This window comes from Saccostrea cucullata, unplaced genomic scaffold (assembly GCF_032062105.1).
Source record: "Saccostrea cucullata isolate Sc308-1 unplaced genomic scaffold, CSIRO_AGI_Scuc_v1 ctg203, whole genome shotgun sequence".
NCBI lineage: Eukaryota > Metazoa > Mollusca > Bivalvia > Ostreida > Ostreidae > Saccostrea > Saccostrea cuccullata.
In genome coordinates, this window is record NW_026925998.1 from 1,710 (window position 1) to 145,888 (window position 144,179).

Here is a 144,179-nt window from a genome sequence, read left to right on the forward strand (position 1 = left end):
CGGATAATAAATAAAAAAGGGGTTTGACTGGGTGACCTAAGACCAAGTCTGGTTACTAAAAATAGAAATTTCTTTGAAATACTACTTCTCCTACAGTTTTGGTCTGATTTCAATATAACTTGGCATACAAGACTACACTGTGATACATTATTCTATATATCGGTTTCTAATTTCGATGAACAGTGTTGCCATGAATACAAAAAATATAAAACGGTGTTGCCATGGTTACTAAAACTATAATTTAAAAAAAACTATCAAAATACTTCTCATACAGTTTTGGTCTGATTATAGTATAATGTGACATGCAAGTACACTGTAGAATACACTGAGATATATAATTTGTTTTAGCTAACAGGTGACCTATTGCTATTCGTTTTCGTCCGTCGTCGTCCGTCGTGTGTTAACATTTGAGCATTTTCAGCTTCCTCTCTGCAACCTCTCAATCAATTTCAACCAAATTTTGCATAAAGCATCCATGGATGAAGGGAAACAAAAATTTTGAATTTCATGGTCCCTGCCCCCCCCCCCCCCGAGGCCTCAGGGGTGGGGTCAAAACCACTAAAATTAATGCAATCTTTAAAAATCTTCTTTACTACTGGACATCAAGCAGTCAAACTGTTTGCATGATTGTAATCAGCATTAAGTCCTGGGGTCAGGGGTTCTAGTACTAGGGCGGGGCTATATAGATTATATAGTGAAAATGCATTATTTCTTTAAAAATCTTCTTCTCTGCTCCTGGGCATTAGATAAACAAACCAAGTACATAATTTTGTTGAATAGGGCAGCCTCTTCCAGAATTGGGAATTTCATGTCCCTGGGGTCAGGGGTTCTTGTGCTAGGGCGGGGCTATATAGATTATATAGTGAAAATGCATTATTTCTTTGAAAATCTTCTCTGCTTCTGGGCATTAGATAAACAAACCAAGTACAGTCATAATTTTGTTGAATAAGTCCGCCTCTTCCAAAATTGTGAATTTCATGTCTCTGGGGTCAGGGGTTCCTAGGTTCTAGGGTGGGGCTATATAGATTATACCAGACCTGTTTACTCTTACGATTACGCCGTATTTTGTACGGATTTTTCGTCTAAAATACGTCTCACGTTTTGCTTTTATGAAAATACTGAAATTGGAAATTTGGAACTTAGCAGTTAGTTTTAGTTTTGATATGTCTTCGTTTCACGCATTTGAGTCGATTAAAAGGAGAAAAATTTCAAACATCTAAGTGATGTCGGGTTGCCAAAACGATGTGGTATTATAAAATGACAATGACCATGTTGTAAAACCAAGTTTTTGTAATTAGTATAGTAGTTGTTCTCTTTTAATATATGTTAAATCGACGGAAATTTAAATCTTACTGGCAAATGCCAAATCTCACGGAGAAATCTAATCAAAAAACTGAGAGACGACGATATGGGTAAACAGGTCTGTTATACAGTGAAAATACATTACTTCTATGAAAATCTTCTTCTCTACTTCTGGGTATTTTGATAAACAAACCAAATACATAGTTATGTTGAATAATGCTGATTCTTTCAAATTTGTGAATTTCATGGTCCCTGCCCCCCTGGGGCCTGAGGGGTGGGGCCAAAACCACTAAAATTAATGCATTCTTTAATAATCTTCTTTACCACTGGACATCAAGCAGTCAAACTGTTTGCATGATTGTAATCAGCATTGAGTCCTCTACCAAAATTGTGAAATTCATGGCTCCGAGTTCAGGGGTTATTATGTGCTAGGGTTGGGCTATATAGATTATATAGTGAAAAAGCATTATTTCTTTGAAAATCTTCTTCTCTGCTCCTGGGTATTTAATTAGTATGAAAGTTGTTTCGTGATACTCAGGTACCCTATGAGGCCCGTGGGTCTCTTGTTTATTTTGTTGAATGATGTTGCCATGGTAACAAAAATTGAAAATTCTGTAAAATGTTATTAAAAGCTACTCCTACAGTTGAAGTCTTATTGAAATCTTGCCACAAAAGGAGACTTTATCAAGGATCATTATTCTATTTATTGTTGTTTTAAAGTTTCAAGTCCCAACTGCTACTTTTCTCTTCCTTTGTCATAAGTACAAACCAGTAGAGCTATTGTCTCGACAGCGACTTCTGGTTCAGTTTTACAATTCGACCAAGTGCCGTTAATGTTGCTTCCCACTTTCAATGAAATTTGGGACTTTCTGTACGTCCGTCCGTCTTGCTCTCTATAACGCTTTCTTTTCTGCACAATATCTGGAGAACCCTTTGAGTTTTCGCACTGAAATTTTGCGTAGCAACTCCATACAACCTAAAGAAGAACCTTTTGATTTTAATGTCCAAAGATCAAGCTTTTGTTTCCGGGCGATATCTCATGAAGATTTTGAGCTTTTGCAATGAAATCTTATACTATAAACTCCTTAAGACCTCTTTAACCCCTCTCAAAGTGTCCCCAGCATTGAGTTTTCATGGTCCCAGGGTCATGAGTTCTAGTGATACACGTAGGGTGGGGCTAAATAGATTATATACTGCATACGGCTTTTATACATCTCAGTTCATTCAATACGCAAGAGCATGCTCTACTTTATTCGGTAGTAACCAATATTTGCCCCCCAAATCAAACTTTGACGGAGAAATATTTTATTATGTTCTTAAACAGGGGGATATATGCAGACTTCAAAGCACTGAATATTTTTTTAAGCCATGACGTCATATCTTTGAAATGACGTCACGAAAATGACGTAAATTTCCATGATTTCTACAGAAAAAGAACGCGTCGCCGATAAAACTCAGTTTGCGACCGTTAAATCAGCATTAACGGTCGCAAATACCAAATTAGAAGTCAAGGAGAATTGTATTTTTGCGTCACTATATTATGACGTCACAATGAAAAAGCTTTAATGCTCGTTTTACTGCTTCAAACATCAGTGCATTAGACAATCAAAGAATGTTTTACAAAACAATTGCATTAGAATGTATATATTACGTCGATATTTTGAGTAAAAGTCACCGAGCACAGGTCTGATCAGGATCACTATTTTGATATAATGTATAGAATGTTGATATCAATGAAATATGTAAATATTGTTCCTGAGCAAACTTGCGCTCTATAAATTTTAAAGCTAAAATTGTTCAGATTTTAGTCCATTTTGTCCTCTTTCTAAAAATGATATAAAATCGGACTAGTCTGTGACGTCATAAAAACAAAAATTGTCAATAAACTATTTTGAAACTTTAATATGTTCTGTCGATATATATTTCGCATACAATTCATAGAATTCAGCACATTTCAAGAACTTTTCAAAATTTGACTTTTGTTGGGGCAAAGATGTGCAATATACCGCATATAGTTCTTTGTAAAATTCATGGTCCCAGGGTCATGAGTTCTAGTGCTACATGTAGGTTAGGACTAAATAGATTATATACTTCATACGGCGTTTATATATCTCAGTTTATTCGATACGCAATAGCATGCTCTATGTATGAACAATTTCTTAAACAAGGTAAATTATTGACAACCAAGTTGATGAAACAAGAATATCAACAGTCTCGTTTAAAGTCATCATTTCTTTAGTTCTATGGTCGATACAATGACCTTGTCAGCAAATACAATTTCTCATTGAAGTCAAATGCTGACTGACGTTTTTCATACTAATTGTTAGTCCATTATTTATACACTGAATTGACGACGGATTTTTTCCGTTTCCTGATCATGACAACTAACACACGGCGGGTGTGACCTGTCGGCAGGGGATGCTCACTCCTCTATGGCACCTGATCCCACCTGTGATGTTTCGGAGGTCCGTGTTTGCTCTGCTCTTATTTTGTATATTGTTTAATGGACTTTGAGATTGAATACTGTTCGTTATCTCCATATCCTTCTCTTAATAAACAATGTACAAATTTTATACATTACTTTCAAGGGATTTTTAAGATATACAATAAATTTTACAGTCGTTTTTTAATTGAGTACGACTGAGACAGCCATTTTTCGTCACAGGTGACCTACATATTGACGTCATTTTCACATTGTGACGTCACAAACAAGGAACAAAACTTTATTCCGCATATGCTGTTTATAGAACTTCTGTATGGCTATGTGTGTACCAAATTGTTTTCTAATCTGAATTGTGGTTTTGTAGATATAGAGATAGTTTGCGAGCTTTTTGATCACCCCCTCGTAGTTATAATGAGCAGGAATGTTTCTTCAAAAATTGTGAATTTAAGAGCCTCTTGGTCTGGGATTTGGTGTTAGGGATGGGCTGTATTTATTATATAGTGAAAAATACAAAATACATTAATTCTTTGGAAATCTTCTTCTCTTCTCCTGGGTATAAAGCAAACTAACTTGGTACATTGTTGTTATGAACAAGAATGCCTTTTCCAAAATTGTGAATTTTTATAGCGGGGATCTGTTGATGAAATCAGATTAAGACCTTCTACATAACATGTGTGCTAATCTGTTAATATACTTCAAGTTAGCATAGAAATGTAGCAGATAAAAATTGTCCATGTACACCCTTAGCCTTCTCTGATTTGTAGGTTATCATCATGGTCAACATGTAGTATGAGGTCACAATATAAATATCACGTGCACTCTATTTATGATACTGAATCTTGGACAATTGTTACAAGATTAGGATTGATCATGTTAATAGAGGATAGATTTTGATAAGTTTACCTTTAATGAAATACCTTACGCCTATTTAAAAATAAAACATTGTAATTACTTAGTAATACTTACTTAATTAGATTTACTCCACCAGTGAAAAAACATCGTAAATTCTTTTCTTCATTACCAATTTATCAAAGCTATTAGTGGAAATAAAAAATGATGCCTTTTAATTGCATGGGATAGTAGAGGAAAAATGATATCTTAATGAAAAAATTTTTTTTTTCAACATTTATCTTGGTCACAAAACTTTTGAGAGAAAGGCCACAGGATTTTGATTTTGTTTAATACAGGTTTCAGAACATCTCTTTCAGTTTATTACACAATTATCTTCAATGCACATTTAAGAAAATAGCAAAAAATAGTTTTAAAATGGTGACACAAATAAGGAGACAAAGATAGTAATATATATCAAGTAATTTTCCTGTTTTTTAAGAATACAGTTAAAACAATATTACAATTTGTGATGCAAACAACTGAACGGAATGTAAAGGAGACCCTATCATTACACCCTCAACATTATCTTCAAAGGTCAAGATATGAACTGAGAAGGTAAATATTTAAATTAATTAAATTACTTGCAAGGGAAAATAAGATGGATCGGTAAGTATTTAGGGGCTACATGCAATACTGTTTTTATTAATCCCCTGTGAAATCTGAGGGGACTATAAGTTTCTTTTAAGTCGGTTGATCCGTGCGTCTGTCAGTCTGTCTCAATTGGTTTTTCGCTTTTTTCCCTAAACACTGGCATATATTGAGCTGGTTTTCGGTTTGTTAGTGTACAGATCAAGTAAGCATTTAGTTCCGCTTCATTGAATTTTAACGGCATTATGGCATTTTTAGTTTTAATATTTGGGTTCACGATCCCGTTCGTGCTGCACTAAATTAATGTTTCAAACGAGATTGTCATGTTAAAAATTATTACAAAGTTCTATCGTTAAAATGATAAATGTCTTTGTCCCGAGATATTAGATTATTCTAACTAAGTGACATGTAAAATTGTTCTTTCTAACCATGTAAAATGAGCTGTACTGATCAAAGCATGTATGGATTGTACTTTAATCATATTTTATGTTCTAAGAAAGATAACTCGCATTTATTAATGTGTTGATTTATCTCCCTTGTAATCAACCGGAAGTATGGTTGTTTAGTGTTACACGTGTGTGTACATTTCTCTTGGTTAAATCTGATAGTTACTTTGTATGAGACACTACATATATGTCTAATGGCAATCAAACACGTCTTTCTTTGTAAGCAGATCATCTTAATTCGACGAATTTCATAAATCGCCGAAATTGACACTTTTTGAGGACATTTTTTTTCATTTACGGGATATTATAATGGCATATTAAACAGAAAAGTGGATCCCGGTAAAGGACATGTATTGCCTATGCAGTATTCTCAGAATGCTTGTTTAATCTAAAGTTCATTCAAAAAGGGCTTCATGTTAAATAATGGATGCATGAAATAATGGACTAAATTCAAGATAAACTCGGTGCTTTAGTATAAAAGCAGACTAGAATAAATGTTCATAGTGTTTTATATCTGAGCATAATACCAAGTAGTATTTGTACGGGAAAGTAGAAAACGAAGCAGGCGCTTCGTCTGATATTTTAAAAACAAAATTTGAATTCGTAGCATAATTTGAATTTGTAACATACAAAGTTTTATGACAATCTGTTTTCAGTTGTGTTCATGTCTTAATATATTCAGTAAACAAATATAATAAGATGATCTGTGATTGTGTCCATATACGAGGGACGTACGCGTTCAATAAATAATGTCATTAGCTCGATGGCATACAACACAGTCATATGACATAAAGCTTGACTTTCTCTCATTATTGAATCTTTAATGAATTGATAACAGTTTGTGTGACCACTTTTCATCGTATTATTTCATCGTGGGAAGCTGGAAAACAAGGGTTATTCGAGACACTGCATTAGAAATGAATGGTCAAGAATTTGTAAACTAGAGTAAAATTAAACGCTTCATTAAAGCAGCTGTAAAACTTGTTAATATCCCAAAAATATATTAACTGAAATATGTGAAAGTTACAGCAACCAATGCCTGTTTTATAGACAGGTGAACATGTAGATTTCAATAAACAAAAATTATAAAATGGGCATCAAAAATGGGCACCGTCCCTGGCAACAATTACTTACAATAACCGATGTAAATTTGCGAAATTTCAACAAATTATCAATGATTTTGTTTTATTGACTTTAAGACACATAGCAAAATTGATAAAAATCATTTTCGGGATAGTTCTTACTGTTTTAAATAAACATTTTATAGTAAAAAATTTTAATACTCAAAGGTCACCCTATATTTTGAAAAATGAGTGAAAACGACAGTGTGTAGGAATATCCAAACAATTACTTTAAAAAAATCAAAAATTGTACTTATCCACATTTGTATGAAATTCTAACAGATAATGAAACTTGAATCCATTTTGCTTTTAGCCCTCAAAACAAATTTACAATAAGATGCAATTGACAAAACTCCAAAGGCCTAAGAGAGCAAAGAATTGCAGAAGCATAAAACAGTTTTATATGCTATTTTCTTAAATATTAGTGGTCTTGTTGTTCAAATATATATTCGGGAAGGAAGTTCAATTTCTGGAGGAGTCTAGAAAACATTTTTTTTTTGCAAAAATTTGAAAGGTTTATGAGAGGAAGGAAACAGAATGAGGAATACACCACATTAAATGTCTTCATAACGGCGGCCAAACCCACAGGCCATGAAGAGTAAAGATGTTTTGGGGATAAACACAAAGTTAATGTTTTGTCACACCAACAAAATTTGCCAGATCTTTCAACCTTTGACTTGTTTCATTTCCTAAACTTAGAAAAACATCTATCAGAAAGAAAAAAAACAAGCACAGCAAATCATGGGATCTGCCATATTCCAATATACGAAGGGTCTTACTTAAAAATGTTCTCGAAAAACAATTAGAAATTGAATGAAAATGTTACGGATATGCGTTTTAATTGTAAGAGAATATTTTAGTTAAATCATTAAGACTAAGTCATAGAAAAGCATTTTTTGTTTCTTTCCGAGCCCCAATGACATTACTTATTGAACGCCCCTCGTATCAAAATGTTCATTTTAATAATTGAAAGTCTTGTGTGATAGACCTAAAGTATATTATTTTGTACAGTTGAGCGTACAATTACGAAAGCGAAAATATATTCGATTGCATAAATCTTGGAATCCTGGAATTACGATATGCAAGAGTTGATTTTAAATGATACTACTTTCTTCGTAAGGTCTAACTTTACATATAATTTGCGAACTAAGCACGACAGCTCAGTTTCCCCCTTTTTTATATCCTCTAAAAAAAGAAAAGCATTATATATAATCATTATCTCTTCTTCAATTTTCTCTGTGGCGCAGTAGTAAGAGCGTCTGCTCTTGAGTCGCAAAGTAAGAAGTTGATCCTAACGTCGAGGGTTCGAATCGCATTTTTGGACTTGGAGACCGGTCCTTCAGATGAGATGGCATAAACCGAGGTCCAGTGTCGCATTGGTTAATGGCCCGAAATATCAATGGTCGTAAGTGCCAAGTAAAGGACAAAATTTGCAGATCTCCACCGAGAAGTGGTTGCGTCTCTTTATCAAATATGAGTTTTAAAAATATTCTCTAGTGGGACGTTTAACAACATTTTTATTTTCAACATTCCATTTAATGGATTTTTTTCACGATACAGATATTGTTTTTTAAAAAATTCTGGTACTCTCTCTTGTTAGTGATTGTAAACCAGCGGACAGCCTGAATAAGAGCTATTGTTATGGAGCCTGTGAAGTCCCGCTCAGTGAGGAAACCATTGGAGAGGTGTTACTACACGAGGAAATAGACCCCGATAAAGTGTTGTTTGCTGCGCCGGAATTCAACCAAGAACTGACAGTAAAGAAGCTTCGCAAAGATGTAGGTAACAGTGTGGTTTTTTTTCGGCACGAGTAGTATATATATCTTATATTGTATATACCTTGTACTTTCAGTAAGGCGTGGCGTTCTCGGCACTACTTAATTAACGTCTGTCAAATGGTGAATAGATTCTAACTGGTTAAGAAAAATAACATCAGGAACATTAAAATATTGTGGAAAACGATGAGAGACTCCACAGCTGTGCTGGAAGAGACAATTTTATTGGTTATTCGATACACTCGTTGCCATTTGCACGATTTCTATCCCATGTATACTTCAATAGTGAATGAAAGCTTTGTAAATTTCAGTTGCTAATTATGTAACGTCGAGAATGCCACGCCTTTACTGAAAGCTAAATTGAGAATTGTACTAGTTTTACATAAATGTCATCAATTTCGTCACGTCATAAAAAATGTCTATTCTTTTCTACAAACTTTTGATTGTTTCTTATGCCCCCATAAACGAAGTTTCGGGGGGGGTATATAGTTTTTGCCCTGTCCATCGTCTGCCTGTCTGTCCGCAAAAGCTTTATCCTTGCCCATAACTTTTGACTGGGTAGGACTATGGCTTTCATACTTCACAGACCTTTCTTTGGGTAGCACCATTTTTTACCTCTTGAGTTAAGAGTTTGACACACTTTTACATGTACACAAAAATTCCAAACTTTAACCTTGGCCGAAACTTTGGAACCATAAGGGCTATGGCTTTCATACTTCACATTTGCATTCGTTAAACAGTATACAATCAATCAATAAATCTTTGTGTCAAGACCTTTCATGGGATACCAACAATTTAAGGACATTGGCAAGGTTCCTGGCTTTTGTATAGATTTTTTCAAGATCTGAACAGGTGTAATGGTACTAAACATGTTATATTCTGGTACATTTAACCCAACAAGCCACCCTTCTTTATTAGATTTTTTCAAATCAATATTTTAACAATTCTCAATGCATTTCCTATGTAAAATTTTCATAAAAAGATTGTACTTTATTTTTTACCATAAAAAAATTCCAAAATCCAGTAATTTCATAAAGTTTATATATTATATACATTATTGTATCCTCATTTCCAATCATATCTAGTTATCATGACTGAAAACGCAAATTTAGAAACATGACACAGATTTACGAGCACTGTTCATTATTTTAAAGTTTTTTTCCTTAGTATCTAATAATGGTAAAGATTGGTTGACTGTTTATCATTATGTAAAGTAATTTACCATATTGGAAACAAATTTTCATAAAAAATATTGGCATAGATTTGTTTTATACTTGTTTGCAGTTACTACATGTAAATGGTGCCTCCTTCGCACGACCTCATACATTTACAGGTTCTCGGCATTTGTCATACCTTGTGATTATCATTCCCAGCATGGGTACGGTAAATAACGGTCTGTTGACCACTGTTTACGGTCTGTCTCTGTACAACAAAACTACCACCGTTTTTCTTTCTTGCTGTAGAGATAATTCTACCCGTTGAAGGAAGCACGTGTGCTTTTGTTTACCTCTGTAAAATACGCTTTGTTGGTTTTCATTTCATGGAGAATTCTACACGGGAGATCACTCTCAATCACAGTTTTATAAGTAAATAAACCGATGATATAAACCTTTTTTCTCCGGATAACCGTGACTTGTTAATGTCCTTAAATATGACCTTTGAGATTGACCTACTTTAAAAAAGCATTGGCCATAACTTTTGAAGGGCTTTCATACTTCACATATGTAATCTTCGTGAAAAGACCTTTCATTGGATACCACCAACTTTCATTTTGACCTTGAAAATTGAAATGCTTTAAAAAAACAAAAACCTTGGTAATAACTTTAAAACGGTAAGGGCTAGGGCTTTTATACTTCACATATTTAATCCTTGTAAAATTTCCTTTTATTGGATGCCAACAACGTTGACCTTGACCTTTGAGTTTGACCTATTTTTTCAAAAAAATTAAACTTATAGTTTTTGAACGGTTAGGACTAGGTTTTCATACTTTCCTGATGTTATCTTTGTGACAAGGCCCTCTTAAGAAATCAACAACCTTGACCGTGACCCCAAAGTTTAACCTACCTTTAAAAAACGTTAACCTTGTCCATAACCTTTAAACAGGTGGTGCTAGGGTTTTATATTTCACAATTGTATTGCTTATAAAAAGGCCTTACTTAGGGTATCAATATGTTTTATTTGCATATGAGAAAATTTAACCTTCGCTATGTTGCCGTACGGGGGCATCAGTGTTTCACAAACACATCTTGTTTTTAAGCCCCTAAACGAAGTTTCGGGGCTATATAGTTTTTGCCCTAACCGTCTGTCTGTTTGTTTGTCCGCAAAAACTTTAACCTTGCCTAAAACTTTTGTTTGGTTGAGACTATGCCTTTTATATTTCACATATGTATTCCTTGTGACAAGAGCTTCTTTGGGGTACCACCAAATTTGACCTTTTGACTTTGACCTAGGAGTTCGACCTTGGCCATAACTTTTGAAAGGGAAGAGCTAGTGCTTTCATACTTCGCATATGTAATGCCTGTAACAAGAACTTTAAATTGATATCAAGAACTTTGACCCTTTGACCTTGGAGTTTTACCTACTTTTTAGGTCACTTGAGTAAACTCAGGTGACCTATTGCTATCTCTTTTCGTCTGTCGTCGTTCGTAGGTCGTAAACTTTTGAACATTGTTAGCTTCTTCTCTGAAACCACTGAACCAATTTCAACCAAATTTGTTATACAGCATCTATGGGTGAAGAAAAACAAACATTTAGAATTTCATGTTCCCTGCCCCCCTGGTGCCTAAGGGGTGGGGCCTAAACAACTAAAATTAATGTAATCTTTAAAAATCTTCTTTACTCCTGGACATCAAGCAGTCAAACTGTTGACATAATAATAATCAGCATTGAGTCGTCTACCAAAATTGTGAAATTCATGGCCCCAGGGTCAGGGGTTCTGGTGTTAGGGCGGGGCTCTATCATATAGTAAAAGTGCATTATTTCTTTGAAAATCTTCTCTGCTCTTGGGTATTAAATAAACTAAGTACATAGTTATGATGACCAAGTGGCCTTTAAAAATTGTGAATTTTATGGCACCTGGGTCAAGGGGTCAGGTGTTTGGGCGAGGCTCTATTGATTATTTAGTGAAAATGCATGAATTCTTTATAAGTCTTCTTCTTTGTTACTGGGTATTAAACAAGCTAACTAAGTACAAAGTTATGATGAACCAGAGTGCATCTTCCAAAATTGGGAATTTTATGGCCCCAGGGTCAGGGATTCAGGTGTTAGGGCGGGGCCTCTATTGATTTTTTAGTGAAATTGCATTAATTCTTCAAATATCTTCTCTGCTCCTGGGTATTAAACCAATAAACTATGTACATAGTTATGATGAAGAAGGTTGCCTCTTCCAAATTTGTGAATTTCATGGCCCCTGGGTCAGGGGTTTTGGTGTAAGGATTTAATTAGGTAGTGAAAATGCATGAATTCTTTAAAAGTCTTCTTCTTTGCTCCTGGGTATAAATAAACTGACTGAGTATATAGTTATGATGAGCAAGTGTGTTTCTTTAAAAATTGTGAATTATGTGGCCCCTAAGTAGGGGGTTGTGATCTTAAGGCGGGGCTTTATTGATTATATAGTGAAAATACATTGATTCTTCAAAAATCTTCTTCTCTGCTTCTGGGTATTAAACCAATAAATTATGTACATAATTATGATGAGGAAGGATGCCTCTTTCAAAACTGCGAATTTCATGGTCCCATGGTCAGGGTTCTGGTGTTAGGGTGGGGCTCTAATGATTATATATAGTGAAACTGCATGAATTCTTTAAAACTCTTTTCCCTTGCTCCTAGGTATTATGCCAATGATCTTAGTATATATTTATGACAAAGAAAGGTGCAACTATAAATTTCATGTTCTCTAGGTCAGAGGTATCATGGGCGGGGGGGGGGGGTAACAGTACATAGTCTGAAGATAAATAAATGCTTTGAAATCTGCTCTGTGGTATTGATCAATGATTTATGATGAAAAAAAAATTATAATAGCATTATGATAGCATTTCCAAAATTTTGAAATATGTGGTCCCAAGGTTAGTGGTTCCTGAGTGGTTGGGTGCATGACTGGTTATAAAGTGGAAATGCGTTTTCTCTTTGTTACTCGGATCTAACTCTGGCTATTCAGTAACTAGAGTAAGCATTATACTTCACATATGTAATCCTTGTGAGAAGACATTTCATGGGCTACCAAGAACTTTGACCTTGACCTTGGAGAAAACATTAACCTTGGCCTAGTGTCATATTTCACAATAGTATTTCCAGTGAGGATATCCTACTTTGGGTACCAAGAAAAGTTTAATCTTCGCTATGTTGCCATACGGGGGCATCAGTGTTTCACAAACACATCTTGTTTTGCTACTCTTCTCTCTAAAAGCTTATTTCTGTACAAATATTAGACTTCAAACTAAATCAATAATAAGTCAGTGATTTAATCTTAACTCAGTGTTATTTAATTTTATTTACAGTCCAAACTGTTTTCAAAATGGCTTATAAAGAATGGAATTCAGAAAGGTGACATTGTCATGGTCAATGGAGTGGCGGATCTAAAATATTTCCCCTTACTTTTGGGAACAGTCTCGATCGGATGCATTTGTCAAACGGTTAGTATAACCCTTTAGCAAACACTTTTCCGCAAGAAATTACATCAATATTTTTTTTTAAATTGCATTTCGCATATATAACGTAATTGAAACCATTGCAGGTTTTCGGTTCCCATTTTAAAAGCCAGCAGCAGCAGGTAAAAATTTTAACTATTCACATCGATTTTTGTAAGTAACGAAATAAGGCATAAACAAATTTTTACTATGCTATAAAGATTATATTGATTTTAAAAATGTGCTCATTTACATTGTAATTTGGATAAACTATAAAAGCTTACTGCAAATCAGGGGTAAAATGATTTTTTTTTAACATATACTGTTGAAAATATCGGCATCTCAAACACTGATATGTCGAAGTATATTTAAAGTCCCAACTACTTATTCTTTCCTCGGATATCTCGAAGTTTTTTCTCGGTCCCATCGAGTTGGAGATAGCGGTGTTTGACTGTATACTTCAAATTTGATCTAAAGAACTTTAATGAAGCTCAAAGTCCAGTTACAAAATAAATATCGAGAAAAAAGCTTACAAGGATCTTAAACACTATCAGAGGTGGGATCAGGTACCACATGTATGTGGGAGTGAGTATTCTCTACCTACCGAACACACCTGCCGAGAGCTCCTTGTCATGATTGTCAAAATGGAAAAATCCGTTAACAATTCAGTTTGAAAACAATGACCTTATTTGTATGTTAACTTTTAGTCAGCATTTGACTTAATGATAGGTTGTATTTTGCTGCCAATGTTGTATCTACCATAAAACTACTTAAATGGGGACCTCAGACGCGATTGAAATTCTTGTTTCATCAACATGTTTGTTATAACCTTGCCTTGTTTTAGAAATAGTGTGTAAGCGGAACACTTTATTCTGTATCGAATCATCTGAGAGATGTTCACCTCTTTGCAGACGCTAAGGAAGTTGACGATTGAAAACTTTAAGAACTTATGTTCTTCAAAAAGCTTTATTTCTGGGTCACCATTAACGTCTTTCCTAGTGTTATATTGTTATATGAAACACAGATCTGCCAGACTCATGTGTACCTCACTCGGATAAAACTAGTCGACATAGAAATAGATAAGTATTGTTAATTAATAATTCGTCGTCGGAGTGTCGATTTAAAAGCAAGTGTTTTCTTGTTTTCATGAAGAAGTTTTTGAATAAATTCTGCTTCATTTGAGTAAAGAATAAAGTTCTTAATATATGTGCGTAAGTAGCATCCTTGGAAATTCTAGCAGATTGTTGGAATACCTGATCTTAAAAAATTACATAGATATTGCTAGTCAGAATCTCAAGCGTCGATCTTTTAAAATAATTTTTTCAGAATACTTTTGTGTACAATCAGAATGCTATAAAAAAGTAATTTACGAAAAGAAATAAAATAGTAAATTTACGAGTTCCGTTTTATTGGAAAAGCAGCCGTCTATGGTGTCAAAATATTTTGTTGGGAATGGTTGTAATTATTTAATTGTGTACTGTTTAACGTCCCTCTCTAGAATGGGAATGGTTGTATAAATTGTTTAATTTCGTACGTTTTGATGTTGATTTTAGTAAAACTCTGTGATTCCCAATACATTTATTGAAACAAAATATGCTGATACGAACAGTTATCAAATGAACTACGAAGCACATAAAAACAATACAAATTGGGAGTAGGCAAACATGGTCCTCTAAAACATAAGAAAATAGATCAGGTGCCAAAGTTGAGGAAATAGCCTCTGTCAACCGGATACGCCGACCATCTGTTTTAGCAACTTGTCATGAACGGGCAAACAGTTTGTTCAAATCATGACTCCTATGGTTAGGATGGGTCCACATAAGGGAATCAAAGTTTTACATAGAAATATATAGGTAAAATTGAGAAAAAATCTTTTCTTCAGTGTATAAATAATGTTATAACTGTAGTATTTAATAAGAGAAACTCGATTTACATAGGTTATCTTTGGATTGTTTTTGTATGTATGTATTATATATTTCTATCGTCAACTTCCCTTACTTATGCAGCAATATACCTTCATCACCTGCATACGGAGTATATATCTCAGTTGATCGATACGCAAGAGCATACTCTACGTATGAACAATTTCTTAAACGAGGTAAATTATTGACAAGCAAGTTGATGAAACAAGAATATCAGCAGTCTCGTTTAAAGTCATCATTTCGTAAGTTCTATGGTCGATACAATGACCTTGTCAGCAAATACAATTTATCATTGAGTCAAATGCTGACTGACGTTTTTCATACCAATTGTTAGTCCATTATTTATACACTGAATTGACGACGGATTTTTTCCGTTATTTCCTGATCATGACAACGAGCACACGGCGGGTGTGACCGGTCGGCAGGGGATGCTCACTCCTCCATGGCACCTGATCCCACCTCCGATGTTTCGGAGGTCTGTGTTTGCTCTGCTCTGATTTTGTATATTGTTTAATGGACTTTGAAATTGAATATTGTTCGTTATCTCCATATCCTTCTTGTGAAGGTTAACCCAACAGTGATTATAATGGGATCCCAGTCTGGAGAAGAAGACATATTAATTGCGGAGCACCTTAAAAGAAGCGACAACACAGACAGGTACATGTACTGATGTGTGGGGAAAGGCAAAAAAAAACGAGATTAATGAACAAAATTTACAAAAAGATTCGACTCAGAATAACACAGAAGTTTTTAAAATAATTTATGAAAATTAAATGATTTTTTTTTATCATGTTTAGATCATCCAGCCTGAAACAAATCAGATTTTTGAAAGAGTCTGATATCAAATAGTGAGTAATATCTTTTAAGCTATATTTCACTATAGGTGAAGATCTAAACTCCCTTCTTTCTATGTCTTCTCTCATTTAAAAAAAGGATAAATAAGAGATTTAAATTTCTGTAGTGATTTTCAAGGCGAAAGTCCAGTTACAGATGAATTATATTTGGCAACTGTTAAAAGTGTATCTCCAGAAGACCCTGCGTTCCTTATCAGAACAACGGTAAGTATTGTCTGGTGTCAAAGGCGGGTGATCTTCATATTGACAGTTCTTAGTTTTAAAAGCACCTCGATATATTTTGGTTTATTCATTCAGGGTTCTACAGGTTTCAGTAAAGCTGTTTTGACTAGTCACAAAACAGCGGTGAACTTTGGGATTTTTTGTGCAGATCGCCAGGCAGGGGAACAAGTATTCTTTTTTTTCTCTTTACACCTGTACAGACTGAGTTAAACATCAATAATTGATTTTCGTAAACATAAAATGAACTTAGTTTAGTTTATAGTTTAAGAATTAATTATATTTTTAGAGAGGCATTAAGTTTTTTCTTTTCGTTTAGGTGGTATCCAATGAAATCAATATCGCTATACCTAATCCTGTGACGGATGATATTCAGCCTGTGGTAATTACATTAAACGCGCTTATAAACTGGAAAACCTCAAAAATCGTGTTAAATCCCTCATGGCTTGACTTTGGATGCGAGGATATGGAGCGATTTGGCAGTTTTCTCCAAGATGAAAAGTTCGTTATATTAATTTACATATTTCGTTTTCAGAATGCTAAAAACACTCCTATCTTATTTCTGTGAATGCAATTATAGAAATGCGTCATCAGTAGGGGTACCCGGAGCAGTCTCGAAATTAGATATTGAAAATATGTAACACCAACGTTCTAACTCTTCATGCACCCATAATAAAAGCAGAAATAAATCTGTTTATGTGTATAATTTTTTGAGCTGTAATTCAAATTCATGTTGTGCAGCTTTGTTAGAATTTTGATCAGGATTACGGAGATCATAAAAAAATTAAGCGCGGTAGAGAAATCTGCTAAGAACGAAAAAATTGGATTTTGACGTCAAGGGCGGAGCAGCGAACATACCTAAAATTTTGTGTAGCGCAATGTAGAACACTTTTCTAGACTCAATGACCTGCTAAAACAATAACAACGAGAAAAAATAATGTGTTAGGGTTTGTTGGTTTGTTGTTCATTGGTATATATTTTTTTTTAACAATTAATTCAACCAGAATAAAATCAAAAGCTCCGGACGACTATCAGTTATTATGTACGGTATTAATGTCGTTACGATATTAATATCGTTGACCTGCTTGCATAAATCGGCACTGCGTGATTTTAAGTCATCTTTTTCCACAAATGTAAATTTTACACTCAGATAGCAACAGCATACATTTTTAAGGAATAGTTTAAGAAAAGAGACTGTTTGATTTTTGGACTGTTATTTGTAATTACAAAGAAGGAAAAGTACACATGCTTCCAGATCGTTTTACATGCGCAACCAACTCCGGCTGACGTGACGTTAAATGACGTAGCGATGCTGCTCCGGATCGATAGACATATGCATGTTTATCATTTCACCGAAACTTTTCTTATTGTCATAAGAATTAGAAATTTTGCGTAAGTGTTTTATTCGTTCTTTATAAAATGTTGATGAATTTTCATTTGAGTATCTCCGTCCTTTATGGAGTAAATGTAATTGTCTCAATAATTTCCGAACAGCCCTCGTAGCTGTATGTTTTATTGATATTAATGAACTGTTTATGCCATATATACACAACATTGTTCTATATCAGCATGCTTCTTATCTATAGCTTTAAATATATCGAGAATATTTTATAAAATATTTTTTCTTTAACAGAATTACACGTTATGCTGGTTATCCGTACGAAGTGATCAAGTTAGTGAACTCAGAATACGTTAATCAGTTTGATTTATCCAATCTTAAATCGGGTAAGCATTTAATTATCTATCACACAGCTACTAGATGCTGTATCTAGTATATAAAGATATGGAAAATGATCTATGGGTACAGGCTCTAAAAACCTAACGACCCAAATCAATATAAAGTTTTTTTGGAAACAGACAAAATAACAGATATATAAATAATCCCTAGACCATATTAATCAGGTATTTTATTTTTAATACATCTATATAAATAAAATTACATTATTACCATAGCTCACTTCTCCATGGCACCTATCCCCACCGACGACGTTTCGGAGGTCCATGTTTTCCATGCTCCTATTTTGTATTGTTACATGTGATGGACTTTTAGCTTGAATAATATTCATAATCTCCTTATATTTCATTATAAAGAGGAAATACTAGAAATAGATAATAAAGCTGTATTTTATATTAAATCATAAAATTACAAATCTTTAAAATATACATTTAAGTTTGTTATTTTTACGTTGTTTTTTTTATCAATTTTAGTCAATCTTGTGTCGCAAATAGTATCCAAAGAAATGCGTGAGACAATTTATGAACATTTTCCAAGTTCGTCGGTAAGTTTGTAATTTGCCTGAACTCATTGGGGATATTAAAGTATCATTTCTTACATTTTGAGTAAAAAAAATTGAATGTAATCAGTATGAAGACTTGTATTATGGGACAGGTTTATTACGGTGCTAGCGAGTGTTTAGTAGGAACGGCTACTTCTCCTGTCCACTCCTCCCCGGAACAACGCCTGGACTCCATAGGATACCCATTTCCACATACGGAGGTCGCTTATTCATTTCAATCAAGTTTATTGTAATTTTGTTAAAACCTTTTTTTCTCATTTATTTAAATTTATCGACAAGAATTTCTGTTTATTTCAATTTAAGTTACGTATATAATAATAATAAATGTAAAAATGTTTGACAGGTTAAAATTATTGGAGAAAAGGATGAAATACTCACAATCAACGTACCCGGTGAAATATGTATAAAGGGGTTTGGTATATTTTATGGATATTTAAACAATGATGAGTCAGAGACAGGTCCCTTGGACACAGAGGGATGGTTGCATACTGGGTATTCTCTCTTTTTTCTCAAGATAAGATTTTAGAGTTGGCTTATTCCTTTAATATTACTAATTTCATGAAGACAAACTGTTATGAAATTAATTTCACACTATTGTTTGATTTATAAAAGAGATGTTGGTAGTATGGATGACACTGGACACGTGACCTACATTGGCCGGAAATCCGACTGCTTGTTTTTCAAACATGGTGGAGATAAAATTTATCCCAAACAACTGACTGATATCATTTCTGCCCATTCAGATGTCTTAGAATCAGCGGTAAGTTTATATCTGGAAAAAAAATCACAATTGTAGTTTTTAAAAGTGTAGGTATTGAGATTATATTTGATAGCCAGAGAAATCCTGAATAATATCAAGGTTGGCTAAGATAAAAAGACAGAAAAAGCCTGTTAGAAGCGAACATTATATCTAATTAAGCCTTATTTTAAGCAGTGCATGCTCATGATGACCACAACCATTTTACAAAAAACTTTCCTACATAATATGTGATTTTCAATATTATGTGTTTTTTTTTTTAAATTAGGTTGTTGGTATTCAAAGCGACGAAAAGGGTGATGATATTTTTATATTTTACGTGTGAGTTTGCTTATTTATATTTTATTCAGAAGTGATAATAACTTTAACTGATTTATTTCCATTTAGCCATAATTTTGAATTTCTTATTCTACTTATTTCAAAGTTCAAATAAAAAAATGACTTCCTGTTTATTCAAATGAATCAAAAGCCGTTTAAGGTTTACCGCCTGTAATTATCTTTCAATATTTGCATTTGCTGTGTTTTTCTACTAAGCCAACTGTGAAATTGATTTGAAAACCATTTTCGTGTATACTCACGCGTAGAAATATACACGGAGAAACGTGCGTTGACGTGACGTCACAATGAAGCTGCAGCGACGTTAGTAAAAATGCAACGATATAGGACAGCGAGAAATTCAAATATTAAGTATATTTTAGTTGCTTCCAAACAAATAAAAATGTAAATATAAGGAATGTTTTTTCAGTTTAGTGTGAATTATTGTTGTGTGAATCACACAGACTTGCACGTCTAGGCATATTTTTCATGAAGCGCTAGTGCGCTTCATGAAATATGCCAACGTGACAAGTCTGTGTGATTCACACACCAATAACTCACACAAAACTTAAAAACATTCCTTAAGTAAAAGTCAAAAACCCAAAATATGAGTCAGCATGAATAGAAACATTTTTACATGAAAATGGATAAAGTTGATTTTAAATTACTGTATATATTATACACATATATATACACCTGATATGTGTTGACTTACTCAATTATTAAATTACTTGTTACAATTTGTTTAATTTTTGCTCAGTTTCATTACATATTAGTATTTTCATTAATTGAACAGATTCTGTTTTAGTATTACACAAAGTTTTTATTGTCTTTAAATTTCATTACATATCAGTATTTTCATTTCATAAATTGAACAGATTCTGTTTTAGTATTACACAAAGTTTTTATCGTCTTGAATGTATTTTTATTACAGATTAAGAAAGGGGTCTACAGCTACTCCAGGCAATATGAGGGAGCACATGTTGCTGAGTGTAAGATGTTAAAGCCAAATTGGAAAATTCATATTTAAGAAGGATTTATTTTTGTGTTAAATAAAAACCCTTTTATTTGAGCAGGTGGATGAGACCATGTGTGCTGACTATTTTATTCCCGTGCTAAGTCTTCCACGAATTGGTTCACGCCAAAAGGTCAGGTCAATAATGACGAATTTACATCAAAGGACAAAAATATTGGTTTTATTTGAAATATGTTATTAGGCAGAATCATAAATAATATTAAAAAACTGATAAAATTACAATCATCGTCGGATTTTTAACATATTTTTTAAAAAACACACGTCTGCAATTCCTCAATATTCTAACATTCCAGAAGTGAATGATATTAACTCTAATTAAACAATGTCATGTTAAATACAATTGTGGAAAATTAGGAGTGTGTTATTTTTGTAAAAGACAAAGGTTAAAAAATCCTTGATATTTATAATCTTCAAAACTACTGGCCTCCTTTCAATTTTGAATAAGAATATATTTTTGGGAAAAAAATAAATAAAATGACATGTTAATGATTTTTATTTTGTTTTTTATTAGGTAGATAAAATAAGATTGAAGTCAATGGCTGAAGAAATCAAAAGGACTACTCATTTAAATACCTGATGTGACTGTATGTTTAAAGCATTTTATTGTGTTTGTGATATCAGTTGAATTATGTTAGACAAATACTATACAGAATTATCTTTCAGTACCTCTAATAACTCTATTGTAATCTTACCTTTTTTTGTTTTAAATTAAAAAAAAACTAATATTAGAGGTAATTCATTTTCTCCTCAATGTTCTTTTTGTATGGTGTTCTGTTAAAAAATACTCCGTCTCCTTTTTTGTTGTTGTCTAGCATGCGAATAAAAATAGAAAGTAGTTACAAAACAAATGTTTTTTGATAAAATATTCCTTGTTTTTAACATATTTTATTACCAATATGGCAAAGAGATTGATCAAAAATTACAAAATGTTGGATATTCATCTCCCATGATATTCATTTTAAAAAGTTTACGTATTTGCATCTATTAAATATAATATAGAAATTAAAAAAAACGGTTATCCCGATTAACTTACGTGTTTATTCAGTGAAAAAAAATGCATGGCTGTATCAAGAGAAAAACGAAAAATGAATGTTGGCAATTATCGTTTTGAACACGTGTACGTTGGAAGCAAATACAAATTTCATTGTTGACATATTTCATACAAATCGTCATATTAATGCAGAATATCCGTCTACCTGATTAATATATAGGACCCAGATATTGTGATTACTTAGTAAAACTTAATTATTAGGATTGAGCACGATGTTAATAGGTTATATACATGTATTTTGATACGTCTACCACGTATTACAATACCTTACGCCTCTTTTAATACAAATTTTGTGATTACTTTAAAACTTACCTACTTGGATTTAACCGACTAGTGCAAAATACCGTGAAAATCCAAGCTATTAGTGCGTAATAAAAAAAATTGTTGCCTTTTCAGTGCATGAAATGTTATAGGGAAAATGTAATTTTTATGAAATATAAAACTATTGTCAAAATTTATCTTGATCGCATATCTTTTGTGATGCCTCTTTTTAAAACAGGCTACAAGACACCGTTTTAAGTTTATTGCACAACTGTCTGTAGTTTTTAAATGGTGTATAAATAAGGAAACTTAACATTAACATTAAGTAATTTCTATGTTTTTAAGAATACGCTTGTGAACAGTAATAACCATCTGTGATACAAAGAACTGAACGGAATGTAAAGGAGACCCTATAATTACAGCCTCAACATTGTCTTCAATGGTCAAGATATGAAGTGATTAGAGACATATATTTAAGTGTTAATTACATTCAAGGGAAAATATTGTGGATCGGTAAGTATTTAGGGGCTACATGCAATGCTGTTCTTCTAAATCTTTTGTGAAATCGGAGGAAGACTATATAAGTTTCGTCTACTTATTGTCCGTCCGTGTGTCAGTCTGTACCGTTTGACTTTCCGCCTTTTTTTCTAAACGCTTGCAGATATTGAGCTGATTTTTGGTATGTTTGTGTATCTTGATTAGTTACGAAGGTCGAGACCACTAGATTTTCTGACGTCAGCATAAATTTTCATGTAAATTAGCTATCTGTTAACTTTACCTACTGCTGAATGAGCCGCAATGTATTGTGGGCTACTACAATTACCCAGCTGTGTTGAAAATAAAGTGCAATTTGAATTGTCCCTTAGAAACTTATTTTCGATTCCTTTCCAAGATTTGTGAAAGAAATATTTAAAATGATGTATAATCTTTCATTTCTATGCTCAAATTTACAAAATATGCCTTATGAAGCCTCATATCAACTTATAATACATCGGCCTAAACCATTGTTCAAAAAGACGTAGGCCTGTGCTATCGTGTCAAATAAACATTGAGTTTTTTTCACGTGATATACGTGTACATATAGTTTTAGCAGGTAGTATATAGGTCCTTGGTTTTAGACAGCAGGAGAAGGTGTGCAATTATTATTTAACCCCTTAATATTACCAGAGAATGTTTTATGTACATGCAAACGTCAAAGCGTTTGTACGGTATTCGAAGCAACTATTAATCATCTAAAACAGCTCCAATATTAAATGTGAGCATTGAGCAATGTCTTTAGAATATAATCTTTCAATTTTGGTCTTATAAAGTGATAAGAAGCTTTACAGTTTTTCCAGTGAGGAGTTAAATAATGTGCAGTAAACCGACGAAAACCACGTGTCGCCATTGAATCGTAAAACACGTAGTAGAGTGTCATGCTTTGGGACTCATTGACTTGATTGGAGAACGGGTGTGACGAAGACATCGTCACCTGTTGAAAATTGCCTTCCATATACCTGTTTAAGGTAGTGGTCTCGACCTCACGGCCAGGAACACGTTAAGTTCCAAGACAGTACCGTTGTCAGAAACCTTTAAAGTTAAGCACTGAAAATGGTTCGTTGTCATGAAAATACAGGTAAGGTTATGACAAAAACTGTCCGGTGTCATTACTTGAGAAGACAAATCGTGAGCAGTTTTTCATTTTTTAAGTTAAATAATTTAAACCCATGTCTGAAATTGCAATGGGGAACAGGACTGACACCCCTTTTGGTGTTGTATGAATTTCATCCGTTAAAATGAAGTAATAAAAGAGGAGTTTGTGTTGGCAATCACATGCCCATATGTGAAGCCATGATCGTCAGCCTGAAAATTTAATATTTTCTTATGTAAAATTTATCAAAATGGTCCTTTTATTTAGAATTATGAAGAAAAACTTAATTTTACAAATGTTAGGCAACTGACAGCCTATTCTTGATAGCAGGCTTTAAGAAATCGCAATTTATAAGCAAAACGTCCGTTGTCAGTACATGTTAAGTTTTTCTAGTCCGTTGTCTTTTTCTTAACATATAAGTTTATCAATAAAACAGTCTGACTGAAGCCAGTCCCTGCTATTTTCACTTTGTTAGAAGTGAAATAGTAAGGGCTGGTTTTAGTCAGACTGATCAATAAATACGTATATAACAAAAATGATCAAATGTATGTGCTCTTAAGAAAGAGAAAGCATATTGCAGAAAATATTGAATCTTTGGGGCTGGGGGGGGGGGGGCGTCTTAGGAGTGGTGTACATACGCCAACGTGCTAACCATTCTGTGATGTTTTTTAGTCAATTCATTCTCAAACTAGAGTTCAAACGTATAACAATTCCTGAAATATTATCAGTAAAACAAAAAATAAAATGTTCGATCTACACGTACTTTAAAATACAGAAGTTTTTTATACGTATTAAATTATTGACAAACAAGTTGTTGAAACAAGAATATCACTAGTCTCGTTTAAAGTCATAATTTTGTAAGTTCTATGGTGGATACAATAACTATGTTAGCAAATACAATTTATCATGGAGTCAAATGCTGACTGACGTTTTTCATAGTAATTATTAGGCCATTTTTTACACATCGACGGATTTTTCCCGGTATTCTCATATTTCCCGATCAAGACAAGGAGCACACAGTGGGTGTAAACGGTAGACAGAGGATGCTCACTCCTAAAAGATTTTTTTTTGAATAGGCAAAGAAATTTATTAAAAATGAAGAGAAATATGAACCAATGACTGGAATCTTTTACTTTGAGATATAGCTCTTAAATTAACGTTTGCATAAAATCTTGGAATATTTCCTAAAAAATTAATATAATATAATATATAATAATAGAATAATATAATATTTGAATACATATTGTTCTTCCGCCTACCGCCAAGTTAATTTTCAAAAGTTAACATATTCGAACGATTTTTTTTTTTTACAGATAATTATATAATTTTTTCATTAAACATTACTTATTTGGGAAAACAAAGAGAGATAATTATAAAAATTTTGGTAAAACTGTTGTTTTTCACAATAAAAATCAACGAAAATCGAAAAATACTTTTAACACCCCCCTTCCCGTTAAACAAATTAAAATTCTTTTTTACAGGTAATATGGATTGTTTTTTCAAAAATTCAAACCAAAGCTATTTGTATTTCAAGGTGGGGGGGTATATTTATACCTTATCAAAGATATGTTTATAGACATAAACGACAAAAAATTCAATTTATGCCGCTATGAGAAATCTATTAAATCTTACACCTTCGGATAGTTACCATGGTTACGGATTTTTTTAATCGAAAACAAAAATCTTTGTTTTTGTTGCGCCATTTCTGTTATCCTGTTAGTGCGATGGGAAAAAACCCTCTACCCACTTCTTTATCCATATTTACATGTAATCTGATATTTTCACTGCATGTAAATTTCTAGTCAGTCTCAGGGGGATCACACTTGTACCTTTCATGCACCTATGTTCATGTTTTATCTTGTTTTGTTTAATATCAGGTGATCCCTCTTCATGGTTTGTTATACATTTTACTTTATGCCATTCAAGTTAATGACATAATCGACAAAACTGCATATCTGTGTTTAGTTATTTTTACTGCACTTTCAGGCTGATATTTCTCATAAGAGGCATAAATGCTTATTTTTTTCACCAATTTCGAAGCGATTTACAGCTGAAACAAAACATTTTATTAATATATTTATTTTTATAATTTCTTTGCCGAAAACATAAGAAAAGATACTAGGAACATTTAATCATATCCAAGACTATTTCAACACAAGCTAATTCGGAGAATTTGTGTCCCCTGCTTAGGGAAAAAATAAACCATGCGCAGTTCGGGGGTCGGGGGGGTCGGATCCCCCTGACTAAATTTGTAGAATTATTAAATGTATACAGGTATATTGAAGCAAATAAAAATGCCAATATGGATATAAAGATTTGATTGCTTATTCTTTATTATGTGTATGTGTATAGTAGATTCTTTTTATATGGAAAATTTATCACACTGTGATGATGATTTTATGAGTTTGTACGAGCCAGACCTCATAAATTTTTCATTTCACATGCTGAATACTATCATTTAGTAAAAAAAAGTATTTCGGAAAAAAAAAAGAAAATGCATCGCCTGGGAATCGAACCCGGGGCCTCTCACACGTGTAACGAGTGACATACCACTTAACCGCTTTAAACAGCCTAAAATTATATAGAGAAATGAAGTCACATACATGTATATATATGTATTCACGTTCGATATTGTCAAAATTTTACACAATGCATGTTCTAATTTAACCTTTATTAAACAGTTCTAATAGATGTAATAAGAATATAAAGTCCGCCGAAAATCTGTTTTATACGTAATAACTCCTCATGCCCCTGTGCTAAAAATACATGCGACATGTAATACAATAAATACAAATAAAACAAACGGGGCGGGACACTTTGAGAGGGGTGAGAGAGGTCCTAGGGAGTTTGGATATATAATTTCAATGCAAAAGCTCAAAATCTTCTTGAAATATCGCCCGGAAAGGATAATGTTACACACAGACAGAATGTATAAATTTACTACCTGGAACTTTGACCTTTTGACCTTAAAATCAATAGGGGTCTTCCATAGACCACAGGAAGTTGTTATGTAATATTTCATGGCAAAAACTCAAAGGGTTCTCGAGATAAAGCGTTATAAAGTGTTATAACAGACAGAATTTGCGAAATTATGACCTTGACCATTGACCTGTTGACCTCAAAATCAATATGTTTCTTTTTTTTAGTCCATAGGGAGTTGCTATGCAAAATTTCATTGCGAAAGCTCAAAGGGTTCTCGAGATATCGTGTGGAAACGAAAGCGTTACAGACAGACAGAAAGACGGACGGACGGACAGAGGGACGGACGGACAAACCCAAATTAATATCCCCCACTTTTCAAGCGGGGGACAATATGGTGATCTTTCAATGGAGAATGTCGTCCAACCCCCCCTTTTTTTAAGAACTGGAAATAGGATAATGCACTATTTAGCGCTGGATTTAAAACAATTCATCAATTACCATTGAAATGTTCTTTGTATTAAAAACGATTTTATGGCCAAATTGCCATTAATCCATTAATATTGAATAAAATAAGTGCAAAATGTAGGCGGGAGTCGAGTTAGCGTGCATATTTCTTCCTTCACTTTGAAGTTAGTTTTTTTAAGGAAAAAGGCTGAAGCCCTTATGTATGACAAACAAAAGCTGAACATTATATGAAATATAGAAAATATATAGCATACGTTTAGCTTCTTATCACTAATTAGTTCACCTATTTATTGAAGACATGCTTGAAATTTATCAAAGCATAAAAAAACTAAAATCGACCTCCTTCCTTGTGTATACGTACAGTAAAGTAGCGACAACGGACCGATGACAACGGACTGAATTTTCGTATCTTGGTATGACAACGGACATAAATTATAATAAATCAAAAAATTCAGTTTGAAGTTGTTTTATTTTTTTTTCTGTAAAGGCTATAAGATGTCTTGATACTGACTGCATTAATTGGTATATATATAATATTCTATTTACAAAAAATATAACATCTCAGAAGGGAAAATGAATGAAATCCACGTTTGATTTCACCAGGGTTTAATATCGCCAACGCAAACTCCTCTTTTATTACTTCATTTTAACGGATGAAATTCATACAACACCAAAAGGGGTGTCAGTCCTCTTCCCCATTGCAATTTCAGACATTGGTTGAAATTATTTAACTTAAAAAATGAAAAACTGCTCACGACCTGTCTTCTCAAGTAATGACACCGGACAGTTTTTGTCATAACCTCACCTGTAAATTCATGACAACGAGCCATTTTCAGTGCTTAACTTTAAAGGTTTCTGACAACGGTACTGTCTTGGAACTTAACGTGTTCCTGGCCGTGGACCTGTTACAGAGCAAGTAAGCATTTCGTTCCGCTTCATTGACTTTTGACGGTATTATGACATTTTTAGTTTTTTTTATAATTAATGGGTCACTATCGCGTTCGTGCTGCACTAAATTAATTTTTCAAACGAGATTATCATGTTGAAAATTATTCGAATGTTCTCTCGTTAAAATAATAAATGTCTTGATCCTGAGATACAGTTAGATTATTCCCTCAAAATGACAAACCATAGATTAATTCTGAGTGTTTATATATGTAAAATTGTTCTTTTTAACCATATGAAATGGCATTCAAATATGTCTGTCTTTGTAAGCAGATCAACTTAATTCGAAGACATTTTGTAAGCAAGTAATTACCGAAATATAGGATGTTATAAAATGACATCCTAAAGAGAAAAGGACAATGGCTAAGTTCCCTCCTTATTTGCATTATCTTTTTAGGTCACCTGAGTAAACTCAGGTGACCTATTGCTATCTGTTTTCGTCCGTCGTCGTGCGTCGTGCGTTTTGCGTCGTGCGTTAACATCTGAACATTTTCAGCTTCTTCTCTGTAACTACTGAACCAATTTCAACCAAATTTGGCACAAAGCATCTATGAGTAAAGGGGAACAAAAATTGTGAATTTCATGATCCCTGCCCCCCTGGGGCCTGAGGGGTGGGGCAAAACCACTAAAATTAATGCAATCTTTAAAAATCTTCTTCTTTACTCCTGGACATCAAGCAGTAAAACTGTTTGCATGATTGTAATCAGCATTGAGTCCTCTACCAAAATTGTGAAATTCATGGCCCTGGGGTCAGGGGTTCTAGTGCTAGGGCGGGGCTAAATAAGTATATACTGAAAATGCATTATTTCTTTGAAAATCTTCTCCTCTGCTCCTGGTTATTAAATAAACAAACTGCATACATAGTTATGATGAGCAAGAGTGCCTCTACCAAAATTGTGAATTTTAAGGCCCCAGGGTCAGGGGTTCTGGTGTTGGGGAGGGGGCTCTATTAATTATATAGAGAAAATACATGAATTCTTTGAAAATCTTCTTCTCTGCTCTTAGGTATTAAATAAACAAACTAAATGCATAGTTATGATGAGCAAGAGTGCCTCTACCACAATTGTGAATTTTAGGGCCCAGGATCAGGGGTTCTGGTGTTAGGGCGGGGCTCTATTGATTATATAGTGAAAATACATTAATTCTTTGAAAATCTTCTCTGCGCCTGGGCATTAAATAGATTAAATAAGTGCATAGCTTTGATTACCATGAGTGAATCTACCAAATTTATGAAATTCGTGGCCCTGGGGTCAGTGGTTCTTGTGTTAGAGGGGGGGGGGAACTCTATTGATTATATAGTGAAAATACATGAATTCTTTGAAAGTCTTCTTCTCTGCTCCTTGGTATTAAATAAACTAACTAAGTGCATAGTTATGATGAGCAAGAGTGCCTCTACTAAAATTGTGAATTTTAGGGTCGCAGGTTCAGGGGTTCTTGTGTTGGGGGGGGGGGGGGCTCTATTGATTATATAGTGAAAATTCATGAATTCTTTGAAAGTCTTCTTCTCTGCTCTTAGGTATTAAACAAACTAACTAAGTGCATAGTTATAATGAGCAAGAGTGCCTCTGACCTCAGGGTCAGGGGTTCTGGTGTTAGGGCGGGGCTCTATTGATTATATAGTGAAAATTCATGAATTCTTTGAAATCTTCTTCTCTGTTCCTAAGTATTAAAAAAACTAACTAAGTGCATAGTTATGATGAGCAAGAGTGCCTCTACCAAAATTGTGATTTTTAGGTCCCCAGGATAAGGGGTTCTAGTGTTGGGGGGGGGGCTCTTGATTATAGTGAAAATTTAAACTACCTATATAGTTATGAACAAGGACCCTAATCTTCTAGAATTGTGAATTTCAAGGCCCCAGGGTCAGGGGTACCATAGAGAGGGGGGCTGTACTTATAGACTGAAAATGAATGAATTGTTTGAAATCTGCTCTTTGGTATTAATCAAATATTTTTGAAAAGCAAGGCTGCCTTTTCAAAAATTGTGCAATGTGTGGATCTAGGCCTAAGGGTCAGGGGTTCATGTGTGGTAGGGGCACTACTGATTATTGCTGAATATTGCTGATTAGTTGAAATGCATTTTTTGTTCCTCTGCATTGCCTATGGGTTTAAGAAACCAAACTAAGCAACTGCTAAGTGTATAGTTATGATGATCAATGATGCCTTTTTCAAAATTGTGAATTTCATAGCATCTGGCTTAAAACATGAATCAAATTCAATCACAGGAAAGTTGTTGCATAATGTTCAGGTGGCCTATAAGGCCCATGGGCCTCTTGTTTTTAAAAAAAAGAAAAGCATACTTTTAAACATGATGTGTGGTGCAGTTGTTAGCGTCGCAAAGTAAGGAATTAAACCTAATGTCGAGGAATCCCACTGTGGGACGTGGACACCAGTCCTTTGGGTGAGACCGTATAAATCGAGGTTCCGTGTCGCAGTAGGTGCTGGCACGAAAAAAATACCTCCCTGTTCAATGGCCTTGAGTGCAGAGTATAGGACAAAAAATAGCAGCTCTCCAACAGCAAGTGGTGGCGTCTTTATATGATTGAAAAACTCTCGAGAGGGACGTTAAACAATATTCAATCAATCTATCAGAAATGTACTGGTAAATAAAACTTCAAATTACCCGCCCCTGAAATACAGGATACGGTGAGACTGAGCATCTTGTCCTTAACAAGGGCTTGGAATCCTGGGGCTGGGTCAGTACGAACAACTGCAAAAGGTCCATCCATTGGTCTGAGCTCTACTGGACTGCAGGACTGGATAATTGCAGTGCGAAGTATTTCAGCTCTCTCATCCTCGATGATTCTTGTAGTGGTGTAAGAGGAAATGCACTCACGCAAAAAAAAGATTAGCTGCTTTTCACGTTTCATGACGTCAGCTGCGAATGTACTGCCTATGGTCTCAGGAGGATCTGATGTGGTCTAGTCAATAACAAAATGCGGAACTTCTGAAGTGCGGAACATTGTGAGCATGCTGAAGTGATTCTGTCAATGGCTTTGTCCATTTCCAATGCATAAAAGAATCGTTTCATGACTGTTTTCATCTGCATGGTTGGCACTGGGGTGGGAGAGCTGTATACGTATTGATGTAAGTAGCCCATGTACTAACGATCTAGGGATTATGATCAATTCCCTTGATGGTACGAATGGGTCATTGCGCTTTACCACTAGCAACCCATCAGATGAAATAGTGGCAACATTGAAATAACGTTTAATGTCTTTAATGTTTATCGCTTTCCGTGATGGACGGGTACCCTGGCGAAGGTGAGTCCTTCTCAAGTCAGAATACTCTGGTTGTATCGCTAACCATGCAGATCTTGTCCTGAATGGTAACTTTGAAAAACCATCTAGAATATCCGAAACACATGTGTTATGGACAACAGAGCCAAATGAGCAGATATAGCAGGTAGGCTCTATGCACTCGGGGGCGTTGCGGCTAGAGTGATCTGAGGGTAAGATGGCTGCCCCTGCAACATGACGAACGGAAACCTGGTACCTGCTTACTGTTGACAAGAATGTGTACACACGGGTACTGGCGGAAAACTCTCCACGGCAAAGTTTGTCATACGCCATGACACAAGGTTTACTGTCTATAAGGATACAACAGGCCCTAACGACTGAACTATATAAGGAATGTAGTGTTTGACAGCGGTACCAATTGACAATGCCTCTATCTGACATAAAAGCCATAATACTTGGCACTTGCGCAATTTTGCACTGAAGAATCCTGCGAGAAGAAGTTTGTTGTCACCTCGTGAAACGTACAGAGTGGCACCAATCCCAGGCTTGCACAGAGCACCATCATTTACTATCCAAAGAGTGTCCTGTGGGTAGGGTATGTGAATGGATTTAGTGTCCTTTAACTTGCTGGGTAAGATGAAAGGGTCCTTGTTCCCAAATCCAGCCCAAAATTGTTGTTGTACATGGCGCTATATTTTTTTGAGGCTGAAAATTTGAGATTGCATCTGTTCAAAGCAGCAAGAATCCTAGAAAAGTTACTGACGAACTGACTTGGCGTGTCGGCACCACAATAAAGATCATCAGATAGCTTGACGACTATGCCCTCTTCAATCAGGTCCCCTAAAACACGGCATGTAAGCTCCTCCAAGGACGTCTCAGATCCTTGCATTCCCTTGAATACACCCATAGTTTCTAGCTCACTGAATTGGGTTTGAAGTAACTCAAGTTGATAACGAGAGTATTGAGGCAGGCGACCCTTCCTCTGTGGGGAAATGACAGGTCCAATGATAACCTCGGCCTTAAAGGGTCCAACATATCCATTATACCCCTCCGAAATTGGACTAAAAACCCCTTCATTTTCGGCAAGAGTGTCATAAAAAGCTTGAACGATCTCTGAGGGGAGAATGCCATCTGGGTCGATTAGTGCAACTGGTGAAGAATATGGTGTGGAATGTCTGGAGTCACTCTTCAAACTGGTGTGCGTATCGCTCTGCACGGAAGGCACTGGGTCCTTGGAGGGAACATAAACCTGTCGAATATCACATAGGTGTTCATGCTTACGAATTGTTACTGGGTCACTGTTAGTGTTCTCAATGCGAATCTTATTCCCAACACTGTGTAAAATGGAGGGAGTGATAAGAGGTTCAGGTAGGTGAGGCTGAATGGCGAGCAAACCATCATGGTGGAGTACTGACTCTGGAATGTCTAACTCTAGGTAGTCCCCTGGCCACGCAGATGTGGAGGCTACTGTACGAAGAACATGTGATTTGGTTTTGTTTTGGATGGTTTTACCAGCTGCTGTTACCGATCCGTAAGTGTATACAGTGCTGTTTCCTATTAAAACCTGACGTTTAGAAGGTCGAACGGCAATGTCATTAGCTTCCATAAGGGGAATAATCCGCAAGAACGTCAACGTCAAGATTCTCGATCACCAGTCCTTCAAAGTAAAATAAGTGGGTATTTCTGGAGAAGTGCAATTTTGTTTCACCCTCTTCACCTTCAAAGGTGAAGAGCTATCTGCATGATGAGCTGACTGGTTTGTGGGACTGACCTTTCCATTCAATTTAGTCACAGTTGATGCTCTTATCATGTTCCCTGTAGCTCCGGAATCAATCCCGGAGCTACAGACGTGCATGAGAATGTTGAAAGAAGACATCTAAATATGGTAACTGTCGAATTGACACACGATTTCTAACTAAACTAACTGTAGGCTCAGCGTAGGGTGCCTCATCAGGGTTGTCAACGTCAGACTCTGTGTGCTGATCTGTGTCAAGGATACTTAGGATCTGTCTTGCTTTGGCCATGTATTTGAGGTCACTGTCAGGTAGAAAATGGCACTCGCTGAGGAAATGTTTACGTGTGGGTTTTGCTTGCTAACATAAAGGTCAGGAGCGGTTTCGAGTCTTATTGGGTGGTTTTTGATTATAAGAAGTACTGATATCCTTATGAGGTTGAGTAAATGTGCGGACTGATCTGGCATCTTCATTGTTGAGAATCTCCTCGAGTAGTGATGTGGGAGCCTGAAATATTTTAGGTTTTATAGATGCTAACGTACGCACTCTAAGCTCTGTGCCATAACGCTGCTTCACAAGTTGTGACAATGAGGTGTTTATCAAACGTAGCTAGGTCAGAACAATAAGGTTTTCAACTGTTGGTGACAGTTCCTCGTCCTCTTCAATATTTGCGCCATGGTGTGTAATACCGCCTTCTTTCTTTAACAGGTTGTCATCAGTGAAAGCTAACGTACAGTCTCTGATACAGATCCTCTGGACGTTCATCAGGCGCAGGGTAATGTCATAGATCTAAGAAATCGGCGCCGGATGACTGGAAGCCGAAGTGCAACCTGATTGACTGCCATATTTGTTCTAAGGAAGTTGAGTTTTTCACTATTACGTTACGTGAAATCACAGGACAGTAGTTTGAAATTTGGCCAAGATTAAGATCTAGCGTGGTTGACATTTGCTGTGCTTTAAGCCGCTTGTTCTCCGGAACCGGGTCATCGTCGATCGTCTGTAAAGTCACGATTCGGGTTAGCCTTCGACTTCTTGGCCCATTTTGTGTCATGAGATAAAAATGCAGAAAAATTTGGATGAAGGGATAACGAATAGATTGAATGTTGTTCACAGTTTTCGAATGTACTCACAGTTTCAGTTTTAGAAAGACACCATTGTTTGGGTGCTCTGTGTATGCAGGTCATCCTTGTCAAGGTAAACACGTTGTCGGGTGCGTGTAAAACTACTTACACGAGAGTCCTCGTCGATTACTTCCGGAGATGTAGAGTCGAAATCGCTGCCACCACGCCACGGTAGGAGAGAATCCACCACTAACGCGTGTAAACTGTTATAAACTTTATTCACACTGCTACAGACACAAAGCTTGACAATATGGCGCCATGCATTCAATACACTTGTATGACGAGCCCGATCCCTAAAGTCATACAACATCTATTTTGGCGCTGAATAATTTTTTTTAGATATGACTGCACTTTGTTGCATTTAGATAATTTTGGCTAAAGGTGGTCTTCATACTGAAAATGTTGAAAACATGTATCTAATTATGCACCCGGATCGATAGATCCCGGGCGTATATTGTTTTTATCCTGTCTGTCTGTTTGTCTGCAAACTTTAATCTTCGCTATAACTTTTGAACCATGAAAGATAGAAACTTTATATTTGGTATACATACTCCACTAATTAAGCTCTTTCAAATGACACCAAGGTCAATGGCCCTCTGACCTTGACCTATATGCTAAAAATAGCTTTTTATCTGCAAACTTTAACCTTCGCCATAACTTTTGAACCATGAAAGATAGAGGCTTCATATTTGGTTTGCATACTCCACCTATTAAACCCTTTCAAATGACATCAAGGTCAATGACTTTGTGACCTTTACTGTGACCTATATCCTAAAAATAGTTTTTTCGTACCTTTGCCATTTCTTTCGAACCCTAGAAGATAGAGACTGTCTATTTAGTATGCATACTCCACTAATTAATTTCTTTCAAATGACACCAAGGTCAATGACCTTGTGACCTTTACTGTGACCTTTATGCTAAAAATAGTTTTTTCGAAACTTTGCCATAACTTTTGAACCACAAGAGATAGAGACTTTTACTTGGTATCCTTTCTTTACTAATCAATTTCTTTCAAATGATACCAAGGTCAATGACCTTGATTGTGACATATATGCTAAAAATAGCTTTTTAAAAAGACTTTTTTGCCGCCGGGTGCATAGTGTTTCACAAACACATCTTGTATTTCTTCTCAAAATATTTCAAGATTTCAACAATCTGTCTTAAATTTGTCCATCCGATTTCAATGATTTCGTGGCGTAGTGGTATGATTGCTAGATTGTAGACATAAAGATCTTAGTAAGTTCGATTCTCACAGTGTGTGTTTTTTATCTATGCTCTTTATTTTTTTCTCTCTGTGCATTTTTCCTATTTTTTCTTTATTATTTTATAATACATGTATAAATAATGTAAGAGATATATAATACAACATTACACCGTGTATCACGGGAAAAAACAGTCCTAATTAAAGTATTTTAATGACCCAAAATCATACGCTGCTAATATGCAATCAATCAACCAGATTTCTCTCATCAATTTTTTTTTCATTATGCCATTTAATGGATTTTTCCCATGTTACAAATATTGTTAAAGAATATTCCTGGTTCTTTCTCTTGTTAGTGATTGTAATCCTGCAGACGGCCTGACTGAGAGCTATTGTTATGGGGCCTGTGGAGTCCCGCTCAGTGAGGAAACCATAGGAGAAGTGCTATTACACGAGGATATAGACCCCGATAAAGTGTTGTTTGCTGCGCCGGAATTCAACCAAGAACTGACAATAAAGAAGCTTCGCAAAGATGTAGGTAACAATGTGTTCATTTTTTCGGCACCTGTATATATCATATAGATAGTTTTCAGTAAACCCAAATTAAGAATAGTTATTTCCCTTTGGCCGCCATATTGGAGGTCAACATGCACATATTCCATCATTATTCAACAAACTTTAACTCTTTAACTTTTTATACTGGCAATTATAGGGTAGGAAGCACTGTTCTTCTCAAAATTATGCATTTTTAGAGCCTATTTTATTTCATAATTTTTATTCCATAAAGATTTTTTCCCCCAAATATTTCTGAAGTCTCTTTCACTCATGGTTCAAAAGTTATGATGAAGGTTAAAGTTTGCAGATAAACAGACAGAACAAAAAAACAATATACGCCTCGGATCTTTCGATCCCGGCTCATAAAAACAGAAACACAAAAAAGGAAATTTGAAGAATTGTTACCCCCGCTTTCGGTGTCCTAGTGGGTTGCAATTGGATGCCATTATTTATGGCATAATATGTAAAATATTAAGGTCCTTATACTTTTATATGTCAAATATGAAGGTTCTTATACTTTTGTTTATCAAAAGTTATCACCAAAATTATTTTTTAAAATTTATCATACATCAAGATCAAGCCTTAAAGGGGTAGCAGTTAGCACGCTTGGAAACATCTTGTTACATGTAATGCATATGTACAGTGTGAAAGCCCTTCTCAAGGTAAAAAGATAACTTTTTTTTAAGTATGTCAAGTTAACTTTATATGGTAAAGGTTACAGAGTCAAATTCACATGTGTATATTTAGAAAGGTCTTGCCACATGTAATACGTGTACATGTATAGAAATGAAAGTCCTATCCTTTTCTATGGCACGCCAAATTCACAAAAATGAGATAATCATAGTTTTACAATCGATTAACTAGGTTTATCGGTTGTAAGCTATAGTTTACCGAATGTAAACTATAGTTAACGACGTTAATCTATATTTTACACATGTAAACCATAGTTAACACGATAATCTATGTTTCACAACCGTAAACTATACTTAACACCGAAAACAATCATTTGCGATTGCAAAACATAGATTATCTGATAAATACAGTTTCACGATTTCTAAACTATAGTTTACAAACCGTTAACTATAGTTAACGATCTGATAAATATAGTTTCACGATTTGTGAAACTATGATTAACAACTCTTAACTATAATTTACGATTGTAAACTGTAGTTTACAAACGTGAATCTATGTTTATCAACAAAATCTATTGTTAAGGCTTTATTCAGACAGATAAACTTAGATTAGCATTCGTAAACTATAGTTAACGCCCATTAAATATAGTTTACAGATGAAAACTATACTTAACGAATTGTTAACTATACTTAACGGTTTGTAAACTATAGGTTACAGTCGATAAACCTAGTTTATCAATTGTGAAACTAGGTTTAACTCATATTTGTGAATTTGGCGTGCCATACTTTTCTCTTGCAATAGTTATGGTCGCTCGCGTGGCGCAGTGGTTAGAGCGTCCTTACGTCGCGGGTTCAAATCCCACTGTGGGACGTGAAGACCGGTCCTTTGGATGAGACGGTATAAATCGAGGTACCGGTCGCAATAGGTGCTGGCACGAAAAAGATCCCTGACTGCTAAATGGCCCTAAATATCGAGTATAGGACAAAATTAGTAGCTCTCCACCGGCAAGTGGTGGCATCTCCATATGTGTGAAATTTTCTTGAGAGGGACGCTAAACAATATACAATCAATCAATAGTATTGACCGATTTTAAGTAATTTTATAAAATTTTTGTGACGTAGCTTTAACTTCAATGTCACAGGGTCGAAAATCATTGTCTATTAGAAAAAGTCTTGCACAGGTTATATATATAAGTAACAGTGAAGCCCTATTTCTTCCCATTCAAAAGCTATGATCAAAGTTATGAGTTTTTGTGACAGCAGGACAGAAGAATAAGAAACAGTTTTCCCTGTCTTTTGTGAAAGCGGGAGACAGTAACACATTCTTATTACGTGATTCTCCTTGTATACTGTGACATGCATTATATTTTGATATGATGCGTTCAAAGACAAAGTAAATCAGATTTTGTGTTTAATGACTTAAACGTTCGTTAAGTGTGGATTTCAGGAAGACTTACAGATCTTTAAGAGTCATGTGCTCCATGACAACCCTCGTACTTTATTTCAGTTTAGTAAGCACAATGTGGACATAGTCATTTCTACAGTTCATAAGATTGTCTATTCCGTTTCCACATACCCGTAAATGTCTGTTTTAGAATATTTTTGACAAGTACGTGATCATTTTCTTGAACAAAAATCAGGGATAAAAATGATTAAAAATTGAGTAAATAAAGATTAATTTCATGAAAAGTGATATTTAATCAATTGAAAATAAAGTGAAACAGTATTATTTCATCTTATTTACAGTCCATATTGTTTTCCAAATGGCTTATGAAGAATGGAATTCAGAAAGGTGACATTGTCATGGTGAATGGAGTGGCGGATCTAAAATATTTCCCCCTCCTTTTGGGAACAGTCTCGATAGGATGCATTTATCATACAGTTAGTATAAACCTTTAGCAAACCCTTTTCTGCAAGAAATGACGTGAATATTGAGTCTTTTTAATTACATTTCGCATTTGATGTTATTTATACCATTGCAGGTTTACGATTTCCGTTATAAAAGTCAGCAGCAGCAGGTAACATATTTTAACCATTTACATCGATTTTGAGAGGTATTCAGATAAGGTATAAACACATTTTTACTATGTTATCAAGATAATTAATTTAAATTGTGCTCATTATCAAATATTTGGATTAACATATAAAAGCTTAGTGCAAATCAGGGGATATTTACTTTTTTGTTGAACTTCGGTATCTCGATTACCGATAGGTCGAAGTGAATTTTAAGTCCCAACCACTTATTCTTTACGTATTTTTCCCTCGATATCTCGATAATTCTCTCGAAAGTTTTTCCTCGGTCCCATCGAATTCGAGGTAACGAAGTTTGACTGTATACTTGAAATTTTTGATTACAACAACTTCAATGAAACTCAGAGTCCAATTACAAAATAATTTTCGGGAGATGAGCTAACAAGGATCCCAAAAAACCAATTACAAAATAATTTTGTCATGATTGTAAAAATGGTAGACAATTCAGTTTGAAAGAACAGGTATGGTTTTAGCTTTATTGCGCCCTAAAAAAAACATCAAAGGTGGGTTAAATAAATGACTCTGATAAATCAGGTGCCATGTAGACGTCATTAATGTGAAGCATTTCTCTATTTTCAATAGAAAAATCAAAATGGCACATTTCAAGGGTGATTTTCCGAAAACAGTGTCCACAGCCATCGCCCACGTTAATTTTTTGATATTTTGTGCAAAATTCAATAACAAATCACATATCTCCTTGTCATGATTGTAAAAATGTAAAAATCCGTAGACAATTCAGTTTGAAAATTATTACCTTGATTTTTATGTTAAATTTCAGTCAGCATTGACTTAACGATAGGTTGTATTTTGCTGACAATGTTATTGCATCTACCATAAAACTACAAAATGAGGACTTCAGACGCAACTGTTGAATTCTTGTTTCATCAACTTGTTTCTCAATACCTAGCCTTGTTTTAGAAATTGATGCGTAAGCGGAACACTTTATTCCGTATCGAATCAACTGAGAGATGTTAAACCATATGCAGATGCTAGCTGCTTATAATAATTATATTTAAGTAAGAAAAGTTTACGATTGAAAACTTAAAAGCATTATGTTTTCTTTTTTAAATCTTCTAGGTTACCATAAGCGTTTTTTTGTGTCATATTCTAATATGAAACAGATGTGTCAGACTCTTGTGTATCTTTTTATTTAAAGCTCACTCGGATATCACTAGTCAACATATGAATAGAAGTAACTATTTTTAATTGATAATTCGTCGTCGGAGTGTCGAGTTAAAAGCAAGTGCTTTCTTCTTTTCATGTATAAGTTTTTAAATAAATCCTGCTTCATATGAGTAAAAAATAAATCTGCTCATAGAGGGGCGTAATCAGCGCCGTTGGAAATTCTAACAGATTGTTGGAAGACCTTCAGAAATTACGTTGATATTGCCAGTCAGAAACTCAAGCATCTTTTTAATATCATTTTTCAGAATACGTTTGTGTACAGTCAGAATGTTTTTAAATTTTAAAACTAATTTACAAAAAGCAATTGAGTATATGAACGAGTTCAGTTTTTATTAACTCAGGTGACATCCGTTTTCGCCCGTCGTCGTGCGTTAACATTTGAACATTTTCAGCTTCTTCTCTGAAACCGCTGAACCAATTTCAACCAAATTTGGCATATAACATCTATGGGTGAAGGGAAACAACAATTGTGAATTTCATGGTCCCTGTCCCCCTGGGGGCGTGGGGCCAAAACCACTTAAAGTTATTGCAATCTTTAAAAATCTTCTTTACTCCTGGACATCAAGCAGTCAAACTGTTGGTATAATTGTAATAAGCATTGAGTCCTCCACCAAAATTGTAAAATTCATGGCCCCAGGGTCAGGAGTTCTGGTGCTAGGGCGGGGCTAAATAGATTATTAAGTGAAAATGCATAAATTCTTTGAAATTCTTCTTCTCTGCTCATGGGGATTAGATAAACTAACCAAGTGCATAGTTATGTTGATTAAGGCTGCCTCTTTCAAAATTGTGAATTTCATGGCCCCAGGGTTAGGGGTTCTAGTGCTAGGTCGGGGCTATAAAGATTATATAGTGAAAGTGAATTATTCTGCACCTGGGTATAAAACCAATGAACTATGTACGTAGTTATGAGGAGGCGGGATCCCTCTTTGAGATTTTTGAATTTCCGGGCCCTTGGGTCAGAGGTCATGGAGGGGGGGGGGGTACATTGTCTGAAAAAAAATTAATGCTTTGAAATCTGCACTTTGGTGTTATTCGATTTATGATGAAGTAAAATTCATGATAAAAGTTCCAAAATTTTGAAATATGTGGCCCCGGGGTCAGTGGTTCCTGTGGGATGGGGTGCACAACTGGTTACAAAGTGGAAATGCATTTTCTCTTTGTTACTCTGAGCTACTTCTTGGTATTAAGTAACCAAAGTAAGCATCCTAAGTGTATAATTATGATAGGCAATGGTGCCTCTTTCAAAATTGTGAATTTCATGGCCTCTGATTTAAAACGCGAATCAAATTCAATTGTTGGAAAGTTGTTACGGGATACCCAGGTGACCTATAAGGCCCGTGGAACTCTTGTTGAAGAAAGCAGCAGTCAATGATATCAAAATATTTTGTGTGGTAAAGTTTTATATATTGTTTAATTTCGTACGTTTATGGTGTTATAGATTTTAGAAAAATTCTGTGGTTTCAAATACTTTTATTAAAAATTTTAATGAAATATGAAGATACGGACAGTTATCAAAAGAACTTCAAAGCACATTAAAACAATACATATTGGGAGTAGGCAAACATGGTACTCTAATACATAAAAAAATAGATCAGGTGCCAAAGGAGAGGAAGTAGCCTCTGTCAACCGGATAAACTGACCATCTGTTTCAGCAGCTTGTTATGACCGGGCACGCGTAAACATCCATAGACAATTCAGTGTATAAATAATGGTAAAACTGTAATTAGTAAAAAAAAATAAATTATACATTAATTATCTTTGGATTGTTTTTGTATATATGTATCAATATTTCTTTGTGAAGGTTAACCCAACAGTGATTATAATGGGATCCCAATCAGCAGAAGAAGACATATTAATTGCGGAGCACCTTAAAAGTAGCGAAAACACAGACAGGTACATATACATGTATGTAGAAGCGGGGGGGGGGGGGGGGGGGCAAAAAGAAAAAACGGAATTAATGAACAACAGATCCAAACAGTGTACGGTCGCATATACCTGCAAAAGTTATTTCATAAGACTTATAATAGCACAATTTTAAGATACTTTTTTAAAATTAAAAGATTTTTTATCATGCTTAGATCATCCAACCTGAAACAAGTCAGATTTTTGAAAGAGTCTGATATCAAATAGTGAGTAATTTTTAAAAGCTATATTTAACTTTAAGTGAAGATCTAATTTTTTTTTTAACGTCTTCTCTCAATTAAAAAAATGAATAAATAAGAGATTTAAATTTCTGCAGTGATTTTCAAGGCGAAAGTCCAGTTACTGATGAAGTATATTTAGCAACAATTAAAAGTGTGTTTCCGGGAGACCCTGCGTTCATTATCCTAACAACGGTAAGAATTTTTCTGGTGTCAAAAGCGGGTGATCTTTACATTGACACTTCTAAAAGCAAATATATTTACATTTCTAATGTCTTTGTTCGAGATAAAATTACAAATAGTTTACGTACTTTATTTGCTGGTTCATCGATAGGCGCGGTTTAAAAAAAAATCACGTGCAGGGACTAGAAGCAGGGCTTCTAGCACGTGTATTGGCGGAATCAATCACATGTAAATATAAGGAATAACTCAGATTTTTTGATTTCATGACGATGATCGATCGATTGGCTTGCATGATAATTTTATACATAAACGCCTTCGGCGCAAACCAATCGATTGATCACATCATGAAATCGAAAAATAAGACAGTTATTCCTTAAATAAACCTCGATATATTTTGGTTTATTCATTCAGGGTTCTACAGGTTCCAGTAAAGCAGTTTTGATTAGTCACAAAACAGTGGTGAACTGTGGGATTTTTTGTGTTGATCGCCAGGCAGGCATAAAAGTGTGTGTGTGTGTTTTTTTTTAACTCTTTACACATATAGATGCAGACTGATTTAATCATCAATTAATTTAACATTTTAACATTTAGTTAAATGTTTCAAAGTTCAGATTTAACATAAAATCAACTAAGTTTAGTTAATAGTTTAAGAATTTATATTTTTAGAAGGACATGAAGATTTTCTTTTCATTTAGGTGGTATCCAATGAAGCCAACATTGCTATGCCTAACCCTGTGACGGATGATATTCAGCCTGTGCTAGTAACATTAAATGCGCTTATAAACTGGAAAACCTCAAAAATTGTGTTAAATCCCTCATGGCTTGAATTTGGATGCGAGGATATAGAGCGATTTGGCAGTTTTCTCCAAGATGAAAAGTTAGTTATATTAAATTACATATTTTTTATTCAGAATGCTAAAAACGCTCCTATCTTATTTCTGTGAATCCATTTACAGCTATGTGTTTTAATCGCATTTAAGAGCTGTTTAAGCTATATACAGCATAGTTTTCCTTATCAGCATGCGTCATATCTATAGCGTTAATGATATGAAGAACTTTTTTTCTCGCATAATCCCCAGTGTAAAATTGACTTGTCCGGTGTGAGACAGCAGTGTGAGATTTTTCTGTCTTACACTGTGTATTACTACGCCACGAAAGATAACGTAAACATTCCGTCTTTATATAAAGAAATTGTAACAATGTAAAACAAAATGTTACACATACTTAAAATGTTGTCATTTTATCTATTGATATAAACTTATTTTCATTCAAAATATTGTCGTTTTTTCACTTTTAAAATGGCACTATTTTTAGAACGCGGAATGATTCTTCTTTTACGCTCTCGGATAGAAAAGTTTTTTATTCCCAGTTTTTATCTATCTGATTAATTTACACGGACTGAAATTTATTTTATCAGTTTACACTAAGTGTAAACCATTTTCAGGTACGCTCTCTCCGATGGTGTATTTAGATTTTTAATTAGATGGAAAATAAAAAATATTTTTTTAGCCCCATATATGGCGACGTCATTGACAGGCCGTTATTTTGGATAAGATAATGCGAGAAAAATAATCATTCATTACATACTCGTGTGGGAATTGTGAAATTCCACCTCGGGGCCAAGATTCACAGTCTAGGACTCGGCAAAGCCTCGTCCTAGACAATCTCTCACCAGAGGGCGTTGTTTACGCTCCGCTCCAACACCTCTGTTATCGTCTAAATTACAAGAATCTTGTAAAACGAAAATATAAACGAACAAGAGGTCCACGGGCCTTATAGGTCACCTGAGTATCGTGCAACAACTTTCAAACAATTAAAATTGGTTCGTGTTTTAAACCAGAGGCCACGAAATTCACAATTCACAATTTTGAAAGAGGCACCATTGCTCCTCATAATTATGAACTTAGCATGCTTACTCTATTTACCTAATACCCAAATGTAGATCAGAGTAACAAAGAGTAAATGCACTTCCACTTTATAACCAGTTGTGCACCTCACCCCAAAGGAACCACTGACCCTGGGGCCACATATTTCAAAATTTTGCAAATTTTATCATAAAATGGTTGATTAATACTTAAGAGCAGATTTCAAAGCATTAATTTATTTTCAGAATAAACCAGGGGGCATAAAAAATAATCATTTTGCTAGATGCACCTTTCTTCATCATAAATATATACACTTGGATCATTAGCATAAAACCCAGGAGCAAAGAAAAGATTTTCAAAGATGTAATGTATTTTCACTATGTAATCAATAGAGCACCGCCCTAACACTAGAACCCCTGACCCTGGGGCCATAATATTCACAATTTTGGAAGAGGCACTCTTGCTCAACATAACTATGTGTTTAGTTAGTTCATTTAATACCAAGGGGCAGAGAAGAAGATTTTCAAAGAATAAATGCATTTTCACTATATGATCAATAGAGCCCTGCCCTAACACCAGAACCCCTGACCCTGGGGCCATAAAATTCAAAATTTTGGTAGAGGCAGTCTTGCTCAACATAACTATGTACTTAGTTAGTTTACTTGATACCCAAGAGCAGAGGAGAAGATTTTCAAAGAATAAATGCATTTTCACTGTATGATCAATAGAGCCCCGCCCTAACACCAGAACCCCTGACCCTGGGGCCATAAAATTCAAAATTTTGGTAGAGGCACTCTTGCTCAACATAACTATGTACTTAGTTAGTTTACTTAATACCCAAAAGCAGAAAAGAAGGTTTTCAAAGAAATAATGCATTTTCACTATATACTTATTTAGCCCCACCCTAGCACAAGTACCCCTGACCCCAGGGCCATGAATTTCAAAATTTTGGTAAAGGACTCAATGTTGATTACAATCATGCAAACAGTTTGACTGCTTGATGTCCAGGAGTAAAGAAGAAGATTTTTAAAGATTGCAATAATTTTGGTGGTTTTGGCCCCACCCCTCAGGCCCCAGGGGGGCGGGGACCATGAAATTCACAATTTTTGTTCCCCTTCACCCACAGATGCTGTATACAAAATTTGGTTGAAATTGGTTTAGCAGTTTCAGAGAAGAATTGAAAATGTTCAAATGTTAACACACGACGGCTTGACGGACGCCGACGGACAAACACGGATGGCAATAGGTCACCTGAGTGACTCAGGTCACCTAAAAACGAAATTATAGATTCCCACCAAATTCGTAATTTTTTTTAAAATGAAATTAGAAATATCAATCTGTAGCTCTTCTTTTGTTCTTTCAAAATTTGGGTATATATTAAAATAGTTTCAATATATACGGCACTATTTTGTTTGGAATTTTTACACACGTTTTCATTTTGAAACAAAGGAGACAGAGTTAGAAAAAATTTACTACCAGAGAGCTTAAAATACGTAAAATCTTTGGCAAAAATACAAAACAATCAATGTTTATATAATTTTTGTTCACATTTACTTATGTTTGGCAATCCGAACTACTTTTTTGACTACAACAGAGGTGTAAGCGGAGCGCGCCCTCTGGTGAGAGATTGCGTCCTAGACCGTGAATCTTGTCCCCTAGGTGGAATTTCACTATCCCACACTCGTAGTAATGAATGATTCTATTATTCTTTAACAGAATTACACGTTACGCTGGTTTTCCGTACGAAGTGATCAAGTTAGTGAACTCAGAATACGTTAATCAGTTCGATTTATCCAATCTTAAATCGGGTAAGAATTTAATTATCTATCACACTGCTGCTACTAGCAATTATAACTCAGTATATAAGATATCGAAAATGAATTATGGGCAAGACTCATATTATTTCCGTAGCTCACTTCTCAATGGCACCTATTCCCACCTCTGATGTTTCGGAGGTCCGTGTTTTCTCTGCTCCTATTTTGTATTGTTTAATTGACTTTTGAGCTTGAATACTATTCGTTATCTCCCTATATTTTAAAATGAAGAAAGAGATTCATACCTGTAGATTAAATTTTAATCTGAAAATAATTTTTTTTTAAATAATAGTACACATTTACATTTGTTTCTTTTAATATGGATTTTTCCCATTTTTAGTCATTCTTGTGTCGCAAATAGTATCCAAGGAAATGCGAGAGACAATTTATAAACATTTTCCAAGTTCGTCGGTAAGTTTGTAATGAGCCTGAACTCAGGAAGGACTATTTTTTTTCTAAAAGGATAATTTCTTACACTTTAAGTGATAAATTTAATGTAATCAGTAAGAAGACTTGTATTATTGGAAAGGTTATTTACGGTGCTAGCGAGTGTTTAGTAGGAACGGCTACTTCTCCTGTCCTCTCCTCTCTGGAACAACGCCTGGACTCCATAGGATACCCATTTCCACACACAGAGGTTGCTTATTCATTTAAACACTAATTTTTATTTATTGAATTAATACAAAGGAAATTCTTTGTATTTCAATTTAAGTTACAGTACTGTTAAGTGTGTATAAAACCATGATTGACAGGTAAAAATTACAGACGAAAAGGATGAAATACTCCCAATCAACATGCCTGGTGAAATTTGTATAAAGGGCTTTGGTATATTTTATGGATATTTAAACAACGAGAAGTCAGAGACAGGTCCCTTGGACAAACAGGGATGGTTGCATACGGGGTATCTCTCTCTCTATCTCTCTCTCTCTCAAGATAAGATTTTAGAGTCGGCTTATTCCTTTAATGTTATTAATTTCATGAAGACAAACTGTTATAAAATTTAGTTCACTCTCTTGTTTGATTTATAAAAGAGATGTTGGTAGTATGGATGAAACAGGACACGTGACCTACATTAGTCGGAAATCTGACTGCTTGTTTTTCAAACATGCCGGAATTAAAATTTATCCGAAACAACTGACTGATATCATTTCTGCCCATTCAGATGTCTTAGAATCAGCGGTAAGTTTATTTCTGGAATAAAAATTCATAATTTTAATTTTTAAAAGTGTAGATATTGAGATTATATTTGATAGCCAGAGAAATTTTGAATAATATCAAGGTTGGCTAAGGTAAACAAAAAGAAAAAGCCTGTTAGAAGCGAACATTATATCTTACTAAATATTTAGCCTTATTTTAATGATGACCACAACCATTTTCTAAAAAACTTTCCTATACATTATATGTTATTTTCAATTATTTTTTTTATAATTAGGTTGTTGGTATTCAAAGCGATGAAAAGGGGGATGATATTTTTATATTTTACATGTGAGTATGCTAATTAATATTACATTTAAAAGTGATAATAACTTTAAATGATTTATTTCCATTTAGCCATCATTTTGAATTTTTTTTCCTTATTTAAAAACTGAGAATTTGACAAATGATTTCCTGTTTATTTAAATGAATCAAAGCCTGTTTACGGTTTACTTCCTGTAATTATCTTTCCGAAGTAAAAGTCGAAACCCAAATATGAGCATTAATAGAAACATTTTTAATCGAAGATAGATGAAGTTGATTTTAAGTATTATATTACTATACTTTCATGTAAATAAGATGAATCTGATTGGTTGAGAAACATTTGTTAAAAACACTATTACCCGCTGAATAATGAAGTCACGCCTTCCAGCGTAGCAACAGTCAACATCGCTTGACGACGGGTGATATTCCAAAAAGTAGCGACTGCGCAGAATTTATGCGCGCACTGTTCACTGTTATATGTATTTGTAAAAAACATTCAGTATAATATAACAAATATTGCATGTAGTTGAGTGTAACATTACATAAATATTGCTGTGCCTCAGTTGACAATGGTTTTCTTGGGGTGAAAATTTTCAATGTTACACTCAACTACATGCAATATTTATTATAATATGTGAATGTTTTATACAAATACATATAACAGTGAACCGTGCGCGCATAAATTCTGCGCAGTCACTATTTTTATTTTAATATCACCCGTCAAGTAATGTTGACTGTTGCTACGCAGGAGGGTGTGGTTTCATTATTCAGCGGGTAATAGTGTTTTTTAACAAATGTTTTTCGACGAATGAGATTCAAGTAATTTACATGAAAGTATAATATTGAAAATTTTCACCCCAAGAAAATCATTGTCAACCTCGGCTGCGCCTCGGTTGACAATGATTTTCTTGGGGTGAAAAATTCGCCTCGGTTGACAATGGTTTTCTTGGGGTGCAAATTTTCAATGCGCCAAGGTTGACAATGGTTTTCTTGGGGTAAAAAGAAGTAAAGCCACGAAGGTGCAAAATCGGCCTACGTTTTTGGGGAAATTTTAACTGAGGTAAAAGAGAAAAATAACTAGATGCGTTCTTGTTGCTGGTGCAACAAGTAGGTCTTCCGACCGACTTCTCTTTTGCAATCTAGTCCGCGTCATCCAATGAAATAGATTTTATAATGTATTTTTTTGGTTTACGTTCATTTGCAGTAGTTTCTCAACACAGATCGTGATTGTTCCAGGTATTTCACAAAATATCTCCAAATATAGCTTTTAAAAATCGGCAAAATCTTCCACACATCTTATAAAAGAGTGAAAAGTAATTTGCAACTGAAAAAAAGACAAAAACAAAGAAAAAATTTGGGGAACGCCCCGAGCGGGATTCGAATGTGTATTTAAAAAGATGATGCAATATGGCTTGCGATAATTTGTTGATTCATTATGTGATTTGAATTTATTAGTTGCTTGATGTTTTATTAATTCAAGTTTTAATTGATGTAAATCATATGTACACAGCTTTGACCGGCCATTTGCCTAGTCTGGCACGATAACTATCCCTTCAAGATGGCTAAACAATAGAAAACCCTATGAGGCCATATTCAGTTTTTCACACCTTTGACTACTTGTGGGTAGGTTATTTTCACACCTCCGGCCGGTCATTATTACCCTTCTAGCCAATGACAGTTAAATTTCTTGCAATCAAAAAGTGGCCGGTATGATGAGGGGAAATTTCCTATGTTTTTTAACTTTCGTTCTTGGAAAAGTGGCCGGTGTCCGGTTTTCGGAGGTGGCCGGTTTTATGAGAGTTTATGTGTAAAGAAATGGTAAGAATTTTGCCGGGACTTTTAAATTTGGCCGATGTTCAGGGAGAACCGGTTTCCAGGGGGGCCGGTTTGGAGAAGTTTCACTGTATAAGGTTTAATAGTAAGAACAAAGACGTTAAAGGGGAATAACTCATATAAGCGGTCATCAGATCCTTTCGCACTTATGCAATGAAGTTAGGCCTGAAGACCCTTAAGACATTAGTGAAGATTTGGTGTCTCTACGGTCTATGGTTTCCGAGGAGTAGCGATAACAAGGTTTTTTGCACAAGGGGCAATAATTTTAAAAAGGGTCAATCTTAGGGGACAAGAATGAAATCCTTGAAAGAGTATTAAGAGTGCATATCACAGAGAGAAGATAGATTGTATATGTTAAAGGATATAAGAGCTATCAAAAGAAATTTATTCCTTATATTTGGAATGACCTTGACTTTTGACCTTGAAATGAATTTGAAGGTCAAAGGTCAATGAAACATATGCAGTTGGTTTCGTGTCTCTATGACTTCTCGTTTTAAAAATTTTTAGCTTTTTATAAAATTCATAAACTTTCAGGGGCAGTTACTCATTGAAGGGCTCAAAGAAAACTTTTGCAATGAATAGATTGAAAAGTCTCCTGAATTAGTTGAAGACGTTAGTGAAGGTTCTTTATCTCTACGATTTACGGTTTCGGAGGAGTAGCGATAACAAGCTTTTCGGTGAAAGGGGCAATAACTACATAAGGGGTCTAAGTTAAAACATGGGGGGTCATTTTTCGGAATAACTTTAAATATCCAGTATCATAAACTATAAAGTTTTTCGATAAGTCTTACGGTGTCAAAACGTAAGGTGAGAAATAGAATAATAAAAAGCATAAGCATTTCAAAAGGTCTTTCCACAGAAAGGTGGAAAGACCTAATAACTCATGATTATATCAAAAATAATAATGTATTTGCTTTCTACTTTAAAATGTATCAAAATGAATTGTCTTGTTTATTGGATTTTGTGTTTTGGTAGGAAAAAGGAAAACGAAAACCATGTGCTTCACAAAATATTACAGCATGTAGTATTGTCGACTTCTTTGTACCCATACCGTGGTTCTGACCCAAGACTTTTTCTTGACAGAGCTGATTTAAATTCAATTTATTATATTTATAATATGTTGTTTTTTTAAATAATGTATACTCCATTTGTATTTTTTTGTGTGAATTCCTGTTTACAACTCGATCACAACGTCTCGTTGCATTGGTCCCTATAAAATCAAAGGGAGATTACTCCTGTAACAGCCCACAACAGATAAAACTACCAGCAGAAAGGTTCAATAAATCAATTGAAATTAAATGTTTGGTGATTAATATAAATAATTTCATGACATCTGCATCGCTAACATAACAAATACCGGTATTATAAATTGCATGGCTAAATAAAAAAACAGGAGCATACCAATTTTAGCGTTTTAAAAATTACCAAGAATGTATTTGACATTTCTCTATGATGTTTATAATTGAAAACATTTCAAGAACCTACACCTCATGATACATGTGACGAATTATTGAACCTTCTGTACATGTATCTGCGCCGATCTAGAGTGGGGGACTTCAGATTTTAAAGGTTCTATTTAAAAGTGTTTTGTTTTTATTGAATAAATGAACGAACACATAATCAATTCTACATACTAGTATACAATTTACGAGAGGCAACCGCACAATGCATTAGGACATGTAAAAAGTGCTACCGTCATGAGTATGCATGTTCAATTTTTTTCTCTCTCGAAACAACGCTATTTTCACCTGGGATTAAAATGAAAAATATTAATATCATTCCTAAGTAATATGATTTTTAAAAATAGTCTCTGTATCTTCTTTAGATGACAACTTGCTCTCAAGTTTAGCAATAAGTCGTTTTTAAATAAGAGGGGTAAGGTTGGCAAAAAAAAAAAACTTATCCTTCAAAACCAAGAAAGAAGAAAGAATACCCACTTTCACCTTGGACCATTCATATTGTCAACTGCTTAAAACATGAAATATCCCAAAAATATCGTTGTAAAAATGTCAAATTCTTTTATTTTTTATCACATATTTAGTAAATGAATTGCATATAAATGATTTCATGCAAACAAAAACTCAAGCATGCAGATGCTTAATTATCAAAAGTGCACATATTCGGAATAATATTTATGATGATATACATGTATACGTATTTTTATCCCCCCGCTTGAAAAGCGGGACGGTATATAGTAATCGTTAATTCCGTCCGTCCGTCCGTCCGTCTGTTACGCTTTGGGATAACCATCTCTTATCCGCAACTCCTCTCATACCATGGAATGAAATTTGGTGAAACTTTCACAGAATCTTTATTACATATTGGCATTGTGCACCTCCTATTTTACTTTTTGATCCGACACATATTTTGGGTTTCCAAAAGCAAAACATGGACACTGCCATTTATACACATATGGGAGGCGGGGGGTATCATTTAGTTAGCTCATCGCTCACAGTACCTCTAGTCAAATTTAAAATCAATAGAATAATATGTGTCAAATTTTATATCACAACCCATATCAAACCTCGAACAATATTAGGCCTGGGGCCTCCCTCCCTCGGACTCATGCATATATGGTATTTGGTCTGTTCACCCTATCAATCTGTTCAGAGTCCGCTCTCCTTCTATCATTGTAAATATCTAATGCACAACAGTTACAATATCTTTGAAATTTAATATTGGGGATCTCGGCCAGATTTAAATATATATACAGGATGTGATACAGAATTGACCATGGAGATATTTTTAAAATTAAAAAGTAGGATGCGTTAATAAACTGCGTTAATAAACTGCTCAACATGTAATTTACTTTTTTCCCTTTTAGTTTTCATTAATTTCATATACTATAATATATATTAATTTCATAATACGAGTTCATTAATTTCATATTCTAGTTCGAGTTCAAAGTCGGATACGTAAAGGTCTGCTCAAATATAACTAATCTGTAAAAAACTTTTTTTTTTTTTAAAAGTCGACTGTTAAGCAAGATAGGGAATTCCCCAGTTTTCGCGTATTTTTTAGTCATGTGTTTGTAATATCCGGTGCAGTGATTTAATTAAAATACTTGTCAAGTAAAACTCGTATGGAAATAAATGAATACTTACAATTTGAAACTGATAACGTAAATCCGCAAATTCAGAAATTATTTCCAGGGAAGGGGCGGGGGGGGGGGGGGGGGGGGGGGGGGGGGGGGGGGTCCACCCCCGTCAAAAAAAATCTAAAGCAGAAATTCTTAAGCAAAAATGAAAATAAATAAATAAATAAACTCACTCAAACGTCAAAAACCTATTTGGTGGTGGAGGGGGGATTATTGCCTGAAATCCTTCACTTTTCATACCCATTTCACACAAATTCGTGTTTACCTTGAGGGGGGGGTCTGCGTTTCCAGAGGGGGGGGGTCCAGAGTAACTTTTTTTTCTTGATTTAGTATATATACATTTAATAACCTTGAATATTCCGGGGGGGGGTCTTGACCCAACCCCCCACCCCAACACTCTAGATTCGCGCATGCATCCGGGTTACAAGAATTATGTACAAATCTTAAGAGGGATTACATCATATTATTTATGATAATGCATGTACCGATCCAGGAAAATTTTCCGGGAGTGGGAACCCCGGTCGAATTAAAAAAGTATTTTTCCAAGCTGGAAATTTCTTGAAAAGCTAAAAAAAAAAAACGTGTGTGTTTTTTTTAGGGGGGGGGTTTAGTCGTTGACTTTTAAAGCTTCATATCTATGACTTTTACTACCAATTTCACATAAATCACATTTTCAATGAGGGATCTGCATTTTTAGGGAGGGGTCTAAGGTCAATTTTCATTGGCTTAGTATATATATTTATCAACTTTGCAAATTCCAGGGGAGGGAGAGGGTCTGGACAGAATTGAACACTGATGCACGTACATGGAATTGCCCTTGGTATTTGGTTCGACGGCAATAATTCTTGTACATATATATGGGGCCTTTTAGAGCTTTAAATAACAAGCTAAAATGTAGAATGCAATAAACAAACTCTAACATTTTTCAACTGCATGTAAAGACATGTATGAAATCTTTTCAATGGTCTGTATTGATAGCATCATTCTATACTACCAGGAGATGTTTGTCCGTATGTATTGTATATCAGGAGACAGGATCCAAGTAGAATTCTTCTTAGTTCGGGCCTGCAGGAAGTAATTTCAGTAATGGGGGAGGGGAGGGACACAGTCACATTTTTCAGCTGGGGTCACTATCGACTACCAAAATATCCTTGAAAAGCCAAAAAAGTAATCAGACGTATTATTGAAGGGACGCAAGCATATACTACTTATGTTTTCTATAGTATTCAGTATATCGGCAAAATTCAGCTTAGTTCACGTGCACTTTCTTGTTTTTATAACAAAACAAAACCAACCCACCCCATAACCCCTAAAACACTCGATAAAATATTCAATATTAATTCTAATCCTTCTCTTGTGGAGTATTTTCCATCAGTGTAAATTTGTTACCCCTTATAAATAATTGCAACGTCATGATTTTAACGTGTTCAACGTCAACGTCATGACGTCGTAGTGTTTCTTTCGAAAAAACAATGCTTATTTTAAACACCTGTAAAAAGAAAACTATAAGTGATTTTGTTAAAAAATAAACTGTTTTACAACGTACACATACTAGACTATCATTTAACAAAAATTCATAAATTTTTAATACGGTGCGGATTTTGATGCTTCGTGGCTCTTGTTCTTTTCAATGTTACACTCAACTACATGCAATATTTATATAATGTTACATGATATTTGTTGTTTTACAAAATTATTCAATTATTTGTAATACTTTATTATTTGCTCAATATCAGTATTTTCAATAATGGAACAGATTCTGTTATAGTATTCCACAAAGTTTTTATCGTCTTGAATGTATTTTGTTACAGATTAAGAGAGGGGTCTACAGCTACTCCAGGCAATATAAGGAAACACATGTTGCTGAGTGTAAGATGTTTTAAAAACCAAATTGAAAAATTCAGATTTAAAAATGATTTTTTTCCTGTATAAAGACTCTTTTTTTAAGCTGGTGGATGAGACCATGTGTGCTGACTATTTTATTCCCGTGCAAAATCTTCCACGAATTGGTTCACGCCATAAGGTCAGGTCAATAATGTCGATTTAACGACAGCAGACAAAAGCTTTTATTTTGAAAATGATTCATAAACAATATAAAAAGATTAATAAAATTATAATCATCTTCGGATTTTTAACATATTTTTAAAAACACACATGCAAATATTCAATATTCTAACATACTTAATGAAGTGAATGATATTAACTCTTATTAAACATGTTAAATACAATTGCGGAAATTAGAAGTGTGTTATTTTTGTTAAAAAAAAAAAAAAAAAAAAAAAAAAAAGGGAAAAGATCCTTGATGTTTCTAATCTTCGAACTACTGGTCCCCTTTCAATTTCGATTAAGAATATATTTTGGAGAAATAAATAAATAAAATGACATGTAAACGATTATTATTTTGTTTTTTTATTAGGTAGATAAAATAAAATTGAAGTCAATGGCTGAAGAAATCAAAAGAAGTACTCATTTAAATACCTGATATATATGTTTAAAGCATTTTTTTTTTATGTTTATGATATCAGTTGAATTATGTTAGACAAATACAATGTACTGTACAGAATTATCTTTAAACTGAACCACGAAGTACCTTGATTGTAATCTAACCATTATTTGTTTTAAAATTTAAAAAAATCTTATATTACAGGTAATTCATTTTCTCTTCAATGTTCTATTTGTATGGTGTTCTGTTAAAAAATACTCTGTTTCTTTTTTTTGTAAGTCTACTATGCGAATAAAAATGGATATAAGTTGCATAACAAATGTTAATTGATAAAATATCTATTGTTTAGAACATATTTTATTAACAATACGGCAAGGGGATTGAACAAGTTACAAAAAGTTGGATATTCCTCTCCCATGATATTCATTTAAAAAAGTATACATATTTGGATATTCCTCTCCCATGATATTCCTTTAAAAAGGTATACGTATTTGCATCTATTAAATATGAAATAGAAATTTAATAAAAACTGTTATCGCGATTAACTTACGTGTTTATACATTGAAAAAAAAAATGCATGGCTGTAGCGAGAGAAAAACGAAAAATGAATGTTGACAATTATCGTTTTGAACACGTGTACGTTGGAAACAAATACAAATTTCATAGTGATCATTTTTTTGATTGACATATTTCATACAAATCGTCATATGTAGGCAAATAACCTGAATGCAGAATATCTGTCTACTTGATCAATATATAGGACCCAAAGAGGGCGTGAACGGCCGAAAGATATGCTTAGTCTTCCTCGGCACCTAATTCCACTTTTCGAATTTCCTGAGGAGAGCTACTCGACACTCAGGGCCATTGAGCAGTTAGGGATCATTTTCGTAATAGCACTACTGCGACAGAGGACTTCGGTTTATACCACGGTGTTTATACAGTCTGACCCGAAGGACCGGTCTCCAAGTCCCATAGCGGGATTCGAACCCGCAACGTAAGGATTGACTCCTTAGTTCGCGACTCTAGAGCAGACGCTCTAACCACTGCACCACGCGGACGACGATGTCTATGTGTAAAACAATGTTTTTAGATCTACATTGTTTACATTTTTAGAAGCAACCAATTTTCATTAGCGTTGCTTTTTCAATATTAAAAAATAAGGAAATTTGTTCAAAGTAAGACAAGGAAACAATGAATAAAATACATGCAAAATTTTATTTGCAAAAAAGCTTTTTTTCATATAATACGAAGGGGATTTGGCAACTTGAAAATAAAGTCAGATAAAATTTTATAAACATATACCACGGCACCCTTTAAATTAAAAACTTTGATAAGTCGTTTTCAAGTACAATATAATAAGGCTGCATGTGTCTTCTCTCTGTGTGTTTTGTTGAAAAAAAAATACACCAAAAAAAAAAAAAATAATAATCAAATAAAACAAAAAACTTAATATTTTTTGTTTCATTTTTGAGACAGTGAAGATTTCATTTTGAACATTTTGAAGGTAATTTTCATGCAAAGTTCCATTTTCAGGAAATTAATTCTGAAATCAGCACTATTTAAATTGCTATAAAACATGGCTAATAGCATTTGAAACTTACATGAATATGTAACGATAAGCTAGGGTATGATCTGAAGTTTCGTAAACAATAAAAAATTATTGTGATTAGAATTTTATACGATACTGCATTTTAAAAACAAGTGTATGCTGTCTTTTGTGAATGAGGGCTTTGTAAATGATAGTACAAATAAAAATGGGCTTTTTTGCAAGGAAATTTTATTTTTCGTTTTATTTTGGAAATTTAAAGTATTTACGACATATTTACCCGAGAATAACTGTTTACTGTAAGAGAATATTTAATATGATTTCAATTTAGACTTTGAAAATACAACTATATTCTATGTCATGTTCCTTTAGCTTTGTTCAGCTAAGAGCAAACTAAAACACTGCCCCGGTACCTTTCACCTTCTTTTATTTAAATAGCAAAATATTTCTTTTAACTACATGTATCAATATATTTATAACGCATTTGTTATGTCAAATAAGTCATCTGAGATAACAAATCATTTGACATAACTTTGCCATTCATTCAGTGAGCTTAGTGCTCACAGTACCTCTAGTTTGATGTATGTAATTATAAACTTTGTACTTTTAACAAATACTGATTTAGTTTAAATATGCTAAAACAATGTGCGCAATGTTATTTTAGTAGTATTTAAAAGAGAAATGGGTAGACACACACAAAACCAGTACACTATGTGTATATATATAAAAGATACTAGTATTCCGATAAAGGAATGTATGGGGTTAATACATGTACCCGCACGGTTATCAGAGGCGTTTTTATACATCAATCATGATCAATGCTGAAAAAAGGAAAGATGTTGTGTAGTAAACTTCCTTTTTATTTGCTATAGATCTTAACTTTCATACCACGGATATTTAGTTTTTTGTAATATATATAACAATCTTTAATTTTGTTAGTGTTCGTAAACTCTTGTTTTTTTTTTATTGCTGTTGTAAAAACCACTAGGTTGTAAAAAAAACAGGTTATTTCATTTTACAAATATTTTTAACTTTTTGGCTAATCATACTGATTTTTTTGTGTGGATATAATAGCTCCACTAAAAAATTAATTTAAGTTGTAACTTATTCAAAATCATGTGTCTTATTTCCATGTTTCAATGTAGAAAAAAATTGCTTGGAAAATCCATGCTTCTCAAAAAAGCATATTTCCTGTAGTTGTAAAAACTTTCAAGGACCAAAGAACTTTTTTTTATGAATTTTTCTAAATATTTGCTCAGATCAAATCCTAATTTAATTGTGTTGTTAACGATCACCTTGTTTATATCTACATGTATTTACTATCAGTGTGACTGTCATTAGAATCAAGATACGTATTTAGAGAAATGGATTACTAGTATTCGCAAGACACCAAACGTTTAAGTGCTCATATTGTCATACAATTTCATAGCTGAACTATGTTTGCGACTTGGACATAGTTACTGAATTTCAAAGTGGCATAAATTTAAGCTTAATAGATAAAAACCTCTTTCGTATGAGGATATTTAAAGTACCGGTAATAAACACACCCAATATTGTTACCGGGTTTTAGATAATTCATTGGAAAGCCCCGAAAAAAAGAAAAGCTCGACCACACCTTGGTTGCTAAAATATTCACCTGTATTTCCGTGAAGCATTGCATATTTTCAGATATCTCACAAGGCAAATTCAGCTTTCAGGTAAGGAATATATTATTTAAAAAAATATTTCAGCTGTAAATTAATTCACATACCAAATCATATATAGTAAATGCTCCAACAAAAAATTGGTAAAAATTGATGTGTTTGATCAATATAAACATTCTTGTACAGTGTAATCATAGTTACATCCAATGCAAAAAAGTGAAGTAAAAATTGATGTGTTTGATCAATATAAACATTCTTGTACAGTGTAATATCAATACAAGAAATCTATTAAATTAATAATAAAATGCTAAAATATGTATGCGGAAACCCGCGTCTATATTTGGATAGTTTATATTCCCTTCCTGTATTTTCAAGCTTCATTTATTCCTATTAAAATTTGAGATGATAGTTAGATATTGCAAAACATATACACATACATGAAGGATATTGAGTGGTGTATTGTAATGAGGATGAGTGTATACAATGTAACGGAATTTCCAAGGATGTAGTTAGTTGTCCAGAGATGTCTTAGCAGGTTACCAAATGGGAATCGACAAAGATATCAAGAGATGCTGAGAATGCAGGAGTATCACTCTACCTGTACGTGTTAAAACAATAGTCAAGCCCGTACAGGAAAAATAAATGCACTTATTTCATACGAATATTTTAAAATGTAATCATATGCATCAGGGGGTATTTTTTAGGAAGTGTATTGATTGGTAGAAAGCATTTGTTAAGTCTAAGTGACTTTGAAGTCGACAGATTTAGTACCCCTTAGAAGTGCGTATATGGTGACAATATGAATCATTCATAGATTGTGAATGTTATCAGAGTCCCGGCGTGCCCTTCTCTCACACCCAGATCAACGCAGTATTAAATACCAGGTTTATCATTGTCTTATGCAATTTCTATTTTAAGAAGAACTTTATAAACTCTATACAAAAAATGATTTTTTCATTATGTTAAATAAGGAGGAAAGAGTTTTGAGGAAATTCGAAAAAAAAATAACCCATACAGATTTGATTCGCTTGTTTTGTAGTTTACAACCCTAATTCCGTGTTGACAATTGCTCTCTTCAGCGCTGCATGATAGCAGACACGCCCGAAAACGGGTAATAAATCTGCCGGGAGTGAAAAGTTATCGGGAGAGCGTGTATCGCAATAAACGTCCTTGTTTGGGTAAAAGAAATAGTGCAGCAAATACGAGAGGCATTTTTACACAGTTTGCGAAGTAAGTTATTTATTGAATTCATTGCTGTATCTGATTTTATATGAAATCTAAAATTTATTTTTATAAACTTCGGATAAGGATAACTGGCTAACGAATCAGAGTTCAACTGATTATCTATAATCAAATAGGAGTACAAATAGTAATGTGTCCTTATTTAATTAAGATATCTGCGGAATTGATTATCCTTGTGTTATTTGTAAAACTTCAACCATATAATTACCAATTCACTTGAATTAAAAGTATTAATTACTTTAGTGCTTATGTGAAAGTACAATGTTTACCCATAAATTTTTGAATAAACTATACAAGACAGACGCATCTGACATCTACCTGTATTGTTTTTATGTACATGTATATTCTTGGTTGTACATATCATAAACGCAAGCACGAAAAGATTAAAACAAAAGAGGTGGACTTTTTTTCATTTGATCAAAATTTTATGGATTATTTGAATTTCAGATAAACCATTGCACTGGATTGGAAAATTCACCTTATGTAAAGTTTATCATCCGTTTATTGTACTCGTCTATTTGAACAATCTATTACCTATACTAGATAATCAATAGTTCAAGTTGATCGAAAGAGAATGTTATTAGTACTTTTAACTGACCTAAATTTACAACTGCCTTTATTTTTAAACACACACGTCTTAATTTCTAGTTAATAATTACTTCAATTTGTTAAAAGAAAAGTTTAAAGTTTTAAACCTGTAAAAGGGGAAGTGGGGGGATGCAGGGGAAAAAGTTCCCTGTTAATCAATGTTTTTTATGAGCCCGAGTGTCTCATTGAATTTTACAGATGAGGTTCATATTTATCGTCACGTTTGTGATTATTCTGGGGAATATGTATTCCTCGACAGCAACCACTTCGACTGATCCACATACCCCAAATAGTTCTGTCTCAACGCAACCAATGTCAATCGCAACCAGGGACGGAACAACATCAGAGACATCGGAAACAGTGATAACAGAAAGCACAACGACATCAGTATCGTCAACTACCCAATTAGCTGACACAATGATATCAACAGATGCAACAACAACGATATCATCCGATTCCTCGACAGATGAAAATTCAACTACACCCTCTGTTACATCATCTCAGGTGGCTATCAGCACATCACCCACATCACCTGAGTCGACTACGAATACTTCGTCTGTTCCACCACAAACAAGTGGTTCATCAACAGCCTTGGAACCATCGGGGACAGCGACAACGGAAGAAGCAACCAATTTAAGTGGCGTATCAACAACAGTCACTGGGGCATCATCTTCATTTACTTCTTCATCAAGTAATTCTGTAACACCAACATTCATTCAATCATCAGAGGCATCATCTTCATCTACTTCTTCATCAAGCAATTCTGTAACACCAACAGTCATTCAGTCATCAGGGGCATCATCTTTATCTACTTCTTCATCAAGCAATTCTGTAACACCAACAGTCATTCAGTCATCAGGGGCATCATCTTCATCTCCTTCTTCATCAAGTAATTCTGTAACACCAACAGTCATTCAGTCATCAGGGGCATCACCTTCATCTGATTCTACTTCTTCATCAAGTAATGCTGAACCAACTACTAGTATCCCAACTACAACAAACATGACAACAGGAGAATTAATGGAAGAGATCACTACGGAGGAAATAACTTCAACATCGTCAACTGCATTACCCCAGACAATAACAACCCCAACATCACATCAAACAACACCACCGTATAATATTACAGAAGCAAAATCCCTGTATGCAGGTATAAGCCTTTTATCATAAATTGCTAATTCTTAATAATGTAACAAGTAAATATTAATTTTCAGATGTATTAGTTTTTTTACTTGTATACCAGATTATATCTATTGCAACTCGGGGACTCTTTAATTCAAAATTAAAGACTCAAAATAATATTCAACAAAAAGTTTCATCGGATAGACATAGACATTTCCAGTGATAACAGTCGTAAGATACATAAGAGTATTAAATCGTCATTTGTATGCATTAACTAAACTAGCAACACATTTATTGCAATTTAAGTATTTGATTTACTTTTATATAATTACTGGCAATTTTTATCATATAAATCAAGAATTGATAATTTTATATAATTTTAAGTATTATTTTAGGTAATTCCTTAATACCAGTGTCAATCAAAGTGACATTCAAAGATTGCTTGAAAGAAAATAAAGACCTTGCAGATGTAAGAATTAAAATATTGTTAGTAAACTGCTTCAAATACCCCCACCCCGAAGATATACATCTTAGATCCAAGGACATTTTTCGTTTTCTACTTTCTTAAAATATTGTCCTCTATAAAAATGTGAATTTTCAATGGAAAAATTCAAATTTTTGTAGAGGACAATTTTCTTCTAGCACAATTTATAATTTATGAAGGAATACTAGTTCATGAAAATACCCTTGGACCTTGGTTGCGTGTTTTAAAGGAGGGCAGGGGCTGTCAACAAGGACCTGTAATATATGGATTTTTGATATTACCCTCATAAAATAAACAATAAATAACAAATATAATTTTGCAATCATGATGCATTTTGAAGAGTTTATAATGTAAGTTCTGCTGCAATACTATATTATTTCAACTTATCTTTTTATCAGATAATTTTCGAGATTCTGAAACTTGATACCTGTAAATCGGTAGCCACCGAATCGGATGACAGGTGAGATATTTCTCAATCTAAATAAAAAGGAAAATTTTCTGGTAGTTTACATTTCTGATACATGTATTTATAATTATCTTTGGGTGGATACATAATTTATTCTTCATTTTGTAGTCACTAACGATGCTCTTTAAATGTCAAATTTGATACACATATATTTTTTTATCATTTACTTTCAGTTGTGGCAATGACACAAGGTATCTTATTTTGTTTTATTTCAAATTTTATAAAAATGAATTGTAGGCACCTGAGTAAGATACACACTAAAGTTCAACTTTAAATAAGATGTTTGGCTAAAATAAAAATAATTCCACAATATTGCATTATATACATGTAAATTATCAATGTGCATTTCAGTTATCATGTAATATTTCATGTGGATGTGCTGGCGTCCAGTCTACTTGGAAGGGAAATAATTAAAAATGAGACAATAGAGAACATCACAACTACAATTAACAGCACTGGATCTGTACTCATAGCCGAGCTAGGTATAAACGATATTTCTAAAATCTTTTCTGAAATTTCTTTTTTGCATAATCACTATGTGTTCTTTGCTTATAATGATAAATATTTACTTTGCTCTGATTTTGTACTAAATCAACTGTGAAAATAATTTGAATGCCATTTTCGTGTTTACATACACGTACATGTAGAAAATCGCGCTAAAATAACTTCCTAATGAATCTACAGATATAGGCCAGGGAGTAAATCAAACATGCAAGCAATTCTTTGGTTCTTTTTAACAATTAAAATTTATATAAGGATTTTTTTTAAGCTTAATGTGAATTATTTGTGTGTAAATTACACAGAGCGCGCTAGCGCTTCATGAAATATGCCTACCTGACAACTTTGTATGATTATAAACATTCCTTAAGTGATCATATAAAAGATATAATCAGTTAAATGTAAACACGACTCACTTGTATATTAGTAATGAAATTGAACATTAAGGTATCATTTTAAAAACTGTTTAACTTTCCAACGTTCAATTTTCAAGGAAGCGTATAAAGACGTCTACGCATTATTAGTGCGATATTTGGCGGAAATTCAATTTTCAACAAGTAAGCGTAGATTTGATTAAGCGCCGTCTGAATTTTCTAGTTATAAAAGTTAATATACAAGACATTTAGCGACGCACTTGAATTTGCGGACTCTTGCTTTCCGCAAAAATCGCTAAATAATTCAATTTCACTCGTATCAAGCAATTTCATTGACTGAATCATTCCGAGGAACATATCATATTTTGTATAACATAACTTGCCTACGTCACAATGAGTTACTTCAAAAAACGTATTACTCCGCTTGACGTCACTTTTAAAATATGCTATATTTGAATTTTTCCGGAGGAAAAATTGTCTCACTGTCTACACTGAAATTAAATTATAAGGAATGAAGGTTATTTAACTTATGTTATACGATATAACATAACTTTGGGCAGTTTACGTTTTTTTTATAAACCGCTTTGCGGTTTATAAAGCGTAAACTGGCCCAAGTTATGTTGTGTAGTATAACATAAGTTGAAATAAGCTTCATTCCTTATATAGAATACACCGCTAAATGTAATGCTTTTACAGTATTTTCCCTATTAATAAATTTGAAATGCAATACAGACTATAATTTAAGCAAACAGCAGACTCAAAAGCAAAACGAACGATCGTCGATGCATTCAATAAGTCAATATAATGTATATTGTTGGTTGGTGATGGCAAGAAAGAGCAGACGTAATCTGAATTATTAGTAGGTTCAATGATTATCTGACAATATCATTTAGAGTCATGATTATATCCTAATATTGAAAACGATGTTGGCATACCAAAGGGAATGGAGAAAAATAAAAGAAGAAATTTTTGTCCCCCGCTTATGTAAAAGCGGAGGGACATTAAATATCATTCGTCTGTCCGCTCTTCGGTCTGTCCGGCTGTCACAAAAACTTTTACCTTAGTCATAACTTTTTGAATGAGGAGAGATAGGTCTTTCATATTTTACATGTGCATTATTTGTGAGAAGACTCTTTCGAATAAACTATGATTTTTGATCTCGTGGCCTTTACCATTGCTTTATATTTGCAATAAGTATTGAAAGAAAAAGGGTAGAGCCTTCACATTACATATGTGTATTACCTGTGAAAAGTTCTTTCTAAATACTTTTTTATTGTTTTACCCTTTGATTGATTGATTGATTGTATACTGTTTAACGTCCCTCTCCAGAATATTTCACTGATATAAAGACGTCACCATTGCCGGTGAAGGGCTGGAAATTTGGGCCTATGCTCGGCACTTATGGCCTTTGAGCAGGGAGGGATCTTTATCCTGCCACACCGCCTCGGTTTATACGGTCTCATCCGAAGGACCGCCCCATTTACTCGCCTTATACGACAAGCAAGGGGGTACTGAGGACCTATTCTTACCCGGGTCCCCACGGAACGTTTTACCCTTTGACTTTCATCTTTAAATTTGACCTACTTTTAAAAACTGTTATCTTTCGTCATAACTTTTGAAAGACAGTTGATATGGCTTTCATATTTGACATGATCATTGCATGGAAAAAGACGTAAATGGTAATCTAACAACCAAGATCTAATCTATTGTCAATTTCCAAATTACTTGTGCAGCAATATACCTTCATCACCTGCAAACAGAGTTTATATGATGGTCATAACTTTTCTGTCGTCAACTTCCCTTACTTATGCAGAAATATACCTTCATCACCTGCATAGGAAGTTTATATATCTCATTCGATACGCAAAAGCATCGTCTACGTGTGAACAATTTCTAAAACGAGGTAAATGCTCTACGTGTGAACAATTTCTAAACGATGTAAATTATTGACAAACAAGTTGATGAAACAAGAATATCAGCAGTTTCGTTTAAAGTCATCATTTCATAAATTCTATGATCAAAACAGTGACCCGTTATTTCCCGATTATGAGAGGAGCACTCGGAGGGTGTGACCGGTCGGCAGGGGATGTTCACTCCTCCATGGCACCTGATCCCACCTCTGATGTTTTGTAGGTCCTTGTTTGTTCTGCTCCTGTTTTGTATTCTTTTATGTACTTTTGATCTTGAAAACTGCTTGTTATCTCCATATGTTCATATCTCAGTCAATTTGATACAGAAGAGCGTGCTAAACGTATGAATAATTTCTAAAAGGAGGTAGATTATCGACAAACAAGTTGATGAAACAAGAAAATTAGCAGTCTCGTTTAAATTCATCATTTCGTAAGTTCTATGGTCGTTACAATGACCATATCAGAAAATACAATTTATCATTGAGTCTAATGCGTTTTTAACTGACGTTTTAGCTCACCTGAGTGAGCAAGTTTTCAAGTGAGCTTTTCTGATCACATTTTGTCTGTAATCCGTCTGTCCGTCCGTCTAGCTATCTGTCTGTAAACTTCACATTTTCGACTTCTTCTCAAGAACCACTGTGCCAATTTTAACCAAACTTGCCACAAAGAATTCTTGGGTGTAGGGGATTCAAGTTTATTCAAATGAAGGGCCAAGCCCTCTTCCTAGGAGAGATAATCATGAATTAATGAAAAAATCATGGTCTCATTTAAAAATCTTCTCGGCCAGGAAAGATAAAACTCATGTGGAAGCATCCTCGGGTAGTGTAGATTCAAGTTTGGTCAAATCATGACCCCGGGGGTAGGGCCGGACCACAATGGCCGATCAAATTTTTACGGGGGGTCACAATCGGAGATCGAGTAATATGTTGGAAAAAATCTTTAAAAATCTTCTTTTCAAGTATGGCAAAATTATACAGGACTTTTGTATGCTTTATTAATATATTGACATTCTCAAGTTAGTAATAGAAAACAAATCCCCCTCCCCCAACAAGTAAGCTTTTCAATAATAAGCTGATTTGTGTTTTTTAACTAGCCCATGTGCTCAGGTGAAGCGATATGGCCCATGGGCCTCTTGTTCAAACTAATTTAAAGTCCATTATTTATGCACTAAATTGACGAGCGATTGAACTGTTACTTCTCGATCATCACAAGAAGCTCACGGAGGGTGTGACCGGTCGGCACGGAATGCTCACTCCTCCATGGCATCTGATCCCATCTCTGATGTGTTGGAGGTCTGTGTTTGCTCTGCACCTTTTTTGGATTGTCTTGTGAACTTTTGTTCTTGAATACTGTTCGTTATCTTCAGATGTTTCACTGTAACAAGATGTTTCCTGCATGCTATCTTTTTCCCCTTACCGTTGACCTTCATGATTGACCAAATTTTAAATTTTTTTCCATTGGTTATTACTTTGGTATGACATATAATAGGGAGTACATATTTGACACAATATTCCATAAATAATGGCATATCATCCTCTAAGACACCAAAAGCAGGTGACCACAATTCTTTGATTTGTTTGTTCTTCATTATTTTACACGCTAATTATTTTGTTTAAAAAAAATTACTTAGACTTCTATATGATCTGCTGAAATATCGGTAAAATCATATAAAGATTACATGTATTTACTTCATATAATTTCAGATTAACGATTTGGTCTTGAGTTTAACGAAAGGTCAAAAAGATTTCATCCTCACATTTCTCAAAACCCCGTAGACCCCTTACAGCCTCAGGCAGACAGTTTGGTTCGTGGGTCCGACAAAACGCATTTTGCCCTCGAACCCAGTCAATTAATGTATATTGTAATACCTTTAGAAAGGACAAGATAGGTTAACGGCCGAATCTGGTCCCTTATTTGTGTTAAAATCAGATCACTGGTAAAATTGTGATAGTTTGTAGTTGAGAAGTTAAAATGATGCTTATTTTAAAAAAAGCACTAATTTTGCACGGAAGCCACTAGAGGGTGCAGAAGTAGGACATTTTTGAGAATTTCCTCAATTCTAGTTGAATTTAATCATATTTGAGATACTCTTCGGAAAACATAGAGCACAAGCTTGCCTATCTGAGATTTTTACACATAAATTGCATCTGATACTAGTGTGATACTAGTGTATAAATATATAAACTTGGTAGACAGGCAAGCTTGTGTTCTATATTTTCCAAAAAATAAATGTACTGAAAAATCGATGAAAATTTGCATAAAAGTTACAAAATTCCAAAATTGACCTATTTCCTGACCTCTGTATAATATTCTAAATCTTAGAGCCAATGCTTATTTTCAGGCAGGATTGACAACATGTTTTTATGGATAACTGTTGGATCATTCTGAAAGACATCCAAAATCGCCGGCCAAATACGGTCGTATCCTATCTTGTCTTTTATTTGTTTCTATACAAATCTGTACAGAAAAACGTCTAACATTTCTAATGTTTTGAATGGGCGGAGCATAATATCGTTTGCATTTGTTGATGTTTACAGTGACGGATCTGAGGTTTACTCGGGCAAAATGCGTTTTGCCTAACAGCCTCAGGCAGACAATTTGGTTCTTGGGTCCGACAAAACGCATGCTGCAATCGAATTCAGTCAATAAATGTATACTGTTGCTTTTCCATTGGTAAAAGTTCGTTTTGCAAATGTCTCTTTATTTTATTTCTAAGATGTTTGTTTTGTATTTAAGTACATAATTTGATAATTAATTCCTCTCTTATTGTGTATATACGTCTTCCTAGCACCCATTCCATCTTGAACTTGTAATTTCTAAAGATGATTTTGAATCATTCCACCTTACAAAATCAGCATTTTATTTTCTTGTAGCTTTAGCCTACTCCAGCATAGCAGCGTGTAATTCAAAAAAATGTCGGGATGCTCTCGTAAACAATAAAGGATTTAGTTGCGTGAACAACGGCAGCAACTGCACATTGAAGTCCCCTTGCTTAAAAAATGGTCCTTGTTCAACAGAACATGGAGAATGCTATGTACAGGCCGAGGGCAATCAATATTTAGGCCGTTGCAGGTTAGTAAGCCATAGTAGTCTACATTTTTGTATATTTATGAAAAAAGTTAAGATAACGAACAGCTAGTTGTCTATTTCAAAAATCTATACAAAATTGTAATGGCTTAGAACACAGACCCCTGGAAGTTCCAGGTGTTGTATTATGTACCTAGACGGAGTAACCATCCGCTGTTGATAAGATACACCCCCGTGAGCCTAATGTATTGATCAGGTGGACCTACCTTTCTGTAGATAAATTTACTATACATTTGAGTATGAAACATGTTATGCATAATACAACCAAATGATAGCTTTTTTTCTAACAAGATCATTATAACGACAATAGAATTTACAAAATACCGAATTTCAATAAGGTTTTTGAAAGCCATATGACATCATCTTATCATGAAAGAGTGCCCTTACCTGCTTTGGATTCAAAATTGATCGTATTCGAATCATGCTTTTGGATATCGAAGAAGGTGGTAGATGTAAACATCACATGTAGGCTATAGCAATATATTGCTACATACATGTAATTAGAGAAAATTTGTTACAAAAAAAAGTTGAGCTCAAAATTGGATTATTGTACTTGTCAACTTAGAGAATGTTATCTGTGCCATGTTATTTTTATAAAGAGTGTTTTTTTTTCAGGTGCAAAGAAGATGATATGTTTACATATTCAGGTAGTGATTGTAAAAATAAAGCTTATTCATGGAAATTGTGGACAATCATCGCTTCTGGTGTAGGAGGAGGAATCATCGTTATCCTCCTCTTTGCCGTGGTCATACAATGTGCAAGGAAGAAATCGGAGCCATTTAACCAAAAATATGGCTATGATTCAGGGTACACATAATATATGTTTCTTTTTTTTCGAGTATTATAATTTGTTAATAATTTTCCATTAGAAATGCATTTCATTTCGCACTTGAATTTCTGGATACATACTTTATTAAATAATGTTATAGTGCTAAAGTAATTTGATATAGAAAATTTTGTTAAAATACAAAATAAATATAAAATTTATTTAATATTAAACTCTATGTAATCTACCTATTTAGGTTTGACGACCGTGAGAATTTAATGTATGACAGGAGATACGTTACCTCAGACGAATACCACAGGAAACCTATACCACGGGACGATGTCGGAGCGGATCAAGTGGTTTGTGTTTCTCTCCATCTCTATACTAGCTTCCTTTATAATGCAGCATGTTTTGTGATTTTACCTGCTAACATTATCATTCAGATGTGGTTTACTTTATACAGGATAATATGAAGAGCCATTCAAATATTTTAAATATTTTTTTTATACAATGTATATGTCAAGATATAATTTTCAAATATCAAAACTTTTAAGTTGTAAAAGAACAAAAAGGCACTGGATGATTTTATTAATAAAATATGTACCCCCCCCCCCCCCATGCAATGTTTTTAAACTACTATCTAAAGAAGGGGCCCATAGACCATAAACAAAACAGAGAGCCCCCGTCCCCCCCCCCCCATGTATACATATATATATATCATAAAATGGCTAATTTTTTACTAGCTCTTTCGAAAGATTTTCTAATATTTTCCAAACATTTAAGAAAGAAGAAAAAATGAACCTCTGCTGTATAAGAAAGACTTTATGCAACACTGAAATCTTTCCCGTCGCCCTCGTTGCGAAGTGTTTAGAGCGTTTGCTCTAGATTCGTGATGTAAGGAAATGATTTTTAGTTCGGAAACTCTATTGGGCTAGAAGTGAATTACACTTCATATTCGACCCAGTTATTATTAGTAAGTGTAACACAAGTGAACTTGTGATGAAAATTTATTAAACGAAAGTAAAGCAAGAAAAAGTTAAAGTTTGTATTTTGAAAAATAAATCAAGTCAAGTCACATAACACAAGCAAATTCAAAGAATTGTGGTCCCCCGCTTTCGGTATCTTTGTGGGCAAGATATCATTTTTAGGGTCAAGGTCAATAGGTCAAAGTTTTTGGTATCCCATGAAAGGTCTTGCCATAAAAAATACATATATTTAAAATATGAAAGTCCTAGTTTCTACCGTTCAAAAGTTGTGACCAAGGTTAACGTTTTTAAAAAGTAGTTAAAACTCCAAGGTCAAGGTCAAAGGGTCAAAGTTCTTGGCATGCAATGAAAGGTCTTCTCACAAGGATTACATATGTGAAGTACAAAAGCCCTAGCCCTTACCGTTTAAAAGTTATGGTCAAGGTTAAAGTTTTTTCAGAAGTACGTAAATCTCCAAGGTCAAGGTCCAAAGGTCAAAGTTTTTGGTATCCAATGAAAGGTGTTTCCTCAAAGAATAATTGTGTGAAATATAAAAGTCCTTGTATCTACCGTTCAAAAGTTGTGACCAAGGTAATAATTTTTAAAAAGTAGTTAAAACTCCAAGGTCAAGGTCAAAAGGTCAAAGTTCTTGGTATCCAATGAAAGGTCTTCTTACAAGAATAAAATATGTGAAGTATAAAAGCCGTAGCCCTTACCGTTCAAAAATTATGGTCAAGGATATAGTTTTTTCATAAGTACGTAAATTTCCAAGGTCAAGGTCAAAAGGTCAAAGTTGTTAGTATTCATTGAAAGGTCTTGTTACAAAGAATAAATATGTGAAATATGGAAGTCCTAGTACCTACCATTCAAAAGTTATGGCCAAAGTAAAAGTTTGGAATTTTTTAGTAAAAGTAGTTGAAACTCCAAGGTCAAGGTCAAAAGGTCAAATTTGGTGGTACCCAAAGAAAGGTCTTATCACAAGGAATACACATATGAAATATGAAAATTATAGCTCCACTAAATCAAAAGTTATGGGCATGGTTAAAGTTTTTGTGACGGACAGACTGACGGACCGACGGACAGACAGACGGACCGACGGACAGACGAATGAGATTTAATGTCCCCTCGCTTTCGCGAAAGCGGGGGACAACAAAGACAGGTGGTAACGCTCACACACGGACACACAAACGTTTTGGCAACTCGGAATAGTCCAGAGTAAAACTGTATTTTTCTTGATGACGGAATGTCCAGTGCATCTAATTTTCACGTCCGGGATTGTCCACGGCGGATCTAAAACTAACTCTCTCACACAACATACGGGATTCACTCAAACTTCAATTAACACATTTACGCAATTATCACACATACAAGTCGGACACTCTTTGAGGTAGAGGATTGACACTAATTCCTTAAATAAATATTGAGTGACAAATTTCTTTTTTACTGTCTAAACATTAATTGATTGATAAATAATTTTCGACATATGTTAAAAACAGGCATTAAAAATAATTCGTTTTATAAGTTAAAATTCTGTTACATTTTAAATAAATTTGGTAAAATTTACTTTGTGACAAGTGTATTATTTTATACTTGCATGTTTTTTGAACCTCCTGTATGGCTTTGGGGGGAATATTTTAATGAGTGAACGGATACTTAAGCAATTCATTGTATTTTTTCGACATACTAATTTTCAAGAGTTAACAATAATACCCTAGAAATGTCACAAAATGAAGAGCTTCCTCATTTTTTCGCTGAATGAGCGACAGTAAGATACATTGTATAAATTATGAAGATTACTGAAATGTTAAAAACCCTCGTACTATAGATATCAGTTATTATTGTTGTGAAACTATTATGTAAATGTTTGCTGTTTAATTATTTTAGAACTTACAATCCTTTGAAAACAAGGGTTATGACCACTGGGAACCATCAGAAAGCAAGGAAACCTATGCTTCCATGGACAGACATTTCCAGGATCCAACCTTTCATGCTCAGGTATATATTATTTCTCTGCCTCGGTACACTGTGAAGAAGATTGGATGGGGGGGGGAGTATTATAGTTACCTTTCTAAAATTGTGGACATATAAACACATGATATAGCCTATTAAACTGATCATTAAACTGATTATGCGAAGTAGTCTACAGAGATCGTCTGGAATACTAGTAGAATGGCATTTATTAACCTCTGTACATCTTTTACCAGCGTACCTTTTAATCAATACTTAAGAATGCAACACCTAGATTTGCACACTGCACATGTTATAACCAGTTTTGAATGTTATCAAATCAACACACTCGATTTTTAAACTCGCTTTACATGCATCGGATTTTCTTCTAGATAACAAGACCTAAGCTAACTACAAATAAATACAGCACCGATCAGGTTAGTCCTTTAATTTCCCCTAATTTCACTTTCAACTATTTTTTTTTTTTTTGCTTTTAAACTTTGAATCTTATTTTTTTTTTTTTTTAATTAAAATATGTTTCAAGTAAATATATATAATTTTTTACAGCTTACTCCATTTTGACAACATTGAGAATGGACCTTTACAAAACCAACATCCGTCCATAACCTACCAAGGAAAAAGGGAAAGGGCCCTAAATCACCCTTGATAAAAGTAAAGATAAAAAGGATGTGAATTATGCGGGAAAAATCAAATTATGAATGTCTGCATGAATGAAATAATATTACACATTAAGCCTTGAGACTAAAAATGCAATGATATTTGCAGACAACTTCAAAATAATGTATATTTTTATATTAAATTTATATTCTTAGAAAATGTGTATCTAATAATGGAAATGTGAAGATAAATGTTGATGGCAATATGACCAGTAATTTATTTTTTATTAATCATGAAAATTGCAATGTTTTAAAGAAATAAAACATTAATAAAAGAGTTTGACAGATTCCTATTGCGTCTTATTTGAAATACAAACAAACAGAGAGACATAAAAAGGCCTTCTAGGTTTTTTTTTTTATTTCCTCGCTTTTATGTGGGCACCCATTAAAACCAGACAAATAGCGTGGTTTTTTTTTAAATACATTTAATCATAACTTTTGTTTAAAACTTCTCATTTTCATATTTTCTTCACTATCAATAAGAAAAAGAATATGAAGATATCGAACAGTATTCAAGCTCAAAAGTCCATTAAACAATGCAAATATGGAGCAGAGCAAACGTGGACCTCAAAAAATCAAAGGTGGGATATCAAGTCCCTTTAGAGAGTGAGAATCCCCTGTCGGTAGGTTAGACCTGTCTTGTGCTCTTGTCATGATCGTGAAATAATGGAAAAAGTCCGTCGATAATTCAGTGTTTAAATTGTATAGAAAACGTGTAATTAATTGACTAACAATAAATATGAAAAACGTAGGTCAGTATTTGACTCATTGATAAATTGTAGTTTCTGACAAGGTCATTGTATCGACCATAGAGCTTACAAAATGATGACTTTAAAGAAGACTGCTGATATCTTTGTTTCATCAACTTGTTTGTCATTAATTAACCTCGTTTTTGAAATTGTATCTACGTAGAGCATGCTCTTGCGTATCGAATTAATTGAGAGGTATATACCCCGTATGTAGGTGATGAAAGTTTTCTGATGCATAAGTAAGGGAAGTTGACAATTGAAAAATTAGTTATCACGTTTATCATAGAGTTTGGTTGATGGATTTAGCATTAACGTCATTTTCAAGTAAAATATCCAAAGATGAAACAGATGTGCCAGAATATGTGGTATCGTTTATCTCAAGCTCACCTGGATATATTGTATCAACATAAGAATGGAAATAACCATTGTTAATTGACAACACGTCACTGATATATCTAAATGTCAACTTGAAGGCCACAGCAAATGTTTTCTTCTTTTCATAAGATATAAGACATATTCTGCTTCATATGAATACAAACAAAAATAGGTCTGCTAATAACGGGGCGAAAATGGTACTCTTCGAAATTCCAATAGATTGTTGGAAGACCTAGTCTCCAAAACTCACAAAGATATTGTCAATCAAAAAGTCAAGCATCTTTTTGATTTCAACTTCAGAGTACTTGTGTGTACAATCAGAATGTTATTAACATAATGATTTTGCAAATGACCAATAAAAAGGTCAGATAATTTACGAGTTCCATTATTTTTATGAAAAAAGCTGCCAATGATATAAAAAAGCCTAGTCTTTAATGTATCGTGGGTAATGGTGGTGTATAAAGTTGAAAAGTCGTAAGTTTAAAGCTGTTGGTTTGGGGAAAATCTTGTGATTCCAAAAATTTTCTGGAATCTGTTATGTAATAAAATTTTGGTTTTCAATCTAGATATAGTTATTTAAATCCATGTTGGTTGTTTGGAATATTAAAAATAATTAAAACCTACATATGATTTCGAAGAATTTCCTCCTCGGGAGATATAGGTATAATTTGGATTACCACTAGTGGAATTAAATCCCAGTTTCTCTAAAATACAATATTGAGTCTTATGAAAGACAATATTGTTACATGCTTTGTCAGCAGGGACCAGTACATATTAAATAATATAATAATATTTAAGAATGAAATAAAAATCGTAAATAAGAAAGTAGCTACATGTAATCCTTTTAATATGTCATCAGTCTACATTTAGTTCAGTCACTTACATTGTATAAATAGAAACAGATGCAATCTCCTGATATTCATACTGATATTTAAACATCCTTTGGGAAAATCATTGTCACAAAGTCCCCCTTAAAATTGGTAGGAGGCACAAAAAGGGATCAGAGTTGTTTTTTCAAAGTGAATTTTATCTAGTTTTAGGACTGGGCCACAATACGAAATCACACATTTACCTGGGAAAACATAAAAATACTTTCAAATCCCATTTCAACCAAAAATTTAGTATACGTCTATATGGAACGCCATAGCTGCCTTATGTTATGGAACCCCATATCTGCCTTATGTGGCTATTTCATGAGAAGATGGTGCTCTATTATATTATGCTGTGGTCATTTTATTTGAAGACGGTGCTTTATTATATTATGCTGTGGTTATTTTATATGGAGGTGGTGCTTTATTGTATTACACTGTGGTTATTTTATATGGAGGAGGTGCTTTATTATATTATGTTGTGGTTATTTCAGGTGAAAGTAGTTTTTAAAAAAATATTTAATGTAAGGTATTCCTCATATTTTTGAAAATTGAGTTTCATACTGAGTTTAACAGCTGTTATCTTGAAATTTTGAATGTAAAAAAAATACTAGTATAAGTAATCGATGAAATTAAAATCATTTGAATAAACTATTGCTAGTTCCTCTTTTTTCATTAAGCATTTGGTTTAAGGTTGGTGTATTTTGTGTATTAATGTTTTTTTCCTTGATGTACCTAAATACACTCGCAAACATAAAAATAACAAGAGGCCCATGGGCCACATCACTCACCTGAGAATCTTTTGTCATATTGTTCTTTACCAGATTTCTCCCTTGTAATACATATTGTGGCCCCGCCCTACCCCCGGGGGTCATGATTTGAACAATTTAGAATCTACAGTACCCCAGGGTGCTTCCACATCAGTTTCAGCTTTTCTGGTCCAGTGGTTCTTGAGAAGATTTTCAAAGATTTTTCCTAAATATTTCTATGTAAAACTTTGATTCACCATTGTGGCCCCGCCCTACCCCCGGGGGTCATGATTTGAAAAATTTAAAATCTACACTACCCCACAATGCTTTCACATGAGTTTCAGCTTTTCTGGACCAGTGGTTCCTGAGAAGAAGATTTTCAAAGATTTTTCCTATATATTTCTATGTAAAACTCTGATTCCCCATTGTGGCCCCGTCCTACCCCCGGGGTCATGATTTGAACAATTTAGAATCTACAGTACCCCAGGGTACCTCCACATAATTTTCAGCCTTATTGGCCCAGTGGTTCTTGAGAAGAAGATTTTCAAAGATTTTTCCTATATATTTCTATGTAAAACTTTGATTCACCATTGTGGCCCCGCCCAACCCCCCGGGGTCATGATTTGAAAAATTTAAATTCTACACTACCCCACAATGCTTCCACATGAGTTTCAGCTTTTCTGGACCAGTGGTTCCTGAGAAGATTTTCAAAGATTTTTCCTATATATTTCTATGTAAAACTTTGATTCCCCATTGTGGCCCCGCCCAACCCCCGGGAGTCATGATTTGAACAGTTTAGAATCTACACTATCCCAGGGTGCCTCCACATAAGTTTCAGCCTTATTGGCCCAGTGGTTCTTGAAAAGAAGATTTTTTAATGATCCCACCCTATTTTTGTCTTTTCTTGATTATCTCCCCTTGTGAGGGGACTTGGCCCTTCATTTTAACAATTTAAATTCCCCTTTACTCAAGGATGCTTTTTACCAAGTTTGGTCAAAATAGGCTCAGTGGTTCTTGAGAAGAAGTCGAAAATGTGAAAAGTTTACAGACGGACGGACAGACAGACAGACGGACGGACGGACGACGGACAAAATGTGATCAGAAAAGCTCACTTGAGCCTTCGGCTCAGGTGAGCTAAAAACAATCACTAAAATTAGCACATTAGCATATTACCACTTCTTATGAAATAGCCACATAGTATGGAACGCCATAGCTGCTTTATGTGGCTATTTCATGTGAAGATGGTGCTTTATTACTAGTAAGTTATGCTGTGGTTATTTCATAACAACAGCACAAATTGTCATCAATATTGAATTAAATGGTTGTAAAATGTTGGCGGGAATCGGAAGTTGCCGTTCGTAGTTCTTTATAAATGGACAATTTTGTCCGGGGGGGGGGGGGTATTGTAAATGAAAATACAGCTATTTCCTATTTCCAAGTCTTGTTGAATCATTTTGTTTGACGAGAATTGGGCTTAAATCGGGTATCTTTTTTTTATACTGCATGCGAACCAGATATCAATATTTTTCATGCTTCACCAATATCGTGATTTTTATTCAAGTGTTTCTACATAGTGTAGATTGAAGTTTTTTTTTACTTTCTGTTCCCATGTGTTTCTTATATATCATTATTCTTTCTGCAAAACAAAGCGTAACAACAACCTCAAAAGAATGACGATAATAAAAAAAAATTACTGGATAAAATTTTTAGATTTGAAATTCAATTTGATTGAATCTGTTGCAATAAGGGATTGAATACCTTAAATAATTGTTAAATATAATTATGTACAAAGGTAATATTGTGCAACAGAAACCCCAGCCCACACCCCCTCCCGAATTATATCAACCAGTAATTCACTTAGAGAGCAATCTATTTTCCTCAGAGTTTCTGCAAAACAAATCGTACCAACGTCAATTTAAAAAAAAAAGGTCTTATTAACCCCTTCAATTTTGTTCATTTACGAATATACAGTGATGAGTTATACTTGAAAAAAATAAAACGAGGTGCATTTTTCTCAAAATAAAAAAATGTAAATTCTTAAGTGATGTATGATAATTTAAGTTGAGATTTGTTCTTCAGAAATCTAATCGCTCCGTTCAAGTGATAAAGAGTTTTAGAAAAGAAGTTTTTTTCTCAGATGGATCATAAACTACTTAAACATGCAGAATATCTCTTTTTTTATACTGCATGCGAACCAGATATCAATATTTTTCATGCTTCACCAATATCGTGATTTTTATTCAAGTGTTTCTACATAGTGTAGATTGAAGTTTTTTTTTACTTTCTGTTCCCATGTGTTTCTTATATATCATTATTCTTTCTGCAAAACAAAGCGTAACAACAACCTCAAAAGAATGACGATAATAAAAAAAAATTACTGGATAAAATTTTTAGATTTGAAATTCAATTTGATTGAATCTGTTGCAATAAGGGATTGAATACCTTAAATAATTGTTAAATATAATTATGTACAAAGGTAATATTGTGCAACAGAAACCCCAGCCCACACCCCCTCCCGAATTATATCAACCAGTAATTCACTTAGAGAGCAATCTATTTTCCTCAGAGTTTCTGCAAAACAAATCGTACCAACGTCAATTTAAAAAAAAAAGGTCTTATTAACCCCTTCAATTTTGTTCATTTACGAATATACAGTGATGAGTTATACTTGAAAAAAATAAAACGAGGTGCATTTTTCTCAAAATAAAAAAATGTAAATTCTTAAGTGATGTATGATAATTTAAGTTGAGATTTGTTCTTCAGAAATCTAATCGCTCCGTTCAAGTGATAAAGAGTTTTAGAAAAGAAGTTTTTTTCTCAGATGGATCATAAACTACTTAAACATGCAGAATATCTCTGTTTCTAAGTACAGCTATCTTTGATGAAATTTTTTACTATTGATCGATCGAGAGGTACCAGTAATCAAATATTTCAAAATCTTTTATATCACAAGAACTCTAACCAGGACATGAAGAAGAGACAGGACCGTATGAAAATTTTATTTATCTACTTTTCTATTTATTATTTTTAACATCTTTTATACATTGCTAATTTTCAAAGCAGGTGTGTTTTTTTAAATAGAGATAATTATACAAATTATTCTTTATTTTTACACTAAAATATCTTTGTTTCAGAATGATGACTATAAATACCAGAAGACATTGCTTCATAGCAATCCAACTTTGCTCAGAGATATCGAAAATTATTTCAGAAACCCCCACCACAATTCACAATTTATCAGATTCTTTAAAAACAACAAAGACATTACCAGTAACAATCACACAAGATTCCTCGATTTTAACTTCATCTTCGGCACTGACATCTGCAGTCATAGCCAGCAATGGAATGAATTCTGGAAAGAGCACAGGCATTTCACACGCGATTAGCACTGGACTATCAAATGAGACACCAGATTCACAGTCTAAATTAGTAAGTAGTACTGCTCAGTCCACAGGACTCTCAATGATCAATCCACCCCTTTCAATATCTCTACCGAGCACTTCTACAACTTTGAATGCAACTTCAGCAGACAACAAAAGCAGTATTTCGCTAAGACCAGCAACTGAAACAGCTACTGATACTTCGGTGAATGTGAACCATAGCAATTCGACATTTTCATCTTTTTCAACCCTCTCCATATTGAGCAGCATAATATCAGAAATGAATACGTCTCCAGTTCCTTTGGACTCAACAACTTTTTCTTCTGGAAATAAAGAGGAAAGATCAAATTCAAACAGTTATCCCAATTCTTCTAGACCATCGAGAGAATTTGGAGGCACAGACACTTTGAATACAAAAAGTACGACAGTGTCACAGTTTGTTACAGTAATAAGCACTAGTGAGCCTACCGGAGATTCAACAGACAATTCGTCTTCTTCAAACTCCTCCATAATAAGTACTTCTAGAAATCCTCATTCAACAATAAATTCTACATTGACCAAAAATCACACAGACAACTTAAACACAAATAGTTTTACTTTATAAAGTCCGACAGTGTCACATTCTGTAACAGTTAGAAACACTAGAGAACCCACTGAAGGTTCAACAGACAATTCGTCTTCTTCAACGTCTTCCATATATAGTACTTCTGCGAATCCAGATTTCGCAACAAATTCTAGTGTTCTTCAGATGACATCATTGACCACACATCATAAAACAAGCAATCCAGACAAGACAAGCACGAAGGTAGAAAGCCAGACATCCGTACTTCAGTCTACAGTGACTAGTTCCACTGAGCACTCGAGAGGTTCCTACAGTATATCGTCTCTTTCAACAAAATCCATTATGAATACACATACGACTACAATGTTGCAATTATCTTCAGAAACCAGTCTTCCTCCAACAAAAACATCCATCGGAGATCATGAAACAAACCAGACGACCAGCACCGGTGTAAATATCAATAGTACGCAAATGTTAATGTCTTAAACAACTTTTGAGACTGTAGCCAGTGGAAGATCAACATTAACAACATTATCTCCAACTTTCTCTGTGGTGAGCAGCACTTCATTAAAAACAACGACTATGCGTCCGCTATCTTTTACTCCAAATTTAGGTATATTTTTTTTCATATATTCTTAAGGGCATTGTAACCGAAAAGCTTCAAATAATAAAGTTGAATTCATATTAAAAATTATTTGTTTTAATCAGATAATGCCGTGTTCACAATTCATTTCAATATTTCACTGAAAAAGTGTGAAAATGCATCGGAAGCCGATAAGATAGTAAGTAACTATATTTTGTTTACGAACATTTATTCTTTTGTAAACATATGACTTTCGAGCAATATCTGATTAAAATCGACAATTTCTATAGGAAATACTAATCAAGAAAAGGTTGACTGAGAATATAACAGAACTCGCCTTCATTACATTAAGGCGACACAGTTGCAGGTACGATTTCTTCTTTATTAGTCATTAAATATCATGTTTAATTTTCTATATTGAAATATACCGGGTATTCAAATAAAACATACTTTAAACTTCTCGTTCAATTTGCTTGATTCCATGTTTTGCGTCCCTTTCGATAATTTATTACTCCTATAGAGACGTCGCCATGGCGTCAAATTTTGACCTTATCTTTGCAATAACGGCCATTGATCCATGAGCATTGATGAGTTTTTATCGTTCCAACGCCTGCCGTGACATGGGGTCTCGGATATTAGCTCACCTGAGCCGAAGGCTCAAGTGAGCTTTTCTGATCAAAATTTGTCCGTTGTCTGGCGTCGTTGTCGTCGTAAGTTTTTTCAAGTTTTCATCCTCTTCTCAAGAAACACTGGGCTAATTTCAACCAAACTTGCCACAAAAATATATTTGGGTGAAGGGGATTCGAATTATTTAAATGAAAGGGCAAGCCCTCTTCCAAGGGGAGATGTTTATGAATTAGTGGATAATTAATGGCATCTTTTAAAAATCTCCTTCTCAAGAACCATTGGGTCAGGAAAGATGAAACTCACGTGGAAGCATCCTCAAGTAGTGTATATTCAAGTTTATTCAAATCATGACCCTAACGGGTAGGATGGGGTCACAATTTTCAAAGTTTAAGATAAGAATACATAGGAAAGATCTTTAAAAATCTTTTCGAGAACGACATGATCTGCTGGGCCAGGAGAGATGAAACTTAAACTGGAAGCATCCTCTGGTGGTGAAGATTCAAGTTTATTCAAATCATGGCCCAGGGGAGTGTGCGTAGCCACAATGGAGGATCAAAGTTTAACATACGCATACAAAGGGAAAATCTTTAAAAATGTTCTTTTCAAGAATAGCAAAGCCATGTGATAGTTAAATGGAGGCATCATCTGGTAGTGTAAATGTAAGTTTGTTCAAATCATGACCAACGGGGGTAGGGTGGGCCACAATGTAGGACCAAAATTTAACATAGAATACATACGAAAAATCTTTTTAAAATCTTCTTCAAAAGAACAGCAAATCCATGATTGGCTATAGCTAAATTAGAAGCATCTTCTTGAAGTGTACATTTTAGTGAGTTCAAATCATGTCCCCCGTGACAAGGGTGGGGCCATAATGAATGACTGAAGTTTTAAGTTGTGTAACATATAAAACATGAAGGATGTGGAGATAACGAACAGTAATCAATATCAAAATCCATAAAAAAATACAAACTAGGAGCAGAACACGGACTACCGAAACATCAGAGGTGGGATCAGGTGCCATGGAGGAGTGAGCATCTCCTGTCGACCGGTCACACCCGCCGTGTGCTCCTTGTCATGATCGTGAAATAACGGAAAAATCCGTCGAGAATTCAGTGTATAAATAATGGACTAACAATTGTATGAAAAACGTCAATCATCATTTGACTCAATGACAAATTGTATTTGCTGACAAGGTCATTGTATCGACCATAGAACTTACGAAACGATGACTTTAAACGAGACTGCTGATATTCTTGTTTCATCAACTTGCTTGTCAATAATTTACCTCGTTTTAGAAATTGTTCATACGTAGAGCATGCTCTTGCGTATCGAATCAGTTGAGATACATACACTCCGTATGCAGGTGATGAAGGTACATGTATATTGCTGCATACATGTAAGTAAGGGAAGTTGACGATAGAAAAGTTAAAGTCGTCACTTTTATCATATAACCTGGTTGTTAGAATGCCATTAACGTCTTTTTGAAGTAAAATGTCCAAGTATGAAACAGATGTGTCAGATTCTTTGGTATCTTTTATCTCAAGCTCTCCTGGATATATCATATCGACGTAGGAATGGAAATTACCATTGTTAATTGACAATACGTCGTCGATATATCTGAAGATCCAGTTGAAGGACACAGCAAGTGTTTTCTTTTTTTCACGCATAACATTTTGCATAAATTCTGCTTCATATGAATACAAAAATAGTATGCTAATAACGGAGCGCATTTGGTTCCCATGGGAATTCCAATAGATTGTTGGAAGACCTGGTCTCCAAAAATTACATGGATATTGTCAATCTTCTTGATGTCAACTTCAGAGTACTTGTGTGTGCAATCAGAACCTTTTTTAACAAAATAATTTTGCAAATGACCAATGACAATGTAAGTAAATCTACGAGTTCCATTTTTATTGAAAAAGCAGCTGTCAATGGTATCAAAAAGCTTGGATTTTAATTTATCGTGTGGAATGGTCTTTAAAATTCTTCTTCTCGAGAACAGCAAAGCTTTAACTGGTTCTTATTTTCTGGAAGCATTCTCGGGTAATGTATATTCAAGTTTGTTCAAATCATGACCCAGACACTGAATTGTTGACAGGTATTTACTTTATTTCATGATCATGATAAGGAGCATACGGCAGGTGTGGCCGTACAACAGGGAATGCTCACTTATCCATGGCACGTGATCTCACCTCTGATGGTTTAGGGCCGGTACACACGGTAAGGCTTGCCTTATAAGTCTAAAACCTTAAGTTTTGCAGGACATACGGCTTCCATGTCCACACGCTAAGGCAAAACAAGATTTTAAACAAAATTTACATAATTTCCATGTGTTTTTGAGCCATAAACAGTGCGCATTATTAAACGGAATAAAAGATTACTAGCTAGGACTTTGAAATTGTTTTACCGACCAGTGCATCCACATTTCTTAACAAAGAAGAGGAGGTTAACTGAAGTATTTGTGGATATTTTCATTATCTAATTCGAATATACTTTATGTTTTCTTCAATATACCAATGTGTATGGTTTTATAAAAATAGATTGAACTTTGGGTAAATGGTTTTCATTGGTTAAGAAATAAATGTCAGCTAAGTCTTGTATTAAGAAATAGAGCAGTGTTCTATACCTAAGTCAGCCTTGTAAGGCTCGAAAAAACGTGTATTAAGGGTGTACACACGGTAAGGCTAGAACTTAAGTTCCAAGACTTATAAGACAAACCTTACCGTGTGTACCGGCCTTATTTGCTCTACTCCTTATTTGTATTGTTTAAATGATTTTTGTGTTTGAATACTGTTTTCTCCATAATTTTCATAGAGACGTCATACTAAAACAAGTGTCGAGGGCTTGGCGAGGTAACAGTTGCAACCTTTCTTTTATCTGTTTATGTCATCTGCGACTGTGATTCGAAAAGAGCGAATTTCAGAACACGGCGCGATAGCTCTTACCGTCTACACTGACGGCAGCACAAGAAATGAAAATCTTATTCATCATATTTACTTCTTCTTTTCTTTTTTAGTGGAGAGTCAAAAAGGAGAAGGAGGTAGTTTTTGCTTTTGTAATTTTTCTAAATATGTTTTGTTATGGATTTCGTAAAATCCTTTAAAAAATAACTAATATTTAAGGTCAACAAAGTAAACACTTTTTGTTATAAAGGTTTTTCCCTAAAAAGGAAATTTCCAACCTTCAAAAGGAATAACAGCTATCAATGGTAATCTTAAGAGCTCATTAAAAGTATTCTGACCATATTCCTTAAAGAAAATTTGGGGAAAAAAAGTTTTGAGATATAATGTAAAATCTAAAAAAAAAATTAGCATTCATAAACGCCTTGATGAAAAAGGTTTGAAATTTTTAAACTGTAATTCAACGTATGTTAGGCTAAAGGAAACTGCTGAATTAGCGATTATATCAAGAGTTAATACTAGTATATGAATGATTTAGACGACCCCGTTTTTGTATTTTCTAATTTCGTATATTATTTTAAGAGGAATAATTTTTCGTTAACAATTTCTTTTGTTCGTTTTCGTACAATTTTGGAATAATGTTTTGTCCGAAATCTTATCTAAGATTTAAAAAATTACTTATTATTTCTTCACCCTGACAAAAAAGAAACTAAGGAAGATTGATTGAGTTGATTGAGTGTTGTTTAACGTCCCTGTCGATGATTGATTTAATATTGCTGTTTTACGCTTTTTTGTGGACATAAATTTACTTTGTACTGTTTTCCGTGATGTAACCTCAGGTCCGTCACAGTTGAACACCAACGAATGAAAATGAGATTAAGCTCTGCCCATTCTGTGACGTAAGCGGTCCAACATCTCATCGACCGGTCCAACATTAAAAAAAGATTAGTTTATCTGGAAATTTTCGGGACATGTAATCTGAAATACTTGATTGTATCATTGTTGCGGTGTTCTTTGAAGACTATTGTGTTTTTATTTCTGATACATCATGGCTAAATGTGATCTAACAAGCATGCTCGATCAAGACAGAGCACGCCAGGGTGATGATGAAACAATTCTAATAAATGACTTATGACCTTACAACGAATAATTAGGAAAAAAGTAAATACACAGTCGTGTAAACATATTGAAGGAATACCTTCCCTGACATAAAAAATAATCTTGCACGTCGATTTTTAAATCCAAAATGGAATTCATACAGCGCTTTTTTAAATGAATGTTTCTAACTCTCATAAACTTGAAGCGTAACAAAGCACACACATTGAACTACAGGAAATGAGGTGAATATTCCGAGCCGTCTTGTTTTATTTAAGAAATGAATTTAATTTTTGAAGATTCATGAGGTTATGAACTACGACGCTTCACGCCGGCATATTTCATGAAGCGCGTTAGCGCTTCATGATAAATATGCCGGCGTGAAGCGTTGTAGTTCATATACCTCATGAATCTTCAAAAAATTAAATTCATTTCTTATATTTACATTATATTTCTGATGACTTGCCATAAATTTACGCCATTCAATTGTCGTCTTTAAAACAAAACAGTGTGCACTATATTTTTTGGCGTCAAGAGTGGTATTATGATGTAACAATAGAGATATTCATGCTTATTCGTTGTTCATACCTAATGTAGTTCATGAGAAAATGAACTGCATTTTTTTTTAAAGAATCATAGGGGAAATTTATTGGAAATGTAAATATTGAATTTAATATTCCAACACAAATCGACACATCCAGTAATTTAGAGAATTGCTGTACATCTTGGTAAAAAAATTTCCCCTGCGGTATTCCTTGAACGTTCAAATTGCCCGTTTGGTATTTTACGAGCATTAAGATTAAGTGAAATAAAGAATTTTTATTCATAATTTCAGTTGCACCGAAAATTGCAATAGCGTAAAATCACAACCGTCATCCATGGCGTTCAGACTTTTGAATGGGCGAGGTAGTTCTTAAGTTTAAGAAATACAGCGCGCTAAACTTTTCGAATCACGTGCTCCTTTTTCATTGGTCATATAAAATTGTATGATGAAATTTTTACAGATCATGGCTAACTCAGTGCGTGAGAATACTGTTGAACTACGTGCTATTAACGTAAAAGGGATAGTTCATGGGTAACTCAATTCTTGGGAACAATGATACAAAACATATAGAGTACCTTTTAACTCGTGCATCTTCAGATATCAGACTCGGGGGACAAGCCCTCACGTCTGATATCTGAAGATACACTCTTTAAAAGGTACTCTATATGTACTGAAATTTTTGTGTAAAAGTGGGTCAAACTTCAAGGTCAAGGTCAAAAGGTCAACTTTGGCGGAACCCAAAGCAAGGTCTTGTCACAGGGAATACACATGTGAAATATGAAAGTCATAGCTCCACTAAATCAAAAGTAATGGGAAAGGTTCAAGTTTTTGTGACGGACAGACGAATGAGATTTAATGTCCCCTCACTTTCGCGAAAGCGAGGGACAATAAGTGAAACAAAATAAACTGATTTCCAATCCCTTTTGATATATCATCTATTTTTGCACAGTGTTCGATTAATAATCATTAATAGATATCGGAGATAAATTGAGAAGTGAATTGAAAAACTGGTGTCGATCTGATGTTTGCCAAAGCGAATTAAACAACAATAAAGGACACGAGTGTAAAGAAACAGAAAACAATACTGGGTGTCTCATAAGGTCGATTTGCCTATCTGAAAATGCTTACTGTAAATATGGTGCAAGTTGTGAAATTAAAGTATTAGGAAATTCATATCAGCCCGCCTGCAGGTACTGATTTACTCATATATCGTTTTAACCATCTTAATTTTAAGGTGAGATGCAGAAGAAATTGTTTCATTTAATGTTCTAATTAGGGAATGTAATCTTTTTTCAATTAAGAATTGATTCAAATCATAGTCACTGCATATATTTAAAGTAGAATATAATAGAATCTGATATATTTTATTTAAATTGACGTTTTATTTTTCAGCGCCAAAACGACAGTTTATCATTTTACATTTACCAATATTTCAGCAGGGTAATCTTTATAAAAATAATTTTTAATTTCATATAACAGATGCGAGGACACCACGTTTTTCACATTTACAGGATTACATTGTGAGAAGAAGTCTCTCAAACTAGATATAGCTCTTTACATTGCCGGATTTATCAGTTCTGCTATCGTTATTACTTTTGTTGTGATCATTCTGCTAATGAGGAGATCTGGACTTAAGTAAGAGTATAATAATTTTTACCTCATAATATGAATTATAGTAGATTTTAATCAATTCAATGCATATCGTTTCTTTTGAATATGTGTCTTGCGTAATTATATTAAACCCTAATTTCCAATTGAAAGGAAATCTGTTCAGAGAGAACCTTTAATATTGAACTCTCCAGAGGATGATCGTAAGAAGGTTAAAGATTTACAGGTACATGTGTACTTATCTACTGCATTTTTATAAGACATGTAACATGAAATAACTTACAATATGACATTAATTTGTTCTTATACAGTCCTTATTATTAAGCTTAATTATATGAAAAAGCACTTTAAAATTTAAGAATGTAGGCCTACAAAGCAAAACTTTACGTTTTCTTCGGCAGAGCTTTGACAATCAGTCCTATGACAGAGACTATGAGAGTAACTGGGACATAGAGAAAAGTGCTCACACTTATGATTATATAGACACTAAGCTTAGTGAAGTCAACTACAGCATGCAGGTATACCATTCAGTAAAAAAATTGTATTTTATGAATGACTTAATATTGGTTGTATTTTAAATAGATATTACTTTTTTTGCTTTCTAGATCAAACGTCCAAAGTTGGTCAACACTTATTACTAAGTAAGTTTTTGGTTGATTTCTTTATATAGTTCTTACATATATGTCATACACACCAAGTTACCGCATTCCTAATTTTTTTTCTTCTGTTTTTAGATGAAAGACTTTTGTCCAGTTGCTAATCAAGATAATATATGCAATTGCGTGGAATATGGTTATATACAATCATTATTATTGCTTTATCGTATCAATCGGTAGAAACAATGCCTATGCTAGAAATGTTATAACCTTGTGTTTTATGAATATTAAGGTATTTCAAATTATCATATATATATTTGGTATGCAAGAACACATTTTAAAATACTATAGTAATAACGATTCTTTGATTCTTTTCTACTTGATGCAAAATAGATAAAAAAAAAAAATATACAAATCAATAAGGACCAAGATCATGATTGCAGTGCTTGTATATAAAATAAAAACTGAGATAATTTATGAATTGGGTTTCCTGGAAAAACAACAACGATGGATACAGCCAATTCAGTTTCCATAAAACAATACAAAATAGAAGCAGAGCAAACACGAACCTCCAAAACATCAGAGGTGGGATCAGATGTCACTTTTAAATCTTTCTAAACATTCACTATAATAAAGAAATCATGTTTACGTACGAATGCCTATTGTATTGTATTGTATTGTATTGTATTGTATTGTATTGTATTGTATTGTATTGTCAGAGTTAATAAATGTTTATCTTACTTTTTTCTGTAATTGCAACTATATCTGTTTTTGTCAAATACAAAATCTACTCCACTGCTTCTCAAATTATTTGAGGTTTATTCAATATCTAAACTTTCTTTAAAAATTAGTTATCGCAAACAGGAATTTAGTTCCATATTTTAACAACCACCAAGTTCGTGCACTCTGCGTCACTTAAAAGTTTACGACGTAATTTCTTCAATTGATCTAATTACATCAGATGATGAGTTCTGTGCACAATTCTTTGAAAAAGTGTTGTTTTGTCAGTGTTTTTTTTATTCTCAAGTTGCTATCTACAAGAGTTTAAGATCAATTACAGTTCGTTAACTTCAGAAGATTAAGGCTTAATTTATTTTAGAACGTTGCCATCGTTAAGTGTCTAAATGATGCTGCAAATATCATTCAAGTACAAGCTATCCAAATGCACGTCTTAACAGTAAAGAAATACAAATTCATTGAATACAGTTGCACAGGGACCAGTTAACAATGGCATTCCGAAGAAGAAATATATGTTCTGTGCTTATTTTTTAAGACATTTCACATCGCATTTCACATTTCACATCGCATGCCAAATGAAAATTAGAGTGAGTTTTTAACTGCAATTTTCTGTTACACAAAGGTGGTGTCGTTGTACAAGGATCACATGACAAGAGAGAAATCAGTTATATTGAGTTTTTACTGAAATAACTGTTTCCGACCAAGTTTGTGTCTTCATAATTTTGAACAATTTTTCTCGATGTCATTATCATCTTTTCAACATTTAAAATATCTTTTTTAAAAAATGCAATGTCAAAAATTATGTGAAATTAAACAAATGTTAACAAATAAAAGTTTCATGACTATATAATGAGGCAGTTTTCTCAAACAAGACACGCGTAAGAGGAGACCACGTGGAGGCTGGAGAAGACAACAGATCGATAAACGAAGGCTTACCTGTAAGTTATTGATCCAGCACAGACGCAGTAAATTAGAGGCAGGAGCCAGGTGAACACATACAGAAGGCACTGTTACGACGGATGTTCTGATCTCATTTAATGATAGGACATCCATTACTAAACCAGTACCTTAGTACAGCAGTAACAGAGTTCTAACTGAATATAGAAGATCTTATCATTAGATGTAAAAATCAACCTCATCATGGTGATCTAACCGTATCTCTGCTGAAATGAAAGATGTGGAACTTAAATTACTGTGGTTTACTTTAGGCTGTTTTTCGAATTACTAGAAATTCAAACTTTCGGGTAAGTATATCAACTTTTACATTAACCATTACTTTATAATGGTCCATATGATTTGTCGTTTTTGTTGAATTTCATGACCATATCCTTGTTAAGATTGAAAACAAGAAGAATTATGAAGAACCTTCTTTGGTTTTGTAACTAATTTCACAAGTGAAAGGAATTCGTATTCGCTGTAAAATACCTGTTTAATCTAATACCATTGAAAAGGTAAAATGCAAAAAATACATTGATGAATATCAATTAGAATAATTTACGCATTTCATTGATTTTTCTCTTTATTTGTTTTGATACCACCCGTAAACTGATGATAGGTGAGCCGCTGTTTAATTTTTGCCTGTACTATCATAATTTATTCGTTACTTATTTTCATTGCAGTGATTACAAGTTCTGATATAATATAAATAGTAAAAATCATTGTACCATTTAGTTCAGATTCTCGTCCATTTGTTGCATTATGAAATTGTTAATGATATAATATATATTACATGTTTTATAGTAAATGATTCTTTGTAAGTGCGTATTTAATTATTCAAAATAAAATAAAATAAAATATTAATCCTATAGGTTATCAATAAATATTCAACATGTGCAATAATAACAAGACCAAACATTTCGGTCGGATTGCAGTTTTGCAATCATTTCATTGTAGTAAAAATTCTAGTATATAAAAAAGTTACAAAGTTAGTCTTAGTAATGTTCTATATAAAAAGAGACATAGCTATCTATGAATTTTTTGTAGATAGTCATAAAAGATTAGGATGAATTTTGAATTAAAATTTACATTGTACAATATATCGTGAGTTTTTGTAAGTCACTATAACCTTGATGTCAAACAATAAATTTTGTGTTCTAAACCATAATCAATGATACTGCGAAACATCTGTTGTATTGTGTGAGGGAGAAATGCGGGTGTATGCTTAGGGTTCATCTGCTATAAAGAACACAAAAGTATTGACTGAAATCCAGGTACAGATTTTAAAGTCTTTATTCATATTTCTGAATAATTTAATTCTGGTTGTAACGCTGTATTTGATTGGATAAAAAAATTACTTTATATCGTATAAAATGGGTTGCCTACGTCACAATGACTTGCGTCAAAAACGTATCAATCCGCCTGACGTTACATTCAAATATTGTACAAATTGAAGTCATTTTGTTAGAATACTCATCTTTTTTTCTTACATCAAATGAATGAAAATTAAATTATAAGCAATGTGTTAAAAGCTGCCCATTTTATACGGTATAAACTGGGTTGGAACAATTACGCTTTTTTATAAACCGCTTCACGGTTTATAAAGCGTATACTGCCCCAACCCAGTTTATACCGTATAAAATGGGTAGCTATTAAATTCATTCCTTGAATAATTTAATTTTACTTGTAACACGTCATTTGATTGGATAAAAGAATTTATCCATTTTGTATAACATAACTTGCCTACGTCACAGTGAGTTTCGTCAACAAACGTATTACTCCTGCTTGGCGTTACTTTTAAAATTTAATCAATGTGAAGCCTTATTCTGGGGGGGGGGGGGGAATTGTCTCATTGTCTGCACTGAAATTAAATTATTTTAATTATTTTAACGCGTTTCATAAGAGTAGTAACTGCCCCAATTTATGTTATATCGTATAATACAAGTTGAAATATTCTTCATTCCTTAAGTAATATTTATGTTTACAGCATTTTTGATTAAATTTCTTCAGTTTTTGAGTAATTCGTGGCATTAGTTTTGAATTATTATTACTTTTACTTACAGTACATTACCATTTCCCTCACAAGCATTTTATCTCTCAATATTAATCAAAGCATGTTTTTGTCTTTTTCTTCATACTGATCTTTTACATTTTTTTCAGAATGTTTTCCACACAACGACCTTCTAATTTAATTTACTTAAGTAAGTATAGACATATTCACGAATTCAGTTTATAATTAAATTAAGGACTCACTGTCTGGTTAGCAGAATATGCCAGGGCATCACCGATAGTTTGAAACGTGGAATTATTTGCATAGCGAGCGAAGCCCTTTATGCAGAAATTATCCCATATTTCCAATTATCGTTCATGTCTCTGGCATACTCCACTACCTAGACAATATGATTCCATATATTTTCATTTCATTGTGATAAATTTTGAAAATGTAGTCTAAAAGATGTTAATTACACGAGGCCTCCCATGTCAATTTCAATAGTCCCCGCCCAATGACGTAAAACACAAAGACGACTGCACGAGATTTGCATGCGTATTACAAGCCTACTTAGCGTAAGACACTCCGACAGACGCACGAGATTTACCAGCACATTAGGCATCCTTGGCTCTTGACCTATTTCTTGACGAAATTTACATGCCGGAGGATTAATCAGTCTTCTAACTTTCAACGAGTTATCATAGAGAAAACAGGTAGAAATAAAAATATGTTCATATCATAAAAAATTGATCTAAAGGTAATTTATACACTTTTCAGTAGCAGTTTTAATTGTTGTCAGAAGAACTGCATCAATAACAACAGAAACTCCAACTACAACTACAAGTACAGAAAATGAAACAACTGTAAGTACAACCAGTGAAATAACAACAGTTATGTCCTCAACCTCCACAAGTGATGCTACAATGACATCGACCGAGACAGAAACTGCCGAGACGACAACTGAGGCTTCAGATGGAACGACACAATCAACAAGTTACCAAACTATAACAACAATAACAACAGCAACTGGTGATAAAAATGATACTGGAGTGACACAGGATGCTACAACAGTACCTATCGGCACAGAAACATCACAGACACAAGAAACAACTGTAATAAGTATCATCACAACAACTGAAGAAACAGAAACAACCTCCAGTGATCCAACGACATCTTCACCTCATAGTACAAGTGAAATATCAACAGACGAAACAACTCTTGACAGCACAACTTTTGAAACGACACAACCATCTAATGAAATAACCACAACATCTGATAATACAACAACAAGTGCGCCAGACACAACAACTGCACAGCCCAGCACGACTGAGGAACAAGGTACCACAGAGATAACAAATCAAACCACAACCTCGACCGATAGTGTCGACAGTACAACTGAAATGACATCAACTCTTGAATCAACCACTCAGCCGATTGTAACAACAACAAAGAAAAATCATATTGAGGCTATCTATCCAAGCATTGGTGAGTTCATTTTATATCTGACACGAAATCTCTGTGCTCTAAATTTACTTTTCAAGCAATAGCTAAAACATTTAAAACATACAGTATTTAAAAGTAACATGACAACATAACATAACATGGTATTTCATTATCAACGGATTCTACATTATTTGTGGGATTATGGTTCTGTCTCTTTTTATGGATTTCATTTTATGCCATAATGGTTGTCCTTTCAAAACTACTATTTGTAACATTTTTTCTTAGAAAACGCTGTGCTGGATTTTACATATAGGCTACAATTTAAAGACTGTTCATACAATAAAACATCAATAGAGAAAGAGGTAAGATGTGCGGTACTTATAGTAAAATCGAGGAAATATGTGACAAAATCTGCAATACTGGTGATTATTTTTCCTTATAATTATTGTTTATAATTTGGTTACGTTTTAAGTTTGAATTGTATAATATTTTGTTGTTGACAACAATAAGGAAAGAAACAGATCTGTAAAATTCTTGTCTTATGCGAATACTTCGCTAATCAAAGCTATCCATGCTGTTTTTAAAGACTGATAACTATGGAATCATATTAAGTTATTAGAATCAATGTTCGTTGGCAGTAATATTCAATGAGTATAAAATGTTTAGAAAATGAATTAGTGTTCGTTGTAATTTCGTGGGTGAGAGGGATTCACGAAATCCACAAACATTTGTCGCTCACGAACAATGATGATTCCATAGTATACAATACAAACAAAATATTGTAACTTTTAATGTTGCAAGGTTTTGTTTATATCCATTCAAAAATATATCTTAGTGATATAAATTTGTCATTTCTATAACAACACCTCTAATTTAGCTTGCAGTTGTTACAAGTACTGTGTATGGATGCGAGTACATCAGAGTAAGAAGCATAAAAAGGTATCAATTCCGATAACAGCCATTAAAAAATAAAACGTGAAAAAGATTGTAAATACAATTTGCATATTTAACAGCATATATTTTTTTTTCGGTTTAACCCTTTTCCGAGAAGGAACTATGATTTAAGCCTATAGCTTATTGTCATAGTGACACTTGAAAAGTGTTTTCAAACAGTAAAACATGTTGTAAATTAATTTATCTCTGAACATTTCAAATTGTTACTGATCAATACATTTTGCAGCTGTGTCTCTGGGCGGAATAAAAGGTAAGATTTCTGACTAATCTATTTACATCATTATCTTTCAATGAATGCCTTGCCCAACGTGTCCAGAAACTATTAAGTACTTTTTGGTCATCGGGAAATTAATAGGTCACTGTAACAATCCAAATCACACAGGAGTTTCTAATGTAATTTGTATTAGTTTTCCATTCATCGTAGCATTAGTTTCTTTGAATTTAAAACTATATGGTGTTCATAAAGCTACGTTATTAAAAGATTTTTAAAAAACGGAATTGTCAGCCAAAAAAGGAACAAATACATGGCGAAGTGAATTCTTCTAAATGTGCTCCGAAAAGGCTTCTAGATTGAAAACCATAATTCTGTCATTTGGATCACACAATCCTATAATTCAAACAGAAAGATTTTTTTTTATTATTTTATCGATTAATGTTCTTCCACAAGTTCTAGATTATTTTTTTTTACTTAAAACCGACTTTCAAAGTCTAGGATTTAAAAATTTATCATGTTATATTCAGTTTTTCTCCAAGTTTTCCCAGTGGAATTTTTAAAGATAGTGATATAAAAGGCAAATTTTAGGCATCAGTTATTACATGTATTAGCGAATGTGTATGTAGTTCACTAGATTTCGTATCGTAAATTTTGATTCAGTAGTTGCCACGCGGTAAAATTTACAATATGGATATCAGATTAACGTGTTGCTATTTTTTCTAGCTAGATATACTGTAGTTCTTTAACTTTAAATTAGCGAAACTTAATATTTAGGTCTTTTTCTATACTATTTTGATATTTGTTAAATTTCTAAGTCAATTTCTCAGGATTGACAATAAATCTGCGATTTTTGTACTTTGATACACAATCTTGCATAAACAGAATGGTGTCATGAATTATTTCCATTAATATCCAATTTCCCTAAAGATATGTCAAAATAAAATAAATAGATAAATAAATGCCATATCTTTGTCTGAATTATATTTTCTATCACGAAATATTATTTTTTCTAGGTCAACAACAGATACATATGTTTCAGTTGACACTACGTTCGGCATTGATGCAGAGATCGGAGTAGTAAATGGTTCAGGTGTATCCATTGAATTGTACACTGTCTTATTAAATATACCTGGAATTGATGAAGCTTATCTAAATAATTCAAGAAATAATTTTAGTGGTAAGAATATCTCATATGTTAAGATATTTTAATATGCTTTTCATGAAAGTTACAATATTAACCAATGCTACAGTTACAATTCTCTTTAGTATCTAATAAAATAAAGATAATATTGCAGACGCGTTGACGTCACAGTCTATATGTGACGCCGATTCCTGTAGGAGTGCGCTGATTGGTCGACCAGGATATATATGCGTCAAAGAGAATATCAACAACACGCAGAGATGTGCAATAATGTATTTCTGTTACAGTCGTCCTATTGACTGTGGGGGAAATGGAGAATGCTACGTGGAAACTGAGATTCGCTCTGGACAAACCTCCTACATTTCTAAATGCAGGTGTGATGCGATTGATTTAAATGGATTTCCTTCCATTGTTTTCTCTTGATAAGAGCCATCTGTTGCTTGTGAATTGTTTGTATCTGAAACAGATTCGTGATAGGGAACACGAAAAGAAACAATATAATTTTAAAAAAAAGTATCACATCCCTTGCGTATATATGATTCATTGTTACACAATATCTTTAAATAAAACTTTCTTATTCAAAGACGCGTTCCATTTAAATAAAATATTACCAGCGTATACTTTAATAATTGACTGAGCATTTTTTTAAATATACTATTATAGTATAAAAATGATTTTTCATTCATCGTTTTTAAGCATCAATTTATTACCGGTATTTGTATTGTTTTTAACAGTCTTTTTACTATATATATAACATTTTTAGATGTAAAACAGAAGAGTACTATAGGTATGAAGGCACAAACTGTGCAGACAGAGTGATCACATGGCAACTGGCTGTTATAATCTGTATTTCCGGTGCTGCAGCACTAGTTCTCATTCTTCTGTTCGTCATCATATCCCTCTGTTGTAGAAACTCCTCAAACTCTGCTGACGTGTACGTATATTCATGGATTTTCATTTGCCAAATTATTCTTCGACATTTATTATGTAGTAGAAAATGATATTATAGATAGATAGACACACATTTAAATTACAAATTTTAATCTTGGATTAATAAAAAATACTTAATTTTTAAAGGCACGTACCTTTTCCTCAAATAGGGAAAGTATCGATCGAAAAATCGATCAGACTTGATACACTTCTTTTTTAAATTTAGAATAAAGAAAATTTGTTTTTCTTAGGAGCTTTGATGAGTCTGAATTGATATACAGTCCATCAGGGATAACCAGCGTTAATCAATATAAAAACGGAAGATCCAGAGATTCTTCTAAGGTAGAATAATGAATTTATTATGCCTTATTACTTAATCAATAAACCTACAGAATAAAAAATGCGTCATTTCTTTCGGAATTTTTAGGTCGAAATAAAATACCATAAGTTAATGTGTAGTAAAATATCCTCAAATAAATGGTTATGATTACAATAACACATTCTGAGAGTAATTTTGTGTGAGAAACCGTTTTTGTGTTTACTAGTATTTGATTTTATGTCATTAATTTAACATTAACTAAATTACACTACGTTTAGGGGATACAGAATGGGTCTTACATGGAGGTCGGAGAAACCTCAGCAGGTGGGAGCTGGAGACCCGAGGACAGTGCTAACACGTACGCTAATATAGATTCCAAGTTACGAGAATCTAATTATAAAATACAGGTAACACCTGCGTGTCTGAAACAAATGTAACGAAAAACGGAAATAAAATCATAATCCACAGGTAATTTATCGAGCGAAAGAATAAAAACGAGAAAAAAAAGTAATAATCCAGAGTTAATTCTCTATCAAAAGAGTGAAACTTATGAGATAACGAACAGTATTCAAGATCAAAAGTCCATAAAACAATACAAAATAGGAGCAAAGCAAACATGGATCTCCAAAACATCAGAGTTGTGATAAGGTGCCATGGTGGAGTGAGCATCTGCCGACCAGTCACACCCGCCGTGCACTCCTTGCAATGATTGGAAATAACGGAAAATCCGTCGTCAATTCAGTGTATAAATAATGGACTAACAATTAGTATGATTACAGAATAAAATCATAATTTACTTGTACTACATCAGAATTTCCATTGAATAGTAAAAACTGCATTTATGGTATGTACTGTCTTCACACATTTTTTTATACATAAAAATAGAAAACTTAGTGTCATAATTTGTTTTTTAAAAATTTGTGGGAAGACAATAGCATTGCCCAAATTCATCAAACCTTTAAGGTCTGTATAATTTTGTCCTAAGCCCCTGCACCCTACACCTTTCACACAGCATGCTTTCTTTATGCATTTGAAAGTACTTATTTATCCTGTATACTTAAACAAAGCTTTAGCATTTGACATCATTCCAATGTTTGTCTTACTCGTGAAAACTAGTAACTAGTAAGTTAATAATTAGATTTTATAGAAGTTTCATTCAATAATGTTAAAATCACTATGATAAACTGAATAATACTAAATCTTGTTTATGCATCAAGATGATTTTACTTTATCAGCTGAACATATCTGCATTTACCGGTCAATGTCCTTCATCTGAAAACAGAGAAATTAATTAAGCCATTACCTTAATGATATTCTACGGCATGATGAAAAGCTCAGACGTGTTTAATACTTCAAAGCTATTGAAAGTTGCAATACTTTTAGCTCATTAAAGAAAATTAAATTGTGTTTAGAACGAATATGGTACATAATTACTTGCTTGCAAATATAAAATAATGATTGTGTCTATTTATAACTTAAGGTAGCTCTTATATGTAAGACGAAGAGACAAAATACATTACAATATTTTTTTTAAATATAAGCTTGTACCTGACGCTGGTACCTTCAAGGTATTTTAAATCCGCCTGTCACATTTATCAATAAAATTGTCAACAAATATAACTTTCCATTGATTAATATTTAAAATTTTGGGTTTCTGAGAATTATTTAGAATTTTTCTATATTTTACAGATAAAAAGACCGCAAGTTTCGCAGTATCGAAAGTCAGATGAAGTGAGTATTAAAATACAAAATTCTATGAGCCAGAACACTTACCTGTATTTGTGTTGCTTTATTGAAATTTGTGGTGCTTCTTGTTGTTGTTGAAATCCATTGCATTCTATGCAACTTTCATTTATCTTTTTTTTTTAACAATTGTATACCTAATTCATTCGGGATATTACAATTATTATATCATATAGAACTGAATGTTCACTACATGCAGATGTGTACACATCACTTATTATACCCAACGCCCGTCCGGCAGTGGGTCAGTCAGTGTGTCAGTCAGTCAGTCAGTCCGTCGGTCAGATATTTAGGATACAATGTGTAGATGTGCATATTACCAGGAAATTACGATTCTATTATTTTTTCCGGGATATTTGGCACTTTTCAACTAAGATTTTTGGCCATATCTTGATTATAGATATGGACAGTTTGTCAGCACAACTCCTCTTAAACCACTGCACAGAATTTCGTCAAACTTTGCAGATATTTAGGACACAATATGTAGATGGGCATATTACCAGGAAATTCCGATTCCATATTTTTCGGGGATTTTCGTCACTTTTTAACTTAGATTTTTGGCCATACCTTGAATATAGAGATGAACAGTTTGTCAGCGCAACTCCTCTTAAACCGCTGCACAGAATTTCGTCAAACTTTGCAGATATTTAGGAGACAATGTGTAGACATATTACCAGGAAATTCCGATATATATTGGGGGAACCTGGGGTATGTGAGCTTGCTCACTTTTTCTTTATTTGGCTTTCTGCAAATCAGTAAACCTCAACTGATGATGCCCAAGCCTAGGTCGACAAGGCATGTTTTGAACGTTTGAAATTGCATTATATTGGGGTATACATTTTAGGAAAACTGACTGGCCAATGATGGAGCATCACAAGACGGTTGTAATATATATTTTTGTGATCGAACATATGGATAATTTTCTTTTCAAAACAAAATACTCGTTTTTCGCGCAATAGTTTTATGTTCAGATGTTTGTCAGTGCTTACTTACCTTTTTTTTTACTGCAGAAAGGTCAATATTTATGACACAGGAGTACGAAAATAAAAGAAAACGTCATATTTTTCGTTTATTTTATCATAAAGGTCTATTTTTTTCTTTGTTAAAATAAAGAGATGAATCATTTCTTTCAAAATATATGAATTACAACATATTCACACAAAGACTTTTTAAGATATCACCTATTATGCATGTCGGAATTGTAAAAAAGACGACAAGAAAAACGGGGTGATACTTACATTGTGCTCCATTGTAATTTCTCATGCGAGATAATTTACAGTGAATTTGCCTTCATTTTAAAGATACAAGTCATATAAATTAAATACCTATTGATTTTGAATGTGATTTGAATTTTTCTTTTTAGCACATATTTGGGGTAGAACAATAATGTATGAAAATAATCTATTTTTAGCATTTCACACTGTTTTTGCACGTGCTCCTGTATAAAAATAAGCATATAAAGGTATTGTTTTTAATACCTAAAAATTAAGAGCAAGTGGTCAGGAAAGAAATGTCAAAGTTTTGAAAATTTCACACAAAGACTTTTCGGACATAGGTCCCCCCTTAAATGCTGCTTAAATGCCAAATTGCGTATTTTGGGACCTTTTTTTAAATGTTAAATTGTAATTTGAATTAACAATTTTTTTTATAATTCGTTAAAGCAAGGCAAGTCATAATTGGCAAATCAAAGATATCATCACTCTCGTTTAAAGTAATCTTTGATTGATACAATGAATTTTCAGCAAGTACAATCTGTCATTAACTATTTAACACTGAGTAAAACTCAAATGCTGACTGATGTTTTTCATACCATGCAATTGTTAGACTACTATTCACACACTGAATTGTGTACAGGTTTGACCGTTTGTCTGATCATGACAAGGAGCTTACAACAGGGAATGCTTACTCCTCCATTGCACCTGATTCCACATCTTGTGTTTTAAAGATCCATGCTTGTTCTGCTTTACATTTTTATCGTTTGAATGGACTATTGAGCTTGAATATTGCTCGCTATCTTTATATTTCATTCATGGATTTCGGAATAGGATGTGGACATATTTAATATTCAAAATTTGCTTGTGAATACAAAGAAAAAAATTGAAAAATTATTCTCAAGAACAGCAGAGCAATGATTAGTCATTTATATGTGTGAATGTGCAAGTATTCTTCATAGATCAAAGCAATGTTGTTCAAAACATGATCATTGAAAGTAAAAATGACAACTATAATAATATTAATTGCTCTCAGTTTACTTTACGCCAGAATTACAATTATTTAACAGGAACTAGTAAGCGTTCATTTTTATATTTCTAGAAATTTCTTTCCCATAATGTATTTTTAAAAGAACATCTGAATACACTTTTGTTTGCTAAGAAGAAAACTTTGAAATTGTAGTACACTTTAGTTACCGGTATCAATCATTAATAGTAAACAGCTGTTTGCTACAATGTTTTTGAAAAGTTTAAAGAGATTTAAAAATTTACTTTAAATTAATTATTTGAAACAAGACTTCTACTTATTCTATAACTATCACTTATATACCAAATATTTTTATGTAGAAAATTTAATGGAACTTACTTTGGTTTTTTTCCAGATCACCGAGTTTTAAAGACAATCAATCAAACAAGTATCTAATCAACATAAAGGACAAGGAACATATAGATACGTTATAGCTGTCTAGAACAGTTGGGGTTTTCCAAAGATGATTACATGCACGTGAAACATATTTCATTTTTTAAATTGAAAGTACACCGTGTGAAGTAATAATAAAACATGGTCAGCAGAAAATCATTTATCTTTAATGATTATATGTTTATAAGACTGTTCGTAATCTCCATATTGCTGTAACGAAAATGTATTGTCCGTGTGATTTCAACGGCAGAGGCTGAATTTAAAGTTACTTTCATTGTAAAATGATTATTTATATTTTCGTTTTATTGTACTCGTTATGTATAATGTAAAAAAAAATGTGCCTTCGTTGATTTTTTTTTAAATTGTTACATTCTCTTAAGTTTGTTTTAACACAAGTCTAACCGTAATATTTGTGTGATGTCTCATTTATCTGCAATGATCTGCCCGACATACTTTTATTTTTCGAATTGTCATATGTACTTTTGTTTGTTTCTAAACTTCTCCAATTTTAAGGTACTTACATGTACTATATTTAGCTATAAAAAGTATTGTAATTAATTGCATATTGTGCCTCTTTTTCTTTCATATTAAGTTTATACTAATTAAAAGTTTTGGTCCTATTCACATTTAAAATAAGAATTTAGACAGACATGCATGATTTCATAGTTAGCCGTTTTCTTTCTTTCTTCCTTACCTTATTTTTTTCACTTATACATACCTTCAGCATCTAAAAAATGAAACTTTATATTTCATGTACAATTTGCAATGTTTTAGACTGTTTTTAAGCTTGTGGTGGAAATTTCATTCCAAAATCATCAATTATTTTGTAGCAAATTGTATATTGTTTAAAATATTGTTATGATCAATAAAATATTTAATTTTTGAAGGCTTGTTTTAATTAGACATGGTCTTTTTCTGAGTTCTATCCCCTTCCTTATTTTACATTCCATTGATTCACTACCATGCAATATTTATCACGAAAAAATGAGGGTGCATAAGTGTATTTATGTATATAAAGGAATTTATGTGATCTAAATACGTAATAAATTGCATATTTTTATTAATTACCAATTTGTTTGAAATCATGGGTCCCGAAGGGTTTTCCGGGTTTTATACTTATGCGTCCTCTAGTAACGGCTATTAGCCTTATCCTTATCAGAATAACATTTCGGCTCCAAAATGTGGTTTACAAATTTTACTTAGGTGTGAGTATTTATATTGTGTCACTCATGCAGAGTAGGGTTTTGATTCAAAGATATTGATTTATTGTTCGTTTGCAGATTTGTGTAGAACATTGAAATATCAATTTCTATCTGAATATCTCAGCGAGAAGGTTCTGTATAGAGGATATTCGGGTTGCATTACATTGATATGGTAGGCTGAATCCGGGATGTTTCGCGCCGATTCTGTTTCGCACTGAGATTGTTCGCGCCGGGATGATTCGCGCCGATTTCGGTGCGAAACATCTCCCCTCTTTTTTTTATATTTCATTTTTTTGTAATAAATTAAGATCATTTATTAAAACTTAGATATAATAAACGTGTTGTATACTCAAAATCATGACTTGATAATATGCGATGCCACAGGTAACGGATCGTAAATGTTAATATTGTGCCCGTTTGCTGAGCGTGTGTGTTCAACTATTTAATTGTAATTAGTTGGAGATCAAAAGGTGAGATTTATTTCATTGCAGCAATTATAAAGTCGTACAGCAATTATCTGCGTGAATTTGAAAACATATAATCTGTGTTTTTTGAGAACATGTGTAATAATCCACCAGAATGAGCTAAACGTATTTCTTTATAAATGACCAGTTGTTTTTTCTTTCATCTCTATATATTCTCTGCATCAATATTAATTTACAATAAGTGAACAATCTTTTTTTAAGACATTCAATTATAGTTAAAAAAAGAAAACAAGGGCGTAGCTATGAGACAACTGCCTCATTAGATTTTCAGCACCATCCTCTTAATTTAATACATCACAGGAGTCAGAAAACAATTTATTTCATTCAAAAACATAATTGTTTTCATTTAAAAAATCAATAAAATATAGTTTACTTTCATGTCAATATGTTTCAAAATTCATGAGATCAGGCTCTATAATTTTAAAACCGAAATTAAAGTATTTTTGTGGGAAACTTTTAAAATATACATGGACAAAAAAGAGGGAAGACAAACTTTGCGCACATATAGTAAAATAGAAATTCTGACATAAAATTCGAAAGAATTCATGCTTATGCAGAATGGATATTTGATTTATACAATCTAGATCACCAACTTTTTTTTTTATAGGTGCATAGACACAGATCTGAAGTTAATATATTCTTAAATATTCAAAATTGAAGTTTCAATGAATTTTACATGAAATAAGATTTTTCATTTATTTGAAATGCTGTTAATTAAGTCTCCAAATTTTGGTTGATAGGTTCTCCAAGCCAGCAAATTTACGTTGATAGGCTCCCCAAGCCGGCAATAATTACAGAATTACTTAATTAGATGGCGGTATGCTAAAGTAACTACCATAAACATAATTATCAGAGTGTAAAAATAATATACAATTAGACTAAGTACTTCAAATAAACTTCCACAATTAAAATATAAACTTACATTCTACAAAATTTCAATACTTACATCAATATTCACAGATATCATAATTTATTATTTTGTAATTCTTTTTCAACACGAACGAAATAAATAACATAGATTTCATGTTCTGAGAGCGAAACATCGCGGGGCGAACCATCTCAGCGCGAAATAGAATCGGCGCGAAACATCGCGGTGCGAACCATGCATCGGCGCGAAACATCCCGTTACCGGTAGGCTCGCAGAAGTTGATAAAATTAAACCCGATTTAGTATGTATATACAATAAGGTTCTAATGATTTGTGTAGTCTAGATATTAAGTTATACGACTGGGTTGAGAATGTTTTACTCGCTGAGAAAAATTCGGGGTCGTTTGGTGCACAGTGTAATGTCAACATACCAAATTCTTCATAGTAAACCACCAAGTAAACCTGACAGGTTCTTAATAGAACATGAATCCTGCAATGTTAAGGTGTTGTTGGTATTAACAGGCTTTTTAACGCTAAATCAGGCAGAGAATTTGGTTATCATGGTTAGGATGTAAGATTTTTTTTTCTTTCTTTCATTACTAAAGACTTTGGTCATCAGAAAATGAGAATAAAGTAAACTGTTAAAATGGTGTGCACCAAAAATGAGCACATGGTAATGGTTACACAAACTATTAGAATAGTAACAGGATGTCGGTTGTTTCAGCACTTTAAAGCTTGTAGGCAGATTGTATAACTTTATAACAATTTAGTGTAATATGGTCAAGTTTGGGTAGGTTACAAGTGCATATAATGTTTTTGGTTTCATTAAAGAACTAAGGCCTGTGGATTGTCAGTATACGATAAGATATTAGCACTGCAAATGCATGTAGCTAGAGTAAATTGCCTTTGTTGTTCATCATGTAGCTATTACAGTCAGTCGCTTATTTTGATTTCATTATTTGCCATTGGGTTGGTTGCATAATTACACAGATAAAGCATATTAAGGTATTCATATTGTATATTTATGCTTTGCTTGGTTTTTTTTTGGAACTTGGAAATGCCAATAGTGATTTATTAGCCACATCACGCTCATAATAATAATAATAATAATAAAAAAAAAAGGTTGGTTAATTAATTCTAGAAATCCTCTATGGTTTTATTTGCTTGTATACAGTGTATATATATCCTGTATGGTTTGGTTACCAAGGTAGTCCATATATAGTTGAACAATTTTTGCTATATATATCCTATATGGTTGGATATGCTTGTGCACAGTATGTATATGTATAAATATTTCTGTATGGTTTTGTAACAAATTTGTCCTATATGGTTGGACAATTAATTTTAGCTATCCTATATGGTTGGATATGCTTGTATACAGTGTATATATATATTGAATGGCTTGGTTACCATATTGTCCTATATGGTTGGACGCAGTATATTTATATCCTGTATGGTTGTAATTAATTTGACATATCCTGTATTGTTGGATATGCGTGTATACAGTATATATATATATCCTGTATGGTTTGTTAACCAAGATGTCCTATATGGTTGGACACATTATTTTTAGCTATCCTATATGGTTGGATATGCTTGTACAGCAATATATATCCTGTATGGTTTGGTAACCAACTTGTCCTATATGGTTGGACAATTAATGTTAGCTATCCTATATGGTTGGATATGCTTGTATACAGTGTATATACAGTACAAGCCGTTTAATTTAATACCTGTTTTATATCATAGGCCGTTTTTTATCATAGATATTTAAAACACAAAACCATTTCTTAATAATTCAATGTTAATTTCTTACGTTATTATCATAGGTAAAAGTGTGTACTTCGGTTACTATCATAGAAAAATTTCGTCCGAAATATTTTTTTCACACCTTTTTCACTCTGGAGACAATTAACAAAACAAAAGATAACACCTGTCAACACCTGTGGCCCATGCACTGTCGCTTATCTATACACAATGGCTTGACTGAGGGGGATTAGTCACACTCCAGCGCATTTACCTGAGCGATGACTGGAAGTTTGTTTATTTCACAAAGTACATTACACAACAACAGGAAGCCATCCGCAATCTTATTTTCTTCTTTTGTTTAATTGTTTAATTGTACATTGATAATAAATGTGTTTTACCAAAATGTGTTAATCTAAATTAAGTATCAATTTACCCAAGCTATCTTACGCTTGTTGCCTGATCAATGGTCATAATTAATCACATTTATAAATTGTCCAATTTATTCAGAAGTGATGTGAAATTAACTTTTTAACCAGCCTGTCCAAGCGGCTTTGATTTACATCAGTGTATCAATTAATTTAATTTCAATTAAACGGCACAATTAAGTGTAATTAGCGCTTGGGTGCAAGGAAGAAAATAATTGGGCTTGTGTTTTAGATGAATTTTCCCTGACACTTAATAGCTTGAAGGTTGAAAAAGAATGAGAAAGAATTAAACAATTTTAATTCATGTTCTGTTATGTTGTAACATAATTTTGATACCGTAAATATTGTGTAGTTGGTAAGCAAGTTGTGTTATGCTGAAATGTTGAACTAACATTTTTGTAACTGTTTTTTTCGTTTGTACGTTTTTATATACTTTTTATATTTATTTTCTCTTTTTGTTTTGTGTTTCATTAAAACTGCAACGTAAAAAAAAACAAACGAAATTATTAATAGATTGAATTGATCATAGAACCTAAAAACGAAAGTAGATCAAAATGAAAGTTAACAAGATGGATGCCAAGACATCTAGAAGATTGAGTTCGGAGTTTATTAAGCTTCAGGAAAGTGAATTTATTTATACAAAATGTTGAAACAGTAAGTAAAAAAAGTAAAATGATATGTTAGCTAACTTGTTTTTCAAAATAAACCTAAAAATATGAAATTAATACTATAATACTTATTTAATATAGTGTAAAAACGGCAGGCATGTTATTGATCAAGTCATGTTCATGTCAGACCTCGGAGATGAATTTCAGCTGTCTATGGTTATAATCATAGTCGGTTATTATAAAGTTTTGGCCTGACAAATAAGCTATGATAATAAACGGCTTGTACTGTATATTGAATGGTTTGGTTACCATATTGTCCTATATGGTTGGACGCAGTATATTTATATCCTGTATGGTTGTAATTAATTTGACATATCCTGTATGGTTGGATATGCGTGTATACAGTATATATATATATCCTGTATGGTTTGGTAACCAAGATGTCCTATATGGTTGGACAATTATTTTTAGCTATCCTATATGGTTGGATATGCTTGTACTTCAATATATATCCTGTATGGTTTGGTTACCAATTTGTCCTATATGGTTGGGCAATTATTTGCCATATCCTATATGGTTGGACATGCTTGTATATGGTAAATATATATACATATACATATCTGGTACAGTTTGGTAACCTGTTTGTCCTGTATAGTTGGACAGTTAATTTGAGATATCCTATATGGTTGAATATGCTCATATAAGGGTATTTATATGTTAATCGTGTGATTGGGTAACCAAGTTTTGTTTTACATGATTGGACAATTTATTTGACATAACCTATATGGATGAATAGGTTTAGATACAGAATTTTTATATCCTTTATGCTTTGGTAACTGAGTTTATCTTGTATGGTTGGATAATTTATTTGACATATCCTGTATGTTTGGATATGCTTGTATAGAGAATGTATGTATATATAATTATATATCAAGGATTAATCCTGTATGGTTGGACAATTATTTGACATATCCTGTAGGGTTGGTTATGTTAATATTCATTTAATATTTATTGATCATGAATGGTTGGATAAAGAAGTTGTTCAGCATGGTTGAACACTTTATTTGACATATGTAGTATGATTATAAATATGCTTACAAATATCTTTATCGTGTATTGTAAGATAACCAGATTTGTCCTGTATGGTTTGACACTCTGCTTGACATGTCCTGCTTGGTTGGACATGCTTATGTTCTACATATCCTCAGGTGTATGTTTGCCTTATTTGGATAACCAGGTTTGTCTTGTGGTAGTTAGACAATTTGTTTGACATATCCCTTATGGTTGGATATGCTTATAACTACATCTTATAGGTTGGGATAGCCTAGTTTTGTCATGTATGTTTAGGCAATTCATTTGACATATCCTGTATGGTTTGATATACATAGCTAGCTTAGCCCTGTCAAGTTAGGCAGATATATTGCTTGTGTACGAGTACAATAATTTGCAGACCTATATATATATATATACACAATGATAATAACTATATTGAATGAATCGAGAGCTTGTAGCATATATTTTGGTTAAAGCTTCTAATCATTAACCAACATTGCATTTTCAATTGTAAATTTCATTACGGTGGACTTGTTTATGATTTAACACAAAGAAATTGGCACGGTTTATTAAAAAAAAAACAACAAAAAAAACAAACAAACAAACAAACAAACACCTGGGACTAAAACTGGTACCATTTAATATTTCTTCTTCAGGGATCAATTTTTATTTTAGCACTGAGTCCATAAATGCTTTATCAAAAGACTTAGGAAGAGCAATATATTGACCTTGGAGCACCACCTTTTGTCAGTCTTGTGCCTACCACCAAAATAATGGGTACACATTGATTTTAACTCTAACATTTCAGTAGCACCCAGAAATACAGATCAAACAATCAATACTATATTTCAGTGGAAAACAGCAATCTATGCATTTGATTTCTGTCTATACTAGAAAATTCCCAAATGAAACACAGTTTTGTGTAAATCATGCAGAGACAAGTCATGATTTGGCATAATCTAGAAGTAAACCTTGACAAACTGTTGATAAACAAATTAGGATATATAGACAAGTTTAAGGGTATGTCTTCGGAAATGGTGTGTAATTTGTGCTTCAGGCATTTAAACACAGGGATATAGAGAGGAAACTACAGGTCTTTCCATCTCCCCCTTCTGATCAAGGTTTAGACTAAGGCTTTCAAAAAAAAAAGAGAGAAGCAAATCTCCATAGAAATTTGCTAGCCATATAATAGGGAAGGGCTATGCAAGCTTGAAAACTGCAAATTCCAATGCATTTGTTTCGAGTGTGGGAACAATTTGCAAAGCCCAGATAATTGACATTATTCCTTAAGTAATGTAGTTATGTTTTGTTTTGTTTTTTTTTAACCCCTATTATCCCAAATGTCCTTAAATATTTATTCCTAAGCAATTATGTCATTATTAATGACATTCGGTTTCAGAATTAAGCATGGATTTGATTTACAACATCAGGGTGCAAGATCTTTTATACCATCTGAGTATCTCAGCTTGGTGTGTATACCCAGTCACAAAGAGGATCATGAACTACTGGGCTTTCACTGGGAAAGTCTCGTATTATATGATAAGGTTTTCACTTGGGTTGTCCAGTTCTTTTGCTAACTTTTGAAGATCTTTCTTTGGTCTTATAATGGATTGGTAAAGTCAATGGACATTTTCTCTGAATTACTTGTGTTGGATAAAAAGACTTCATGGGCATCTACAAAGCTAGTATTTCTTAAATTGAATTTGACAAGTGGTAATGGAAAATCCAATATGTTGCTACCTGAGAAATTGGAGAAAAATAAAGCTACATTTGCAAAGAAATTTAAACAAACAGTTTGTATCTTAATACCGTGGTTATTTGAACATATACCATGTATAAATGTTACATCAAAACACATGCATCTCCACAGCTGATTCTTGGGTAATGGTTATTGTTTGTTAAAAATAATAATAATAAAAAAAAAAAGAATATAGAAAATTATATGGATCTTGCAAAAAAAAAAAGAAAAGAAAAAAAAGAAGGCAATATTACCCTCATGAATTATTCCCAATTGTTTTGGCTGTTGAATTATGGGACTTATTTAAAGAATTCATTTGTCATATTCCAATCTGATAGTACAGCTGTTTATTGCATATTGTAAACTTAACAAACACCAGAAAATTCATTTTTTTAAAGAAGATTATTGTTGGTTCTTTACAATATTTTGGGTAAAGAGTGCTTGTGGATATTTAAGATTACAAATCTATATTTTTCAACTCTCCAAACACAGCCCGTATTTCTTTTTAGATTCCGCTTTAGCTCTTATTGCAAAGTAAGTGTACAGGCATGCTCTAAATTGTTTTAAGGGTTTCATTCAGGGTGATCAATAGACCAAGTGCATTAAAGTGGTCTCCTTGGGACAGGTTTATATGTCTTATGTCTTACCTGTACCTATTCAGTTTAGGAAAATCAGCTAGCTCTATATCACTTGGCAGCATGGATATACTATTTTTAAATGCGAAACACCCCCGATTTCTTGAATCGTTTGTTAATCAGTAAAATGTTAAGTGGAGCAAAAAAGTTTGCTAGGTCAGTTGATGCGTGCAGCCTATTACTTTTAATATTCGAAATTTAAAAAAAAAATAGTGACAATACCATAGATAGCCAATTCTTAGTAACGGACATGTTGCTACAGGGTTATGTTCCTTTTTGTAATTTATCTTTGCTGAGAGGAAGGGAAATCGCGGTTCATTCAGACTCAAACCCATATTTGCTGCTTTGAGGAAATATACCTTTTCAGGCACGACAACAAGGGAGTTTAAAGGAGTCTTACAATGAATCAACTTTCAATACAATTTAGGTAAAATAAAAGTCTATCTAGAAATAAAATCCCAACCCAATTGCAGTAGGTGAAATTAGCTGCAAAGGACCCCTTTTTGCTACAGCAACACCCTGGCACATTTTTTAGTGTTTTTAAGACTCACAAAATGAGATATGGGATGGTTGCAACTGGTGTCATTCCAGAGAACATTAAGGGTCCTATTTTCCCGCCTATTAGTACATATATGTTTTCATTTAGGGTGGTAGAAAGTCCGATTGTAAAGGATAAATGGTTGAGAAAGTATCCCTTATTCTGTATTATTTGAATGTATTAAATACCTAGATAGAGGATTCTGTCTGAGGCGGTATCCTCTATTTTTCTGCATCTTTTTTTAAAAATTTAATTGTTAATACTATAACCTCATAAAAGCGTCAATTTCATGCTTTAAATATCATAATAATGCATGAGAAAGCTTAACATTGCATAGTTTATCTACCTTCACTTTATACTACACTTACATACAGGTACACAAAGTATTCGGTGACTGTCTGAGGCGGCACTGAATACATTCGTTGTTGAGTATCATATCGAGAATTGTATTCATATTTCATATCATTTTGAATTATTTAAATGCTTTTGTCAAGATATGCAACTATTCTATTCCTGGTACGTACGTTAATGACTTTCTCGAGTTGTGTATGAATTTATCTGCCTTCACTTTATACTAATATACACTTGCATACAGGTACATGAAGTATTCGGTGACTGTCTGAGGCGGCACTGAATATATTCGTTGTTCGGTATCATATCGAGGATTGTATAAATAGTTTATATCTCTTTGAATTATTTCCATGTTTTTGTCAAGATATGCAATAATTCTATTCCTGGTACGTACGTTAATGACTTTCGAGTTGTGTATGAATTTATCTGTCTTCACTTTATAAACTTACATACATGTACACGAAGTATTCGGTGACTGTCTTAGGCGGCACTGAATATATTCGTTGTTCGGTATCATATCGAGGATTGTATAAATAGTTTATATCTCTTTGAATTATTTACATGTTTTTGTCAAGATATGCAATAATTCTATTCCTGGTTGGTACGTTAATGACTTTCGATTATGTGTTTATTTTATCTTAATATTTTTATTATCCATCCTTAGAATTCCATTGATCTATGTTGTGAATAGTTTTGTTAGTATTTACATCGTTATCAAGCTGTATACATTACGTAATTGAAGCACATTTTTGGGTGGGGCGAGGGACCCTTCTCTGTACGTTCATTGTCCCTCTTGTGGGATGTTTTTGGGCCCCACCTTCTGCTGCATTCTGATATTGTAAAATCTGTAATCTCATTTGGCATTTGTAATAAATGCTCTATACACACACACACCCTCTTTATTATTTAACATGCTGCAGAACAGAGCTGCAAATGTGCTTCAGGTTCACATGAACCGAATTGTTCATCAGTTTCAGTATTTAAGAGCACATAAGTGTATTTATGTATATAAAGGAATTTATGTGATCTAAATACGTAATAAATTGCATATTTTTATTAATTACCAATTTGTTTGAAATCATGGGTCCCGAAGGGTTTTCCGGGTTTTATACTTATGCGTCCTCTAGTAACGGCTATTAGCCTTATCCTTATCAGAATAACATTTCGGCTCCAAAATGTGGTTTACAAATTTTACCCACCACCACCCCTTCAATCCTCCATAATTATTGTTATTGTAGAAAATACTTGTACTAGTTTCTTTTATATAAGGTGCCTATTGTTATTGCATGACTTTTGTTATTGTAGAAAATAGATGTACTAGTTTCTTTTGTTTAAGGTACTTATTGTTAATTTTGTAGAAAATATATGTACTAGTTTTCTTTTGTATAAGGTGTGGGATGTTTTTGGGCCCCACCTTCTGCTGCATTCTGATACTGTAAAATCTGTAATCTCATTTGGCATTTGTAATAAATGCTCTATACACACACACACCCTCTTTATTATTTAACATGCTGCAGAACAGAGCTGCAAATGTGCTTCAGGTTCACATGAACCGAATTGTTCATCAGTTTCAGTATTTAAGAGCACATAAGAAAACATTAAAGAAAGCGTATTATTTGATCACATACCTGAAAAGCATGAAATAAGAATATGTCCAACCTTTGTGGAGGAAAAGTCCAATCAATATCCCATACTTGTTTAACTGTAAATATAATAATAACAAAATATCCAGTTAATATTAATGACTGTGAATACATGTATAAAGGTAGAACGAGCTTACTTCTAAATGTATAAACACTGAAATAATGCCATTACTTCCCTTAATAGAAATTAATAAGCTCACATAAGCTGAAAGTTCACTTTTGATCACACTTTGTCCCATATCTGACTGTATACTTTTCACATTTTCGACTTCTTCTCCACAACCACTGGGCCAGTTTCAACCAAACTTGCCACAGAGCATCTTTGAATGAAGGGGGTTCAAGTGAAGGGTCATGTGCTCTTTCAAGGGGAGATAATTAAGAAATAGTGAAACAATGGTGGCATGTTTTAACACGAATTCTCTGTAAGCCCCAACATTTACTATAGGTTTGGAAACGACATGTCTCGGATTTTGATGAAATTTTCACCATAGGTGTGTCTTGGTACAAAACTAGTAAATATGGTGTCGGAAGTTCCACACGTGCACTCGATTGCCATGGAGACGACTTCATTGAATTCGGCCTTTTTTTTTACCCCTTTTGACTAAACGAAAACATGAAAATTGAGGAAATGTAAATGGATATTAATCGGTATCTAATATACTCTAACAAAAATCATTGGATCATATGATAACATGAACTTTTAAGGTATACAGGGCATATAATCGTTTATTTTAGAAATATTTCTCCTCTAAGGAAAAGGTCATGCAAACAGACATGGTTTCTGAAAATTTGAAAAATGGGGAAACTGGCATTTTTTGAAATATTTAAGTCAAAATAAGAAAAATTGTCCGCGGAAAATTTCCAAATCCTATGTGTGTTTTTATACAGGATAATTAGTAGTGTTTATACATGATAATTAGTAGTGTCATCTCATGAAAAAATATCGGTGGGCTTTTGATCCTATTTTTAGTAACATATATCTATAAATAGATATATTTTAGAAAAATTTAAATTAAAACTTTGCCCAAATTTGATTTTTCGCATTTTTCTAAAATGTATCTATTTATAGATACATGTTACTAAAAATAAGATATAAAGCCCACCGATATTTTTTCAATAGATGACAGTACTAATTATCCCCATTTTTCAAATTTTCAGAAGCCATTTCAGATTGCATGACCTTTTTGTGACAGGAGGAATATTTCAAGAATAAAAGATTATATGCCCTGTGTACCTTAAAAGTTCATGTTATCATATGATCCAATGATTTTTGTTAGAGTGTATTAGATACCAGTTAATATCCATTTTCATTTCCTCAATTTTCATGTTTTCGTTTAGTCAAAAGGGGTCAAAAAATAATGGCCGAATTCAATGAATTCGTCTCCATGGCAATCGAGTGCGCGTGTGGAACTTCCGACACCATATTTACTAGTTTTGTACCAAGACACACCTATGGTGAAAATTTCATCAAAATCACATGTCGTTTCCCGATTTTTTGGTGCTTACAGAGAATGCGTGTCAAAATTGCTCAAGAACATCAAAGCCCTAATTAATCATCCTCAAGTAGACAAGTGTAGATTCAAAGAACTATATGCGGTATATTGCATATACTTGCCCCCACAAAAGTCACATTTTGAAAACGTCATGAAATGTACTGAATTCAATAAATTGTATGAGAAATATAAATTAACAGAACATATTATAGTTTCAAAGCAGTTTATTCAGTATTTTTGCTTTTATGACGTCACAAACTAGTCCGATTTTATATCCTTTTTCAGACCGAGGACAAAATGGACAAAATTTCAACAATTTTAGCTTTAGAATTTATAGAGCGCATGTGTGTTCAGGAACAATATTTACATATTTCATTGATATTATCATTCTACACATTATATCAAAATATTGATCCTGAACACACATGCGCTCAGTGACTTTTGCTCAAAATATCGACAAAATATATACATTATTCTGTAGAATTCGTGAAAAACTGAAATTTACGTTATGTTTGTGACGTCATTACGTACATATGCCGTCATAACTTATGAAAATATTCAGTGCTTTGAAGTCAGCACATACTCCCCTCTTTAAGAACTTAACCAAATATTACCTCCATCAAAGTTTGATTTGGGGGGCAAATAATGGTTATTACCGCATAAAGTTCTTTGTTCAAATTATGACCCCTGGGGTAGGGTGGGGCCTTATTAGACGACCAAAGTTTTGCAAAGGAACTCAAGAACAACAAAGCCATAATCATAAGGTCATATTCATAAGGAAGCATTCTCAGGTTGAACAAATTTAGGTTTATTGACATCATAACCCCTGGGGGGGGGGGGGAGTCCATAATGGACGATCAAAAATTTTACATAGGAATAAATAGGGAAAAATCTTGAAAAATATTCTCATAAACAAAAAAGCCATGATTTGTCATATTTATTTGGAAGCATCCTGGTGTAGTGTAGATTCTAATTTGTTCAAATCATGACCCCTGTGTGTAGGGTGGGGCCAAAATAAAAGTTCAAACTTATAGAGAAAAGGCCACTTTGAGTCAAAAGAAATATGTACGCATTCTTAGTCTTAGCCTATGGGCCTCTTTAAATGTAGCCAGAAAATGTATGAATTCCAATGTTGTTTTTTTTTATTAATTAAAAATAAATTGCAGAGGCAGGAACACCTCTGTGCACTTCGTAAATGAATGCCAAAAAGTAACCCTATCCCATCATATTTTGCACTTATTTTAAGTGTTTTGTTTTGAACCAGAGATATTGCATCTCTTAGGAATACAATATTCATACATAAGATATGTACAGGCTATACAATATACATGTGGTAATTACATAACAATAGCATTTAATGATTATTTAGAACATCATTTCTTAATTGATAAGAAAAATACAAAAATTTACCCAGGCCCCAGGATCATTAAACATCTTAAGCTGAAGTCAAAATATTCATATTGTACTAGTATTTTGATTAAGTCAAGTAGACAAAATTAAAATATTTTTTTAATCTTGCTTTACAAAAGTTGTTATCTGCAAAATTAGATTCAATAATTAATAAACATTTTACAGCCGATTAAAAATTTGACTTAAGTCTAAGTCTATTTCATGATCCTGGGACCAGGTTATATAGTTCTCTAGTATTTGTGAAACTCAGTAACTGTACTGATTTAAATACTGATGGTTTTTACAATGATTACTCTTGATATATTTAATTCTAAGCTCTTCAAATGGAGGACATTTAATACAAAATGAAATTTATCCTCTATCTCACCTGACAAACATATTTCACAGTTAGTTTCTATCTTTTCTTGTCATACCCTGTTCATAAATATTGTCTATAGCCATGAATATATTGGTTAAATAATACTGTCAGTTAAAGATTCTTCGAGCAAGGTCAAAACTGAATTGGGATATATACAAAACTGATTTAACAAATGGACTTCTCTATCATCACATGAGCTACTTTATATATATAATCAAGAAATACGACAATAAGGATCATAAGTGGAAGGCTGTATAAAGTTTTTGGGACTTTTGTCGGATCCCATTTGTAAAATTTTAAGGCAATATGTTCAAACCTCAACCATTGGTCATGTGACAAAATTAAGTTAAGGTCATGTGGTCAGTTTCAAGAAAGAATTTTTTTTTATCGTTGAATTGCTTTTTTTATCATTTTATCGGGTTGAAAATTGCAATTTGTTGCTTGAGCCGATTACAAAAATTACGAAATGAAAACCCGATTTTTTTTATATGTTCTTTTATAAAGAACAGACTGTATAGAATGATAAAATTAGTCCTATTTGTAATTTTATATTAATCATTTCAGCGATAATATCAGTGGCTAATCCAGAATCTTGACGGCTGAGAGAAGGGACGATAGGAAAGGGTATAGAGATCACGTGATGAGATGGGGTGTCCTCCTCCCCCTTTCTATATTAAATTTTGTTTAATTCATCATGGTCCATGTGCCTTGGGTAACAAAGTCGCATAGTCGTCAGACCTGGAAAAGGGGAGGGTGGCTATCTTTTTTCTTAGGGGGGGGGGGTAAATAAATCTATTAAAAGACAAACCCATGCTGTGAACATAGAACTGTCAAACCTACAATAAAGAAAAACATGTACATGTAGGTATGAACAACAAACAATCTTTATAGCTTTAAAAGACAAGACAATATAAACTTTTTGAAAAATTCGTAAATTTGAAAAAACAAAATCAAAACAAATAAAAAACAATGTATTTTTTAATGAAATACCTTTCAGTAAAAAATTATATATCAATTGAACATGAACTTTGTATGAAGATACCGCTATGTATAATGTTAATCAAGAAATGTACATGTGCAAATATATTTATCAACAGATAATCAGACAAATTTTTATAAAAATATCTAAAAAAAAAAAAAAAAATGTTAGATACTATCATTACACAAATAAATAAAAATAATTTGTGTAAACGGAAGAAGATATGCAATGTCTTACTTGTATATTTGAGAGTGGATATTCATCGATATTTAACGTTGTTTTAAAGGAAAAAACAATAATTTTCTGCCTTTCATTGCCTCGAATATATTTAATTAATGTTTTGTAATTGTTGACTTTGAAATGTTATAGAAACTGTGAATAATACAATTGCAGAGTCTTTTGCTGGAAAGTTTTAGCAATTATAAATGAAACACAGATATTACTGAAAAAGTCATGAGACTACTGTTTCACGTTTCTTAATTTTATTTACACTACTTAAATGATTTTATTAAATATATTATATTTTCAAAAACTGTAATAAAGTGTACAATAAAAAAAAATACAGAAGTTGTTGTTCCCTCAATAATACATGTATTTCCAGAAGATCCTTTTTATTTGCTCGACAAGGAATTTTTGCTTTGGAGTGTCCCCCAACTGAAAATGTATGCCCCACCCACCCACCAGTAAAAACTGAAAATGTAACGTACATGTACGGTCTAGGTAAAGTCCAACATACAGTGTATATAAAGTAAAATCGAGAAAAAAAAAGTATAACTTCAAACAAGGTAGAGACGATACCTATAGTGTATATGTAAAAGCTTGATCTCAAGCATAATTAAAATTGCTAAATACATTAATGGCCGAAATTAGAAGTTTTAGCTTTCTATACATACATTTCTTCGAAAGGTAAAATATATGATTCAGGTGATTGTTATATCATTTGGGCCCCTTGTTTATATTTATGCACAACTACTTCGCGAGCATAAACAATATATGTTTAGTGTCGGTCAGTGCCTCTCAAGAGACTATAATAAAAACTGTGTTCAATTTATCCAGACCAAGGTCAGAGCAAAAATAGCATTCCCTTCAGTTTTCTCTGTTCTTTGCTCGATTTCACGAATGGACATCCGTATTATACCCATGTGCTATTTGAAGAAGCAATGAACGTTTTACGGGCCATGTGACAATTAAATTTCAAGGCTAGAATCTATGTTTGCTTTTTAATATCAATGAACCATGCTATCCTAGAATTTATTAACCTTGATTCTGGAGCTCAAACCTTTGCCCCTTTCACCTTTCATAAGGTCTTTTGTCAAAAATACATTAAAATTAGTTGTTTTTATTTTTTAAGATATAAATATAAAATGAAATGTGTAGAAAATATGTATACAGAATTCTTCGAAATACAAAAAACTTAAAGCATATCCATGTAATTAATGATAATTTATATCTAGAGAGGGCAAATTCTTGTGATTTTGAGGTTCAAATAGATATGCAATGTATGTATTATGCTTTTGTGTACAATGAATTATTTACGTACCATATTTTAATAAAAGAGGGGAAAAAAAAGAGATAAGGTCTTTTTGTAAAATTATTTTTAATTATTTTTTACTAAAATATATATAAATGTACATAACTCTTACACCTAAATCATATCCATGTACGTTTTACACACCGGATATTTTAGTCATTTATCACATACCTGATATGGCACGGTTATATTTTTATATCAAAATAATATTGATGTAAATCGACTGATATTTTTATTTCCATATCTAAACACATTGAATAATAGTTTAGGTTTACATAATAGAAAAATACTAAGTATTGCAAAATATATGTGCCCCCACCTAATTTTTGCGATATATAGAATACTACAGAAAACATAGATCTCTATGGTTGTGCCCCCTCAGAAAAAAAATGTCTGGTGAACTTTTCTTTGTCAAGGAATTTTAGGTAATAGTTAGAGCCATCCCAACTGAAAATGTACCCCCCCCCCCAAAAAAAAAGAGACTGAAATTGCTTCCTACGGGTCTGTATAAGGCAAGATTTATCATTTACTCCTTTTGGTAAGTACGTAATATCAATGTACCAGTAAAAAAACAACACAGGCATAAAAAGAAATAAGCTTATTACATTTTTTCTTTGAAAAAAAATAGCGTATGCATACGGCAAAATAGAATATATATTGAATATTTGCATATTATAAATACTGTATTTTTTTAATGATAAAATTAGCATGAACAGACTTTACAAAAATAGAATATTTATTGTCAATTTATATGAATATACACATTACTTTAAATTTGTAATTTTTATTATGTACATTTTCTTTATTTTGTTTTTTTTTTGTATCTTTATCCTTTTACTATTTGACGTGTACATTCAATACATATAATCATTAATTGGAAGTTGAGCTAATTTTTCGTGAATTCATATATATATACATATCGATATAGATCCATATCAGATATTTTGTCAATTTATGAAAGATTTCACAAAATATTTCACTCGAGTAGATTTTCTCAATGAAATATAAAAAATTATATGAAGAACATATTATATGCTTTTCTTCATCACGTGGTTTAGATTTTTTGATCGCCTGCGTAACCTTCGCATTCCTCATGTGCCTCATCTGATCGGGCTCGGTCGTATGTCCTTGACCATAGCTTATAAATACGTTTGGCACTCCTCGGAGTTGTACAGTAAAGCAGGAAGTTTTTGATGTTCTGACACGTGTGTTTCAAAACAGAGGGTTTATTTTACAATTTCATTATTTTTTATAGGAAAATGGAGGCTAAAAACATCGTCAAAGTTGGTTCTCGTAAAAGTCAGGTATGAATTATTATTTGTAAAACATCATTTTACTCAGAAACGCTGTTAACATTGAGGTTACCTTGATAAACAGATGTTACATACCTGCGTTTCTGTTTTGTTTACATTTTGCGATCTAGATACTGAACTAAGTAAAGGTGATTTAAATGTCATTTATACCAATGTTTTGATCACTGAAAAAAAATGATACCCAATTTACTGATTTATTAAAAATATTGATTATAAGAAAACTGTAAAATTTAAATAAATTTTAGTTGTGTAATATGCACTCTCCCTGCATGATGCGTGCATGACGTCCCTTATCAAATGTATTCTTCTTGAGAGCCCCCGTTTATAAGTATATTGATGTACCAAGATCACACTAACTGAGAAAAGGAAGAATTACACTACAACCATGTTGGTACCGAATTTAGCAGATTATGAAATGAATCACTGATGTTTATACATGTATAAGGTCAATAAGGCAAATTTATCAGTTTTTAGCTAATGTAAGAATTAAGTGTTATGCTATCTTAAAAAAATAATATTGAAAAAGTGATTTTTTTAAAATTATATATGAACATATCTTTTAAAAAATTAAAATTGGAAGAGGGATAAAAATTAAATACATTATAAAATGACCATATACTTTACCCCCCCCCCCCCCTCTAAATAATTCTATTTTTTTCATCATAATTCATATTTCTCTTAATGGTGAGTTTTTTAACATCTATATGCCTTACATTTATATTAATGACAAATTTCCGTGGATTATTTGTGTCCCATACATCCAGATATACTCGAAAAAATATGACATCAGAGGTTTTGATAACATAAGTATTTAAAATAATTCCAAGTTATTCAATAGGTTACTTCCTTCCTAATAGTACCCAGGCAGTTCCTATGTTGAAACATGAATGTATTGAGAATGAGATCATGTTTACATGGGCAGACTTTAGTCTATTTTTCTATCCTGAAGTTTGTGTAGTTTTGAACATTGATCCTTAGATCACGTACAGAACAGATAGCAGAGTAGGTCAGAAACCAGTTGTGTCATTCACAGATTAATTCCTCGTTTACCTGTAGAAGAAGAGTTTATAACTAAAGTTATAAATAGCCTATAAACAACAGACAGCACCTATATGTTTAAAATGTATTTATATACCACTTCAGAACTGCTTATTCCAGGTTAAAATAAGTATATGCCATAAACATGATAAACATATTTACAAAGACACTTATGGCACGAAGTAATTTACAATATAAAAATTTCAAAATCAATTTATCAGTTTATTTCTAAATATACTTGTAATGTTCATAAGAATCTTTTCTGTCTAATATATACATAAATATGTATTAGCAGATTTAGAGAGAGGTGTTCCTGGCCCTCGTGGAATTTAAATATGTATGAAATAGATGTATATATGCACCAACTGAATTGTTCATAGATTTTTAGTTTGATACAATGTAGTAGGAATTTTGTGGTTAAGTTGAAGTATGATAAGCACATACACACAATCAATAAAATATTAATTTACATACATTTGTATTGAAATCAGTCAGGTGTGTTGAAGGTTTATAGATATCTTCTTAACTAAGATTTATGAAGGTAACATTAGCATAACATTTTTTTTTTTATTATTTTAAATTTTAAATTTGAGCAGTAAGTACATGTATATTAAATCTTCACATAATAATATGAAAGTCCCAAACCTACTCAATCTTGGTACAACATGTACATGTATCTTTACTTCTGCATGTTGACTATAAACATGCTAAATACATCAATTTTGGTTTGGTTTGAACACATTTTATTGTATAAATACTATACAAATGGTTTGAACACAAGTTCTAACAACTTACTAGGTTCTCACCATACAACTGTCAATATACATACATAGGGAAAATAAATGAAAAAGGAATATTGATGCACAAACATGTTTGTTAAATTGAAACATACATTTATTACATATGATAAATATATAACTATATAGAGTGTAAGTGTTAGGCAGTAATAATTAATTAAATCTACCAGAATCTCTTATAAATTTTTGAACTGACTGAAAAATATATTTATTGATTTCTACATTTTGTGATTAATATACATGTATATGCAGATCTTGGTATATTATTTGCTTTTAGCAGTTTGTAAAGTAGACATTTTTAATTTATTTTTTTAGGTATGTATACATGTATCTATTTTCTTCTTTTTTACTTTGTTACATTGTAATTTGTTTTGATTCCTTTTTTAAAACTTATCTTCTTTAAAAACTTTGTTGAATTAATGTTTTAATAATAAAGTAAAATTAAATGACCTTCAAAATCATGTGACAAATTGGCCCAGTCTTTAGAAATGTTCTTTAAATAATTGTTGGATCTGATCATGTGACCCACAGCTTTGATGTCTTCAAACAACAGTCATGTGACAGCATATCCAAGAAAACTTGGACCTTCAGTAAAAGCGCCTCACTGTCATGGAATGGCCATTTTGGTTGTTTCTCACATGATTTCTGCTGTTTTGTACTTGTGGTCATGTGACTCAGCATGCTACCACCCTATTACTGACAGAGACTTGTGTATTACCTCTCTAAGGTCACTTTTACCTGTGTTTACCTGTCGACAGATCAATTAAGGACATCCAGTCACTGGTCGATAATTTCATGGTCTGTTGATTTTAAAGTGACAGTTTATGCTTCATTCATGTTCAGAAGATAAACATAGCACATAAACGGGATTGTAAGTTAATTGTTTCCTTAAAAAATAGCCAAAAGCTGAGTGATAAAGTGTGTTATGTAGACAGCTAAGAGAATTATTTTCTCAATAAATTCACAGATTACAGAGTTTTGGAATTATAATATATGCTCATGCATGGATGTAGTACATAATCTACATTAATTTATTTTACACTCTGCAGGCTGGTAGATAGAACAATAATCTGAAATGCAGATAAGTCAGTTACCCCTTTGAATGCTCCATTGATTATATATGCATACATGTAACACGACAATGCTTATGATCCAGAAGCTGAGAAAAGGGAAATAAGTTCTGATCTTGACATATCACTTCTGAATCCATTTAACACAACACTAATCAATAAAAAAGAACACAAATAACAAAAATTATTATCATTCTCTAATTGTGTTGTACATAATTAAGTTGACTTCTCTTAGAACTGGTTTTTATATCTGCACAGAGAATTATTACAATTATAATCATGACAATTTTCCATCTACATGTATATTTTGTTTGATTCTATTTTCAGCTTGCTCTGATACAGACAAACAGTATTATTAACCACCTGAAGAAACTCAATCCACACCTCACATTTGAGATAAGTAAGTCAAACATATAGCAACACCTCTTGATTTCAATAAATTTTTAATAAATTTGATTATTTTTTCAAGAGACTGCATGCACATCACCAATGGTTTGATTAAATCTACATTTTTTTTTTATCAAAAAAAAAGATATATTGGTTTTTATTTTTCAGTTTCTATGCAGACCACAGGGGATAAAGTTTTGGATGCCGCTTTATCTAAGGTATACTTTATCTAATATTAGAGCATGTTTAAATCTAAACCTGTTTGTTGTATTTTTTGTAATTCCTGGATGAAAGCGTAAAATTCAAAGCATGTTAATTTGTTGATCAATCTTGAATTTATTTGAGCTGATTCCAATAGTTTAAAAGAGACATACTAGTAACTATCTTTTTATTGGTTTTAAAGTTTTGTTCATTGTTCTTAAATGGAATTACATGAAAAAGCCAAAAAGAAAAAACAATCTCAAATCTTGAATGCCTTATAAATGTGATAGAGGTAGACATATATTTATGTAATAAGCCTTAATGCCTCTTATATAAATCTCTAAATCTTACAGATCGGAGAGAAGAACCTGTTCACAAGAGAATTGGAGGTGGCTTTGGAGAAGAAAGAAGTGGATTTTGTAGTTCACTCCCTAAAGGATCTGCCCACATTATTACCAGAGGGCCTCCTTATAGGATGTGTCTACAAGTAAGTACATGTATCTGTAAGGAATCTGCCATCTCATATGGGACATGTCTATAAGTTAGAATCTTTGATCAATCTGCCTCATTACCATTTCCATTTCTGTGTTTAAGTTGTCAGATGTTCAATGTAATTTTGATGCTGTTGCTTTCCAGGAGAGACAGCCCTTTTGATGCAGTGGTAATGCATCCATCTAATGCTGGCAAGAAGCTGGAAGACCTCCCAGCGGGAAGGTATGGACAAACTTAATCCTACTGAACAAATTATCATAAAAACTAAAAATACATTCTTTTATGTCAGGATCTTGAGTCATGAAAGTGTGCCTTTTTTTTTTTTTACAGTGTAATTGGAACAAGTTCTCTACGAAGAGCTGCACAGTTGTCCAGAAAGTTTCCAGACTTTCAATTTGAAAATATCGTATCCTTTATCACCATGCACCTTGATACTAAATAATCATATCAAGGACTTACAGATAGTAAATTCAATGGTGATGCCATAGAATATTTAATAGATCTTGTCTTATAATATTTTTTTTTTCTTAAATAAACTAGCTCATCTACTGGTTTCTTTATTGCATAGTTAAAAGGATATTCTTATGGCAATAGCATAAGTGAAATAACCCCTTCTTAACTATAATAACCCAACAGACTTGCAATTAGAATTATTTTTGAATTTCCATTGTAAAAACAAAAAGAATGCCAAGATAATTAAGTCAATGAAGTCATTTTGAAATGATTAACCATAGTATTGTGAATTCCTTAATTCTGAAATAGAGAGGAAACCTGAACACTCGCTTCAGGAAGTTGGACGAGGATAATAAATATTCCGCCATCATTCTGGCAGAGGCTGGACTTCACAGAATGGGCTGGCAGGATAGAATCTCTCAGGTGAGCAGGAATAAAAGAAATCTATTGTCAGGAAACACACACTGTATTATTAGCATGGAAGGAAAATAATTATGTTAATCTACAGTATCTTCATTGCTCTGCATTAGCTGGGATTCCTATAGGACAGATTTGTTGCTTCCTATCATAATACTGAGATTGTTTTTACTGTAACAGGTGCTTGACAAGGACACCTGTATGTATGCTGTTTCCCAAGGTGCCATGGCTGTAGAGTGTAGAGCTAATGACCCCTTCACTCTGGGTCTCCTCTCCCAAATCCATGACCCAGAGACTGTGATCCAGTGTGTGGCTGAAAGAGCATTCCTTAAAAAACTGGTAAGTACATACCATGCATCAGTAATTGAAGCTTGTATAATATACAAAAAAGCTGTGCAACTTTTACAAGTCCAACACAAAGCGTAAGATAGATGGAAAACCCATGGTGTTAATATAACATTTTTTTTTGTATCTTAGGAGGGAGGCTGCAGTGTTCCAGTGTCAGCCTACACTGAAGTCAAAGATGGAAAGGTGAACATAAGTACAGTTTAATAAATTAGCTGGTATTGATGAAATGCTTGTGCAGCAATATAAGAAAGTGGGCTATTATAAAACAGACATACCCCATGTTTCTCAAAACATTTAACGCTTAACATTGTTCTCTGTTGTAGTTATCTCTGACTGGTGGGGTATTCAGTATTGATGGTACCCAAGGCAGGATAGAGTCTGTGTGTAAAGACCTCCCAAAGTCCATTGAAGAAAAAGAAAAGGTATTAACATACAATCTTATGGGTTGAAATTTTTATTCCAACCTTATAATTTTTCTATTGACAAACTCGGCAAATTTTAAAATTTACATTTCAAAGTCATTTCTATTGTTATTTTTCTTTTCTTTTATAGATCAACATCTCTCCAAATGGACCTAGGCAATTTGCAGGCATTGTTGGAAATGAGAAAGTTTCTATAGAAACATTAGAAGTTGCCCAAGAAGTAGGGGAGGAGATTGCAGAGCTCATGTTGAATTCAGAGGCCAAAGACATTCTCGCCAATGCTAAGGCAGAAACAAAGGCTGCCATCATCGCAGAGAAACAAAGAAAAGAAGCAGAGAAAAAGAAGAACGAGGCAGAAAAGATTCAAACTAATGGACATGCAAATCTAGTAACAGCTAATGGGCATTAAAATCTGGTTCTATGTCATGTTTTACTGGGAATGCATACTACCCTTAGGGTACATTCTGAAAAGAATGTTATCAACTTGAATGTCAATTAATGGCTAAGTCTTATAGCTTTTAAGCTCAAGTCTTTATAAAGAATTGATTGTAATAAAAAATGCTGAACAGTGTTAGCCATAAATTGTCGGGATTTATTTGCAGTTTTCTCCACTTTGAGATCCTGCAAAAGTTCTTGAAAATATATTATTAAGATTTAAGATTAAATATCCATATTTTTATTTGTAGTGTTTACAATTGACATTTTTTTTTTGTTTTTGAAAGGTTAAGAGAGAGAGAGAGAGATTTTTTTCTTTGACGTAAGTTAGACCATAGTAATTAGGAATATAGGCTATATTTATCTGTATACAAGCAAAATTGACAGAGAATGTTGTTATGTTTTAAAAAGTTTTATTTATTATGATGTGCTGTAGAATAAATAAGAATGACGTGAAAGGGAGAAAACAAAGTTATCTTTTTGCTGAAAAATAATTTTTATTAGGAGTTATCTTTTTCCCTTTAATGTACTGTATAGAATTAAATGTATAATTTTTTATTTTGGATATCTTCTCAAAACTCCATATTTGTAAAAAAATTTAAAATAATATTTAGGATTTTGAATTTACTTGAATTTGATAATTTCTTTGTTGCATTGCAAGGCATATATCATTTATCTTGTTTACATGCATTGTATATGAAATATATGTAGTGTATTTATATTAAAAAAATTATAAGGAACTACATTGAATATGTATTTTCAAGTTCTTAATCTTGAATGTGTGATAATTCAAATTTGTCACTGCCATATTCCATGCATTTATAAGTAAATGCACATATTAAATGGATCATTTTTATTTAGTATTTTATGTTAGCATGGCCAAAAGGTGCATAGATTTGAGTGAGAGTGTGTATGATCAATTAGTGCAGTACGTAAATTATAAAATTAAAGGACTTAAGGTGTTCCGACCCTTAAGGTAATTAGGCTAGCAAGGTAGTCGTAGACTTTAAAGATTGTGTCTTATTGTTATCATTGTCCTAGATACTTAACTAATTAAATGATTCAGTATGAGCAATGTGAAGGAGTCGAGTTTCTCATTTAGCCTTTGAACTTTCACTTGATGTACTTAAAAAGCCTTGTCTCGGGGCCGTATTTTCATTATATCTCATGCTTTGTTTTTAAGTGCTATGGTCGAGCCTCCTTAACTAGATCAAGCAACCCAAACCTAATCAGTTAATGGACACAAACAGTTTACACAACACATTTTATGAGTATCTATGATCTTTATTTTTTATTTTTGGATTTTTTTTTCAGTCCAAAGGCGATGATACAGCTTTAATATATTAGTGTAACCTAAGAAAATGATACACTAAATTCATAATGTTTAAGCTTGCCCATTTTGTATATTGAAGGCTGGTATAACATGACACACACACATTGTAAAAAATATTGTTTAAAATGTTATTTAAAGCAACATTATATTTTGATTACATTTTCCTGATAAGACAATTGCAAAGAATTACGAAGATATGTAATTGAGTTTTTTGAATGCTAAAAACTTTGTAAAAAGTAGATACTTCAAAGTGAGAGAAGCATCCCTGTAAATAAAATTTGTAAAACAAAATTAATTTTCTTTCTCATTTTAATGTTATTGCATTTAATCGGTTAAACTAATATCTCATTTAATATGTAGTATGTATATGATTGTCTTTGTTTGTGTTCTGATGTTTATTTGTTGTTTTATATGTTACTGAATAAATATTTTTTATATAAAATAAAAAAAAAACTGTTTTGCTGTGATTTTGGAATTTACCAGACTGAGAGTATTGTGCAGAATATAATCTTTATTTTGAAAAATAATATTGCATGGATTTTGAGAAATGATTATTTATAGTTAAGGTATTTAACCTTCTCCTCTGATTACATCGCTACACATTGACTTGATTAATTAAAGGCCTCTCTGCAGTGTAAAGTTAAATGGTTTTTCAGATGAAGATAAAATCTATAGGGATCTGCAGGGATTTAAGAATTCAAACATTGATCATAAACTGAGAAGTAAATGTATCAATGTTGTGAACAGTTTCAAGCTCCCTTGAGCTGTAAGCTGAAGTAAGCTTTTTTGATCACAACTTGTTCGCTGTCTGTTTGAGAATATTTATTACATTTTCAACTTCTTTTCAAGAACCAGTGGGCCAAATTTTCATTTGCCCAAAACAATCTTGGGTGAGGGAATTTATGTTTGTTTAAATGACAATAGTATCCTCATTAAAGGGGAAGTGATTAAGAACTTGAAAAAGTCATTTAAAAAATCCTTCAAGAATTACCTAACCAAAATGATGAAAAATTTGATAGCTGCAAAACATGGTGTAGACTTAAAGTTCATATCATGACCCTCCACAAGGTACGTTTGGGACAATCATGTTTGATTTGGGATATAGGAAAATTCTTCTCCTGAATATCAAAGTATCTTCATGGAGAGTAGTATAGATTCAAGTTAGTTCAAATCCTGACCCTGAGAGTAGATATCGATTTGGGCCACGCTATGTATAAAATGTTTCCCGATGAAGAACAGAAGGGTCATAATAATAGAAAAGAACATTGAGACCCATGGATCTCTTGTTTTCAAGGCCATAAAGAAGGTCAAGTACACATATATTAGGTATATCTACTTATTAACTATGGCACAATGGTTAGAGCGTCTGCGCTAGAGTCGAGTAGGAAGGAGTTGATCCTTACATCGCGGGTTTTAATCCCATTGTGTGATATGGAGACTGGTCCTTCGGATGAGACCATACAAAGCGCGATCCTGTGTTGCAGTAGGTGCTGGTATGAAAAAGAGTCCTCACTTGCTCAATAGGCATAGGTGCCGAGTATAGAATTTGTAGGTCTTCACTGGCAAGTGATGGCGTCTCCATATGAGTGAAATATTATCGAGAGGGGCATTAAAACAACATACCAACAAACTTATTAACAAGTTTGACGTCGTAGGAGACATTTATTGGTGGTTTCTTCTAGTTGTTTGCACGGATTTAGGTTTCTGATCATTATAAAATGGAGATAACGAGCGGTTTTCAAGATAAAAAGTCCATAAAGCAATACAAAATAGGAGCAGAGCAAACACGGACCTCCAAAACATCGGAAATGGGATCAGGTGCCATAGAGGAATGAGCATCCCCTGCTGACCGGTCACACCCACTGTGTGCTTCTTGTCATGATCGGGAAAATACCGGAAAATCCGTCGTCAATTCAGTGTATAAATAATGGACTAACAAATAGTATGAAAAATATCAGTCAGCGTTCGACTCAATGATAAATTGTATTTGCTGACAAGGTCATTGTATAGACCAAAGAACTTAGAAATGATGACTTAAAAAGAGACAGTGAAAATTCTTGTTTCTTCAACTTGTTTGTCAATAATTTATCTCGTTTTAGAAATTGTTCATGCGTAGAGCATGCTCTTGTGTATCGAATTAACTGAACCATAAACACCGTATGCAGGTGATGAAGGTATATTGCTGCATAAGTAAGGGAAGTTGACGATAGAAAAGTTAGTCATCACGTTTATCATAGAGCTTGGTTGACCATTAATAATTGATACATGTAATACTAAATGTCGAGTTGAAGGCAACAGAAGTGTTTTGTTCTTTTCAGGCATAAAGTTTTGCATAAATATGCTTCATATGACTACAAAAATAAGTCTGCTAACAACGGGGTGCAAATATAATTGAAGTTCAAAATAAAATAGTAAAGAACTTTACAAATAAGCGCTTTGACTGTAAGCATCTTGCACGCTTTATAACAAAACGTTTGTCATTGCTTCGCAGATGTTTCCCAAAATATATTTTAAGAATATTAATACTTTAAAATACATGTTTAATGGTGTTATACAGGTGACTCTAGAAATGGTACGGATTGGGTTTACGGTGCCAAGTAGATTTTACCAGTGGTTTAAAAGAAACACTCACCTATCAGTTCTTAATTTTATATATTTTTAAGTGTAGGAATAATTGCAAACAAGATAAGAAAATCTAAATGTTACATGTATTTACATATAACATAATTTGCAACTGTAATGTCTGGAGACGTTTCGTTTTCTGTTCTTTTGCAACCCGAGAAACCCTCTAAAACCACAAAGAAAAGACATTGCATCAGCTAGTGTTTGTCACGTGCAGTAGATAGAGTTGTAGTAAAATAAGTTCATTGACAGACATTAAGACCAAAGCAATCGACATTAAACACTACTCTGAAATTAAATCTTCCCACTGATATTTGCAAATTTTCATTCATTTCGGAAAATGAAATTTTTCTAAGAAAAAATATGAGGAAAGGCCTTTATTTGGATCTGGGTTTCTTAATTGCTTTTTCTTTTCCTCTTATATACATCATATAACATTTCTTACAAACACGACAGGGTTGACTTCTCATATTTGACATTAAAACGACCTTCTTACAAGTTTGCATTGTAAGATTTTTGAATCGATTCGATGCGTTTTTGGCGACGTAGCAAAATTAAATAATTACCGGTATATTCAAAACTAAATACAAGAAACAGCTAATCATTATTTTTTTTCATTTTTTGTGATAGAAAATTTGTAATAATGTTCTAATATCTTCTAATATAAAATTATTTTCGATAAAGCAATTCTTTGCAATTCTGCCACAAAGTCTGTTATGCCAGATGAATGAGTTTAAATTATTATTAGAGCTATTTTTACTTGATGGTAAGAATGGTTTATAGGGAAGAGAAGGTGCCTGGGTGCTTCCACCATACTAATACATCTCTCTCAATGTAAGGAGCTGAAACATCGACTATATCTTTTAGATATCTTACGAGATACAATCCCTTTTTTTTTCCTTAAAAATTTACACTGGCAAGCTATATATGGTTTGTAAACTAGAGACCGAAAGCTTTTTTTTCAAATAAATTCTTACGAAATCATACACGTTTAATATTAGTCCATCAATATTTTAGAAAAGAAATCTGAACTGCGTTATTCTACGGAAGTCCATTGAGGCAAGTTTAGAGAAAGGCATCAAAACGCATTAAATATTGCGTTTAAACGCAAAAGACTGCATTTAATCACAATGATCATTGCGTTTAAATGCAAAACACTTTGCGTTCAATCGCAAAAGACTGCGATTCAACGCGATACTTTTTGCAAAATTATTTATTCGTTTAATTGCAATAGTTTTTGCGTTTAATCGCAATAAACATTGCGTTTGAACGCAAAGAGTTTTGCGTTTAATTGCAAAAATTGCGATGAAACGCATTTACTCTTTGCGTTTGAACGCAAACAACAATTATTAGAATAAAAAAAAATGTATTTATGTATTTAATGCGATAATTTTTTAGGAGGTTTCCAGTAACATTTAGGTTGGTAAATTGTGAAAATTCTCAGATCCACGTCTTGTCTGATGATTTAATTGTAATAGAAGGTGTAAGGTCAGCTGGTTAGCTGAGCGAGTCATTCCCACTCGCGCGCTCACCACCGCTAACATGATGCACGTCTATTTTGAAGACCCACCTCCACCCCAGCATTCCTATCCCTTAATGTGATGATTAATGTGTTTTGTGAAATTATATATTTTATGAGAGTTTTTACTCAATTGTTTTACTGCTTCTCTGTATTTTGTTTTGATTATTATCTTTTTGCAAACATTTTCTGAGGTTTTGATTGTCGTTTTGATGTACCATCTTTTGCTGACTTTTTCCTCTGATGTTTGCCTATTTTGTTTTGATGTGCCATCTTTTTGCTTTTTCATATGATGTTTTGATTGTCTTGTCTTACATGTACATATTCTTTTTTCTAGTCATTTTTGGGGGATCAGACATCATCATATTTTACGTAACTTATAAGCAAAGCTCGTGAATCTGATCGCCTTCTTGTCTGTTAAATTGTTCACATTTATACCGTCATTTTAATAAATGACATTATTCATCAACATGAAAGTGTTTTATTTCACTTTTACAAAATTAGCAAAAACAAGCTGCGGTGATCTTGCCTATAAGCGTTAGAAGACATTAATAATATTTTTGCGTTGATTGGCAATAGTTTTTGCGTTTATATGCAATAATTTTGCGATAAAGTGCAATAATTTTTGCGATTAAAAGCAAAAATATTGCGATTAAACGCAATGATTTTTGCTTTTAATGGCAATAATATTGCGAATAAATGCAATATTATTTTCGCATTTAAACGCAATAATCTTTAAAGATTTGTGTTTAAAGGCTATCATTTCTCTTGATCTTTGCAGAGTACAATGGACTCACGCATAGAGTATTCTTTCTTTTTTTTTCTTTCTTGTTCTTATTAAGAAAAATTGTGAATTGTTTAGCTTTAAAGGATCAAATTCTTCTGATAAATGGATAAATCATTGGTTTGGATTAAAAGATGAGAAAAAAAATTGTCGGATTATAAAAACAAAGACAAAAAATGTATAGATCTCTATATCCCTATGAAAGTTTTCATCAGATGCTTACAAACACAAATTACATTTTCTCATTTGTTGCTTTTTTTACTTTGAAACTTTAAAACTACGCAAACAATTTGAAAGGATTTTCTAACTAATAAACTAAAGAAGAAAAATGATTGAAAAATTATCTACCCACGTCGCGGTCAGAAAATTTAAATAGTGAACCGTGCGGTATCTTTTATCTCAAGCTCAACAGGATATATCGTATCACATTTTTTTTTGTTTAAAACATTGATTGTACACACAAGAACTTGAGGTTGACTACAAAAAGATACTTGACAATATCTTTAAGTTGTTTTTGGAGACCAGGTCTTCCAATAATCTATTGAAATTCCCATGGGTACCAATTGCGCCCCGCTATAAGCAGATTTATTTTTGTATTCATATGAAGCAGAATTTATACCAAATATAATGCATGAAAAGAAAAAAAACTTGCTGTGGCCTTCAACTCGATAGTAGAATATATCGACGACGTATTTTAATTAACAATTGTAATTTCCATTTTTATGTAGATACGATATATCCTTCTGAGCTTGAGATAAAAGATACCATAGAATGTGACCCATCTGATTCATATTAGGATTTTTCACTTATAAAAAGGACGTTAATGGTAATCTAACAACCAAGCTCTTTGATAAACGTAATGACTTTAACTTTTCTATCATCAACTTCCCTTACTTATGTAGCAATATACATTTATCTCCTGCCTACGGAGTTTATGTATCTCAGTTGATTCGATGAGCAAGAGCGTGCTCTATGCATGAACAATTTCTAAAACGAGGTAAAATATTGACAAACTAGTTGATGAAACAAGAATATCAGCAGTTTTATTCAAAGTCATCATTTCGCAAGTTCTATGATCGATACAATGATCTTGTCAGCAAATACAATTCATCAATGAGGCAAATCCTGACTAACGTTTTTCATACTAATTGTTAGTCCATTATTTATACACTGAATATTGACAACGGATTTTTCCATTATTTCTCGATCATGACAAGGAGCACATGACGGGTGACCGGTCAGCAGGGGTTGCTTACTTCTCCATGGCACCTGATCCCACCTCTGATGTTTTGAAAATCTTTGTTTGCTCTGCTCCTATTTTGTGTTGTTTTATGGTACCTGGTCCCACTTCTGAAGTTTCGGAGGTCTGTGTTTGCTCCACTCCTATTTTGTATTGTTCAAAGGATTTTGATTTTGAATACTGTTCATCATTTCCATATGTTTCGTTCGAAAAAACATCAGTCAGCAGCATTCGACTTTCTTCTTTCATCAGCTTGTTATCAAAAGCCATCATTGTTTTAGAAATTATTCGTACATAGAACTTCCTCTTGAATATTTAATCAACTAGGAAACAGGAACGGTTATTTCGCTACCTAAAAAGAGACAATTGACCATAGAAAAGTTGAAATCATAACTTTTAACCTAAAGGTAGGATTCTTCTCACATTTCTTATACTTAAAAATTAATGAAATTTTCACAGAATCAAGAGGACAATATCACTAAGTGATGGTATCAGTGAGATTAAATTTGACCGTTTAATATTAGAGGCAAGGTCTGGTCAAGGTCATTACCTTTTTCCTGGACATTAAGAATAAAAATTACTGTTTCCAATCATGCGACCCCTACTTGTAATTCAAAAGATTGAGTGTTTTTCTTTTTGCATAAAAAGATACTACCATATAGGGCCTATAAGATGATATTACCAAATTGACATGGATAATTTAAATAAAATGGATATTTGCTATTCCGAATTTCCTCTACTTAATTTTTTAGGATTTATTAGTTATTTTTATATGCTTCCTATATTTAACTTTTTCAAATTTTCACATATAGTAAAGTTGTCACATATAGGTATAAAATGATGCAAAAACTAAAAGTTTTGATCGTTTACTAAGAGAGATATAACACTTTTTACGGATTTTTGGCTCAAATCTGTACTTAGATTTGAAGCATTTAAAAGCCAACATAGTTCTAGTATGTGTGAAAAATCTTATTTATTTGATATATTTTGAAACTTTAGTCCCTTATTATTAATTTAACTTACATTTGAAAATTTCGTCTAGTCTTTGATTGCGTAAAAATTATAACTAAATTCAATGCTCTTTAATAATTTTGAGAGGCAGAAAAGAAGATATTTTCATACGCCACCATTCCGCCAAAAATATAGTCCCAGCTAGTTTTCAAACGCAGTTTACCATATCTATTTAAAGCTGTATAATTGTGATGAGGAAAGAAAAATATGGTCTTTTAAATCTCTTACATCTAAATATATAAGACATATCAACAAATTACAGTACGTTGAATATTCAGTCAGAAACCAGAGAAGAATCCTACCTTAAGTAAATGTGTTCTTAGATTCATTACCTTATACGTCTTTTCCAAAAAATAAATACCCCTGTATAAAACAAACATGTGTCAGACTTTGAGGAATCATTAGTTTCAAACTCAACAAGATATATAAAGTTAAAAAAATATTCATATTTCAATTTTTAATAAGAATACGAGGGGTGATCAAAAATATCGCGAACTATCTCTATATCTACAAAACCACAATTCAGATTACAGTACAAAAAAAAAATTTGGTACAAACATAGCTATAAACAAGTTCTATAAATAGCATATGCTGAATAAAGTTTTTCTTCTTGTTTGTGACGTCACAATGTGAAAATGACTTCACTATGTAGGTCACTTGTGGCGAAAAATGGTTGTCTCAGTCGTACTCGTTCAAGAAACGACTGTACAATTTATTGTATATCTTAGAAATCCCTTTGCAGTAGCCTAAAATAATGTTTCTTAAGACAAATGACTTCCTATATATTCAATCAATGATTGGATTGATCGTTTAAGTGATGCAGATGGTTAAAAATGATACTTGTTATGTTGCCCAGTGAAAGCAAGTTTGAAAACAGATGTGTTTTTAACTAAGCAATTTGCTATCAAACACCTCCAATTTACACTTTTAATTAAGCAATTTGCTGTCAAAGACCTCCAATTTACACTTTGAAAAAAAGCTTAATATTTGAACAATAATATAATTATTAAATACCTAAGATATCGTTTTCTTCAGTTTTCAAACATATTAGATATGATTAAAAGGAGGCACCCATTCTCTATCCACCTTGAATAAACGTCTCTCCCGAGACAGAAGATTGCGGTTCTAATGGTCGCCATGCTTATTTTTGGAAAGGATATTCTTATCCGCTCATTCTGCTGCCGAGATATGACCATTTCTGACAAATGAACTGTTCTTGTTATAAAAATTAACCTACAGGGAAAGAAGTATAAAACTCAGAGAAATCTTTCAGCTTTTGTCACAGAACGCTACGGAGGGGGTCACGTGACCGCTTATATCACGTGATTCGCGCATGGGCAGAACGGTGGATGATGTGCATTAAAATTTTAGGGGACCAATTTAAAATATAATCAACACTGAAACCAAATATTGTTTCTTTTATGGAAGTCAATTAGTTCGCGAACTTTTTGATCACCCCTTGCATGTCGATAAAATTATTTTTACATATGAGTGTCATGAAAACGATTTTTAAAAGATCATGTTGGAGTTTGATATTGGTTATAACTATGTTGTGTTCAGAAAACAGGTCTTCCAAAGAAGGAAAAAAAAACAAATAAAAAAAATTGGATAAATAAATAAATTTAAAATAATACGAAAGTTGGTGTTACTGGGATTTATATAGTAAAGATTAAAGTAAGCATTTTGTAAACTTTATGGTGGCTAAAATTACTTTGTTAGCAAATATAAAATTACTACAAAATCGTAGTTGGTTGACGTGTTTTAAACTCATTCAAAGGGCTTTGTTTTTGTTCTCAAGTTGGCAATACGAAATGTTCCTTCTATTTGATCAATAGATCACGGCGAATGTCATCAACAAAGAATGCTTTCTGTTCTAAGACCACTGATCTCTCCTGTAGAATTTTTGGAGGTCCGTGTTTTATGCTCTATAATTGTAGAATTGTACGACCGTTTGATTATATTTTAGTTCGAACACTGTTCATTATCTTGACCTTTTCCATCTGTTTTGATATGCATTACTTTTGGTCCACCCGGGGGTTTGAACCAATAGGAATTGAAATAATATTGTTTAGTAAGGAAATATTATATCATAATTATGTAATCATGATTAATATCCATGCAAAAATTATTACAACAGTTTTAAAAGGTTAAATGTATTTTCCAAATAAAGATCAGCTAAACCCTTACTTTGGAACCTTATAATTAATGTAGGACTAGGGCACATGTTGTTATCTTGTTAATTGATGATTATGTACTCATTATCATAGGCATTGAATGTAAATATAAAGTATCCAATGCTCTTTTGCAAACAGTTTGCCTTAATTTCAAGAAAAAGGCCTGTCTATCATTATTTTGAAGTAAAGCTTACTAGCAAAATAGGTAGACAAGAAGATGCCTTGATCACACGTTCTATATTAATATAATCATATGGTAGCACTCGAGTCCTAAAACCAGGGGCAGTGATTTAAATAATTGCATTAAATATGGAGAGAGTGAACAGAACCCAAACTCGAAGTATATCTAAAAAATACAAAACCGGAGCAGAGCAAACACAGATCTTCAAAAATTTCTGAGGTGAGATCAAGTGCCAAGGAGGAGTGAGCATCTGCTGCCAAAAGGTCACACCCGCCGTGATGATCGTTAAATAACCGAAATGAATATGCTACCAATTAGTTCTCATTTGTAGCTGAGGACCATTTTACAAATCATTTTCAAAAGAGCTCATTGCTTATTATAAACATGGCTTCAGTTTGTCTTGTATACATGAAACATATGGATATAACAACAGTAATCAAAATCAAGGATCCATAAAACAATACAAAACAAGAGCAGAGCAAATACGAACCTCCAACACTTAAGAGGTGGAATCAGGTGCCATGGAGGAGTGAGCATCGATCCCCTGCCGACCTGTTACACCTGCCGTGTGCTCCTTGTCATAATCGGGAAATAACGGAAAAATCCGTCGTTACTTCACTGTAAAAATAATTTACTAACAATTACCCCGGTAGTATGAAAATGTCAGTCAGCATTTAACTCAATGATAAATTGTATTTGCTGACAAGGTCATTGTATCGACCATGGATCTTACGAAATGACGATTTTAAAGTTTAAACGGGATTGCTGATATTCTTGTTTCCTCAACGTGTTTGTCAATAGTTTAGCTCTTAAAGCATGCTCTTGCGTATCGAATCAACTGAGATATAATTATAAACGCCGTACGCAAGTGATGAAGGTAGATGTCATATGAAAAGAAAATTGCATTATTTGCATTATTTGAATGACTTTGACATCCCTCTGAACCCCAAAAGCCAGATACTTGGCATTCGTAATTATTTATTTGTCCCCTTTACCCATAAGAATAAGTCACGTAAAATGGAATGGTATATACCATAAATGATTATCCATTTTAAACAATAACGAAGAAATAAAAAAGAAATTGTTAATTCAAAGGAATGATTTTTCTTTGTAGCCATTTTATGGATTTGCAATAGCTAAAGTAGGTTATAAGTAGTTTGGTATAGTGCTCAAATATCTGGATCTGAACTCAATTAGTGTGGCCTCATTTGAATGTTTGAATTGTGTGTCACATAGATAAATACATGTAACTCATAGGGGAACACAAAAACGAAATTGACATCAATCAAAAAGATTGATATAGAGAAATCACATAAGACCTTATTTCTATTTTAAACAAAAACAGTCAGATTTATCACTCGTTCAGTGCATAGTAATGAGTGTGTGACAAGTAGGGGATTGTTACTCCTTGAAGACACCTGATTTCATCTCTAGTTACTTATTTCCAGGGGCCCGTGTCTGGTGAGATTGATCTCTCATCTGTTCGTTTATAAAACAATTACAAATAAAAACACTTTCATTATTATTACTTTTGGTGATGTACAAAATTCATTTTTGATAAACAATAGGGAAAAATGCAATTGAAAGGTTTGTTAATTTACAATCAAGGAGCTGATCCCTGCTTTAAAAGACTGTTTTCTTTCTTATGTTACCTCGTCTTATTTTACGTTATTTAGTACAGTAAAAAGTTACTCCAACTTCTTAAAAAGAACACAAAAACTTCACATTGAACAAGAAAGTCTTTACGAGGGTTGTCCCGTAAAATCGTGGACAAAGCGTATTTCTCGAAAAATAATGGACGTATTAAGCTGAAATTTTCAGTGAATGTTTATTTATCATATTTAAGTTAATTATAATGTTTTGGATAAAATATACACAAAAATATAGATTTTATAATGCTTGAATGTGCACAGGGTAAGGCCCTACGGCGCACGGTCAAAAACGAAGGTTTTATAAGAGAACACAGGAATATTGATTTGAAACAAAAGATTTAAATAGATAAGATTAGGGTAAAAATTACACTCTTAAAAATGTTTTACTTAGTAGTCATTTTTTACTTGAAATAACAAAGATAAGTAATAGATAATTACTAAGCATTTACTTAAAATTTTAAATCAATTACTGAAATATATGTCAATTACTAGATTCAAATGTTTTACTTGATTTTTGTATTTTAAAGAATTGTTTTACTTACACACTAAAAAGTTTTACTTAGTAATTTATATTTACTTAAATTTGTGTATATAAGTAATAACATTACTTGGTCTTTACTTACATTTTACCACTATTTACTATATAATTAATATTTTAATGCCCCCGTAAACGAAGTTTCGGGCGTATATAGTTTTCGTCGTGTCCGTCTGTCTGTCTAGCTGTCTGTCTAGCTGTCTCTCTGTTTGTCTGTTTATCCACAGAAACTTTAACCTTGCCCATAACTTTTGATTTAGCGGAGCTATGACTTTCATATTTCACACGTGTATTCCTTGTGACAAGACCTTTCTTTGAGTATCACCAAATTTGACCTTGACCTTGAAGTTTGACTCACTTATACACAAAAAATCCAAACTTATTCTTTATCCAAATCTTTTGAACAGTAAATACCAGGACATGTATACTTCACATATATATTTTTTGTTGAAAGAACTTTTATTGAATACCAACAACTATGAAATTTTGACCATGACCTTGGAGATTTCCATCCTTGTGAAAAAAACTTTAACCTTGACCATAACGTTTGAACGGTAAGGAATAGTGCTTTCATACTTACATATATGTAATCATTTTGAGAAGACCATTCATAGGATACCAAGAACTTTGACCCTTTGACCTTGACCTTGGAGTTTGACCCACTTTTAAAAAGCAAACCTTGACTGTAACTTTAAAAGGATTAGGGTTAGTGCATTCATACTTTACATAGTTCATCCTTGTGACAAGACCTTTCTTTGGGTACCACCAAATCTGTCCCTTTGTCTTTGACCTTGGCGTTTGACCTACATTTCAAAATTGGTAACCTTGACCATAACTTCTGAAGGGTTAAGGCAAGTGTTTCCATATTTCACATATGTATTTTTTTTTTTTGGCAAGACCTTTCATTAGATACCAATAACCTTGACCTTTTGACCTTGGAGATATCAAGAAATCCCAATAATTTAAATTTGTATATAAGAAAAGTTTAACCTTTGAAATGTTGCCATACAGGGGCATAGGTGTTTCACAAACACATCTTGTTTGAATTGTATTTAATTGATTTACTTAAAACAAAAATTTATTTACTAAATCTAGGAGAATTCAGATCAGTAATTACTTAAATATGGTAGTCTAATCACTAATTGTCTGTGAGGAGGAGTTATCTTTCTTCTAAATATTCCTTCATGTGAAAAAAAAGTCACACTAATAAAAATACGATATTAAGTACTTGAAATGTTTAACCATTTTTAAAATGGTCCTTAAAAAGATACAACTTATTCAATTTTTAAGGCTTTCGAAGTTGGAATCAAATGTTTTATTGTTATATATAATAAAACAATTACAAAGAAATTGGCAAAAGAAATAGAAAGTATAATTGTTTCCATCATGAGTAGATTTCTTCTATTAAACTATTCAGAGGGCCCAATTAGGGAACTCTGATAAAGAAATCTGTGAGTAGTACTCACATGTCAGCGGGTCGGTACCTAGCATTGTTTCTAGTAAATAATGTCGATTTTAGTAAATATGATAAGTATTTCATTTACTTAGTATTCTTTTGAGTAATAATATTCTAGATTTTAATTAATTTCAGAATTACATTTACTTAGTAATAATTCATAAAATTTAGTAAATAGAAAGCATATTATCTCTAAATTAAGTAATAATAATTTAACAAAAATGAGTAGTTCATTTACTAACTTTAAGTAATACAATTCCTATAATTTAAGTAATTCTATCGATACTTAGTAAATCATTTTATAAGTAAATGAATTCATCCTTATTACTAATTATGTTTACAATTACTAACCATGATAGTCATTTACTTGCTATTCTGACTAAATGGATTACTAATAATTACTAGTTTTTCTTAATCTAATATCTTATTTTAAAAACAACAAGTAAAACTTTTTTTAGAGTGTATCCTTATTCAATTCCACAATTTATTTTGTTGTCTTCTTAAAATTTTCAATGCATTTGGTCAATTTTTGACAGTTTCCTAAGCATTTGAAATGGGAAAGTGGTAAACACAACACACGAAAAATTGTGACGTTTGGTGACGTTACGGCGCACCGGAGATCAGTTCGCTATGATTTAGATGGTGTAATAACGCCGTATAAAACTTTAAATGAATACAGAAGAAAAAAAATCCCCCAAAATTTCCAGATCTTTAGTATATAAATGAAATGGGAGTTTTCTGAATAAAGTCTTTCTTGATCGAGTCCCGAGGTAGTAGAAGACATACAGACAAACTAAAATTGTAATAGCTAAAGACGCTGTCAATGTTGACCGCGTCAATATAAGATTGTCTATTAGTTGAATGATGTTGGAATATTGTCCGTATCCTACTAATAAATTATCAGAAGATCGTACATTTGTGCCAGATTGGTTCCTCAATTGTTTATGGAGACTTAAGTATGTGCTTCAATGAAATTTCGAAATTTAAAAGGGACTTATCCAACTTTATTTTTAGCGCAAAGATGAAATTTGAGGTACCTGACGCTGTTTTAGGCACTTTGACGTTATCATCCGCGCGCCGTAAGACGATACAATACATAATATAAAATCTCATAATTCGTTTATTTATGCATATATCTATTTGAAATTTTCTATATTTATTAAGAAAATATGTACTAAGAAGTACTGAAAATTTCAGAACGCAGTGACGATTATTATTCATGCGAGACAACTTGTCCACGATTTTTCGGGACAACCCTCGTACATAGGAATTTTGTTTTATGAAATTCTAGTAACCTTCAAAAACAAACTGAAGAGATTATATGAGCAATAAACATCATCTGTTACATTTGCATTTAGACCTTTAAAGGGAAAAAAATAATGTTAAGTTCGAAATAAATGATTATGTTTGTGATTTGTTTTAGAATTAAAATGTATTGCCATGTATAAGGGACTTACTGCAAATCAGAAGAAGCGTGTGGTACAAATGTACTTGTTCAATAAATTTTTAATGCTCCAATCCCTAGATACACGCGACTAGGGGTCACAATATTTTATGCTTGTTTGTAAAAGGATTAAATGCTTTGCAACTTTGTAGAACCAATACAAAAATCGGTCAATCAAACAAAAAAGCCCAGAGGACAGAACACTAGTTGCGATATATTTCATCATAATTTAAAATATGGGGTTTGTTCCCTCCAAAACGGATCTTCCCTCTTTACGCTGGAAATATAGGTGACATGTTAGAAAGCGATTATTCAATAACCAGGAAGCATCCAACAGGATCACCATAAACTCTACATTTATTAGGGGCCTTTCTTTTTTTGTATTTTCATCTATTTGCCACAGGGAGCAAAAATCAGGATTAATTACGGTGTCGGTCAATGAAAAACACAACAAATTGTATTATACCCACAAACGTGATCTGCTGCAGAATAGATGATAGTTATTAGAAATACATAAAATATAAATTAATCTGAGGTATTATGGTTTGGTATTGTTCTGTGTAAATACAGAGCGCCCTGTTGGTCCCGTGTTATCGCAGCATCACGATCTCACCCTATTCATCATTAATTGCTGCTTGCCAGGAAACCTATGCCTGTAAGATTTCCTATGAGGGATTTCCTCATCAGCGAATCACTGTGACAAAATCGTAAAAAGGGGATTAATATTAAATATGTTTTATAAAACACTTTGGGGAATTATATTCGTAAATAGGAAAGCTACAAAAAACATGCCTGTGTCTTGGAGGATCAACGAAGTGTTTATAGGGAGGATATCCAATTAGTCACAATTCAGATTTAAGAAGACCTTTCCCTTGTTAGTCTAAAATCATGTTTCATGTGCGAGTCTTAATGTCTCCAAGTATTACTATACTAAGAATGAGTTTTTACTGTTTCTTTTAAAATAAAACTGATATACCATTCAGAACTGACGCTAACATATGAAACACTGATTCCTTAAATTAAGATAGCAACTTACCCTTTTAGTTTCATACATTTTTTTTTCATTTATCAGTTTCATTTATTTTTGTTGGTCATACAAGATAAACTAAAACTTTAAATGTTGTCTATGAATAATTTAAAACTCTCTAGCATAGTTGAAGGTGGAAGTAGTAGCATCGCATCAGACAGAATATAAAGTCTTATGTTCACATTCAGGTTGTTTTATATCTTAACAATCTGCAATGGACCCTGTTTTTGCTTTTTCCCTTTTGAAACATCAAGATATGAAAAACAACTTGTATTTAGAATTCAGTTGAGGTCATCCATCTTATTCTTGAAGTAACGTAAGATTTTGAAGATAATTACTGCATTTATATATTCTCACTTTGAAGATTCTGAATTTCTTCAACAATTATCGTGATTTTTAAGTAACATTTGCTTCAAAATTAAATTGAGAAGCAGACATATGCTATCATCAGTTGACTTTGGTCCACAACTCTGTGAACAGGTTATTAACCCTGAAAATTCATGTTGAAAATAAGGAGCCTAGGACTCCTAGGCTTGGAAAAGTAAGCATCCCCGGTTGACCGGTAACACCCGCCCTATGTATTGATTTAGTAGACAGAACTTTCTGTAGTCAAAGAAGAAGGTACATTTCGGGTTTTATTGTGCCCTAAAATTCTAATGTTCTTAAAAAATTATAAAAATGGCTATAACAATAGTTAAGTAAATGAATATGATAAATCAGTAAAAACTATGGCGTAAAGGAGATAATTCCATTGCACATTTATTAAATATATGAACTTTAGCCTCACATTATTATGGTACATGCTGAATATTTAAAAGCCTCATTTATATGACTCATTTCTGTACTTATTTCCTTTAGAAAATAGTGCCTGCCACCGTCGCCCACTTCAATTTTCGGATATATTATGTAAATTGCTACGAAAAATTACATATCTCAAAATGGTGGCAAAGTATGTTTTCTGAAAGAAAATTCCACTGAAAATTGGTGTCTTCTGCAACATTTTTAAGAAAATACGGGAAAATGCACAAATTAATAACGTCACAATTAGCATTTAGGAGGTCATATGAGAAAAACGATTTGTGTATTCTTACTGCATGGAATTCCTATGATTCAGAAAGAATAAATTTTAATTTCTTATATCACTTTCATATTTTAGAAAAATACAGGGCTTAATTTGTATTGAAACTGTACTTTGTCCTTTATTACAAACAAAAAAAACCCCGATAGGTATGAAACAAGTCAGTCAAAATAACTACAAAGTACGTGACAGCTTATATTTGCAAGTAAGGTCATTACAGCTACTATAAAATCTATAAACAGAAGTATTGAAATTCCTGTAACATCAACTTTTAAGTAAGTAGCCTGCTTGTATTAAGATATTGGTCGTATTCAGAGCATTTTAAGTTCGGAGACAAAAACACTAAATGCAAGTGAAATATTAATTTATAAATAAGGAAAGCTCACGATGGAAAAGTTAAAGTCATCTAATTTCTAATATAATTCATAAAATATATACTTTTTCTTATTTTCACTTTTATTCCAGACCAAAAAACCATGAAAATGTAAATATAAGGTTATAAAGCATTTTTATTTTATTGATAAAGTCACCTTCATTTGTCTACTCTCTATATGTTTTATATGAAACTAATACATGTACTTTAAAAAGAGCTCTTTATAAGATTATAGGCTATATTGAAAGTATAAAAACATATTTAAGGTAAAATTCTTTACTGTACGAGAAATTTACTAATGACTTCTTACGATTGCTCATGCTTGTGTTACTAATCAAGAGAAATGTGCTCTCGGAACTGATTATCAATAGAGAAATGCGTTAACAAATGTCAATGATCAAATTGTCGTTCTTTTTTTTACATTTAAAATTGTTAACAGCTAGTCCTCGGGTCTCTATTATGGTTAGCTTTGGAAAATTCTTTCTGTTTAAAAATCTAGCTCAGTTTGCTCAAATTTAATTTTAAGAAGTCAGTGAGATCATACTCGATAGGAAAAATGACACTCACAACAAAAACAGAAAGGAGCGAACTGGTGACGAACGTCACACCCGAGCAATATCCTTGTAATTGTTTTCTGCTTATTACTTTCTTTGAAATACCAGTTCATATCTCCGTTATAAGCTTTAGGAGGATCATGTTTTACAAGTAAAATATCTCCTTTCACTTTTTCTAAAAATTTTTCAATATTTGCGATCCCTCCTTGAACCAATCTTGAACACCCAGCGTCACTTGAGACCGATTATTTAAGCAGCTTAAGATGAATAAGATATAATCGATCTTGAGATTTGTTTAATAAAGCAGAACAAGAAAGAAACGGGAATATATTGAGCGACAGTTACCATTTTCTTCAGGTCAAGGGTTATTCTGATGTGAGAGCTTTCAACAAAATGAGTAGAGCGATGTTCTAAAGACTGCCCGTGTCAGCGTAAAACTACATGTATTTAAAGCACATTATCCAGACATTTTCAACCAGATATCTAAAAAGTGCTCTACATAAGGTAAGCTAAAAATATCTATTCAATTCTAATTCATTCTAATTTTATTCATGAAAATCATTTTTTGTTGAATTGTAAACTATTCAGGGTTAGGGTTAGGGTTAGGGTTAGGGTTAACGCAAGCCAGTGGATTGATCACATCATGAAACCAAAAAAATTGACAGTTATTCCTAAAATAAACAGTTATAAAATTTGAAAACGTGTAATACACAAGCAATTAATTTTCCATTTAAATGACTGGTTGACTATGTACCAACGCACTAGTATACATGTATGCTTTAAAATCACATGTGTTAGTGGGGTTTAATTTTTGAAGTTTGGGGAAAATATTGGTGTGTATGTGTGTGTGTGTGGGGGGGGGGACTTGATTTGATGGTTAGAGAATCTTAAATAGTGATACATAAGAAAGTTTTAATTTTTGATGGTCATAAATTCTTGGGTCTCTCCACACCCCGAAAAAAAACCCAGAAATAAACCCCCACGAAAATTAAAATTTCACGGTAAGTATATGGAAAAATGCGAAATATCATTGATTTGGTTTCCATTTTTCAAGGAAAATAATTTTTCCTGCTTCCTTCACTTTGTCCCATCATTTTATTATAAATAGCCGTACTCCATATTAGGTCTCTATCTCTGAATACGACATTGAAATTATTGCAAATGAGGAAAAATATAGCGGAAGAACTTCTTACGATCGAGTGTGTAGCTTTAAATTAACAACAAAACTAGTAAATATTCAGTATGCGTTTATAAGCCTAAAAGAAGGAATTCATAGTACAAATAAAACAACATTTTGAAGGCTTATTCGCAGTATTAATCATTTTAAATGAACAATTTTAGCAAAGACGATCTCGTGTAAGTTTTCGTAAACTCA

The 144,179-nt window shown here is 33.1% G+C and overlaps 4 protein-coding genes across 5 annotated transcripts; all 4 read left to right on the forward strand.

The window, feature by feature from the left end:
* Window positions 1-8,378: 8,378 nt before the first annotated feature.
* LOC134270337 (medium-chain acyl-CoA ligase ACSF2, mitochondrial-like) lies at window positions 8,379-56,166 on the forward strand. Its single transcript, XM_062752558.1, has 17 exons — window positions 8,379-8,569; window positions 38,089-38,223; window positions 38,325-38,360; window positions 41,360-41,451; window positions 41,637-41,687; window positions 41,798-41,894; window positions 42,294-42,386; window positions 42,578-42,759; window positions 45,464-45,555; window positions 45,902-45,972; window positions 46,091-46,198; window positions 46,314-46,462; window positions 46,593-46,740; window positions 46,994-47,046; window positions 53,761-53,818; window positions 53,898-53,972; window positions 54,366-56,166. Exons 2-17 carry the CDS (start codon window positions 38,113-38,115, stop codon window positions 54,429-54,431), a joined length of 1,482 nt encoding a protein of 493 aa, XP_062608542.1. The 5' UTR covers window positions 8,379-8,569; window positions 38,089-38,112; the 3' UTR covers window positions 54,432-56,166.
* Window positions 56,167-59,606: 3,440 nt separating this feature from the next.
* Window positions 59,607-71,936, forward strand: LOC134270329 (serine-rich adhesin for platelets-like). Its single transcript, XM_062752549.1, has 11 exons — window positions 59,607-60,561; window positions 60,929-61,002; window positions 61,416-61,477; window positions 61,657-61,674; window positions 61,835-61,965; window positions 67,139-67,337; window positions 67,968-68,159; window positions 68,375-68,477; window positions 70,968-71,078; window positions 71,423-71,467; window positions 71,598-71,936. Exons 1-11 carry the CDS (start codon window positions 59,610-59,612, stop codon window positions 71,610-71,612), a joined length of 1,902 nt encoding a protein of 633 aa, XP_062608533.1. The 5' UTR covers window positions 59,607-59,609; the 3' UTR covers window positions 71,613-71,936.
* A 16,295-nt stretch (window positions 71,937-88,231) lies between these two features.
* Window positions 88,232-100,241, forward strand: LOC134270330 (location of vulva defective 1-like). Of its 2 annotated transcripts, none has more exons than XM_062752551.1 (13): window positions 88,232-88,326; window positions 90,179-90,219; window positions 90,786-91,493; window positions 91,737-91,813; window positions 92,329-92,390; window positions 92,632-92,655; window positions 93,633-93,796; window positions 93,915-94,134; window positions 94,524-94,694; window positions 94,942-95,032; window positions 95,288-95,367; window positions 96,699-96,740; window positions 99,346-100,241. In XM_062752551.1, exons 2-12 carry the CDS (start codon window positions 90,180-90,182, stop codon window positions 96,700-96,702), a joined length of 1,641 nt encoding a protein of 546 aa, XP_062608535.1. In that variant the 5' UTR covers window positions 88,232-88,326; window position 90,179; the 3' UTR covers window positions 96,703-96,740; window positions 99,346-100,241. The 2 variants fall into 2 exon arrangements, with proteins under 2 accessions (XP_062608535.1, XP_062608534.1); XM_062752550.1 differs by having other exon boundaries at window positions 95,288-95,416; window positions 99,346-100,240.
* A 17,350-nt stretch (window positions 100,242-117,591) lies between these two features.
* Window positions 117,592-124,410, forward strand: LOC134270331 (porphobilinogen deaminase-like). The gene is made up of 11 exons (XM_062752552.1): window positions 117,592-117,752; window positions 120,994-121,066; window positions 121,222-121,271; window positions 121,608-121,741; window positions 121,891-121,968; window positions 122,077-122,152; window positions 122,509-122,622; window positions 122,797-122,955; window positions 123,094-123,147; window positions 123,288-123,386; window positions 123,517-124,410. Exons 1-11 carry the CDS (start codon window positions 117,708-117,710, stop codon window positions 123,793-123,795), a joined length of 1,161 nt encoding a protein of 386 aa, XP_062608536.1. The 5' UTR covers window positions 117,592-117,707; the 3' UTR covers window positions 123,796-124,410.
* Window positions 124,411-144,179: the final 19,769 nt, after the last annotated feature.

What these genes read in the sequence shown, in the direction of transcription:
- LOC134270330 (XM_062752550.1), top strand. Translation starts at nt 90,180, where the DNA reads ATGTTTTCCACACAACGACCTTCTAATTTAATTTACTTAA. An exon ending in GGCTATCTATCCAAGCATTG is followed by an intron (nt 91,494 to 91,736) that starts GTGAGTTCATTT and finishes ATTTTTTCTTAG; the next exon opens with AAAACGCTGTGCTGGATTTT. An exon ending in AGAGTAAGAAGCATAAAAAG is followed by an intron (nt 92,391 to 92,631) that starts GTATCAATTCCG and finishes TACATTTTGCAG; the next exon opens with CTGTGTCTCTGGGCGGAATA.
- LOC134270329 (XM_062752549.1), top strand. Translation starts at nt 59,610, where the DNA reads ATGAGGTTCATATTTATCGTCACGTTTGTGATTATTCTGGGGAATATG. An exon ending in AGCAAAATCCCTGTATGCAG is followed by an intron (nt 60,562 to 60,928) that starts GTATAAGCCTTT and finishes GTATTATTTTAG; the next exon opens with GTAATTCCTTAATACCAGTG. An exon ending in AAATATGGCTATGATTCAGG is followed by an intron (nt 68,160 to 68,374) that starts GTACACATAATA and finishes CTACCTATTTAG; the next exon opens with GTTTGACGACCGTGAGAATT.
- LOC134270331 (XM_062752552.1), top strand. Translation starts at nt 117,708, where the DNA reads ATGGAGGCTAAAAACATCGTCAAAGTTGGTTCTCGTAAAAGTCAG. An exon ending in GAGCATTCCTTAAAAAACTG is followed by an intron (nt 122,956 to 123,093) that starts GTAAGTACATAC and finishes TTTGTATCTTAG; the next exon opens with GAGGGAGGCTGCAGTGTTCC. An exon ending in CTGAAGTCAAAGATGGAAAG is followed by an intron (nt 123,148 to 123,287) that starts GTGAACATAAGT and finishes TCTCTGTTGTAG; the next exon opens with TTATCTCTGACTGGTGGGGT.
- LOC134270337 (XM_062752558.1), top strand. Translation starts at nt 38,113, where the DNA reads ATGAAGAATGGAATTCAGAAAGGTGACATTGTCATGGTGAATGGAGTG. An exon ending in CGTTCATTATCCTAACAACG is followed by an intron (nt 41,895 to 42,293) that starts GTAAGAATTTTT and finishes TTATTCATTCAG; the next exon opens with GGTTCTACAGGTTCCAGTAA. An exon ending in AGTTTTCTCCAAGATGAAAA is followed by an intron (nt 42,760 to 45,463) that starts GTTAGTTATATT and finishes ATTCTTTAACAG; the next exon opens with AATTACACGTTACGCTGGTT.